General features: G+C 40.5%; 2 protein-coding genes across 3 annotated transcripts; both read left to right on the top strand.

Moving 5' to 3' along the window:
- Window positions 1-8178: 8178 nt before the first annotated feature.
- LOC140727566 (uncharacterized) lies at window positions 8179-48234 on the top strand. Of its 2 annotated transcripts, none has more exons than XM_073045055.1 (9): window positions 8179-8340; window positions 18043-18124; window positions 19207-19307; window positions 26603-26732; window positions 29620-29792; window positions 30287-30468; window positions 33436-33604; window positions 41248-41366; window positions 42955-48234. In XM_073045055.1, exons 3-9 carry the CDS (start codon window positions 19208-19210, stop codon window positions 43606-43608), a joined length of 1527 nt encoding a protein of 508 aa, XP_072901156.1. In that variant the 5' UTR covers window positions 8179-8340; window positions 18043-18124; window position 19207; the 3' UTR covers window positions 43609-48234. The 2 variants fall into 2 exon arrangements, with proteins under 2 accessions (XP_072901156.1, XP_072901155.1); XM_073045054.1 differs by having other exon boundaries at window positions 33436-33613.
- A 20493-nt stretch (window positions 48235-68727) lies between these two features.
- Window positions 68728-122495, top strand: LOC140728625 (interferon alpha/beta receptor 1-like). Its single transcript, XM_073047627.1, has 15 exons — window positions 68728-68862; window positions 78337-78460; window positions 82345-82529; window positions 82619-82782; window positions 86429-86573; window positions 87709-87866; window positions 92557-92813; window positions 94305-94336; window positions 95974-95994; window positions 104270-104393; window positions 109692-109867; window positions 114366-114529; window positions 117047-117182; window positions 117840-117997; window positions 119238-122495. The coding sequence occupies exons 1-15, from the start codon at window positions 68805-68807 to the stop codon at window positions 119502-119504; spliced, it is 2169 nt and encodes a 722-aa protein (XP_072903728.1). The 5' UTR covers window positions 68728-68804; the 3' UTR covers window positions 119505-122495.
- Window positions 122496-144179: the final 21684 nt, after the last annotated feature.

The following is a 144179-nucleotide window of genomic DNA, read 5'->3' as shown; positions in this document are numbered from 1 at the left end:
ATTGATTGGAAGGACACCAGCAGGGATGATGGCAGAACAGCAACGGCTGGAGTTTTTGTGTGCAATTTGGGAGGCACTGGATAGATGCTTCCCAAAGATGAAGAAGTGTTCTAAAGGGAGGATGTGGCAACCATTGCCGATAAGGGAAGTCAAATGCAGCATAAAGCAAAGGAGAGGGGATATCATAGAGCAAAAATTAATGGACAATTAGAGGATTGGAAAGCTTTTAAAAACCCAACAGAAGTCAGCTAAAAAAGACATAAGGAAAGAAAAGATGAAATATGAATGTAAGCTGGCCAATTATATAAAAGAGGATACAAAAAGCTTTTTCAGATATATGGTGAGGGTGGATGTCGGACTGCTGGAGAATGACACCGGAGAGGCAGTATTTGGGGGGGGGGGGGGGACAACGAAATTGCAGATGAACTTAATTATTATTTTTGCATCAACCTTCTCTGTGGAAGACCTTAGCAATATGCTAGAAATTCAAGGGTGTCAGGGGCAGAAGTGAGTATAGTTGCTATTACTAAGGAGAAAGTGCTTGGGAAGTTGAAAGGTCTGAAGGTAAATAAATCATCTGGACCAGATGGACTACACCCCAGGTTTCTGGGAGAGGTACCTGAAGAGATTGTGGAGGCATTAGTAATGATCTTTTAAGAATGACTAGATTCTGGAATAGTCTCAGAGGACTGGAAAAATGCAAATGTCACTTTATGCTTTAAGAAGGGAGGGAGGTAGAAGAAAGGAAATTATAAGCCAATTGGCCTGACTTCAATGGTCGGGAAGATGTTGGAGTTCATTATTAAGGATGAGATTTCGAGGTACTTGGATGTATCTTATCATGATTTCCTCAAGGGGAAATCTTGCCTGACTAATCTGTTGGAATTCTTTGAAGAAATAACAGTCAGTTTAGACAAAAGAGAGTTAATGGATGTTGTTACTCAAATTTTCAGTAGGCCTTTGACATGGTGCCACACATGAAGCAATTTAACATGATAAGAGCCCATGGTATTACAGGAAGAGTACTAATATGCTTAGTAGATTGGTTGATTGACAGGAGGCAAAGTGTGGGAATAAAGTGGGCCTATTCTGTTTGGCTACCAGTGACAAGTGGTGTTCCACAGGGGGTCAGTACTGGGACTGCTTCTTTTCACGTTATATGCCAGTGCTTTAGATAATGGAATTGGTGGCTCTCTGGCTAAGTTTGCAGATGCTACAAAGACTGGTGGATGGTCAAGTAGTGTTAAATAAACAGGGAGTCTGCAGAAGGACGTAGGCAGATTGGGATAGTGAGCAAAGAAGTGCCAGATGTAATACAATGTAGGGAAGTGTGTGGTCTTGCACTTTGGAAGAAGCGATAAAGGCATGGACTATTTTCTAAAAGGAGAGTAAATTTAAAAATCTGATGTGCAAAGTGACCTGCGAGTCCTGTGTAGGATTCCCTAAAAGTTAACTTCTAGGTTGAGCTGATGGTAAGAAAGGCAAATGCAATATTACCATTTATTTTGAGAGGTCTTGAATAAAAAGGCAAGGATTGGTCAGACTGCACTTGGAGTATTGTGAGCAGCTTTAGGCTCCTTATCTAAAAGAGGATGTGCTGGCATTAGGGAGTTTCAGAGGAGGTTCATGAGAATGATTCTGGGAATGAAAGGTTAACATTTGAGGAGTATTTGATGGCTCTTGGCCTATACTCACTAAAGTTTAGATGAATGAGTGGGGATCTCATTGAAGCCTATTGAATATTGAATGACCTAGATAGAGTGAATGTGGGGAGAATGTTTACTATAGTGGGTGAATCTAGGACCAGAGGGCACAACCTCAGGATAGATGGTCGTCCATTTAGAACAGATATGAGGAGGAACTTCTTTAGCCTGTGGGTAGTGAATCTGCGGAATTCATTGCTACAGATGGTCGTGGAGGCTAAGTTATTGAGTATATTTAAAGCAGATATTGATAGGTTCTGGATTAGCCCAGTCATCAAAAGTTATGGGGAGGAGGCCGGAGAATGGGATTGAGAGGAAGCATACAGCAAGTCAGCCATGATGGAGTGGCAGGACAGAGTTGATGGGCCGCATTACCTAATTCTGCTGTTATGTCTTATGATCATATATGTTGGAAATGGACCAGAACTGATGCAGTGTTGCATTAATTGCACGTATGATTTTACTTTCCAAAGAAGTTAAAAGGGGTGAATAATGGGTAGGATTCCTAAGCTCTCTGTACCCCGTGCCAGGTGTGGTTGATTAAAAGAATCATTAAAATTCTAAGGCACTATGGCCAAAGCCTTGCAATAAAATACAAGACTTTAAATCTTCAATCTCATCCCTTTGAATATATTTGGCATCAGGGGTAAATATTGACTGGCTTTACTTCACAATACTCCTTCAAGTACAGCTCCTCCAAAGCTGAGCTGGTCTAAATTGATTTTACATGAAGCTCATGGAGCAAAAAGTGCTTCCTTTTTAAAAGACTTACATTATGCCATACAGAACCTCAGATTGTCACCATATGCTTCTTAATAACAAGCTCACATAAATCACAGGAGGAGACACAAAGAGAAATAAGTGAAGGCTTGTTCAAAGAGGACAGTTTTATGAGACTCTTAGAGGAGTGAGAGTTGGGGAGGCTTGAGAAAGCGTTTTTGAGTTTTGGCCTTGGCAACTGAAGATTCAGCCATTTTAGGTAGATTTTGGAGATTTTCACTCAAAATTGACAAGGCTGTGTGCTTAGTCCCCTGTTCTAGTTGCTTTACACGTATGACAGTGTGGCTCAGCACAGCTCCAATGCCATATTCAAGTTTGCTGATGACACCACCATCACTGGCTGAATCAAAGGTGGTGATGAATCAGCATATAGGAGGAAGACTGAAGATCTGGCTGACTGATCATAACAACAACCTCTTACTCAATGTGAGGCCCCATGTGCCACATAGGCACTAGGGGTTCAGATGATGACTTACTCAACGTCAGCAAGACTAAGGAGCTGATTATTGACTTCAGGAGGATGAAGCCTGAGGTACATCAGCCAAGCCTCATTGGAAGATCAGAAGTGGAAAGGGTCAACAACTTGAAATTCCCCAGTGTTATTATTTTGGAGGACCTTTCCAGGGCCCAGCACACAAGTGCAATTCCAAAGAAAGCATGGCAGTGCCTCTACTTCCTTAGGAGTTTGCAAAGATTCAGCATGACATCTAAAACATCAACAAACTTCTATAGATATGTGGTGGAAGAATATATTGCATCACAACTTGGTATAGAAACACCAATGCCCTTGAATGGAAAATCCTACAAAAAGTGGTGGATATGGCCTAGGCCATCAGGGATAAAGCCCTCCCCTCCATTGAGCATATTTACAAGAAACATTGTTGCAGGAAAACAGCATCCTTCAACATAGAGCCACTCCATCCAGAACATGCTCTCTTCTCACTGCTATCATCAGGAAGGAGGTACAGGAGGCTCAGGACTCACATCATCAGGTTTTGGAACAGTTACTAGCCCTCAACCATCAGGCTCTTGAATGGAAAGGAATAATTTCATTCAATTTCACTTGCCCCATCACTGAAATGCTCCCACAACCAATGGGCTCATTTTTAAGGACTCTTTCTCTCATGTTCTCAATTCTTATTGCTTATTTATTATTATTACATCTTTCTTTTGGTATTTACACAGTTTGTTGTCTTTTGCACACTGGTCGAATGCCCAAGTTGTTACAGTCTTTCATTGGTTCTATTATGGTTATTATTCTATTATGGATTTAATGAGTATGTCCACAAAAATCATTCTTAGGGTTGTATATGGCGATATATATGAACTTGGATAATAAATTTACTTTGAACTTTGATTACTCAGGCAAATTTTTAAGGCTGAATCAGCTACAGTTTAGAGAGGAGCAAACTGAGGTGTTGCAGAGATTGAAGCAAAAGATGCAATAGCACAGATGGGGAAGTTGCTGCCTCAGAATCCCAGCAAACTGGATTCTCTCTAACCAGTGCAGTCTGCATGAAGTTTGCACATTCTCTCTTTCAGTGCATGAGTTTCTCATTGAAACCTATCAAATATTGAATAGCCTAGATAGAGTGGATGTGGACAGATGTTTCCTATGGTGGAAAGTCTAGGACCCGAGACACAGCCACAGAATAGAAGGACGTCTCTTTAGAACAGAGATGAGGAGGAATTTCTCTCGTCAGAATGCAGTGAATATATGGAAATCTTTATCACAGACAGCTGTGGAGGTTAAGTAAGCAGAGGTAGACAGATTCCTGATTTAGTAAGCGTGTCAAAGGTTATGAGGAGAAGGCAGGAGAATGGAATTGAGAGGGATAATGAATCAGCCATGATGGATGAGGTTTAATATCTGGGAGGAGTTGCTATTATTATTGTCACATGTGCCATGTATTCTGAAGCTCTGTGAATATAGCAGCTATTAATTCAAGCAAGAAGCAGCCTTCAGTTTGCATAGTAAGTTGCAAGCAGTAAATTGAAATTCAAAGCACATAAACTAAGAGATACAATGTGCAAAATGGATATGTTTGCATATGCATTAGCCAAATTTAAAGAAAATGGGGTTGTGTTAATTGCCATGCATCAACTGTGGTTTAAGGACTTTGCATCATTATAAATGTAAATCCAGGGAAGTGACCCAGATGAGGTATTTGAACATTCAGAGATGCCTCCCATTGTAGATACATAATTCAAAGGAAACATTGATGTAAGTGATGTCATTGTAATTATTAAACTGTATTGAATCATCTGCTGTCACCATTGACCTTAAAGACATAACATTATGGTTTTACTTTGAGATTGTGAGCCTCTACCAAGAGTGTCTTCATAAAAACAGCTGCTTGTTGTGCTGAATAAAGACTTCTATATCACCAGCTTTAGTGGCTCTCCAGTGATTTTGATCACAGACACAACACTTTGGTACAGTGAAAAAGCTTAGTTTTGCAAGCCTTCCAAATAGATTATTTCAAAAGATAAGAAAGTTCAGGTAGTACAAGGGAAATCAGATTTATTATCATGCAAAATTTGTTGTTTTGCAGCAGTAGTTTTGTACAAAGACATAAAAAATTATATAAGTACAAGAATAAATAAATAATGCAAAAAAGATATAATGACATAATGTTCATGGGTTCATGGACCATTCAGAAATATGATGCTTAGGGAAAGAAGCTGTTCATAAATCATTAAATAACACACACAAAATGCTGGCGGAACACAGCAGGCCAGGCAGCATCTATAAGGAGAAGCACTGTCAACATTTTGGGCCGAGACCCTTCATCAGGACTACAGTAATTGGGGTTCCTGAGTCTCCTGTACCTCCTCCCTGACGTTAATAGCGAGGGTCCTTTATGATGACTGCAGCCATTTGGATGTATCACATCCTGCAAACGTCCTTGATATGGGGGAGGATTGTGCCTGTGATGGAGCTAACTGAGTCCAAAATCCTCTGCTGCCTCTCCATCAGAATATTCTCCACCATACACCTACTGAAATATGTAAGAGTATTTGATGACATACCAAATTTCATCAAATGCTTAAGGAACTGTGCTTTCTTCATGATTTTATAAGACCATAAGATATAGGAGCAGAATTAGGCCATTTAGCCCATTAAGTCTGTTCCGCCATTTCATCATGGTTGATCCAATTCTCCTCTCAGCCCCAATCTCCTGCCTTCACCCTGTATCTCTTCATGTCCTAACGAATTAAGAATCTGTCAGCCTCTGCCTTAAATATATGTAGAGACTTGGCCTCCACAGCTGCCTATGGTAAAGGATTCCATCGATTCACCACTCTCTGGCTAGAGAAATTCCTCCTCATCTACATTCTTAAAAGATGCCCCTCTATTCTGAGGCTGTGTCCTCTGGTCTTGGACTCTCCCATCACAGGAAGCATCATCTCTACAAGAAGTGTATCAAGGCCTTTCACCATCTGATAGGTTTCAATGATGTCACGTCCCTCAATCTTCTGAATTCTAGTGAATACAGGCCCAGAGCTATCAAACATTCTTCATATGACAAGCCATTTAAGCCTGGAATCATTTCTGTGAACCTCCTTTGAACCCCCTCCAGTTTCAGCACATCCTTTCCAAGAAAAGGGGCTGAAAACTGCCCACAGTACTCCAAGCGAGGACTCACCGGTGCTATACAAACTCTCAACATTATACCTTTGTTTTAATATTCCAGTCCTCTTGAAATTAATGCTAACATCACATTTGCCTTCCTCACCACAGACTCCAAATGCAAATTAAACTTTAGGGAATCCTGCAGAAGAGCTCCCAAGTCTCTCTGTGCCTCAGATTTTTGTATTTTCTCTCCGTTTAGAAAATAGTCAACCATTCCATTTCTTTTACCAAAGTGCACCATACACTTTCTGACATTGTCTTTCATCTACCATTTCTTTGCCTATTGCCCTAATCTAAGTCCTTCAGTAGCCTCCCCTACTTCCTCAAAACTACCTGCCCCTCCAGTTATCTTCATATATCTACAAACTTTGCAAAAAAGCCATCAATTCCATCATCCAAATCATTGACATATAATGTAAAAGGAATCAGTCCCAACACAGAACCCCGTGAACACCACTGGTCACCAGCAGCCAGTCAGAAAAGGCTCCCCTTATTCCCATTCTTTACCTCCTGCCAATCAGTCACTGCTTTATACATGCTAGAACCTTTCCTGTAATACCACTGGCTCATAGTTTGTTAAGCAGGCTCATGTGTGGCACCTTGTCAAAGGCCTTCTGAAAATCCAAGTACACAACATCAACTGATTCTCCTTTGTCGTTCCTGCTTGTTACCTTTCCAAAGAATTCCAACAGATTTGTTCAAGCAAGATTCTCCCTTGCGGAAACCATACTGATTAAGGCTTATTTTATCATATGCCTCCAAGTACCCTTAATAATCGACTTCAACCGCTTCCCAACCACTGAGGTCAGACTAACTGGCCTGTGGTTTCCTTTCTTCTGCCTCTCCCTCTCTTCTTGAAGAGTGGAGTGACATTTGCAATTTTCCATTCTTACAGAATGATTCCAGAATCTAGTGATTCTTGAAAGATCATTACTAGTGCCTTCAGCCACCTCTTTCAGGACCCTGGGGTGTACACCATCTGGTTTGGGTGACTTATCTACCTTCCGACATTTCAGTTTCCCAAGAACCTTTTCTCTAGTAATGGTAACTTCACACACTTCATGACCCTTGACGCCTTGAACTTCCACCATACTGTATGTGCCTTCCACAGTGAACTTTATCAATGCGTTGGGCCCAGGATAGATTCTCTGAGATGTTGACACCCAGGAACTTGAAGCTGCCCAACAGAATGCAGGATATAGTGTTACAGATACAGTTACTGAGAAAGTGTGGTGGATGCAAACCATGCAAGGCCATAACCAGGAATATTGTAAGGTCAAGAGCTCATCTTTCACCTACATGAGGTCCATTCAAATGTTTTAACAATGGATAGAAGCTGACCTTCAGCCTGTTAGTGCATGTTTACAAGTTTTAGTTGGAATCTGTGCAAAACAAAATATAGGAATAGCACAGGATTCGTGTAAGTGGGTGCTTGATTGTTGAAGTGGACCTGGTGAATGAAGATTTGTTTCTGCGTGAACAGCACAGGACTGCTAAATGCACCACCAGCAAAGTTTCAAATAGCATCTTTACAAAAAGTAACAGTAAAGACTGCTGGAATGGGCAAATAACACAGGCAAGGGAGTACTTTTACAACTTTATTTAAAGTGTTTTCACTGTCCCAATGATGGATTATCACAACCAATTTACACACAAAATTCTTAAGTACAAGAGATTCTGCACTTGGTGGAAATCTCGAGCAACACACACAAAATGCTAGAGAAACTCAGGTCCTGATGAAGGGTCTCGGCCCGAAATGTCGACCTGTTTATTCCCCTCCATTGTTGTTAACATGGAGATTTCCTCCTACATTTAGTTCGCTCAACAGCTGCGGTAATAATCAAATCTCAAAGACGGTGAGTAAAACTGACAGTGATAGCAACTTTCCTTCTATAATAAGCACCCAGCAACTTTCGCTTTCACCGCACTTGCCGGTTATTAATTCTGTTTCCGCGAAACCCGCCCATTAAATTAGGGTCAGCTGATTTCCGAGAGGGCAGAAACTCCCGGTGCCCCCACCACCCCCGTCCTAATGACGTCAGGCGCTGGCGCGATGATTGACGGGTTGAGCGTTCGCCCTGCCCACTCGGCGACGTGATGGTCGGGACGGACGGTATGTCTGCTGCGTGGTGTTGGCCAGGTTTTCTCGTTCATCGTGGGTAGCTTGCAGCGTGCAAAGATGAGGCTGTGTTGCCAACGAAGATCTCCCATCACTACCGGGTAAGCTGTCGATAGAATCGGTTTAAGATGAGTTGGTGACCCGCTGAGGGTTGGTACTGGGTGGGCTTGTTATCAAACACCATTGGTTAAAGTTCAGGGGACGGACGGGAGTGACTGACAAGCAGTACAGCATTTGTATCGCAGGAGAAGGGTTTCGCCACAGTAAGATTGCTTCTGTTCGTCTGTAACAGAATGCACTCTGATACGTTCATTTTAAATAGAATTAGATGGTATGAAAGTAAAATCATTCAGCGTAAATCACAATTTTGTGTTAATCCCCTTTAACTGACTCATTGTCCTTGGGTAAGCAGTTCAGTTTTTAATCTTGTGTTTCTTGACCTTTCCTTGTTAGTTTCTCTGTTCAGTTTTTAAAATTTCATGTTTATTTTAAGGTGTAGAATGAGACTGTTTGACCCATTGACTTCGTGCCGGTTTACCAGTCCAACCCCTTCACTAATTTATTTCACTCCTTCACCTACAATGGTGCTAAAAAGTTCGTGAACCTTGTATAATTTTCTCTAATTCTTCAATATATGACTTAAAATGTGATCAGATCTTCACATGTCCTAAAACTAGATAAAGAGAATTAATTAAATAAATAACACAAAAACCTTGTACTGGTTCATTTATTTATTGAAAAATGATCCAATATTACATGTATTTGGAAAAAATATGTGAACCTCTGGGGTAATGCCTTCTATAAAAGCTATTTGGAGTCAGGTGTTCCAATCAATGAGATGAGATTGGAGGTGTGGGTTGTAGAGGTGCCCTGCCCTATTTAAAAAAAACACAAAATCGCTGGCAGAGCCTGCTGTTCTCAAGAAAGATCTTTTCATGTGCACCATGCCTTGATCAAAACAACTTTCGGAGGGCCCTAGAAGAAGAATTGTAGAGATGCACAACACTGGTAAAGGCTACAAAAGTGTTTCTAAAGACCTGAGCATTCATCAATACGAGAAATGTGTACAAAAAGAGGAAACGCAGTCCTACTGCTGCTACTCTCCCTAGGACTGGACATCCTGCAAAGATAACACTAAGGGCACAACATGCAATGCTGAAGGAGGTATAAAAAACCCAGGGATAACACCATAAGACCTGCGGAAATCTCTGGAACTTGCTGAAGACTCTGTTCGTGTAGCCTCTATAATGAAAAAGCCCAAGAATGGTATTCGTGGAAGGACACCACGAAGGAAACCACTGCTCTCGCAAAAAAAACCCATTGCTGCACGTCTCAGTTTTGCAAAGGACCGCCTGGGTGTCCTACAACACTTCTGGGGCAAAGTTCTGTGGGCAGATGAGACAAAAGTTGAACTTTTTTGGCTGAAATGTACATTACTTTTTTGGGGGGGAAGAAAAAGGGCGCTGAACACAAACACCAAAACCTTGTCCCAACTGTGAAGCATGGTGAGAGGAATATCATGGTTTGGGTCAGCTTGCAAACGTTAAGGGAACAATGAATTCAAAATTGTATCAAGACGTTTTGCAGGAGAATGTCAGGGTAGCAGTCCGTCACGTGAAGCTTAATAGAAGTTGGATAATGCAACAAGACAATGATCTGAAAGATAAGAATAAATCAACAACAGAATGGTTTAAAAAGAAGAAAATTCATGTTTTGGAATGGTCGAGTCAAAGTCCTGAGATTAATCCTATAGAAATGTTGTGGAAGAACCTGAAGCAAGCTGTTCATGCAAGCAACAAACACGAGGAGGTCTGCAGATGCTGGAAATTCAAACAACAACACACACAAAATGCTGGTGGAACACAGCAGGCCAGGCAGCATCTATAGGGAAAAGCACTGTCGACGTTTCGGGCTGAGACCCTTCGTCAGGACTAACTGAAAGGAAAGATAGTAAGAGATCTGAAAGTAGTGGGGGGAGGGGGAAATGCAAAATGGTAGGAGAAGACCAGAGGGGGTGGGATGAAGCTAAGAGCTGGAAAGGTGATTGGCGAAAGTGATACAGAGCTGGAGAACGGAAAGGATCATGGCACGGGAGGCCTCAGGAGAAAGAAAGGGAGGGAGGGGGAAGCACCAGAGGGAGATGGAGAATGGGCAGAGAGAGAGAGAAAAAAAAACAACTAAATATATCAGGGATGGGGTAAGAAGGGGAGGAGGGGCATTAACGGAAGTTAGAGAAGTCAATGTTCATGCCATCAGGTTGGAGGCTACCCAGCCGGTATATAAGGTGTTGTTCCTCCAACCTGAGTGTGGATTCATTTTGACAGTAGAGGAGACATGGATAGACATATCAGAATGGGAATGGGACATGGAATTAAAATGTGTGGCCACTGGAAGATCCTGCTTTCTCTGGCAGACCGAGCGTAGGTGTTCAGCGAAACGGTCTCCCAGTCTGCGTCGGGTCTCACCAATATATAAAAGGCCACACTGGGAGCACCAGACGCAGTATACCACACCAGCCGACTCACAGGTGAAGTGTCGCCTCACCTGGAAGGACTGTCTGGGTCCCTGAATGGTGGTGAGGGAGGAAGTGTAAGGGCAGGTGTAGCACTTGTTCTGCTTACAAGGATAAGTGCCAGGAGGGAGATCGGTGGGAAGGGATGGGGGGGGCGAGTAGACAAGGGAGTCGCGTAGGGAGCGATCCCTGTGGAAAGCAGAAAGAGGGGGGGAGGGAAAGATGTGCTTGGTAGTGGGATCCCGTTGGAGGTGGTGGAAGTTATGGAGAATTATACGTTGGACCTGGAGGCTGGTGGGGTGGTAGGTGAGGACAAGGGGAACCCTATCCCAAGGGGGTGGCGGGCGGATGGGGTGAGGGCAGATGTGCGGGAAATGGGAGAGATGCGTTTGAGAGCAGAGTTGATGGTGGAAGAAGGGAAGCCCCTTTGTTTAAAAAAGGAAGACATCTTCATCCTGGAATGAAAGGCCTCATCCTGAGAGCAGATGCGGCAGAGACGGAGGAATTGTGAGAAGGGGATAGCCTTTTTGCAAGAGATGGTGGGAAGAGGAATAGTCCAGGTAGCTGTGAGAGTCTGTAGGCTTATAGTAGATATCAGTAGATAAGCTGTCTCCAGAGATGGAGACAGAAAGATCAAGAAAGGGGAGGGAGGTGTCAGAAATGGACCAGGTAAATTTGAGGGCAGGGTAAAAGTTGGAGGCAAAGTTAATGAAGTCAACGAGCTCAGCATGCCTGTCTTTTTGTTGGCTTTGTGGAACAGTCCATGTTCCAAGTCTATACGGGTATCCGTCCCCGCTTTTCCTTCGCTACATCGACGACTGCATTGGCGCTGCCTCCTGCACGCATGCTGAGCTCGTGGAACAAGTGCTACACCTGCCCTTACACTTCCTCCCTCACCACCATTCAGGGCCCCAGACAGTCCTTCCAGGTGAGGCGACACTTCACCTGTGAGTCGGCTGGTGTGGTATACTGCGTCCGGTGCTCCCAGTGTGGCCTTTTATATATTGGTGAGACCCGATGCAGACTGGGAGACCGTTTCGCTGAACACCTACGCTCGGTCCGCCAGAGAAAGCAGGATCTCCCAGTGGCCACACATTTTAATTCTACGTCCCATTCCCATTCTGATATGTCTATCCATGTCTCCTCTACTGTCAAAATGAATCCAAACTCAGATTGGAGGAACAACACATTATATACCAGCTGGGTAGCCTCCAACCTAATGGCATGAACATTGACTTCTCTAACTTCCGTTAATGCCCTTCCTCCCCTTCTTACCCCAGCTTTGACATATTTAGTTGTTTGGTTTTTTTTCTCTCTCTGTGCCCATCACCCTGCCTGCTCTCCATCTCTCTCTGGTGCTTCCTTCCCCCCACACCCCTTTCTCCTGAGACCTCCCATCCCATGATCCTTTCCCTTCGCCAGCTCTGTATCACTTTCGCCAATCACCTTTCCAGCTCTCAACTTCACCCCACCCCCTCCGGTCTTCTCCTATCATTTCGCATTTCCCCCTCCCCCCCCCCCACTACTTTAAAAACTCTTATTATCTTTCCTTTCAGTTAGTCCTGATGAAGGGTCTCGGCCCAAAACATCGACAGTGCTTCTCCTTATAGATGCTGCCTAGCCTGCTGTGTTCCACCAGCATTTTGTGTGTGTTGTTCATGCAAGGAAGCCCACCAACATCCTGGAGTGAGGCATTTTTGTAAGGACAAATGGCTTAAAATTCCTCCAAGTCGATGTTCAGGACTAATCAACAGTTACAGAAATGTTTCGTTGAAGTTATTGCTGTAAAAGGGAGTCATACTGAAAGCTATATACTATTTACTGAAAGCAAAGGTTCAGACTCTTTCTCCAACAAACCAATGTAATAATTGATCACCTTTCTCAATAAATAAATGAACAAGTATAATTTTTGTGCTGTTTCTTTAATTGGGTTCTCCTTATATAGTTTAGGACTCGCGTGAAGATCTGATCACATTTTGGGTCATATTTATGCAGAAGTAAAGAAAATTCTACAGGGTTCACAAACTTTCTAGCACCACTGTATGTGAGGTGCAGGTACAATGGAACAATTGCTTGCAACGTAACGGAACATAGATTCAGACCACACAGAACAGAAATATACATGAATTATTACCAGATAGCTGGTGGTGGGCGGGAGATGGTGGGAGACTTTTTTGTACTAAGAGTCTTGTTTTGTATTATCTGTGAGAAGTCCATGTTTGTGCAAAAGCTGGTAGATAGTGTTCCATTGCTGAGGTAGCTTTAGAGTTTCGAAGTCAATTCACAAACGGGCTTCTGCCATTTGGCAGTAGATATTCAGCCAAGGCAGTCACAAAATATATAATTGCATAAGGGGGTCAAGAATCAGATTATTCAAATGTCTGTACCCTTGTAGATTTTAGTTAATTATTTTATGTAAACTTATTTTGCACTAATTTAATCCAACTATTTTAAAACACTAAGTGCATAGATATTTACCTTAATTTTCTATATTATCATTGCATTGTATTGCTGCCGCAAAGTTAACAAATTTCACGACATATGCCAGTGGTATTAACCTGATTGTGACTATGTAAGTTCTAGTAATCTACAGGTCCATAGATGAAGCTATTTTGACGCTGCACAAAATCAGATACTGTTGGTGGGAGGGAATTGAAATTTAATTTCACTCCTGCATTTTAGTTTAATTTGTGGCATAAATACATATTATTTGTTGATTTGTTTGTGGTAATATTACTTTGTGTTTGTGAGTTATGTGCATTTTCCAGGGAAAGTTTGTTGTTGTAAATGTATATGGTTGAAATGCCAATAAACTTGAACTAGAGATATGTGTCTTCAAGTTCATCAATGGTCAGAATTGTAGTTATTTTGGTGTCATGCCTTTTGTCAGTAGCTCTATACAGATCTGTTAATGATGCCCTCTTTTGAGGGTTGACCTCACTAATTCCTGTGCCTAGCAAGCAAATGGGAAATGTAATAACCCATTTCTGAATGAATTCCTCAAACTTGATTGAAAGATTAAGGTCAGGTAAAGTGGGATTTTCATCCTTTATTTTACCTTTTTATATCTAGTACTTTAACAAATTTAGTTTTAAAATGCTTTAATTCTTATAAGGTTCAAATCGATTTGTAACTTTTGCAAATGTCCACATATCAGACATTTAAATACTGTCCAAAGCCTTTCAACAGCAGCAGGCATTCACTCACCAGCACCGTGCCACAAAGAAAGTGTCACCTGCAAAACCTTCTGTGTTTTATCGTTCCAGTGACTTCTGCAATGTACCGTGGTCTCACAGCAGAACGATGGAATGCTATACAAGTCAGATTGTAGCATTCTTGGGCTTCTGCGCTGTGCCAAGCTAAGGGCCAGGTGCTCTGCATCCGCCCTCTCAGATTTGCACCAGTCACGAAACCGGGGGCAGTTGAAAAAGTGTTTGAAAGCCAGCTGATTTTTATTTTATAATTTAACACTAAATTTTGAAAGTTGAACATGCTTTTAAAAAGCTTGGTATTTAAACTTATTGAAGCACTGGAAGAGGCTTTCTGTCAGAACACCAGGAGCCTCAGTTTCCACTGTTTACAGCTGAATTGTTATTTGAGGATTGCTCTTATTCACAGAAGGATTGCAGTATTAAGATTGGCAGAGCTTGAGAAACACCAGCTGCAGGAAGCAAGCATAAGGTGTGACTCAAATGAATATAGGTATGACTCATTGGATTGAAACGTATGTGGTTGAATGAACCACAGATGGTCTTAAAACCATTACTGTAATACTACTTTCTTTCCACCTTCTTATCAACTCCCCTCTGAATGCATCATTGATCTATGCATCAGAATTCAAAGTAAGCTTATTCTTCAAGTATGTATACGTCAGCATATCTTGTAGACATTCACGGTCAAACAGAAGCAATACAAAAGAATCAATGAAAAACTACAAAGGCTGACAAACAACCAATGTGCAAAAGAAGACAGCTGTGCAGATTTAAAAAAACAGTAAATAAATATGAGAAGGCAACACGAGTGAATCTGCAGATGCTGGAAATAAATAGAAACACAAAAAGCTGGCAGAACTCAGCAGGCCAGACAGCATCTAAGGGAGGAGGTTGTGACGACGTTTCGGGCCGAAACCCTTCATCAGGAGTGAAGTAACATGGGATGGTCGAAGGGGGATAAGAAGTGGGGGGAGGGAGGAAGTAGAGAGCTGGGAAGTGATAGGCTGGAGGGAAATGGGCTAGGGGGAAGGTGGAGAATTATGGGAAATAAAAGAGAAAGAAAGGTAGGGCTGGGGGGGAGATTATAGTGAGGGGGGGAAAGAGAACCAGACTAAAATTATAGATAGGGATGGATGGGGTAAGGGAGAAATATGAGAACATGAGTTGTAGAGTGCATGGGTTGTGGAATCAGTTCAGAGATGAGAAGAGTGAAGTTATCCATGCTGGTTTATGAGCCTGATGGCTGAAGGGTAATAACTGTTCCTGAATCTGGTAGTGTAGAGCCTAAGGCTCTTGCACAGCCTAACGGATGGCAGCAGTGAGAAGAGAGCACGGCCTGGAAGGTGGGGTCCTTGACGGTGTATGCTGCTGCTTTTGTTGTGAAACACTGCTTGTAGATGTGCTCCGTAGCGGAGAGCTGTGCTGAACTGGGGTGGCATCCAACACTTTTTTTTTGTAAGCTTTTCTGTTCTTAGGCATTGATGCTTCTGATCTGCACAAGCAGTGAGGAAAGTAGAGGTGCTCCTGAGCTTTATTTGTGCTGGCACTTGCATGTAGGTCCCAGAATGGATATTCTCATAAGAGAACACCCAAAAATTTTAAGTAACTGACCCTCTCCACCTCCAATCCCCTAATGAGGGATGGCTCATGTCTTATTCCTCCTGTAGTCAATAACCAGGTCTTTGGTTTTGCTGATGTTGAGAGAAAGGCACCGTATTGTTGTGGCACCATTCAACTAAATGTTCCTTCTTATTGTATATTCCGATCCGTCGCCACATTTCATTTGGTTAAAGACAGTGGCATCACCAGCAAACTTAAATGTGGCATTGGAGCTGTACTAAGCCACATGCTCACATCTAAAGTGAATAAAGCAGGAGCTAAGCACACATCCGTGTGGTGAGTCTGTTGATGTTGAGTGTGGAGAAGGTGTTGCCAATCTGTACTGACTGGGGTCTGCAAGTAAAGAAATCGAGGATCCAGTTGAACTGGGAGGTCCCAAGGCCCGGGTCTTGGAGCTTAGTGGTTAGTTCTGAGGGGGTGCTAGGTGATGAATGCTGAGTTGTAGTCAATGAAGAGTATCCTGATGTATGCATCTTCACTGTCCAGGTGTTCCTGAGCTGAATGTAGAGCCAAGGAAATGGCATCTGCCGTTAATCTGTTGTGATGGTAGGCCAACTGAAGCGGATCCAAGTAATTCCTTGGGCAGAAGCTGATGCACTTCATGAACAATCTCTCGAAGCACTTTATGACACTGGATATGTGCTACTGGGTGATGGTCGTTGAGTCAGGTTACCACATTCTTCTTGTGCACCAGTATGATTGAAGCCTGCCTGATACAGGTGGGGTACCTCAGACTGGTGAAGTGAGCAATTAAACCCTCTAGCCAGTCTTCGGTAGGCAGCTAGGTATGCTGTCTAGGCCAGGTACTTTCTGTGGATTTGCCCTCCTGAAGGATGTTCTTAGAGACTGAGATCACAGCGTTGTCAGGGACTGGGAGTTTGTGAAGGTACCTCCATGTTCTATTGATCAAAGCAAGTATAAAAGGCATTGAACTTATAACCATATAACAATTACAGCATGGAAACAGGCCATCTTGGCCCTTCTAGTCTGTGCCGAACGCTTACTCTCACCTAGTCCCACCGACCTGCACTCAGCCCATAACCCTCCATTCCTTTCCTGTCCATATACCTATCCAATTTTACTTTAAATGACAATATCGAACCTGCCTCTACCACTTCTACTGGAAGCTCGTTCCACAAAGCTACCACTCTGAGTAAAGAAGTTCCCCCTCGTGTTACCCCTAAACTTTTGCCCCTTAACTCACAACTCAAGTCCCCTTGTTTGAATCTCTCCTACTCTCAATGGAGATCTCCCCTACTCTCAACTCCCCCTATTCTTATCTGGAAACTTTTCTCATTTATGTAGCTTGAGTACATTTACTATCAAAGTACGTATACCTAGGGGTGGGCAATAAATGCTAGCTAAACACCCACATCCCGTAAATGAATAAATTTTTTTAAAAGTCCTGAACTGACTCTGTAGTTGTGGCCTGCAGCCTGAGATAATACTCTTGCAGGCAGTCACAGAACAAAGGAACACATAGCATCCACTATACCCCACACCACAAAGACAGTTAAACATTCAATGTATGGGGGGACGGGAGAAAAACAAATCAAGTGAACAGTAAAAATAAACAAATAATACACAGAGCATGAATTGCAGAGTCAGCAAAAGTGAGTCCACAGCCACAGAGCTGGTTCAGTTCAGTGCTGGGACGAGTGCTGATGACTGACTGCAGGGTCAATTCAGTGCTTTAGGTGAGTAAAGCCTCACTGGCTGAACAACAGTTCGTCCCTTTCCCTCAGCTTTGACACCTTAATCTTTTTAATCTGGCTTGGCGCTTAAATCAGCTGAACATTGATTTGTGTTTTGCTGTGGGGGCCCAGGCCTCACCGCATCAATCCTGCCCCAATTCTGCTCTAGCAGTGGCCACTGCCGCCATATCTGTATTCTGAAATTCCGGTTTTCTGGATCCTTCAGGATACTGCAGAAATGCTAGGTTGTACGGACAGTCTGAAAGCACAGCCTCCGAAGGGAAATTGCAGGCTGCAGATCGCAGTGACGATCATCCATAAAGATATATTTAGTAGAATAGTTAGCAGTTTTGTTAGCTGCCCGCAAAGAGCTTGTTTTTGCTTGAATCACAGAAGGATGGTCGGCAGCACTGGGGGCCATGACCTCTTACAAAGCAAACCTTTATCTCAGGGCCACTTTCAGGAGCCAAATAACCTGTCATCAGAAATTGGAGCACCTGAAGGAAACTTGCACGACCACCAAGATTATATTCAGTATTCTCCAAGTGAATGTGACATGGGAGCTCAGGATTGAACTTGGGTTGCTGGAGCTGTGGGGCAGGTAGACTGTTAGCCGTGGCATCCCAATACGGGCTGTGACCTTTTCTTGTTTTGCTCTTGTATTTTAACACCATCTGGTTTTATTATTGAGTAATTTTTTTTGGAGTGAGGGTGTGGATTTCCTCATGACAAAAATGATGCACTAACTTTGTGTTGTCGTTACAGTAACAGCCATGTTGGACATTAGGTGACCTCACTACATTTGGAGCAATGCTTGATGGGCTCATCAAGGCAGAAGTAAGAGCAGGTAGGTATCGGATACAGTATTACAGTTTAACAACTTAAGACCCTTTAAGGATTTTTAATGCATTTTGGATAGTTTGAATGGCTGAAGAGTACAGATTTGTTAAAGTGAGCATTTCCAAACTGATTTGAGCATATTACTTCATTGGAAACAAGCAATGAATATTAATTTCGAAGTCCTATCAATGAAATAAATTGCAGGGAAAGGTAAGGTAGTTAAAGTTGCTGAGAACGAGCCTTGGCTGATGATCCAGTAACAACAGTTCAGACTCCACCTCTGGTAGATCGAATTCAGTTAAGTCTGTGAATTAGAATTAAAACTGTTTGTACCAATAATGGTGATTACTGGCTTATCATTTCAAAAGTAATGAATAGTTCATCAGCAACTTGATAGGAAATCTGCCTTTACTCCACAATACGATGTATGTGTATCCCCCATCATGGGTACTAGCATCCAGGTCACCTTCAAAAGGCAATGGTTCAAAGCCAGCATCCATCGTTAAGGACCCTCTCCACTTAGGACAAGCCCTCTTCTCATTGCTACCAACCAGGAGCCTGAAGGTTTACTCTGTTTTATGAACAGCTTCTTCCCCTCCACCATCAGATTTCTGAGTGGACAATGAGCCCACCAACAATGCCTCAGTAATTTTTTGCTCTTTTTGTACTACTTAGTACATATGAAAAATAAATTTAATTGAGTGTAATTTATAGTTTCTAATACACATTGCGATGTACTTCTGCCTCAAAACTACAAATTTAATGACACATGCCAGTGACGTTAAACCTGATTCTGATAATATAAAATAGATAATGGATTTATGACTCTGGATCCAGTGCTATATGCTTGGCTCTTGACTGCTCTCTGAAATGGCCTAGCAGACCACTCATTTCAAGACTGCTTGAGAGTGCTCATTAACTGTTGCCTGTATGCAATGAATAATTTTTTTTTAATATGTTGGATCAAGTAATGGGTCCAAAATGATTCAGATAGTTAACTTCTTTTTCAGGTTCAAGGTATTGGTTAATTCAAGCTTCAACTTGCACATTAATGATATAGTTTCTGTTTTAATTTCCTTTGTTAAATAGGATGAAAAAAGAAGACGGTATCCAATCAAAAAAGAGAAGTGTTGTTTTAAACAGCTTGACGCTGTTTCAAGTTTTGGGCCTCCTTTATTTTCTTCATCCTGGTAAATATTTTGTATCAAGTTTAAAGTATCAAAATATTTTTGTTTGTGTGTTCACTGCATTGCATGGTTATTGTATTCCTGATACGTATTTAAATATTTATCCTTTGATTCTTTTAAGGTGTATTACTTACAAAAATACAGTGTTTATTTTGTGTTAAGTTTTTACTTCAAAATCATAAATTTATAAATATTTGAAAATGATTTCAACTTGTGTTCTAGAAATGCCTTCCCGGTTCTTGGCTTGGTGCTGATCGTAAATCTGGCTTTGATCCATTTAAGTAATCTGCCCTGAAATATAGATGGATATTTGTACTGTCAATGGTGTTGCCACCTTGGATGAATTGACTTAACATTAGGGGTAGGAAATACTCTGAAGTTCACTATTCAGGAAGTGGCAAATGATAGACTTGAGTCGAATTGGTGTTTTGATACATGTTCAGTTTTTTTTTTCTTTTTTTAAAAACTTTTTTATTGTGTTTTCAAATAGTTACAGAATAAAAGTGTGTGAAAAAGAAAATATGTGTTACCCATCCCCCCTCCCCTTAACCCCTCCCCCCTAACATCCCTATTGAAAAAAAGAAGAAAGAAAGAAAGAAAGGAAGGAAGGAAAAAAATGGAATGCCTGGATATTGGAAGATCCCCACATGCTCCATGGAGTTCGTAATAGCTTTAGTATATATATTTATTTCTTTCCCCAAGTAACCAATTATTTCATCTTCGGAGCACCTATATATTTAATCCTATCTTTTGTAAATAAGGGCGCCAAATTTTCAAAAATGTTTCATATTTATCTCTTAAATTATAAGTAATTTTTTTCAAGTGGAATACAGCCATAAATTTCTTTCTTCCAACGATCTATACTTAAATATGTATCCGATTTCCAAGTAACTGCAATAGCTTTTTTGGCTACTGCCAATGCAATTTTTATAAATTATTTCTGATATTTATTCAATTTGGATATCGGTTTTATCCCTTCAATATCACCTAGTAAAAGTAATATTGGATTATGTGGAAGTTGTATTCCAATAATTTGTTCCAATAAAACTCTTAAATTTGTCCAAAAAGGTTGAATTTTAGAACAAGACCAAGTAGAATGTAAAAAAGTACCAATTTCTTGGTTACATCGGAAACACTGATCAGATAAATTTGGGTTTAATTTATTTATTTTTTGTGGTGTAATATATAGTTGATGTAAAAAATGGTATTGCACTAATCTTAATCGGACGTTTATTGTATTTGTCATACTCTCAAGACATAGTCTTGACCAATTTTAATATTCAAATCACTTTCCCATTTTTGTCTTGACTTATGGACTCCTTGTTTAATTGCCTGTTTTTGAATCAAATTATACATACAAGAGATAAATTTTTTAATCTTTCCTTTTTGAATTAAAGTTTCTATTTCATTGGATTTCGGTAATAACATTGTTTGACCTAACTTTTCTCTTAAATAAGCCCTTAGTTGAAAGTAACAAAAAAGAGTATTGTTTGATACTTTATATTTATTCTTTAATTGATCGAATGACATTAATATACCTCCTTCAAAACAATCTCCTATATATCTAATCCCTTTTTGAAACCAATTATATAAAAGTTGATTATCCATTGTAAAAGGAATAAGTCTATTTTGAATTAAAGATCTCTTTGCTAATAAGGATTTCTTTGTCTCATCGTCAACATTTATCTTATTCCATAAATCAATCAAATGTTTTAATATAGGAGATTCTTTCTTTTCCGGTATCCATTTAGATTCCCATTTAAATATATAAAGTCTTCTGGTATGTTTTCTCCTATTTTATCTAGTTCTATTCTAATCCATGCCGGTTTATCTTTCTCAAAAAAAGATGCAATAAATCTAAGTTGATTTGCTTTATAATAATTCTTAAAATTTGGAAGTTGTAACCCTCCTAGCTCAAATTTCCATGTCAATTTTTCCAACGATATTCTTGACATCTTACCTTTCCAAAGAAACTTCCTCACATATTTATTCAGTTCTTGAAAAAACTTCTGGGGTAATTGTATTGGTAGTGATTGAAATAAGTATTGTAATCTAGGGAATATATTCATTTTTATGGTGTTTACCTACTAATGTTATTGGTAATACCATCCATTTATCAAGATCTTCTTGAATTTTTTTCAATAGTGGTAAATAATTTAATTTGTATAAGTTCTTTATGTCATTATCAACTCTTATACCTAAATATTTTATACCATTTGCCGGCCATCTAAATTGGGTTATTAATTGACATTGATTATAATCTCCTTTAGTAAGAGGTAAAATTTCACTTTTATCCCAATTTATTTTATAACCTGATATTTTCCCATATTCTTCTAATCTATAGGATAATTTACGCAACGAGTGCAATGGGTTTGTTAGATAAAGCAGAACATCATCAGCAAATAAGTTAATCTTGTATTCTTCCTGATTAACTCTGAAACCCTTAATATCTGGGTCCATTCTAATCAATTCAGCTAATGGCTCTATCGCCAACACAAATAAAGCAGGTGACAATGGACAACCTTGCCTAGTTGACCTTGTTAACTGAAATGGTGTTGAAATTTGACCATTTGTCACTACTTTAGCTTTGGGATTAGTATTTAAGGTTTTAATCCATTTTATAAAAGATACTCCTAATCCATATTTTTCCAATACCTTAAATAAAAAGTCTCATTCCAATCTATCAAATGCTTTTTCTGCATCTAAAGCATCTGCCACGCTCATTTCCTCCCTCTTCTGCGCTAAATGAATTATACAAAATAAGCTAGTTACATTATCTGCCGATTGTCTATTTTTAATAAATCCTGTTTGATCCATATGTACTAATTTTGGTAAGCATTTAGATAATCTATTAGATAAGATTTTTGCTATTATTTTATAATCAGTGTTTAATAAAGAAATAGGTCTATATGATGTTGGCTTTAAAAGATCTCTATCTTTTTTTGGCAATACTATTAAAATAGCTGTCGAAAAAGATTCTGGAAGTTTATGCGTTCTTTCCGCTTGGTGTATTAACTCCATAAAAGGAGGAATTAATAAATCTTTAAACTTTTTATAGAATTCAGGTGGAAAACCATCTTCTCCTGGAGATTTATTACTTTGAAATGATCCCAGGGCTTCTTCGACCTCTTTCAATGTAAAAGGCATATCTAATCCCTTCTGTTCTTCCGTATTTAATTTTGGAAGAGTTATTTGTGATAAAAACCTTTCTATCTTGACATTGTCATTTTGTGATTCTGATTTATACAACTCAGAATAAAAATTCTTAAAAGCTTCATTAATTTCTAAAGGTTTATAAGTAATTTTATTTACTCTTGTTCGAATTGCATTTATTGTTTTAGAAGTCTGGTCTGTTTTTAACTGCCATGCAAGAACCTTATGTGATCTTTCACCTAGTTCATAATATCTTTGTTTAGTTCTCATAATTGCTTTTTCTGTTCGATATGTTTGGAGTGTATTATATTGTAACTTCTTGTTAAGTTGTCTTTGTTTTTCTTCTGTCATATTTCTTTGGGATTCTTTTTCTAATTTTGTAATCTCTTTTTCCAATTGATCTATTTCTATCATATATTCCTTCTTAATTTTAGAAGTATAACTTATTATCTGACCTCTCAAGTATGCCTTCATTGCTTCCCACACTATAAATTTATCATCAACTGAATGTGAATTTACATCTAAAAAGAACTGAATCTGTTTTTTCATAAAATCACAAAAATCTTGACGTTTTAATAATATTGAATTAAATCTCCACCTATAAATTGATTCCTCTTTATCTATCATTATCATTGTCATTATTAAAGGAGAATGATCTGACAATATTCTTGCTTTATATTCCACATTTTTCACTCTATCTTGAATATTCGTTGATAATAGGAAAAAATCTATCCTTGAATATGTTTTATGTCTATTTGAATAAAATGAATAATCTCTTTCTTTTGATTAATTCTTCTCCATATATCAATCAAATTTAAGTCTTTCATCAATGATAGTTAATTTTACTGCTTTTGATTTTGTAACAACCTTTGTTGATCTATCTAAAACTGGATCTAGACAAAAATTAAAATATCCACCTATTAATATTTTATCGTGCGTTAGCCAAATTCAAAAAGACCTCCTGTATGAATTTTACATCATTTTCATTTGGTGCATAAATGTTCATAAGGGTCCATAGTTCTGAAAAAATTTGACAGTGTATAATTAGATATCTCCCCGCTGAATCAATTAATACGTTTTGTATTTTAATTGGTAAATTTTTGTTAACCAAAATTGCAACTCCTCTCGCCTTTGAATTAAATAAAGCTGTTAAATAAAGCTGCAATAACATTTCCAACCCAGTCTCTTTTTAATTTCTGATGTTCTATGTCTGTTAAATGAGTTTCTTGTAAAAAAAAAGCTATATCTGTTTTCATTTTTTTAATACATATTAAAATTCTTTTTCTTTTTACTGGCCCATTAAGCCCATTAACATTAAAACTTAAAAAATTCAGTAGATTAGTCATTATTTTTTTTAAATTATGTTACTCCAATCTATAATAATACCTAATCTTTCAACTTTCGTGGTATCCTGGGAAATCTTCATAAAAATCTCCATGTTGCTATATGTGTCCCCACCAATCATCCAGGCAAAAAGATAGAAGTAAAATAGAATATAAAGAAAAAAACAAAATACCCCCCTACTAATGTTGTGGAAAAAAAACACAACATTACCCCCCTCTGTTGTACGGGTCATGGCAATCGCCATGATTACACACGTGAATCCCGCAGTAACCGATCCAAAGCTCCCCAGCCCCCCCGCAACATAAAAAAGTATATGTATAAGAAGAAAAAAAAATACTATTCTCATTTAGTATTTCTAAAATTTTGCTTTTCTCTTCTATAATATCCATAAATGTCCATCACTTCTGTTCGTTGACTCTATCTTCATCTTTAATCCATTACGTTTGGAAGCCTCTATGTGTAATTAGCTAATAGATGAAAGTTTTTGTACGAACTCCTCCGCTTTTCGATAATCGGGAAAAAAATTTTTTCCCTCCTCCAAAAAAATTATCAATGTTGCTGGATGACGCATTGTAAATTTATAACCCTTTTCCCATAAGGCTTTTTTCGCTGGGTTAAATTCCTTCTTTCTCTTCAAAAGGTTGTAACTTATATCAGGATAAAAAAGAACTGGTTTCCCTTCTATCATCAATGGCCCATTTCTATTTTTGGCACTTTGGGCAGCCGCCTTCAGGATCTTTTCTTTGTCTTGGTATCTTAAGCATTTTATCAAAATTGATCGTGGGTTTTGATCAGCTTGAGGTCTTGACCTTAAGGATCTATGAGCCCTTTCAATCTCGATTGGAATTTCTCTTTCCATTTCCAATTTTTCAGGTATCCATTTTTGAAAAAAATTTATTGGATCTTCTCCTTCTATATCTTCTTTAAGTCCAACAATTTTAATATTATTTCGTCTACTAAAATTTTCAAGCTTATCAATTTTTTCCATAAATTGTTTTCTTTCTGATATCCAAGCAGTATTTTCATTTTCCATTTTGTCCATTCTTTCAACCATGTCTTCCATTTTAGTTTCCAAGTCTATAATTCTCTTTTCCATTTTTTCCTGTCTCTTTGTCATTTTATCAAGCATAATCTCCATATTTGTCATTTTTTTTTAGTACTTTTTGATTACTTTTAATTACTTTTAATGTGTCTAATTTACGCATTATTTGCCTCAAAGTCTTTTCTATATTTCCAGAAGAACTTTTATCTCCCTCTTCGTCTGATCTTTCCGGAAAATCTGACTCTCCCTCCGATTCGCTATCACTTTCAGTTGCAGTGGTAACTGGGCTTTGTAGTTCTTGTTGCTCCCGTTTGCGCATGCTCCATCCTTCGCGTTTGCGCAGTTCACGTTGGTCTTTTCCTTTAGAAATGGCCGATGTTGCCGCAGTTTCCTGTTCCGTATTGCCGGTGGTATAATGTACCTGAGACCGCAGTTCTTTGGTAGACGTGGGCCTTGTTCCTGTTCCAACTTGCGTAGTCTTCCCGGTATTAGTTTTCTTCATCTTCTTTCTTTGAGGCATAGCTTGACACAATCCGGAGTAGTTTATAAGTAACTTTTAGAAAGTATTGACTAACTTTTCTTCATTTAAACATTAATTTATTAACTTTTTACGGGAGAGCTGGGTTCCAGCGTCTCGATCCTACGTCATCACGTGACGTCCCCATGTTTTAAGTTGAAACCTGCAGAATTGGTGAAGAGCCATTGTAGGTGGTGGTGTTGAATCAATGGTGTTGAGGTTGAGAACTTCAGATTCGTATGAGCGAACATCAGTTGTAGCCCCTCCTGGTCCAACTATGTTAATGTCACAGTCAAGAAAGCTCACCAATGCCTTTACTTCCTCAGGAATCTAAAGACATTTTCCATGTCCTTATTGACACTTACTAATCTTTATTTATGTACCATGGAAAGCATCCTGTCTGTGTGCTTTTGGTATGGCAACTGCTCTGCATGTGACATTACGAAACTGGGGAGAATTATGTTCGCATCTCAGCACTTCACGGAAGCCAGTCTCTGCCCCCCCCCCCACCCACCCACATGGACTCTGTGGTCAGTGAAGCTAGCATGAGAAGATGGACTCTTGGCCTGACTATCTACTTCATCACCATCTTGCACCTGATTGCTTACCTGCACTGGACTTCCTCTGTAGTTCAGGCATTCTGGAAAGTTGGAGCAAGCTGAGATGTATAAATAGTATGTACAGCAGGACAGTCAATATCGCATAGAAATATAATTGTATCAGCATGAACTAGCTAGATGAAAATGGTGTTGGATGGAGAAAGATGAGAGGAATCCAGTTTTATTGGAGCGCAGTTTTTTAATTATTGGTATGTAATGGAATGCAATTAAATTAGAGTATTTATATTTGAGCAAATTAAATCCCCTTTCCTTGGGCATGCTCATAATGTTAAATTGAACGGATTTAGTCTACTGCTCTGGCCCTGCAATCTGAGATAAGTGTGGAGGAGAGAGCTGTTTGACTCTTCTGCTTTGCCATCCACGCCATTCTTCCCCATCCACCTCCATCCTTTTTCGCCTTCCTCAGGGGCAATTGACACCTCTTACTGGATTTGTCCTGCATCGGTGACTGGGACTGAGGTCACTGATATTGAAGCAGCCAGGGCTGAAATTGTTCACTATATTTGAGCATGTTATAACTTAGCACGTCCATGGCTGAGTATAGTTCTACTGACTACAGTAAGGCATAGCTCTTTGCTCAGTCAATGTACATACTGAAGGATTTTTGCTTTTCTTGTTTTAGTTACTGGTCTGCTAAATCCACCTCGCAGTTTATCAATTGTGTCAGAAAACTTCATCCATACCCTGACATGGGAACCGGGAGAAGATGCTCCACTGACCACACGCTACATAGTGGGATACTTCTCTTACAGGTTTGCATCTTTCAGTACGTTACTTCCCTCTCAAATCATAAATGTGGGAATCAGGTTTATGTGGGGGTGGAGGTTGTGAAGGAAAAGGCCTCAGCAAGGTCAGTGTAATGATAAAACACCTGTGCATAACAGCAAAATTGTTTTACTGACTGAGATTTATTTCTAAATTTTCCTCTTCATTTAATAAAAAAAGCTTCTTCCTGACTTTTTTAACAGTTTTGTATTATTAGCTATTTGATCTTGCTAACTTCACCAGCTTCACCATTCCTTTCCTGCTGTAATTTACTGCTGACCATCCTTGCTTGAAATTCCATATCTGATTTCTGTTGTCAAAATTCAGTTCCTGTCGCAGTATAAAAATATCTGTAACAAAGGTAATAATATCTCCAAAGTGTGTTATCTTGACCTTTTCAATCATCCTATAGTCAGTCAACCATAACCCCTCCATGTCTTTTAACCCCTTGTTTGCCTTGATAGCTTTCTCTCACCTGTTTCTATTATTTGTCTTGTAGCTACATCATCATTATTAGCTGCTTCTTTCTCTTGGCCTAGCCAGCTAATCCATATCTTCTAAGGAATGACTCTTAATCGTATTCCCTCCCACTGTGTGCTATTTAAAACAAAATCATCATTGACATGGTTATAAATTACACGAGTATGTTCAAGATACCCTGTCCCACTCTTCAATTTGCTCTGTTATCCAACTGCTTATCCAGTATGAAATGTGGATGAAATTTATTTTTTGCTTTAAACAAATAATTCCAGTTTTAAGGATAACATAGTCATTGTCCAGATCATGTTCCAGTTGTTATACCTGCCTTTAGTTTTCACCTTGGTTGTTTTTGAAGTTGAAGCGGGCAGATCATCAATCAGTGACCAGTGGTTTTCTGCAAGGATCTGTTCTGGAACCCTTGCTCTTTGTATTTTAATAAATGACTTGTATGAGGAAATGGACAGGTGTGTTGGTATGTTTGCAGATGAGACTAAGGTTGGTGGTGTTGTGGATAGTGTAGAAGGTTGTCAGTGTGACTTTGACAGGACATACAACTCGGCAGAGAAGTGACAGATGAAGTTCAATCTTTAAAAAAATTGTTAAGTAACTTTGGAAAGTTAAACATGAAGGCAGAATACAAGGTTAATTGCAGAATTCTTAGTGTGGAGGAACAGGGGGACCTTGGTGTCTACGTCCATAGATCTCTCAGAGCTGCTATGCAAGTTGATAGGGTATGGTTTAAGGCAGCACATAGTTTGTTGGCCTTCATAAGTCAGGAGGTTGAGTTCAAGAGCCACAAGGAGTATTGTGTTCAATTCTTGTCACCTCATTGTACAAAGGATGTGAAAGCTTTAGAGCCCAGAGGAGATTTGCCAGGATGCTGTCTTAGGAGAAAAGATTGAGCAAGCTGGGGCTTTTCTCCTTAGAACAAAGGAGGATGAGAGCTAAATAAGATGATAAGAGATATAAATAGAGTTGACAGCCACCTTCTTTTTTCCAAGGTGGAACTGGCTAATACAAGAGGGCTTAATTTTAAGGTGATTTTTTTATGTGGTCTGACAGAGGTAGGTTTTTTTTTAAAAGAGTGGTGGGTGCATGGAATGTGCCGCCAGGGTGATGGTAAAGGCATATACTTCTGGGAGATTGAACAGAGTCTTAAATACATGGGTAAAATAAAAATGAAGAGCTATACAGCAGTGATGCATTAGATTGATTTTGGAGTAGGTGAAAAGGTTGGTACAATACTTTGAGGCAAAGCACCAGTGTTGTACTGTTCTGTGTTCCATTTTGTATGTTTACAGCAAATCATTCTTTAATATCTTCCCTAAGGACTTGTTATTTAATGTATACTTGTGCAATACTTGTATAATATATTCCTGTGCAGGAAGGCACAGAGTCGACTGTACTTCCTTAGAAGGTTGGCGTCATTCAATGTCTGTAGTGAGATGCTGAAGATGTTCTATAGGTCAGTTGTGGAGAGCGCCCTCTTCTTTGTGGTGGCGTGTTGGGGAGTCAGCATTAAGAAGAGGGACGCCTCACGTCTTAATGAGCTGGTAAGGAAGGCGGGCTCTGTCGTGGGCAAAGTACTGGAGAGTATAACATCGGTAGCTGAGCGAAGGGCGCTGAGTAGGCTACGGTCAATTATGGAAAACCCTGAACATCCTCTACATAGCACCATCCAGAGACAGAGAAGCAGTTTCAGCGACAGGTTACTATCGATGCAATGCTCCTCAGACAGGATGAAGAGGTCAATACTCCCCAATGCCATTAGGCTTTACAATTCTACCGCCAGGACTTAAGAACTTTTTAAAAGCTATTATTAATGCTTTTTGAGATAGTGATTTAGATGCATATCATATTTTTTTACTGAGTTAAGTATTGTATGTAATTAGTTTTGCTACAACAAGTGTATGGGACATTGGAAAAAAAGTTGAATTTCCCCATGGGGATGAATAAAGTATCTATCTATCTATCTATCTATCTACTCCCCAATGCCATTAGGCTTTACAATTCAACCGCCAGGAGTAAGATATGTTAAAGTGCCGGGGTTGATTGTATTTAATGTATCTAAGTAAACTACTTAAGAACTTTTTAAAAGCTATTATTAATGCTTTTTGAGAGCGTGATTTAGATGCATATCATATTTTTACTGAGTTAAGTATTGTATGTAATTAGTTTTGCTAAAACAGGTGTATGGGACATTGGAAATATGTTGAATTTCCCCATGGGGATGAATAAAGTATCTATCTATCTATCTACTTTATGTGCATTTTGTTGTAAGTTAATTCTTAACCGAAGTTTTGTGTTCGCATGTAGTCATTTGTAGCACGGTCAGTTTCTCTGACATGGGCTTGCAGCTGAGATATTCACGTAGTTTTCTTCAATTCCAAACAGCGCACCGCATCAGTTTTTCAATGCATGCATTCTGATCGTGAACCGAACCTGTGATCTAACAGATAGCTTTAGTGACGTCTATGGGAACTACTGGCCACGGGTTAAAGCAGTTACCAAAAATGATGAATCCAACTGGACTGATGTGGATCACTACTTTCAACCATATGAAGATAGTAAGCTGGCTAACCTTGTCTGTAATAGTTTTTCTTAACCATTTACCTTGCCTGTTTCATTGCTTTTAAACTTCATTATTTTTGGAAAAAACACAAAGTAATATAAATAATTACACTTGCCTATTCTGCTCTTCTACAACATCTTAAACTGATTTTTGTCTATTTAAGTATGTTCTTTCCAGTCCTTTGTTTATTTGGGGTGAAATGTTCAATGATTTTATAGATTGAATTGTAACTGATACCACCAGCCCTTAGTAATAATTGTTACACATTTTATTTGCCCTAAAATTTAACTAAATTTCAATGGTTTATTAGTTTAATGCACACTGAATTAAATTTTGATAGAAATCATGTTAAGTAAACTTTTGCTGTGTTTAATTCTAATACATCTATATTTTTGATACTAAATAGTACTATATACTATTTTTAGTCAAATGCAAGTGCTCAATCAAAATATTTTTTCTTGTTTAATTTGTTTTATTTTTCACCTACAGCACGCATACGACCACTTAATGTTGAGCTCATGGAATCCCTCGATGGAGATCTTAATGTGACTTTTGATATTCCAACACCCCCATCACTTATTGCACGCAACTTAAATGTTCAGTCATTCTTAGATATCTACATGGCATTAGACTATCACATTACCATATATAAAGATGGAAAGTTGGAAGAGGTAGGTTTTTTAAAAAAAAAATTCAAAATTCTCTATTTCTTATGATATGATAGGATAAAAGGTCTATTTTCATTTTGACTCTATAATTGTTTCCTCTTGGGATATTGCCATTCCATTGTCCACCTCCCCAAACCCGACCAAAATCGTTGCTGAAACCTGAGGAGCTTAATGTGATTCAGAAAAAGGGTCCATTCTGATTATTGCAATCTGATTGTTAAAAGTAGATTAAATTACTGTTTTGACATTTTTATAGGGTGCTTTTAATTTTAATTTAAAATATATTCAAAATTGTAGATTACCAGATCATACATTGTAAATGCAAGTTAATTTATTCCCAGACACAATTATTTATTTCATCAGCACTTCTCTCTGAATTTTGGATACGTTTCTCTTTTCCTTCTTCCCCCCCCCCCCCCACCTGAAATGTTATTGGAACATAAAGTTGTTCATTCCCTATCAAATTTAAACTAATGCAGCATCAAAGGTTCAAAGATCCAATTTAATGTCAGAGAAATGTATATAATATACATCCTGAAATGCTTTTTCTTTGCAACCATCCACAGAAACAGAGAAGTGCCCCCAAAGAATGAACGACAGATAAACGCAAGAACCCAAAGTCCCTCCCCCCCCCAGCTCCCCTCCCTCCCACACGCAAGCAGCAGTGAGCATCAGAGTTGACTGCTTTGGGCATTCTAACATTTTCAAAATTAAATATTTTACAGTTTTGAACAATTATTTCCGATCAGTCATGATTAGTGAGCAAGTTAAATGTTTGTCTCCTTGCTACATGGTTTACAACTTTGAGCCCAGTTTCTGATGCAGTGGTCATGTATAATATTTTTATTCAGATGCTGTAAAAATGGGTGCCTGAGTATCTAAGTATTTCACATTCTATATTTGCTAAAACCTCATCGTAGAAATGATTCAACCTCTAAATCAAAGATCATGCTTCCAAGGTAACTTTGAGGCATTTACTCTAGACTGGCACTGCAGTACCAATAGAACTGCTGTATCAGCTGACATTAGGCTAAAATGATAATGTGCTCTTTGAAAATGAATTATTCGTGGTATTGTTAAAAGGTTAGGAGAAGCTTTCAGAGCCCAAAATGTGAACTGTTTATTCCTTTCCATAGATGCAACCTGATTACTGAGTTCCTCTTGCATTTTGTACTGTTACTCCAGAAACCCTTTCAGCCTCTTTCTTAACAATAAATGTTTAAGGACTTGGAAAGGAAGTTATGAAGGGGTTTCACAATCTGTAAACCATCAGTATCACAATTTTTTGGTAATGCAAACATCCCATTGAATCTCATGTTGTAAGTGGAGGTGTGTTTATTATAGAGTACTGTTCTCTCCGCACTTTATCGGCAGTAAAACTGAACCCAACAGGAAAAGGGATCAGATTTGAGGATTGGAGTTCATTGGAGAAAGGTGATGTTGAAGGAGATCAGATGGGTAATGTGTTAAAATGCAGCAACCTTGTGGAAATGCAGTAAAAACCATGGGTTTTCGTTAAGGCATCAGCATAAGAGCTGGCTGAGCTACTGCAGCTCCCCACAATGAGCATGTTGGAGAAAATGCCTTGCAGATGGAGAGTGAGGCATCACTCCACTCTTGAGACATCTATTTACATGACCACCAATTAATGTGGTGACATCTATCCAAATCTTATTTCCCTGCAGTAATCAGTGATTTAAAAATATAATTAGCAATTTTGTTTTTTTTTCCCCTCACTTTATTTTTTTCCTCAAATTCCGAAAAGCAAACTTTATCAGTTTTGCTTTGGCATATTGATATGTGAATTCCGCAAGGATGGTTTTTCTGTAGCACAAAGTTCCATAATGCAGAGTTCATCTGTATAAAGGTTATGACTTGTCCCACTATCTTAATGTGGGGTCTGCCTATGAGGGGCCAAAGCCAGATGTTGTTCAGAAGAGGGAGCCAGTTGAGAAGTGGTGAACTATCTGATTATCTTTGGCACGAGTGTTGTCTTCTTCCTGTGAATGTTCTAGCCAAAGAGAGGTGCATTTCTCTTTTAGAAAAAGAAGCTAAGATGGATCTTTTGGAGAACCAACGAAGTTGGTGCTAGGGAAGCGATACTCAGATTGGTTGGGGATGGAACCATTCAAGGCCTGGGCTGGAAGAAGCTATGCCTTGGAGTGGTCTGCCATATTAAATATCGTAAAAGACTTCTGGATAATGTAACACAGTTACAAATAGTAGAACTTATGACATTGATCAGTATCAACAATTGCAAGTCAGATGAGAAGCATTCAAAAACAGGGCATTTTGAAAGAAGTGCAGAAATTGAAGAGCATGCTAAGTTCAGGAATTGTAAAGTGGAAGGGAGCTATGAGGAGAGTAGTAGCTAAATTCCTTTCAAAACCAGCTGATGATCCTTACCTGTTTAAAGTACCGGTAATAGATATATGTGGATAAAATTAAATGAGAAGATTAATTGAGTATTATACTTATTGAGATACACCACAGAATAGGCCCCTCTCGTCCTTTGAGCCATACTGGCCAACAACCCCTGTTTTAATCCTAGCCTAATCAAGGGACAATTTACAATGACCAATTAACCTACCAACCAGTACATCTTTGGACAGTGGGAGGAAACTGGAGCACCCGGAGGAAACCCACACAGTCACAGGGAAAATGTCCAACCTCCTTACATGCAGCGGCAGGAATGGATTCTGGATCACCTGTATAGTAAAGCAATTTGCTAACCCACTATGCTACTGTGCTGCCGTACACAGGTGAAATTAGTTTGTCAACAAATATTTCTATAATGAGTAAGCATTTTTGTTGTAAGTTTTAACTCAGTGGGGGAAAATAAAAATTCTACAGTGAGCACCATGAATTTGCTAAAAAAATTAGCATATGAGCAGAGCAAGGCATTGTATACAAGGTCTTCTAAATCTAGATGAATAAGGAAATATAACTCTGGTCTTTTTCTTTCTACAGAACAGAGATGTGTTGAAAACGACAAGTGAAATGCATGTCGAAGAAATATATGAAAAAGTGGAACCAAATACAGAGTACTGCATCACAATAAATGTATATTTCCTGAAAGAGGAAACTGATCCTTTGGAAAGGAAATGTATAATCACACAAAATGCAAAGAAAGATGAGGGTACGGAAGGTACAGTAGTACAAGCTGACAGCATGCCAACCAACACTACATTTCGAGTTGCCAAGTTGTAATTAAAAATAGTGTCAATTTCATTATTGGTTTTATCTGATTAGACACTATTGGGGGAAATTTGATATGTCTGGGCATAACCAAAGTATGTGCATGAAATTAGATTTTGAAGCCAATTTTAACCTCTCTTCCATCTCCAAATTAATTGATTTCAATGGAATGCCAGTTTGACATCCAGCCTAATTGCACCTGGATCTCAGTAGACAATAAAATGAGCCTAGGTGTAAAACCAGGCTTGTTCTGATTACATTAATTTCCATTGGGTGTGCCAGATTAGTACTGTTTAATGTGTTATAATATTGAAATAAACCAAGCACCCTGCAGTGAATTCCATTGGAACATGATTAATGTATCTCATGTAATAAGTATTTATCCTTCAGAGGAACTGCTCAAGTCCTGCTTTGTAAACGTAACCTGTTGTCTGCATTGGAAATGGTCCACATGTAACCTAAGATTACTGCACCTGGCCAAATCAAATGCCTTCCCATCTCTCTAAACCAAAGGCATTCAATTTCTGTTGAATGGTCTTGCAATCTTGTCCTAGTGATCAGTATCAATAATCAGTTCCTTAGACTTGTTGACATTCAGTGAGAGGTTGGTGTTGTGGCGCCATTCAGCCAGATTTTCAATCTCCCTCCTATATGCTGATTCACAATATAATCTGCAAATGGATTTGAAATGCATTTGCCACTAACTATATAGTGCAGAGAAACTTATTAAACTCTTATGTTTGCAAAGATTTGGCATGTCATTTGAAACTGACAAACATCTATAGATGTGTGGTGGAGACTATACTAACTGGTTGCATCACGGCCTGGTATAGAAGTGCCAATGTCCTCAAACTGAAAAACCTACTAGAAATAATGGATACAGCCCAGTCCATCGCAGTTAAAGCCCTCCCCACCATTGAACATATCTACATGCATTACTTTCACACATAAGCAGCATCCATCACCAAAACTCCCACTGTCCAATCTATGCTCTGTTCTCACTGCTGCCATCAGGAAGAATGTACAGGAGCCTCAGCACTAGGTTCAGGAACAGTTAATAACCCTCAGCCATCAGGCTCATGAACCAGAGGGATAACTTCACTCAATTTTACTCACCCCAACACTGATCTGTTCCCGCAACCTATTTACTCACTCGCAAGAACCCTTCATCTCATGTTCTTGATGTTTATTGCTTCTTTGTTATCACATTTTTTTTGTTTTTTACTTACTGTGGATGTTCACAAGAAAATGTATGTCAGGATTATATATGGTGACATATACTTTGATAATAAATGTAACTTTGAAGCAGCAGCAGATGGAATTTTGCTGGGTATTTCCTGTAGTAATGTTTAGTAATTGGTCTCCAGCAGCCACAATTCCTTCTTTGCGAAGCACAGTTACTTTCTACTTGCCCCTTGAGTTCACCTTTGAATTTCATGGCTTAGATGTGGTGAATGCTATTGGATAACATTTACTGATGATTTGAGGTAGATTACTAGATTTTGGCATGTTGCACTGATTGCTACCTCTGAGCATGATGGACCTGGGTGGGTGCTTCACACATTTTCAGATCGGGGGAGGGTGTTAATGTTTTATAAACACAAAGTACACTGCAGATGCTGGGGTCAAAGCAACACGTACAACAAGCTGGAGGAACTCAGCAGGTCGGACAGCATCCGTGGAAACGAACAGTCAACGTAGACACCTCGTATACCGTCTGGGTAGTCAGGAGCAACACCTCATATACCATCTGGGTAGTCTCCAGCCCCTTGGCACAAACATTGAATTCTCCAACTTCCGGTAATTCCCTCCCCCTCCCTTCCCCCATCCCAGTTTCACTCGGCCTCCTCCTCCAGCTGCCTATCACCTGTCTCATGATTCTGCCTTCTTCTACTACCCATAGTGCTTTCCCCTTCCATTCCTTCTTCACCTTTCCTGCCTATCCCCCCGCTACCCCTCCCCCACCCCTTGATCTTTCCCCTTACTGGTTTTTCACCTGGCACCTACCAGCCTTCTCCTTCCCACCCTCCCCCCATCTTCTTTATAGGGTCCCTACCCCCTCCCTCTTCAGTCCTGATGAAGGGTCTTGGCCCAAAACATTGACTGTTCGTTTCCATGGATACTGCCCAACATGCCGAGTTCCTCCAGCTAGTTGTACGTGTTAATGTTTTAGAGTGGAATACTGTACAGGGATTTCCGGAGCATTTGCAGTTCTACAACCAGAGCACTTGCCCCACAGCTTTTCTGTATTTGGTACTTCCAGTCATCAGCCACTGTTGATTCATTAGCTAAAAACTGAAAGCATTGGGTATGTTGTAATTGGAGAAGAGCTTCTGCAATGAAGCAATCTGAAGGGGTGGCTGAGATGAGTCATCCCCAGCACATCTGACCGATGATAAAATACTTCAGCATTGTCATTTGTAACCACTGTCTGAGCTCTAATCATCTATCCCGTGATCTTTCCCCTTACTGGTTTTTCACCTGGCACCTACCAGCCTTCTCCTTCCCACCCTCCCCCCATCTTCTTTATGGGGCCACTGCCCCCTCCCTCTTCAGTGCTGATGAAGGGTATTGGCCCAAAATGTTGACTGTTCTTTTCCACGGATGCTGCCCGACCTGCTGAGTTCCTCCAGCTTGTTGTACGTGTTGCTTTGACCCCCAACATCTGCCGTGTACTTTGTGTTTTCTTCATTCATTGATTTTGAGCACCATTGTCACCTGAACGTTGGGGGGAAGACTAGTATTTTGCAGTCGTAAGATTTATGCAATAAAGAAACAGGCCCCTTGACCCACCACGTTCATGCCAATCCTTTTGCCCATCTACACTACTCCCATTTGACAGTATTAGCTTTGTGCCTTTCGATGCCTTGCCTTTTTAAGTTGCTGTCTAAATGCCACTTAAATGTGATTAAATAAGTAGTGCAAAAACAGAAGAAAAAGTACTGAGATAGTGTTCATGAATACCCATTGTCCATTCAGAAAGCTGATGGCAGAGAAAGGAGCTGTGTTCCCTGTCCTGAAGTCCACAGTCCATTCCTTGGTCTTGCTGACATTGAGTGCAAGGTCATTATTGCACCACCTCTCATCCAGCTGATCTATCTCACTCCTTTATGCCTCCTCGTCACCGTCTGAAATTCTGCTAACAGGCGTTGTCATCGGCAAATTTTATAACATTCATGGCATTTGAGCTGTGCCTGGCCACACATTCATGGGTGTAGAAGGAATGGAGCAGTAGGTTAAGCACACTTCCTTGAGGTGTGCCTTGTGTTGATTGTCAGCAAGGAGATGTTTTACTAATCCGCACTAACTGTGGTCTTCCGGTGGTGAAGTCGAGTATCCAGTTGCAGAGAGAAGTACGGCGGCCCAGGTTTTGTAGTCTGTTTATTGGAACAGAGGGTGTAATTGTGTTGAACGCTGAGCTGTAATCAATAAACAGCAGTCTGCCATGGGTATTGCTATTGTCCATGTGGTCCAAGACCAGTGGACAGCCAGTGAGATTGCATCTTCTGTAGACCTTTTGCGGCAATAGGCAAATTGCAGTGGGTCCAGGTCCTTGCTTAGGCTGGAGTTGATTCTGGCCATGTGTACTTCATCAGAGTAAACGTGACTGCCTCTGGACAGTAGTTGTTCAGGAAGCTCACCCTGCTCTAGGGCAGTGGTATGATTGTCACCCTTTTGAAGCAAGCGGGAACCTCCAACTGCAACAGTGAGAGATTGAAGATGTTCTTGAATGCTCCCACCAGCTGATTGGCACAGGTTTTCAGTGCCCTGCCAGCTATACCATCAGGGCCTGACGCCTTGTGAGGTTCTGATGTCAGCCTCTGACTTGGACCCCAAGGTCTCTCTGACCATTAACATTCCTTCGTGTCCTACTATTTACTATGTCCTATCCTTAACTGATATAACAAAAATGCATCGCTTCATACTTGTTAGAATTAAATTTTAACACTCTGCCTATCTCTTTTATTGGATCTGTATCCTAATGTATCCTTGGACAACCTTCTTCACCATCCACAACATTGATTCCACATTGTCCACAGACTTATTGTGCTTCCTCCTTCATAGCTCTGTGTGTGTGTTGGGGGGGGGGGGGGGGGGGGGGGGGGCAAGTGTCCTAACAATCATCCCTATGGTACACACTGGTAACGGACTACCAATCAGAAAAACATCCTTCTGTTACAACCCTTTGCCCTCTATGGTCAAGCCAATTTTGAACCCAATTAGCCAGTTTACCTTGCATCCCTTCAGAACCAGCCTATCATGCAGGGCCTTGTTAAATGGCTTAAAGTCCACATAAGTGGAGCCTACCACCCTGCCTTTATCTTATTTGCCACCTGAAAACAAATCTCATTCAATTTAGTAAGGCAGATTTCCCCTGTACAAAGCCATCTGATTATCTCTAATCATCCCCTGTCATTCTACATCTACATAATCCTTTCTCTTGGTATTTTCTCCAGTAAGTTTCATTGCTGGTTTATCACTGCTGCCCTTAAATAAAGGAACAGTATTTATTATTGTCTTCTGGCATCTTGCTTGTGACTAACAAAAATGCAAAAATCCCAGTCAGAGCCTTAGCTACCTTTTCCCTTACTCCCCATAGCAACCTGGGAGACACTTCATCCAGCCCTTGGGTTGTGCATCCCAGTGCATCCAGGATATACTATTTCTTTATACTGACCAGCTCCAAATTATCTGTATACCTCTCTCTGAGCTCCCTATCTTTCCTGTTATTGGTGAATACAGATAGGAAGTATTAATTTAGGACTTTCCCACATTACTCGGTTTCAAACAAAAATCACCCTTTTGACTATTAAATAAAAACACAAAATGCTGGCAGAACTCAGCAGGCCAGACAGCATCTATGGGAGGTGGTAGTGACGACGTTTCGGGCCGAAACCCTTCATAGATGCTGTCTGGCCTGCTGAGTTCTGCCAGCATTTTGTGTTTTTATTTATTTCCAGCATCTGCAGATTCACTCGTATTACCCGTTTGGCCCCTGGTCACTCTGGTGCTCCCCAAACATTTAGCATTATTTGGAATACTCTCTTACTAAAGATATTTCATGGCCCCTTTTGTTTTTGCTCTCCTTACTACTTCTCTCCTATACTGCATATATTATTCAAGGCTTCCTGAATACCTATTGCCTCGTTTCCTTTTTCCTGATAAGTCATTCAGCATTCTTTATCATGCAACATTATCTGGTCATGCCATCATTACTGTTTTACTCTAACTGGAATAATCTGGCCCTGGGTGTTCACTTACCAGCTGTTATTTATTTGCAAACATCTGTCTCAGTTTACTTTTGCCAGGTTCCTTATGTTATAGAAATCTGCCTTCCTCCACTTCAAGACCTTAACTTGAGGACCACCTTCTCCTTTCCCATAATTACCTTGAAACTTAAAAATTATGGTTACCATTCCCAAAGCGTTTCCCTCACCCCCAACACTATCCATTTTCCCCAGGATAAGTTCAACGGCATCCCCTCTCTAATACGGCTCTCTAAATGTTGCTTCAAACTTTCTTCGATGCACTTCACAAATTGTACCCCATCTGTGCCCCTGCACTGTCAATATGAGGAATGTTTTAAATATCATACCAATATAAGGCAATTGCTTTTGCATCTTCCTGGCACTTACTTATCTTTTCCTCTAATTCCTGCTGACTATTGGGAGGCCTCTATAATAATCCTAGCCAATGTGTTTACCCATCTCTTTTTCCTAGATTCTCCTATTATTGAACAGTCCTTCCAGAATATCCTTTATAATTACTGTACAGCTGTCATGCTCTCCTAGTCAATAGTGCACTCCCCCTCTTGCATTCCTGCTGTCACTTCAGCAATTTCTATACCTGGAATATTAAGATGCCAGTCTTCCCCTTCCCTCAACAACATCATAATTCTAAGTGCTGATCTATGCTCTTGGCCAGGGGTTCCCAACCTGGGGTCCACGGATCCTTTGCTTAATAGTATTGGTCCATGGCATAAAAAAGGTTGCGAACCCCTGTTCTAGGCTCATGACTTGTCCATCAGGCTGCTTGCATTAAGTTAAATTCAAAAGATTCTACAAATGCTAGAAATCCAGTGTAACAAGTACAAAATGCTGGAGGGACTCATAATGTCAAACAGCATGTGTGAACAGTTGCTGTTTCGGTATCTTGTCAACCCTCCTATGTTCCCTAAACTGCCTCTGTCTGTTCAAGCCACTGAGCTGCTATATTTTACCCCCCCCCCCCCCCCCCACCTGCTGCACTACTGTGTTCTGGTCACCACGTTATAGGAAGGATGAGTGTGCTGATGGAGAGAATGCAGAGGAGATTCACCAGGAAGTTGCTTGGATTGAAAGACTTGAATTAGGAGGGGTAATGGAGAGGCTCATCTTCCCTGGAGTAAAGGAGGTTGACCTGAGAGAAGTGTGAAAATTGCTGGTCATGGGGATGTGGTATCTTCATCCAAAGTGTATCACTTAGAAAAGCTTGCTGTTTCATCGCTTCAGTTTCTCAAAACCCTTTACACCAGTGAATTTATTGTACATTAAGCAAATTTTATAGCACAGTAAATTGAATATGGATAAGATTACTGATATTGGTACAGAATAAATTGATTAATTATCAATAGTATTGTTTTGTCTGCCCATTTTCACTAGTCTGTATCCTATAAACATAATAACCTACTTTATGTCTTAATTTCAAGTATCATCGGTAAACTTTGATATTTTTTTGTGTACCTCTCCAGTTCTTTTGTTGAACAGAGACTATGATCATCTTCCCAATCTTGCAAGACCAAATTTCTACCTACTGTCAGGAAAATGTGTTCCTTACTCTGCCTTGCCCAGCTAATACTTCTCTTTTTTACAGATATCACTTCTCTTTTAACACCGTATACTTCCTATCCCAAGTATTACTGGATGTTGTTGTTCTTCCTTACTGCACCACGTGGCACATTGGGTAGCAGCCTCGCCAGTTCTTTAGCATTTTTTGTCAGATTTTTGCAAGGCCGAGTTACTAGCTCGATGCTTAACCCAGCACCGATGGAAAGCGTGCAAGGAGCCGGCCGGATTCGAACCTCCAACCGCTTGCCTCAAAGTCTGGTGTGGATGCCATTATACCACCGGCCAGCTTATTACTGGATGTGCTACCTTATTAAATGCTTTTTTGAAATCTATTATTTGTAATATCTACTTATTAGCTTCCATTAACCATCACTTGTTACTACTCCAGTCTTGTTACCCATATCTGATTTACATTCAGCAGATGAGAAGGCACTGTCTATAATTACAATAGATGATAATAGCTTTCAGTTTGCTGTTGAATTATAACTACTGCTTCCCATTAATCTTCTATTTTAACCTGTTAGCAGCTACATTAAAATGGGGGGGGGGGGGGCAAAAGTGCAACCCTATTCAGCAGTGTCTTCAGATAGTCTGAATGCAGAGCAGTCTTAATGCCCTTGGTTTATTTCAATTTTTTTTAAAGTTGCATTTAAATAAAATAATGAGATTTTTGTATTGATTTGGGATGGGTTGAGGGTGAGGGGACAATAAACTGGAACAAAGGAATATTTCTGAAGAGTGTGTTTTCTTTTTGCAGCATCTCCAACACTGCTAGTGGCTATTTTTTTCATTTTCGGTGCTATGCTCGTCATCCTCTTGCTACTGTACAAAGCAGGTTGCCTTACTTACTTGAGCACATATGTTCCACAATCTCTGGTACGTACACTTTGAAAAAGATGCAAGGTTAAATTTTTGCTTGGAGCAATTTTTTTGGGGGGGTGTTAGTAATGGTAGATTGAGCAAAGCTTAAAGAACTGTTTCAACCTGTAATACTTTTAAGTTGCATGTTATTAGAATTCTTCTTCGTGGTCTTGAACTTCATACACTGTCAGTCCCTAAATTCTAATCATTTGTAATGATGCTGTGTGTAAGACGTGTTCTGACCAAGAAATGCATGCTGAGATTAAAGTAGCAAGTTCTGTGTAATCATCTATCCAGTGTATTTAGTAGCGGCTTGTCACCTGTAGTTGAAGGAGCTTTCCCCTGGAGAGAGTGGGCCACTGTCACTGTGCATTGGAGACAGTAAGATTGAAGAAAGAGCAGAAGGATGTGAGGGAAGAAGCTGAGAGTTGGAATTTGTGTTTTTTGCACAACATTGTGTGTGCAAACCCAGCATGGGTTCCCAACCTGGGATCCACAGACCCCTTGCTTAACGGTTATTGGTCCATGGCAGGAAAAAAAGGTTGGGAACGCCTAGCTTTGAGGGTGAATTGTTGTCTGCATGATTGGTATGTGTCGACGGGTGCTAAGTATTAGTTGGTATCAGTGTGCATGTCCATGTGGTTTTCCTGTGGAGTGTCGAGTCCCAATTATCTCTTGCTCTGTCAAGTCCACGTGGTAACTGGCATGCAGCAGCCAACTCGTGTTGAAAGAGATCATGCATGTCCATCTTTCAGTCTTTAGCTCAGTAAAAGTGGGTCTGCCTTAGAAAAGGTATTATTAGAGTTGGAAGTAGAATATTAGAGTTGGAAGTAGAAGAGCGTGTTCTCATAAGATTCAGATCATATCTCAAATACCACTTGAGGTCCGGTTATTCAGGAAACAGTACTGTTGCTCTTTAACAGATAGTGAGATCCATAGCACAAAGATTATTCTAGTTAACAAGAACTTTGAGGCTAAGATGGGAAAACTAAACATTGGTTACCAATTGGCCAATGGAAAATAAGAGCAGAAGACTCGATTTTACAAAGACCTTTAATTCTGCGCTTAAAACTATCCTTCATTTGTTAAACTCTTATTCCTAATTTGGCATCCTGTTTGCTTCTGAGAATGCACCCAAATAAATGATGATTTAATCATTATAAAATTAGCTTGTTTTCAGTTGCTACGTTTTGATAAAGTCGAGGAGGAAACTTTTATTTGTTTAACTAGCTACAGACAATGTAACAAAGCTCAGTTGGAATGCTTCCTGAAATATATAGAAATACCATGTGGTGAAGCATTGAACTTAAAGCCACAGAGGTCAAAGCGCCAAACACCTGTGAAATTACTCCTAGGCGGCTGAATGTCCTGGAGTTAAAGGAAGGGATGTGGGGTAGAGGGAGGGGAGATAGAATATGATGAGTGGTGGGAGTGAGGTTTGGTTAATATCTGGTCATATTTGCAAATATTACATGAAATAAACATTTGGTTCTAAATAGATTTGCAGGCATTATCAATTTGTTACCAATTTTCATTAAAAATTAAGGGGGGGGATCCTTGACAGTTTTTAAAATTTAATATTTCATTTGATCTCTTCCATCAGAAAAATTTGAAATACACCCATGCTACCTACAATTATAATGACATGCAAGAAAAATTCAGTGTAATGGACCATATTAGTGTCCAGGAACAGAAGATACAAGGCATTGAAGAAGAGAGTGAAGAGGAGTCAATAACTAATGAGGAAGCGGGCTACGAACAGAATTTTCTGCCGATACCTATGCAGGACAGTGCCCAAAGTTCCAGCCTGTTTTCTGACGGAAGAACAGATGGAGCCAGTGCAGTGGTTTCTGATGATCAACAATGTGATTCTTTCACCAAGTTTGATAACTGTCTGATGGCTCCCACAGAGGTGATGAACGATGACTGCGTGGAAACTGATCTAATGAGCCAGTTACAGATGAACCACAGCAGAAAAAGCAGCTCATCTTCAGCAAGTGTTAATGCTTCAGATGTCCCACTATGCTCTGTGCAAATCCAAGATCCAGACTGCTGCTTTGTAGAATTTTCAAATGAACAGATGTGTGATCAGGAATCACGTGAATCCACTATCACTGAAAATAATGATATGAGTGATTTATTAAACTCTAAGGTTTATGACGACACTGAACTTCACCATTCTGAGAATCCAGTCCAGTGTGACATACCAGACTGTTCATTTCCCCAGACAATACAATCTAATTACATGAGTCGCTGAAGGAGGTTTGCAAGAAACAGTTGTTATGGCAATTACAAAACCACCTAACGTATCCTCTGAGCTTTAGAAGTAGCCGCACCCAACTATCTGGTGTCAGTTGAATTAATTAATCAAAGAAATATGAATTTTCGCTTTTAGCACAGCAAGAATCACTTGTGCGGCTAAGGGGATTTAAAATGTCTGATTTTTGTACATCAACAGATTTCAGAATTTTTGCACAGTTACTTGTAATATCGGGTGGCAAAACGGCGCAGCAAGTGGAAGCTGCTGCCTCAGCTACAGATCCCATTGGTTTGCACACTACTTCCTCTCAGTGATCCAGCTTCAGTCCCGATCTGTGGTGCTGGTTGGTAGGTTAACTGGCAAAATTTCGGGAGTTGATGGGAATTTGAGCAGAATAAAATTGGTTAGGATTAGTGTAAATAAAGAAAAAGGCTGCTTGGGAGGGGGGGTCAGCACAGACTCTGGGTGAAGGGCATGCCTTCATAACCTCCTGTAGACCATTCAGCCCATCAAATGTGCCATTCCATCATAGCTGAATTATTCTTATTCTCAAACACATTCCCCTGCCTTCACCCTGTAACCTTTGACACCCTGAATAATCAAGGACCTATTAATCTTTGTTTTAAATATACCCAAACACTTTGCCTCCCAGTGGCAATGAATTCCACAGATTTGCCACCCTCTGGCTAAATAAATGTATCCTCACCCTGTTCTAAAGGTATGCCCTTGTTTTCAGAGTCTGTGCTCTCCACATCCACTCTACCTAGATCTTTTGATGTTTGATGGATTTTAATGAGATCCCCGCCCCCATTCCTCTAAGCTCCAGCCCGGAGCCATCAAACACTCTTCATAAGTTGTATGTATTATTCTACGTATTTATATTATTATAAAGAACAGTGGTAGACAATATGGCCCTCAAGCCTACTGTACCATTTCACATGGCTGATTTTCATCTTTCATTCCATTTCTCCATTCTTTCAAAATAGCCATTAATCCCCTGATTCCAGACCTGAGGGAAACAACTTTTCAGTAGTCATTTTGTGTTGGTCTTTCTGAGTTTCAAGAAACATTGTATACAGTCCTAAAATTTTGTTTTTTCAAAATTTGGGAAAAAAGTCTAAGTAGAAATGTCGTAGTTCGATGTTGGTTTGTTGCCAAAACAATGGTGCTTCAGAATGGTGGGAATGAGTAATTCACTAGTGGTCATCATGTAGTGTGGGGAGTCAGGCTACAGATGATGATGTACATTGCTTGTGCTAATAATCCATGGCGCCTCATGGATGCTCAGTTCTGAATCCATAGCATGTAGCTTAACTTATGGTGTCACACAACACAAGGTGTGCTTTGTGTGATCAGAGCATTTCCTATAGAAAAGTCTACACAATGGTCATTTTACCAAATCTATCATTTGAAAAATACAGCTGGCTTGGTTTACTACCTCTCACAAGCCGGTTCTGCTGTCTTGATGGCTTGTTGGTTTGGTTCACAATGTGATGAACATTGAAGTCCTTTACTAAATGTACATACTGTATAGTTACGTTCAATGCATTTCCAAACGTTGTTCACATGTCAGCAAAGGGAAGGACAGTAAGCAATAATAGAGACTTCATTATCCATGTTTTGATATGATGCCTTGAAAATTCACAATCTAGATTTGAAATAGAGATAAAACTGAACAAATTACACAGTACCAAACCAGGGCACAGCAATAGCCTTAAATCTTCCCCTCAAGGCATGGATAGCCAAGCATCTGAAGTGGGAGAGCTGTCCCACGTACTTGTCAAGCAACAGTCAGATTCCTCCATCACAATTCCTGGTACATCCTGTCCCATCAACAAACAAATCCACCCAAAAAAAAACAGCATTGATAAGAGTAACCTTGGGAATCTTCAATATTAACTCCAGTCAGGAGCAAGGCTTTAAATTTAAATTTAATGTTACTTTTCTGACCGTTGCTGAAATTTTAACTTTTTTTAGAATTGTGTTTTTATTATTAAAATTCTAAAAACAGAATTCTGACTTACTGAAAAGATGTTCTAAGACAAAGCTTTTAAAATGGACATGTCATAGCTACTTCAGCTAAAATAATGCTGCTTCAGTGAATATAAATGTCTCAATGTTCTTATTTTCTATTTGTGGTCATTATTATGGATTTTGTTTAAGACAAATATATAATGAAAATCCATGCATGTTTTAATTGAGAGTCAATATTAACAAATAAGAGGATACAACGCCATAAAACAAAGTGGCGTCTTTCTGCCTATTTGTTGCCTTCGACATTAGCAAACATTGAACATCAGTAGTTGCAGATGCAGCTTCTAGTTGCACTCTTTACTTGTAAAGGTTTATATTATGTTTTGTAACTCCAGAACATATAATTAATCGAACGAAAAACATGGGGAGACCGGGAGAATATGTATGCTTCGGTTTTACTTCCAGCGAGGTGCACACATATATGAGGTGGCATGATGACTTTTGTCGTTCATGTACTTTTACATATAACCTGTAATTAATTATTTATACAAATAATGCTTAAACAATATATTAACAATATTACTCAAATATTGCTGATATATTAAATCCACAAGTTTTCAATACTCATTCATATTTCCTCTGGCACTTGGAATTAGGTTGTCCTAACTCAGACGCCTTGCATTATTTATTTGATGGTTAGCCACCCAGATTAACTACTACTCTGTTATGTCTACCTTAACCTTAAGGTTGTTATAGACTGGGGGTGGTATTGGGGATAGGCTCCCACCACCCATTAAATGCTCCCAATGGCATGTGCCTCAAATAGCCCCTGACAACCAAGTCCAGCTGCTGGCCTTCACGTGTGGTTTAGATACTAAGCCCAGCAGAACCGTTTCTACTGACTGGAGAAGGGGCAAAGGCAGGTTACTGGTACCTTTAAAATCAGTCGCTTCCGACAAATGAAGCTTGTCAGCCATGGATGGTAGCTCATCTAGGAGAAGGAGAAATCTAATCCCCACCTCCTCTGCCTTGCGTCTATACTCACTCATGGGGATAACTTCGGGAGTTTGGAGTAAACCCCAAGGAAATAATCCAGAGCTGGAGTCCCTAAGGCAATCCTACATTGAGTTCAACACTATCAACTCCTGCGATGCTGCTGGTATTGAACTGTATCCGTCTCTGCCATTCCTTTGGGGTCCTCCATGGAGCTTGCTACATGGGCAATAGCCTGCTCTCCAAATCATGCCAGCCGGGCTTGCGTATCTAGACAGCTTGGACACGACATCCTGGTTGATTCTGACTGACAGAGGACTCTCTCTCTCACTACCGTAACGCATCAACCCGAAACAGTCAAGTTGGCAATGCATGATTTCATTTTATCTCGACCCCTTTTCACATAACGTGGTCATGTAAGTCTACATAACTGTCTACATTCTGCTAAAAACAATAGCATGCACAATGCCACCTTAATCAAATACAGATAATACTGGAAATGTTCAGTCAATCAAGCAGAGAAAAGGGTAGAGTTAACATTTTGACTAAACATACTCCGTTGCAGGAAATGTAGCAGATACAACAAATACAAGTGCAGGGAAAGGATTGGTGCAAGGGATCTGGAGAAGATGAGAATAAGGAAAGCAGCAGCAGGAAATTGTTCTCCATTACAAAGCCTGGGAGCCATTTGTGGCTTGTTTTGACCCTAAGTGCTGCAACCATGGGCTGGAGGGTGCCTGGGTACATGGACAGAGTCTGGTCAAGTGTTAGGTAGGATAGAATTTAAGAAACTTTCTCCCCATGGCAGAGGATATCAAGTGAAAGGTAAGGGATTTGGAGGGAATCTGAGGAACAATATTTTCAACCAGGGTGTTGCTGGAATCTGAACGCACTACCTAGGATTAATTGAAGTGGAGAGCATGCAGGAACAAAACAGAAAGTTAAAGATAGAGGTAAAATAAAAATTAGTCTGTGTGTGTGTAATCTAACTGGCATTTATGCTTAAATGGTATATATGTAACTGAGAATAGGAAATGTTGCTGAAAGGTGCAGCACAAATGGGGACTTGAGCATTCTACCTCTAAATGCAGTTGTGAACTCCCTTTTCTATCTAATATATTTTGCTCTACAAATGTATTCCAGTATTATCCACTATGTACAGCTATTCTATGCCAAGCAACAAATACCACTTCCAACCGTCACATCTTATTAAAAATTCTGATTCCTCTGCAGTGGTTTGACTGCGATACTGAGCATCCTCTCATTTTGTTGAAATACAATTGTCGGTCATGAATCCAAAGTCAATTGTGAGAATGGTTTAAAAACTGTTTGTGGCTATATCTTATTTTGGGAGTTTACAAATCTTCATGTCAGTTCTCCATTTCACATTCAAAACTTTAACAACGTGGAAAACATTTAATCATTCTCAAAATGAGTGTGTTTACTAACAACATTGCCACCTATCCATTGTATTTGCGGGTTGTCTGTGAAACATTACTGTGGCATTGGTAAATGCTAACTACAGTAATCTCTGGGAGAAAGCAGGAACAGATGTCGAGAGCTCATGGCAAACAACATCTGATGTTGTAGGCTTCAATTGCACGTATAATGTAATGCAAGATTTGCCTACATAGTTACATAAATATGCATTAAAATTATCCCTCTTTCAAAAAATGTGAAATACTTTTAATTGCACACAGCAATTATAGGTTCAGCCTTGGACACATATATATGACTATAGACCTTAAAACAGAGGAGCAGAATTAGGCCTTTCTGGGTCTGCTCCGGCATTTCATTATGGCTGATCCATTTCCCTCTCAGCCCTATTTGCCTAGTTCTCCCTGTAACTTTACATGCTCTGACCATTCAAGAACCTATAAACCTCTGCCTTAAGTACCTGGCCTCAACAGCTGCCTGTGGCAACTAATTCCAAAGACTCACCACCCTCTGTGTGGTAAACAATGTGTATACCTGTCTGGACACGCCCCTCTGCTGACTGCTCCTGTGGCTCCTCCCACAGACCCCGGTATAAAGGCGAGTGGAGGCACTGCTCCTCCCTCAGTCTCCAGGATGTTGTGTGCTGGTCTCTTGCTACTAATCGTGGTCTCTTGCAGCTAATAAAAGCCTATCGTTTGCCTCCCGTCTCCGAGAGTTATTGATGGTGCATCACTCTGGCTAAAGAAATTCTTTCTCATCTCCATTCTAAATAGACGTTCTTCTATTCTGAGGGTGTGCCATCTGGCCTGAGACTCTCCCACCATAGGAAACACCCTCTCCTCATCCACTCCATCGAGGCCTTTCAACACTGGATAGGTTTCGATAAGGTTCTCCCTCCCCCCGCCCCATTTGTGTGAATTCCAGCAAGTAAAGGCCTAAGTCAGTAATTGCTCCTCATATGATAAGCCTTTCATTTCTGGAATCATTCTCGTAAACCTCCTGTAAACCCTCTCCAGTGTCAGCACATCCTTTTGTAAGTAAGGGGCCCAAAATTGCTCACAGTACTCCAAAATGAGGCCCTGCCAGTGCCCATATAAAACCTCACCATTATATCCTTGCTTTTACATTCTAGTCCTCTCGAAATGACTGCTTACATAGCAGTTCCCTTCCTCATCACTGATTTGACCTGCAAATTAACCTTTAGGGAATCGTGCTTGAGGACTCTGAAATCCCTTTGCCCCTCAGATCTTTAAATGTTCTCCCCATTTAGAAAATAGTCTAGGCTTTTATTCCTGCTACCAAAGTGCATGACCATACACTTTTCCTGACACCGTGTTCCATTTTGCCACTTTTTTGCCCATTCTCCTGATCTATCCAAGTCCTTCTGCAGTCTCCCTGCTTCCTCAACAATACCTAAGAGACCCAATATTACATTACTTTTTATATGCTAAAAATCAAAGGTAACAGGACAATTCTATAGTTACAATGTAGCTACAGTGCTTTCTTTGAATTATTTGTAGTATTCAGAGAGCTTTTTATGCACCCACGCTCCAGGTACCCAAAATTAATTAAACAGTGTTGTCTGGTTTTTATTCAACTGGTGGCCATAGCTCAAGGAAAACTATTGTTCAGGGCTGCATTTTACATTTAATCTACAATCCACGTTCATGTCTGAAGGACGATTGCTGTTGAACTTAATATTTATTATATACCGTAACTCCAGAATATTCCCAAACAAGATAATTTTTAAAATGGGATCAATGTACCATAAATGTGTACTTAGAAACATAGAAAACCTACAGCACAATGCAGGCCCTTCGGCCCACAAAGCTGTGCCGAACATGCCCTTACCTTAGAACTACCTAGACTTCACCCATAGCCCTCTATTTTTCTAAGCTCCATGTAGCCATCCAGGAGTCTCTTAAAAGACCCTATCGTTTCCACCTCCACCACCGTCGCTGGCAGCCAATTCCACGCACTCACCACTTCCTGCGTTAGAACCCTCTACCTACTTCCAAGCACCTTAAAACTGTGCCCTCTTGTGTTAGCCATTTCAGCCCTGGGAAAATGCCTCTGACTATCCACACAATCAATGCTTCTCATCATTTTATACACCTCTATCAGGTCACCTCTCATCCTCCATCGTTCTAAGGAGAAAAGGCTGAGTTCACTCAACCTATTCTCATAAGGTATGCTTATGCTCCCCATTCCAGGCAACATCCTTGTAAATCTCCTCTGCACCCTTTCTATGGCTTCCACATCCTTCCTGTAGTGAGGCATATTTGATATTGGTAGGCTTAATATCCTGTTTTTGTGTAATATAATTCCATAACATGATAAATTTAGTTACCCCAGTTGCCATTGGTGGTATTTGAAATACTATCGCTGGATCATTAGTCTAGGCTTTGGAATGTTAGTCAGAATCAGGTTTAATATCACCAGCATGTATCATGAAATTTATTAACTTAGGAGCAGCAGTACCATGCAATACATGATAATATGGGGGAGGGGAGTGAATCAAGTACACTGAATATCAAATAGTTAAAGTGTTCATGGATTCAATGTCCATTGAGGCTTCGGATGGCAAAGAGGAAGAAGCTGTTCCTGAATCGCTGAGTGTGTGTCTTCAGGCTTCTGTACCTCCTACCTGATGGTAACAATGAGAAGAGGGTATGTCCTGGGTGACGGGAGTCCTTAATAATATGTGCTGCCTTTCCGAGACACCATTCCACTACTGCAGAGGCTGGTACCCAAGATGGAGTTGACTAGTTTTACAACTTTCTGCAGCTTCTTTCAATCCTGTTCAGTAGCCATCCCACACCCCCCACCCCAGACCAGACAGTGATGCAGCCTGTCAGTAATTTAATGCTTCTAGAGATGCATGGGAGATTGCGGGTCCAGGTCTTCATATATAAACCATATAACAATTACAGCATGGAAACAGGCCATCTCAGCCCTTCTAGTCCGTGCCGAACACTTACTCTCACCTAGTCCCACTGACCCGCACTCAGCCCATAACCCTCCATTCCTTTCCTGGCCATATACCTATCCAATTTTACTTTAAATGACAGTACCGAACCTGCCTCTACCACTTCTACTGGAAGCTCATTCCACACAGCTACCACTCTCTGAGTAAAGAAATTCCCCCTCGTGTTACCCTTAAACGTTTGCCCCCTAACTCTCAACTCATGTCCTCTTATTTGAATCTCCCTACTCTCCATGGAAAAAGCCTATCCACGTCAACTCTATCTATCCCCCTCATAATTTTAAATACCTCTATAAAGTCCCCCCTCAACCTTCTACGCTCCAAAGAATAAAGGCCTAACTTGTTCAGCCTTTCCCTGTAACTTAGGAGCCGAAACCCATTCTAGTAAATCAAAACTTCGAAGCAACAATCTGCTTCAAAAACTTAAGTTGAGCAGCAGTAATGCGGGGAATTGTCTATGTTTTGAAATGAAATCCTGCAGCCGATCTGAATTATGTTTCTACGCAGCATTGTATTGGGGATCGCTTGTAGATGAAAATTTTGTATTTTTATCTCCCTCTGTTTGGAGGCTGTAGTGGCAGAGACAATTTCTCACAGGACTCAAGAGGAACAATGAATGGCCTAGTACTAGAAAGAAAATGGCTACCCTGGAGGGCTGATATGAGGTGGAGAGTAGTAGATCAGATGGGTGGGGACTTGACGGCAAGTAGTACAGCCGTCATCTTGTCAACCTTACCCAATTAAACTACAAACATGGATCATGTGAGATGTATGAGGGCACTTATACAAGTTCACCCCACAGCACTAAGAAAATACGAATTTATATCTTCCCCAGCTCCCTTGGTTAACAGACAGGTGATAAGATTTAAAAATCTACTACCATGGCATCTTGGGTGTTTCAATTCACAGAGGCACACGGCATCAAGTCCATCATCGAGGTTTCAGGCAATGAAAAAAATAAATTAGGTAGGAGGTTTGTATGGGATTGATTGGGAAATTGTTGCATAGTTGCACGCACGTTTTAAAAGTAGAAAAATTGAGTAATGCTGTAAATATCATCATTGGGCACGCCCTCTGGATTTTTCGATAATAGACGAAACAAACACGCATGCGTGGTGTAACACTGAGTTTCCTGTACAGTATTCCTTCTCTGGAGAACTGTGTTTGCCACAGAGGAAAACATCGTGGAAACGCCAATGTTTTTGGCAAGAAAAACGGTCAGCTTTGTAAGAATAATTACTCCAAACCGATCAAAGCAAAAACCAAAGCTGTAACCGTGAGCACTCTCCCGGGGGACATTATTACACATAGGAATACAATATCCAATGATGTTATAATTATTGCGCGAGTATTCTGAGCAATCACTCGCAAACGTCGCTAAACCTAGCAGCAGAACTAAGGTGTAATACATATTAAGCGAGACTTGAACGGTTTCGTGTCGATGTTTATTAAGAAAATATGAGTGAGATTTATCTGTTTGGAGCAGTATATTTTCATGATTCGCTGACTCATTGGTTTCCGTCGAGCTCGATTCAATTAGCCACACAGATCCGCCCCTATATTAAGCTGGACGGATACATAGAGATGTTTAAAAGCTATTGAAAGCGTTTATAATAATTTAAAGCACTTAATGCAAACAAACTTTAATGAATTAAATTAATGTATTAAATAGTTAAATATTATTATAATACATTCTTAAGAGCGTCAGCAAGTTGTATTTTGCCTGCCCAATGTTTTCAATTACATAGCCTGGAGCTTGCAGTGAACAGAACTTGATCCCCATTGATTTACATGGCAGAGCAGCTGTTTGCTTACAGATAAGCAATGTCCTTGGTAGTCAAACATTAATGAAACAATATCAAACACCAGGAAATCTGTCGACATTTCGGGCCGAGACCCTTCGTCAGGACTCACTGTCGACGTTTTGGGCCAAGACCCTTCGTCAGGACCTGACAGTGCTTCTCCTTATAGATGTTGCCTGGCCTGCTGTGTTCCACCAGCATTTTGTGTGTGTTGAATGAAACAATATTATCGTTTCCTCCTTTAAGTGGTTAAAGATACCTGAGTAAACAATAACAAGAATGAAATTAATCATTTTATTAAGTTATTCAAAATTATTATGAAGTCATTCCTCTACAGTGAAATGAGAACTTCCATTCATGTCAAACAAATAAAACTACTGATGCTAAAATCTGAAATTTAAGCAAAAATGCTGGATGAACTTGGCTAGTCAAGGACCATCCGTGGAAAGAGAGAACATTTCAAGTTAAGGACCCTGTTTCTATCAACGTGACACAGGTTTGTATCGTGGTGACCACCAGTTGTTCAAAATTAGTGTATGACCAGGAAAACCCCAGATTAAAGCTGCCAGCAACAAGGATTGGTGTGAGAGAAATGGGTTTGAATTCATGGGAAAATTGGCACCAGTATTGGGGAAGGAGGGAGCTGTACCATTGGGAGGGGCTCCACCTGAACCGTGATGGGATCTGGATCCTAGCGAATCACATAACTAGGGCTGTGGATAGGGCTTTAAATGAAATATTGGGGAGGGGGGGTGTTCAACAGATTGAAGAAATATGGATAAAGTAAAAAAGAAATATGTGTATCAAGATAAAGAAAAAACTAAAGAGAAAAGAGTGGAGTGAAGAAAAGTCAAGTGCAAATGATAACAAGATTTTAAAAGCACAGTGAGTGTAAGGGCACTTTCTTTCAATGTTTGTAGTATTCGAAACAAGGTCAGTGAATTTGTGGAATAAATCTGTACAAAGAGGTATGATTTAGTGGAACACACAAAATACTGGTGGAATGCAGCAGTCCAGGCAGCATCCATAGGAAGAAGCACAGTCGATGTTTCAGGTCAAGACCCTTCATCAGGACCCTTTGCCTGTCCTGACGAAAGGTCTCGGCCCGAAACATCGACTGCTTCTTCCTATAGATGCTGCCTGGCCTGCTGCGTTCCACCGGCGTTTTGTGGGTGTTGCTTGAATTTCCAGCATCTGCAGATTTCCTCATGTTTGATTTAGTGGAACAGCAGTTATCATGGGGGACTTTCACTTACACATAGATTGAGTGAATCAGGTTGGTCGATGCATTCTTAAGGAGGACTTCATAGAATGCATCTGTGATGGCTTTCTTGAACACCATGTTACTGAACCTAAAAGGGAACGTGCTATCTTAGATCTGGTCCTGTGCAATGAGACAGGTAAGATTAGTGATCTTGTAGTTCAGGATCCTCTTGGAAAGAGTGATCACAGTATGACTGAATTTCTCTTACAAATGTTATGAGAAATGTTATGCAATAGTTCAATCTAAAAGCAGTGTGTTATGCCTAAACAATGGGGACTACAATAGGGTGAGGGAGGCTTTGGCTAGTGTAGACTGGGAGCACAGGCTCTATGGTGGGACAGCTGAGGAACAGTGGAAGACTTTCAAAGAGATTTTTCATGGTGCTCACGAAAAGTATATTCCAGTTAAAAGCAAAGGGTGGGAGAGCCTGCCTTGAATAACTAAGGAAATAAAAGAAGACATCAAACTAAAAGCTCATGCATACAAAGAATAGTGGGAAACAGGAAGATTGGGAAAACTTTAAAAAGCAACAAAGAACCACTAAGCAAGCAATAAAGAAAGGGAAGCTAGATTATGAAAATAAACTAGCACAAAATATAAAAACGGATAGTAAAAGTTTTTATAATTATATCAAGCAGAAAAGGGTGGCTAAAGTCGATGTTGGTCCCTCGGAGGACAAGAAGGAGGAAATGATATTGGGTCATGAGGAAATGGCCAAGGCTTTAAATTACTGTTTTGTGTTGGTATTCATGGTGGAGGACACATCTAACATGCCAAAGAGAGATGTTATGGATGCGATTGGAAGTGAGGACCTCAGTACAATAGCTATCACTGAAGAGGTAGTGCTCAGCAAACTTGTGGGCCTGAAGATAGACAAGTCTCCTGGTCCTGGTTGAATGCATCCCAGGATACCAAAAGAAATGGCAGAAGTTATAGTAGAGGATTTGGTGATAATTTACCAAAATTCTCTGGAGACTGGGCAGGTCCCGGCAGATTGGAAGACAGCAAATGTCAAGCTACTGTTCAAAAAAGAATGTAGGCAAAAGGCAGGTAACTATAGGCCAGTTAGTTTAACATTTGTAGTTGGGAAAATGCTTGAAGCTTTCATTAAAGAAGAAATAGCAAGGCATTTGGAAAGAAATGAATCCATCAGGGCAGACACAGCATGGATTAAGCAAAGGCAGGTCCTGTTTGACAAACTTACTGGAGTTCTTTGAGGATATAAGGAGCACGGTGGATAGAGGGAAACAGGTGGGCATTATTTACTGGGATTTCCAGAAGGTATTCGATAAGCTGCCACATAAAAGTCTTATCCATGAGATAAGGATGCATGGATTTGGCGGTGATGTATTAGCATGGAAAGAGGATTGATTAACTAATAGAAAGCAGAGAGTTGGGATACATGGGTGTTACTCTGGTTGACAATCAGTGGTGAGCGGTGTGCCGTGGGAGTCAGTGCTGGGCCACAACTGTTCACGATAAGCATTAACGATCTGGAAGAGGGGACCAAATGTAGTGTATCTAAATTTGCTGACTAAATTAAGTGGAAAGCCAAATTGTGCAAGAAGATACGGAGAGTCTGCAGAGAGGTATAGTGAGTGAGTGAGATATAGTTAAGTGAGTGGGCAACGGTCTGGTGGATGGGGTACAATGTTGGCAAATGTGAGGTCATCCACTTTGGAAGGAAAATGGAAGAGCAGATTATCATTTAAATGGTAAAAAAATCGCAGCATGCTGCTGTGCAGAGGGACTTGGGAGAGCTTGTGCATGAATCACAAAAGGTTGGTTTGCAGGTGCAGCAGGCTATCAAGAAGGCAAATGAAACGCTGGCCTTCATTGCTAGAGGGATTGAGTTTAAGAGCAGGGAGGTTATGCTGCAACTATACAGGGTACTGGTGAGGCCACACCTGGAATACTGCATACAGTTCTGGTTTTCTTACTTGAAGAAAGATATCCTCACTTTGGAAGTGGTGCAGAGGAGGTTCACCAAGTTGATTCCAGAGATGAGGGGTTAGACAACGAGGAGAGATTGAGTCGCCTGGGACTGTACTCACTGGAATTCAGAAGAGTGAGAGGAAATCTTATAGAAACATATAAAATTATGAAAGGGATAGATAGGATAGAGGCAAGAAAGTTGTTTCTGCCGGTAGGTGAGACTAGAACTAGGGGACATAGCCTCAAGATTTGGGGGAGTAGATTTACATCAGAGATAAAGAGGAACTGATTTTCCCAGAGAGTGGTGAATCTCTGATGCTCTCTGCCCAATGAAGCAGTGGAGGCTACATCAGTAACTATATCTAAGACAAGGTTGGATAGATTTTTGCATAGGGGAATTAAGGGTTATGGGGAAAGGGCAGATAGGTGGAGAAGAGTCCATGGCCAGATCAGCCATGATCTTAATGAATGATAGAGCGGGCTCAACCGGCCAGATGGCCTACTCCTGCCCCTATTTCTTATGTTCTTATGTAACAATGTGTAACAATCCACATGGTGGCACCTGCCATAGAACCATAGAAAATTACAGCACAGAAACAAGCCTTTTGGCCCTTCTTGGCTATGCCGAACCATTTTTCTGCCTAGTCCCACTGACCTGCACCTGGGCCATATCCCTCCAAACCCCTCTCATCCATATACCTGTCCAAGTTTTTCATAAATGTCAAAAGTGAGCCCGCATTCACAACTTCATCTGGCAGCTCATTCCACACTCCCACCACTCTCTGCGTGAAGAAGCCCCCCCTTAATATTCCCTTTAAACTTTTCCCCCTTCACCTTTAACCCATGACCTTTTTTTTCTCCCCTAGCCTCAGTGGGAAAAGCCTGTTTGCATTCACTCCATCTATACCCATCATAATTTTATATATCTCTATCAAATCACCCCTCATTCTCCTACGCTCCAGGGAATAAAGTCCTAACCTATTCAACCTTTCTCTGTAACTCAGTTTCTCAAGTCCGGGCAATATCCTTGTAAACCTTCTCTGCACTCTTTCAACCTTTTTAATATCCTTCCTGTAATTAGGTGACCAAAACTGTACACAATACTCCAAATTCGGTCTCACCAATGTCTTATACAACCTCACCATTACATTCCAACTCTTATACTCAATACTTTGATTTATAAAGGCCAATGTACCAAAAGCTCTCTTTACGACCCTATCTACTTGTGATGCCACTTTTAGGGAATTATGTATCTGTACTCCCAGATCCCTCTGTTCTACTGCACTCCTCAATGTCCTACCATTTACCTTGTATGTTCTACCTTGGTTTGACCTTCCGAAGTGCAATACCTCACACTTGTCCACATTAAACTCTATCTGCCATTTTTCAGCCCATTCCTCCAACTGGTCCAAATCCCTCTGCAAGCTTTGAAAACCTTCCTCACTGTCCACTACACCTCCAATCTTTGAATCATCAGCAAATTTGCTGATCCAACCTGCCACATTATCATCCAGATCATTGATATAGATGACAAATAACAATGGACCCAGCACTGATACCTGTGGCACACCACTAGTCATAGGCCTCCACTCAGAGTAGCAATCCTCCACTACCACTCTTTGGCTTCTTCCATTGAGCCAATGTCTAATCCAATTTACTACCTCTCCATGTATACCTAGCGACTGAATCTTCCTAACTAACCTCCCATGTGGGACCTTGTCAAAGGCCTTACTGAAGTCCATGTAGACAACATCCACTGCCTTCCCTTCATCCACTTTCCTGGTAACTTCCTCGAAAAACTCTAACAGATTGGTTAAACATGACCTACCACGCACAAAGCCATGCTGACTTTTTTTAATATGTTCCTGTCTATCCAAATACTTGTAGATCCTATCTCTTAGTATTCCTTCTAATAATTTACCTACTACCGATGTCTAATTTACCGGCCTATAATTTCCCGGCTTACTTCTTGAGCCTTTTTTAAACAACAGAACTACATGAGCTATCCTCCAATCCTCCAGCACCTGACCCGCGGATATCGACATTTTAAATATTTCTGCCAGGGCCCCTACAATTTCAACACTAGTCTCCTTCAAGGTCCGAGGGAATACCCTGTCAGTTCCTGGGGATTTATCTACTCTGATTTGCCTCAAGACAGCAAACACCTCCTCTTTAATCTGTATAAGTTCCATGACCTCCCTACTTGTTTGCCTTGTTTCCATAGACTCCATTCCAGTTTTCTTAGTAAATACAGATGCAAAAAACCCATTTAATATCTCTCCCATTTCTTTTGGTTCCATACATAGCCGACCACTCTGATCTTCAAGACGACCAGTTTTATCCCTCACTATCCTTTTGCTCTTAGCATACCTGTAGAAGCTCTTAGGATTATCCTTCACCCTGACTGCCAAAGCAACCTCATGTCTTCTTTTAGCCCTCCTGATTTCTTTCTTAAGTATTTTCTTCCTCTTTTTATACTCCTCAAGCATCTTATTTCCTCCCTGTTGCCTATTTATGTTATACATCTCTCTCTTCTTCTTTCTCTGAGTTCTAATATCCCTCGAGAGCCAAGGTTCCTTATTCTTATTCATTTTGCCTTTAACCCTGACAGGAATGTACAAACTCTGTACTCTCAAAACTTCTCCTTTGAAGGCCTCCCACTTACCAATCACATCCTTGCCAGAACAACCTATCCCAATATACGCTTTTTAGATCCTTTCTCATTTCTTCAAATTTGGCCTTTTTCCAGTTTAGAACTTCAACCCGAGAACCAGATCTATCTTTATCCATGATCAAGTTGAAACTAATGGTGTTATGATCACTGGAACCAAAGTGTGCCCCTACATACACTTCCGTCACCTGCCCTAACTCATTTCCTAAAAGGAGATCTAATATTGCATCCTCACTAGTTGGTACATATATATATTGATTTAGAAAACTTTCCTGAACACATTTCACAAACTCTAACCCATCTAGACCTTTAACAGTATGGGAGTCCCAATCAATGTGTTAAAAATTAAAATCCCCTACAATCACAACTTTCTGTCTCCTGCAGTTGTCTGTTATCTCTCTGCAGATTTGCTCCTCCAATTCTCGCTGACTATTGGGTGGTCTATAATACAACCCTATTAATGTGGTCATACCTTTCCAGTTTCTCAGCTCCACCCATATGGCCTCAGTAGACAAGCCCTCCAACCTGTCCTGCCGAAGCAATGCTGTAATATTTTCCCTGACTAGCAAAGCCACCGCCACCCCACCCTTCATCCCTCTGCCTCTATCACATCTGAAACATCGGAACCCTGGAACATTGAGCTGCCCCTCCTGTAGCCAAGTTTCAGTAATGGCTATGATGTCATAATTTCATGTGTCAATCCAGGCCCTCAGCTCATCGGCCTTTCCCACAATACTCCCTGCATTGAAAATATACACACCTTAGAAACTATTACCACCACACACAACCTTACTATTTGTGACTTTGCATGAACTACTAACATCATTTTTTTTACCCCCATTCCACTATCTACTCTGGCATTCCGGTTCCCATCCCCCTGCATATCTAGTTTAAACCCTCCCCAATAACACTAGCAAACCTCCCTGCAAGTAATTTGGTCCCCTTGTAGTTCAGGTGTAACCCGTCTCTCTTGTACAGGTCCCACCTGCCCCAGAAGAGGTTCCAATGATCTAGAAATCTGAAACCCTGCTCCCTACACCAGTGTTCATCTGCCAGAGCATCCTACTCTTACCCTCACTGGCATGTGGCACAGGCAGCAATCCGAAGATTACTACCCTTGAGGTCCTGTTTTTCAACTTCCTACCAAGCTCTCTGTACTCACTCTTCAGGATCTCCTGACTCTTTCTACCTATGTCATTGGTACCGATGTGTACCACGACATCTGGCTGATCACCCTCCCACTTCAGAACGCTGTGCACGCGATCAGAGACATCCCTGACCCTGGCACCTGGGAGACAACAAACCATCCAGGAGTCTCTGTCACGACCACAGAATCTCCTGTCTGTACCCCTGACTATGGAGTCCCCTGTCACTACCGCTCTCCTCTTCTTCCTCCCTCCCTTCTGCACTGCAGAACCAGACTCAGTGCCAGAGATCCGGCTGCCGCAGCTTGTCCCAGGTAAGCCATCTCCCCCAACAGTATCCAAATCGCTATACCTGTTTTGGAGGGGAATGGCCACAGGGGAACCCTGCACAACCTGCCCTTTCCCCTTCCCTCGCCTGACGGTAACCCAATTACCTGTGCCCTGTTCCTTAGGTGTAACTACCTCCCGGAAACTACTACCTATAAACTGCTCAGTCTCCCGAATGATCCAAAGGTCATCCAGCTCCCGCTCCAGTTCCCTAACGCTGTCTGTTAGGAGCTGCAGCTGGATGCACGTCTTGCAGGTATCGTTGTCAGGGAGACCGGACTTCCCACATCCTGCAAGATGAGCATTCCAACATTCCTACATTCCTACATGGACAAATATTGCCCATGAAAAACAGTTTGTTTTTACTTTAACCAATAGGATCAAGAATCAACTTTTTCCACCTTGAATGTTTAAATGTATAAGATGAGGCCACCCTCAGGGTGGAGGAGCAACACCTTGTATTCTGTCTGTTTACCCTATAACCTGATGGAATGAACATCAATTTCTCCTTCTGGTAAACACAATTTTCCACCACCCCCATTCCTCACACTGACCTTTTACTTCTCATATGCCTATTACTGGCCCCTGAAATCCCTCCTCCTTCCCTTTCTCCTATGGCACACTCTCCTCTACTTTCAGATTCCTTATTCTCCAGATCTTGACCTTTCCCACCTACCTGGCTTCACCTATCACCTTCCAGCTAGCCGTTTTCCCCCTCCCCCCAACCTTTTTATTCTGGAATCTTCCCCCTTCCTTCCCAGTCCTGAAGAAGGGTTTCTGTCCAAAACATCGACTATCTATTCATATTCATATTCATATTCATAGATGCTGCCCAACATGTTGAGTTCCTCCATAATTTTATGTGTGGTGCTTTGGAATTACTGTGGTGTGTTGGTCAGGATGGAACAAGCAAAAATAAAACCAATAATTATAAATAAAGAATTATATAAAAATAATGTTAGATGTTAAAGTAAAAATGTGTAATAAAAAGTGCATAAATACTACATAAATACCATGAAGTATTTACAATTTAAACAGCATTATGGAAAGTGATTACAGTCTGTGCAGAGACTGAGGTAATAGATAGAGGGGAGTGGGGGTATAACTAGAATAATTGATCAGATCACACTAGACGCATTACAAAAACCATTTTGACACCAAATATGATCTAGTTATTTTAAAACATTGAGTGAAATGAGAATAGTGATTTAATAAACACACACAAAATGCTGGTGGAATGCAGCAGGCCAGGCAGTATCTATAGGAAGAAGTACAGTCGACGTTTCGGGCCAAGACCCTTCGTTAGGACTAACTGAAAGAAGTGATTTAATATGCTGAGGAGTAGGTACAGAGGAGAGGTCAGGGTTAGTATGAACATGGTGGAGGATTACAAGTACCTGGATACGAATTGACAATAAACTGGACTGGTCAAAGAACACTGAGACTGTCTACAAGAAGGGTCAGAGCCGTCTCTATTTCCTGAGGAGACTGAGGTCCTTTAACATCTGCCAGACGATGCTGAGGATGTTCTACGCGTCTGTGGTGGCCAGTGCTATCATGTTTGCTGTTGTGTGCTGGGGCAGCAGGCTGAGGGTAGCTGACACCAACAGAATCAACAAACTCATTCGTAAGGCCAGTGATGTTGTGGGGGTGGAACTGGACTCTCTGACGGTGGTGTCTGAAAAGAGGATGCTGTCCAAGATGCATGCCATCGTGGACAATGTCTCCCATCCACTCCATAATGTACTGGTTAGGCACAGGAGTACATTCAGCCAGAGACTCATTCCACTGAGATGTAACACTATGCGTCATAGGAAGTCATTCCTGCCTGTGGCCATCAAACTTTACAACTCCTCCCTCGGAGTGTCAGACACCCTGAGCCAATAGGCTGGTCCTGGACTTATTTCCACTCGGCATAATTTACTTATTATCATTTAATTATTTCTGGTTTTATTTTGCTATATTTCTACTAAACTAAATTTGCAGGGGGCGGGGATCCAGAATGTGAGAGAGGATAGCGAGAGGAAGAATAAAGGACAGGTGGGGACTACACGGTTCCGGAATATTAAATGTGTAGTAGAGGAAGGTGGGGCGGAACAAGTGATAAGGAGGACACATGTACAGAGGGATGGTCTGACGGAACATGGAGTTAAATGTGCAGAAAGAGTAAGTAAATTTAGGAAGGACAACAAAATTCTAGGGGTGTATAGCCCGATGGGAGTTTGGGGAGCTGGGTTAAGCACAATAGGCAGCGATTCAAACAGAGAAAGGAGAAATGGGCTAAAAATTCTATATCTGAATGCACGAAGTGTCAGAAATAAGGTGGATGAGCTTGAAGCCCAGGTGCGAATGGGTAACTATGATGTTGTTGGGATAACGGAGACATGGCTGAAGGGAGATCAGACCTGGGAAATGAACGTACAAGGGTATACGTGCTATCGTAGGGACAGAAATGTGGGCAGAGGGGGTGGGGTGGCCCTGTTGGTGAGGAATGAGATTCAGTCCTTTGCAAGGGGGGACATAGGATCAGGAGAAGTGGAGTCTGTGTGGATAGAACTGAGGAACAGTAAGGGCAAAAGGACCCTAATGGGTGTTGTCTTTAGGCCATCAAACAGTAGCATGGATATTGGGTGCAAGTTGAATAGGAAGTTAACATTGGCATGTGGCAAAGGTAATGTCGCAGTAGTTATGGGGGATTTCAACATGCAGGTGAACTGGGAGAATCAGGTTGGTGCTGGACCACAGGATAGGGAGTTTGTAGAGTGCCTAAGGGATGCATTCTTGGAACAGCTTGTATGAGAGCCGACCAGGGACAAGGCTATTCTGGATTTAGTGTTATGTAATGAACAGGATTTGATAAGCAATCTTGAAGTAAAGGAGCCATTAGGAGGTAGTGATCATAATATGATAAGTTTTTATCTGCAATTTGAGAAGGATAAGGGCAGCTTGGAGGTGTCAGTGTTGCAGTTGAACAAAGGAGGCTAAGGAGCCATGAGGGAGGAGCTGGCCAAAGTTAACTGGACGGATATCCTAGCAGAAAAGACAGTGGAACAGCAATGGCAGGTATTCTTGGGAATAATGCACAAGGTACAAAATCAGTTCATCCCCCAGAGAAGGAAGGATTCAAAGGGGGGAAAGGGGCCACAGTGGTTGACAAAGGAAGTCAGAGATTACATCGCATTAAAAGAAAGGAAGTATGACAGATCTAAGGTGACTGGGAGGACAGATGATTGGGAAATTTTTAAGGAACAACAGAACTTAACTAAAAAGGCAATACGGGGAGAAAAAAATGAGGTACGAACGCAAGCTAGCCAGGAATATAAAGGAGGATGGCAAAAGCTTTTTTAGGTATGTGAAGAGAAAGAAGATAGTTAAGAACATTGTTGGGCCCTTGAAGAATGAATTGGGTGAAATTGTTATGGGAAACAGAGAAATGGCAGAAGAATTTAATAAGTACTTTAGATCTGTCTTCACTAAGGAAGACACAAGCAATCTCCCAGATGTATGGATGGGCCAAGGACATAGGATAACAGAGGAAATGAAACAGATTGACATTAGGAAGGAAACGGTGATGAGTAGACTGATGGGACTGAAGGCTGACAAATCCCCAGGTCCAGATGGTCTGCATCCTAGGGTACTAAAGGAGGTGGCCCTGGAAATTGTGGATGCATTGGTAATCATTTTCCACTGTTCCTTAAATTCAGGATCAGTTCCTGAGGATTGGAGAATGGCTAATGTTATCCCACTTTTTAAGAAAGGAGGGAGGAAGAAAACAGAGAACTATCATCCTGTCAGCCTAACATCAGTAGAGGGGAAGATGCTAGAGTCCATTATTAAAGATGAAATAATGGCACATCTAGATAGCAGTGATAGGATTGGGCCAAGCCAGCATGGATTTACCAAGGGTAAATCATGCTTGACTAATCTATTGGAGTTTTTCGAGGATGTAACCAGGAAGTTAGACAAGGGAGATCCAGTGGATGTAGTGTACCTCGATTTTCAGAAGGCATTTGATAAAGTCCCACATAGGAGATTGGTGGGTAAAATCAAAGCTCATGGCATTGGGGGGAAGACATTGACATGGATAGAAAACTGGTTGGCAGATAGAAAGCAAAGGGTAGCGGTGAATGGGTGTTTCTCGGAATGGCAGGTGGTGACTAGTGGGGTGCCACAGGGCTTGGTATTGGGACTACAGCCGTTTACAATTTACATCAACAATTTAGATGAAGGCATTGAGAATAACATCAGCAAGTTTGCTGATGATACTAAGCTGGGTGGCAGTGTGACATGTGATGAGGATGTTAGGAGAATTCAGGGTGACTTGGATAGGCTGGGTGAGTGGGCAGATACTTGGCAGATGGCGTTTAATGTGAATAAGTGTGAGGTTATCCACTTTGGGAGTAAGAACAGGAAGGCAGATTATTATCTGAACGGTGTAAAGTTAGGTAAGGGAGAAATACAAAGAGATCTAGGAATCCTTGTTCATCAGTCACTGAAGGTGAATGAGCAAGTGCAGCAGGCAGTGAAGAAGGCTAATGGAATGTTGGCCTTTATTACAAAGGGAATTGAGTACAAGAGCAAGGAAATCCTCTTGCATTTGTACAGGGCCCTGGTGAGACCACACCTGGAGTATTGTGTACAGTTTTGGTCTCCAGGGTTAAGGAAGGACATCCTGGCTGTAGAGGAAGTGCAGCGTAGATTCACAAGGTTAATTCCTGGGATGTCAGGACTGTCTTACACAGAGAGGTTAGAGAGACTGGGCTTGTACACGCTGGAATTAAGGAGATTGAGAGGGGATCTGATTGCAACATATAAGATTATGTTGATAGAGATAGAGGCAGGAAATATGTTCCAGATGTTGGGAGAGTCCGGTACCAGAGGGCATGGTTTGAGAATAAGGGATAGGTCATTTAGGACAGAGTTAAGGAAAAACTTCTTCTCCCAGAGAGTTGTGGGGGTCTGGAATGCACTGCCTCGGAAGGCAGTGGAGGCCAATTCTCTGGATGCTTTCAAGAAGGAGCTAGATAGGTATCTTATGGATAGGGGAATCAAGGGATATGGGGACAAGGCAGGAACCGGGTATTGATAGTAGATGATCAGCCATGATCTCAAAATGGCGGTGCAGGCTCGAAGGGCCGAATGGTCTACTTCTGCACCTATTGTCTATTGTCTACTCTATTCTTGGTTGGTGTAACTGTAATGAAACCCAATTTCCCTCCAGATCAATAAAGTATGTCTGTCTGTCTGTCTGTCTGTTAAGTTTTTTACTCAGAGAGTGGTGAGTGCGTGGAATGGGCTGCCGGCAACAGTAGTGGAGGCGGATACAATAGGGTCTTTTAAGAGACTTTTGGATAGGTACATGGACCTTAGTAAAATAGAGGGCTATAGGTAACCCTAGTAATTTCTAAGGTAGGGACTTGTTTGGCACAACTTTGTGGGCCGAAGGGCCTGTATTGTGCTGTGGGTTTTCTATGTTCTATGTTCTAATATTATCATTCATAGAGGAAAATGGCCTCTCTCTGTAGGTGCACCTGACTGTCAATAATTCCACCTTTAAAAATTCAAGTCCCACCAATGGCACACCCAAAGTTCATAACAGCTAATGAAGTAATATGTTGTAGCACAAACACAAGAAAAATCAGCAGATGCTGGAAATCCAAGCAACACACACACAAAATGCTGGAGGAACTCAGCAGGCCAGGCAGCATCAATGGGAAAGGGTAAACAGTTGATGTTTTGGGCCAAGACCTTTCATCAGGACTGGAAAAAAAGGTGAGAAGTCAGAGGAAGGGAGGGAAGGAGGAAGCACAAGGTGCAAGGCGATAGCTGAAACCGGGAGAAGGGGGAGGGGTGAAGTAAAGAGCTGGGTAAGCTGACTGATGAAAGAGATAAAGGGCTGGAGAAGGGGGAAATGTGATAAGAGAGGTTAGAAAACCATGGAAGAAAGGGAAAGGTGCAGAGCACCTTAGGGAGGTGATGAGCAAGTAACAAGATAACGTGAGAGAGGGAAACAGGAATGGGGTAGTGGTGAAGGAAGGGAGGAGCTATCATCAGAAGTTCAGGAAATCAATATTCATGCCATCAGGTTGGAGGCTACCCAGACCAAAAATAAGGTGTTGTTCCTTCAGCCTGAGTGTGACCTCATCATGACAGTAGAGGAGGCCATGAACTGACATGTTGGAATGGGAATGGGAAGTGGAATTGAAATGGGTGGCCACTGGGAGATCCTATTTTTTTTCTGGCAGATGGAGTGCAGGTGCTCAGCAAACTGGTCTCCCAATCTACGACATGATATGCAAGAAGCCACACCGGGAGCACCGGACACTGTATATGGCCCCAATAGACTCACAGGTAAAGTGTTGCCTCATCTGGAAGGACTGTTTGGGGCCCTGAAGGGTAGTGAGTGAGGAGGTGTAGGGGCAAGTATGGCACTTGTTCTGCATACAAGAAAAAGTATCAGGAGGGAGATCAGTGGAGAGGGACAAATGGACAAAGGATCCCTGTAGAAAGTGGGGTTGAGGGAAAGATGTGCTTGGTGGTGGGATCCTATAGGAGATGACAGAAATTACAGAGAATTATGTGCTGGATACAGAGGCTAGTGGGGTGATAGGTGAGAACAAGAGGAATCTTAAGATAGGTGAGAACAAGAGAATGGGATGAAGGCAGACATGTGTGAAATAGAAGAGATGCAGGTGAAGGCAGCGTTGATGATGGAGGAAGGAAAGCCCCTTTCTTTGAAGAAGGATGACATCTCATTAGTTCTGGAATGAAAAGCCTCATCTTGAGAGCAGATGCGACAGAGAAGTGGGAATTGAGAGAAGGGAATGGCATTTTCACAATTGACAGAGTGGGAAGAGGCATAGTCCACATAGCTGTGACAGTCAGTGGGATAATAAAATATATCAGTAGATAAGCTGTCTCCAGAGACAGAGAGATCAAGAAAGGGGAGGGAAGTGAAGGTAATATGTAGGTTGAATCAGTGATAATGAATAAAAATGCTATGTTAACATTCATTCCGAGGGGTCTAGAATATAAAATTAAGGATATAATGCTGAATCTGTATAAGGCATTGGTCAGATTGCAGTCAAAGCATTGTGAATAGTTTTGGGCCCTTTATCTAAGAAAAGATATGCTGGCATTTGGAGCAGGTCCAGAGGTGGTTCATAAGAACAATTCCAGGAATGAAAGGGCTAATATATGAGGAGAGTTTGATGGCTCTGGGCCTGTACTTTCTGCAGTTTAGAAGAATGTACTTTCTGGAATTTAGAAGAGTGAGGAAGGATCTCATTGAAACCTGGCAAATACTGAAAGGCCCAGACAGAGTGGATTGGAGAGGATGTTTGTTATAGAGGGGGAGCCTAGGACTTGCGGGCCCAGCCTCAGAATTGAGAGATGTCTGTTTAGAACAGACATGTATGGCCTCTAAGGATACAAAGGAACATGGTAGAAATAGCTTTAATTTGGAAATTTAGGAAACTTTCAATCACCAGCAAAGTGATATTAAGCAAATTGTTGGAGCTGCAGGCCAAGAGAGTCTAGATGTTAAAATGAGTGAAATAGTTGATGCACTAGTTTTGGTTTTCCAACTTCCCTCAGCTTAGGGAAGGTTCCACTAAAGATATTAGGTAGGATAACCTTCTCCTTATTGATGTGAAGAAATTAATGCATTGAAAACAATTCAGAGAAAATATGACATAGTAACAACTGGAATGGGCAAGTGGCCTTAGGCAGGAAGATTGACAGGCTAGGCCAAAAAAGTGAGAAAGGATTCTCATTAAACATCCTGAGGAGTCTTGACAGGTTGGAGAAATGTCAACAATTTACTTCCATCCAAAGATGCTGCCTGACCTTCTGAGTTCCTCCAGTATTTTAGAAACATAGAAGAAATATAGAAAAACTACAGCACAGTACAGGCCCTTTGGCCCACAATGCTGTGACGAACATGTACTTACATTAGAAATTACCTAGGGTTACAAATAGCCCTCTATTTTTCTATGCTCCATGTACCTATCCTGGAGTCTCTTAAAAGACCCTATGGTATCCGCCTCCACCATCGTCGCCGGCAGCCCATTCCACGCACTCACCACTCTCTGCGTAAAAAAACTTACCCCTGACATCCCCTCTGTACCTGCTTCCAAGCACCTTAAAACTGTGCCCTCTCATGATAGCCATTTCAGCCCTGGAAAAAAGCCTCTGACTATCCATACAATCAATGAATGCCTTTCATCATCTTATACACCTCTATCAGGTCACCTCTCATCCTCCGTGGCTCCAAGGAGAAAAGGCCAAGTTCACCTAACCTGTTCTGGTAAGGCATGCTCCCCAATCCAGGCAACATCCCTGTAAATCTATCTTGTTGCTCTTTTACGTGCTACCTGGTGATCCTCATTGTAGCATATCTCCTCCATTCACCATTGTAATGATCAGCATTTCAGTGACTTTTTAAGAAACTTCTTGTTTTGCCAGCTGTACGGATTAACTAACAGAGACATTTGCCAAGTGGCGAACTCGCGCTTCTATTTCCTGATGAATACAATTGTAGGCTTGCCCAGGTAATCTCCGCCCAGTTGTAACCTTTATCACATAGTTCGAAGCCGATAGGGAAGAATGAGGAAATTTAGAGGTTACTGGTGATCGAGGCAGTCGAGCAGAGGGAGGTATGACTGTGACAGAAATCTTGCTGTATTCCACGTTGGCAGCAGTCTTAACGCTCCCAGGTCAGTGTTATCAATTGTATCTCTCAGAAATATAAATCGATCGGGGTGTTGGGCAGCCTGGCACGTTGTCAACCGCCAGATTGGAACTACACCGAATCGCAAAACCTGGGAAATCCGGAACATTAGCATTACTTTCTACCATTTCTAGTTTTAAATTAGTTATATCATTTTACATATAGGCGTGAGCTAATGTATATAGCAATCTCTGCACACTTGTCAACTGCTAAAGAATAGGAATGTCGAAACACTTCCTCTTTCCGAGTGCACTTTCTGTTCGGCGATTGACAAATTTTCACCAATTTATTTTAAAGCCACCTTGAAAGACTCTATTGATTCTGGAGGGTGGGAAAGCAATAAAAAATAAGATTAGGAACATTGCCGAGAGTTAACCGCCGACATTAATGATACAATGCAACCGGTCAGCGAAATCAACCTCCAGCCTTCGGCTTACTGTGTCTAAAATGCGAGGCTTCTTTACCGACAGGAGGACCGACACCTGAACATTTATTACTTCAAAAAACTTTCTATTCCACGATAATATTTGCAGGAATTTTAACAATCCCCGATTAAAAGGATATTATTAAGTTTACACTCTTTCGCGAGGGACGAGGACCCTTTACTCCAATTCTATAACATTAAGTATACGCCGCTTTGGGAAGCAGGGATCAGCAATTTGAAGAACCACACATCTTTAATGACACAAGTACAAAGAAATAAATGGGATCTTGTTCTCAATAATCTGTCTCTTTCGGGATCCTAGTTCTGCCAACTCCACATCCAGCAGTAATTTCGAAGTGTTTCACATCTTTGGAAGTTATCATCCTTTGCGTAGAAAGCTGTTCCTAATCTAAATTGCACATCTTCCGGAAGCTGTGCCTAAAACAGTGTCATGACTTTTCAAAACTTTCACTAAAACCTTAATATATGAAAATGCAAACACGAGGAAATCTGCAGGTGCTGGAAATTCAAACAACAACACACACAAAATGCTGGTGGAACACAGCAGGCCTGGCAGATAGGGAGAAGCACTGTCGACGTTTCGGGCCGAGACCCTTCGTCAGGACTAACCGAAAGGAAAGATAGTAAGAGATTTGAAAGTAGTGGGGGGAGGGGGAAATGCGAAATGATAGGAGAAGACCAGAGGCCTGCCGTCCCATGATCCTTTCCCTTCTCCATCTCCAGCTCTGTATTACTTTCGCCAATCACCTTTCCAGCTCTTAGCTTCATCCCACCCCCTCCGGTCTACTCCTATCATTTCGCATTTCCCCCTCCCCCCACTACTTTCAAATCTTAGTATCTCTCCTTTCAGTTAGTCCTGACGAAGGGTCTCAGCCCGAAACGTCGACAGTGCTTCTCCCTATAGATGCTGCCTGGCCTGCTGTGTTCCACCAGCATTTTGTGTGTGTTGTTATATGAAAATGCAGATTGAAATTAGCGCTTGCAATGCATTAGTTCTCTAATGAATATGTTACAAAGGGTACACAGGGAAAATATAGTTATGAGTGCAACAACTCCTCTTGGTGTAAGCAGTGTCATAGGAATTGATTAGCAAGAGGATTGGTTCAAGGATGTGCAGAAAAGGTTTCTTGAAGAATAAGTTTTCACTTTCCCACTTTCTCTTGACTCTCTGACCACTGCAGCTCAGAGTAGAGAAGGGGCATTTGGGTGGAATATTCTGAGCAGTTTTGGGCCCCTTATCGAAGAAAGATGTACTGACATTGGAGAGAGGGTCCAGAGGAGATTATTAGCACTTGTCTGTAGCCTTTCATATCCAGGCAATTCAAATACTCATCTACATATTTTTAAAATGTTATGGCAGCGCCTGTCTCCACCATCTTCACAGAGTGTGCACTCCAACTCAAAGCACACACAAGCAGGGGAGAAGTGGGTCAGGCAGCATCCGTGGAACAAACAAAACCCGTCAACCTTTCGGGTCAGAACTGAAACATCACAGACCCAAAACATTGATTGTTTCTCTTTCCACGAATGCTGCCTGACCTGCTGAGTCTGAATAGGTTTTCTTTGCTTTTGTTCCAGATTTCCAGCATCTGCAGTAGTTTTGATTTTAATTAGAAGTAAAGCATAAAGTTGGTCGGAGAAAGAATAGACAGTATATGTGTATAAAATAACTGAGAATATTCAACTTTAACATGAAAGTTAACTCTGAAATGTTGATCTTTTAAACTCACCTGGATTTGTATTAATATTAATATTTTCTAGCATGTCAAGTATTCATTGCTTCCTCTTTATAAGAGTGGTTCTCTTTTTTTTTTACAATTTTCTCTAAAAAAAAGCACATCCTTAAACAGAACTTTGAAGTCTGGTTGTCAACTGATTGAATTTGAGCTTTATTTCAATTATTTTTTTCACTCTTTCAATTCAGCCCTTCTCCCAGTGTTTTTAATAAATTCACAATGATAAGGTAGTTTCCAAAGAGCACCCTTCATCAAATAAGTGCTCCATTATGCAAAAGAAACAACACATTGTAAATAATAATTGCTCCATTACTTAGAGAAACAATTCAATGCTTGCTAACACTGCCCACTCCAGTACACACATATTGCCTGTAACATCGCTGTTCACCTGTATCACTGTTAAAATACATGCAAAGGATAATCAAACTCATTTTCTCAGTGATAAAGGTAAAAAAATATTGAACTTGATTGGAGTTTCTGTTCAATTGTCTTGATATAACAATGCTGTCCGCCTTGCCTCCCAATTTCTACCTCCATATAAATAAATGTGTCCATTCCAAATGCTGCTCTCCGTCTCCTGAATCACCTAACACTGGCCTGCTGTGCTTGCTCACTTAACTGGCTTCCTCTCCAACTAAGCCGTTGTCTGTAAGTTCTCACTTTGCTTTTAAGTCTGTTCTGTCACTGTCTTTTTTACCCCTAGAATCGCTCAATCCAGTGGGTTATCTCTATTTAGCTATTTAATTATTGAGATACAGCATGGAGTGGGCCAATTTACAATGACCTACTAACCGATAGGTCTTTGGACTGTGGGAGGAAACTGGTGCATCGGAGGGAACCCACATGGTCACAGGGAGAACGTAAAAACTCCTTACAGGCAGCAGCAGGAAATGAACCCATGTCGCTGGTACTGTAAAGTGTTGTGCTAACCAGTACACTACCGTGCGAACCACGAGGTTCTGATAGGTTACAATAAAATAAAAGAAAATGTCAAACTAGAAAACTATATATTAGGCTGCAATTGAGTAAACGTTAACAATGAGCAAATCAGTGTGAGGCATTCAAAGTGAAACTTTGTTTCTTTATAGATAGTGAAGATCCTGAAAGTTCCTTTCTCTTTATCTCTTTTCTGGGAATGATCACTTTTGCAAGAGTAAAGTTACTTGTGGCCATGTAATAACCAGAAAGCAAGGACAGTCCAAAGAGAGTGGTTCTCACTAATCATAGTTTCCTCTGAGACATTTAGCTCAGTAACCCATCACAAATCCCTCAAAAGTCCACATTCTCAAAAGGCATCTAACAGCAACTTGAAAACCATCTTGTGTTATTAAATCGTGAACTATTTTTGTTAGAATTGAATTCTAATTGCTCGTATATGCAAGACATAACACTTTTATCTGCAACCCATCACAAGGGACATCATCCAGCAATTCAGGCCAATCATTTTTGTAATTTAAAAGGTGGATAGATCACTGTTTTTATTTTGAAAGACAACTAACCCAGTATTTCATAAATGCTACCATTTTACCTTGCATTTATTGTTGAATTGTTTCCCTTATACTGTATTCCTTTCCTTGTAATATTCTACCGATGTTCTCTATGCTGCATAGTTCTTGTTGCTGGCTCTCATTACTGTTGCCATGAGTTTGACCTTGACTTCAAGAACCATATACATAAATTGAGTGTAATGTAGTCAATCGTTTTGATAGGATGATAAACTAATGCATGGTCTCTTTGGGTGGATATTAAAGTTACCAGTACTCTACACAAAGAAGGCAGATCCTTGACCATCCCAGCTATCTCAACGTGGTCCTCCAAAACAGGTCAATTGACTGGTACTTCATTTTCTATTTGAGGTGTGAAAACCTTCAGCTGTGTTTTCCCATATTACGTAAGGATTATTCTTTCATGTAATTTATCAGGTGTAATGTGTGTCATATACTTTATAAATAGAGATTCCTTAGATGGAGAGATGTTGCCCCACCCACGCATGCTCAATGGCTTAACGATATTATGGCCTGCTTAGACCTTGAAAAAATTCATTATTCAGTTCTTAATTCGGATTTAAAGTTCCATAAGGTCTGGGGACCTTTTATTGAGTACTTTCATAACCTTCCTCTTAACTAAGGTTTTTTTTCGGTCCCTTGCTTTCAGCTCCTTTTTTGTTGGTAGTAGGCATTAATATCTTCTGTTGCTAAGTGTATTTACAGTTTTGGGGGTTTGATTGTCCTGATTTATATTCTCTATATTGTGTTGTGGTTGGTCTGGAGTTTTTTTTCGTTTGTTGCGGGGCTTGGGGAGGATACTAATTTTACATGTCCTCAATTTAGGTGCTTTCTCAATTATCTTTCTTTGTATCATATTATTATTGTATGTTTATTTTTGCACTGTATCAATGTTCTTCATTTTGATCTGGGTTTTTTTAATCTGTAGCTATGTAGAAAATGTATTAAAAAAACGAATTAAAAAAATAGAAATTATTTTTCTTATCTGGTAACTACATTAATGATTATTGTTGCTAACTTATGAAAACTAATGACCTGTGTTACGTTTTGTTACTGAAATATTAAGTATACAACATAGTTGTTGTGACACGTCTAGTGTGGTAGAGTAGTGGGTAGTCCTTGTCACTCTCACGTTCAGTTTCTTGCTAAAAGGAGAGCCAAATGTGAAAGCCTCTCCCTGCCAGTGCGTAGCCTCTTACAACAGCAAGCCTTATGCAGTGCCTCCTCACTGACGATACACAGAAACTGAACTCCTTTTGGACTCAGGCTGAACTACTGAGGACCGGTAGGAGATCTGGCCCCTGGTGCTCGTGAACCAAATCCCCAGCTACGGGTAAATAGCCCCACTGTCTCGTGGGCAGCCTTGGGAGAGACTAAGAAATAAACCCAGACAGCAAATCTTGAGTGGAGCCCCCAAGGCAGCTGGATGTCATTGAACAACTTTATGGCAGCTCCTGGAGCCAGGCTGGTGCCAACTCTAATAACCATATAGCCATATAACAATTACAGCACGGAAATAGGCCATCGCGGCCATTCTAGTCCATGCCGAACGCTTACTCTCACCTAGTCCCACTGACCCGCACTCAGCCCATAACCCTCCATTCCTTTCCTGTCCATATACCTAACCAATTTTACTTTAAATGACAATACCGAACCTGCCTCTACCACTTCTACTGGAAGCTCGTTCCACACAGCTACCTCTCTCTGAGTAAAGAAATTCCCCCTCGTGTTACTCTTAAACTTTTGCCCCCTAACTCTCAACTCATGTCCTCTTGTTTGAATCTCCCCTACTCTCAATGGAAAAAGCCTATCCACGTCAACTCTATCTATCCCCCCTCATAATTTTAAATACTTCTATCAAGTCCCTCCTCAAACTTCTACGCTCCAAAGAATAAAGACCTAACTTGTTCAACCTTTCCCTGTAACTTAGGTGCTGAAACCCAGGTAACATTCTAGTAAATCTTCTCTGTACTCTCTCTATTTTGTTGACATCTTTCCTGTAATTCGGTGACCAGAACTGTACACAATACTCCAAATTCGGCCTTACCAATGCCTTGTACAATTTTAACATTACATCCCAACTCCTACACTCAATGCTCTGATTCATAAAGGCCAGCATAACAAAAGCTTTCTTCACCACCCTATCCATATGAGATTCCACCTTCAGGGAACTATGCACCATTATTCCTAGATCATTCTGTTCTACTGCATTCTTCAATGCCCTACCATTTAGCATGTATGTCCTATTTGGATTATTCCTACCAAAATGTAGCACCTCACACTTATCAGCATTAAACTCCATCTGCCATCTTTCAGCCCACTCTTCTAACTGGCCTAAATCGCTCTGCAAGCTTTGAAAACCTACTTCATTATCCACAATGCCACCTATCTTAGTATCATCTGCATACTTACTAATCCAATTTACCACCCCATCATCCAGATCATTAATGTATATGACAAACAACATTGGACCCAGTACAGATCCCTGAGGCGCATCACTAGTCATTGGCCTCCAACCTGACAAACAGTTATCCACCACTACTCTCTGGCATCTCCCATCCAGCCACTGTTGAATCCACTTTATTACTTCAATATTAATACCTAACGATTGAACCTTCCTAACTAACCTTCCATGCAGAACCCTGACAAAGGCCTTACTGAAATCCATATAGACAACATCCACTGCTTTACCCTTGTCAACTTTCCTTGTAACCTCTTCAAAAAATTCAATAAGATTTGTCAAACATGACCTTCCGCACACAAATCCATGCTGACTATTCCTAATCAGACCCTGTCACTCCAGATAATTATATATACCATCTCTAAGAATACTTTCCATTAATTTACCCACCACTGACGTCAAACTGACAGGCCTATAATTGCTAGGTTTACTCTTAGAACCCTTCTTAAACAATGGAACCACATGAGCAATACGCCAATCCTCTGGCACCATCCCCGTTTCTAATGACATTTGAAATATTTCTGTCAGAGCCCCTGCTATTTCTACACTAACCTCCCTTAAGGTCCTAGGGAATATCCTGTCAGGACCCGGAGATTTATCTACTTTTATATTCCTTAAAAGCGCCAGTACTTCCTCCTCTTTAATCATCATGGTTGCCATAACTGCCCTACTTGTTTCCCTTACCTTACACAATTCAGTATCCTTCTCCTTAGTGAATACCAAAGAAAAGAAATTGTTCAAACTCTACCCCATCTCTCTCGGCTCCACACATAGCTGTCCACTCTGATTCTCTAAGGGACCAATTTTATCCCTCAGTATCCTTTTGCTATTGATATAACTGTAGAAACCCTTTGGATTTATTTTCACCTTAAACAAACTCGTATCTTTTTTTAGCTTTTCTAATTTCTTTCTTAAGATTCTTCTTACATTCTTTATATTCCTCGAGCACCTCATTTACTCCATGCTGCCTATATTTATTGTAGATATCTCTCTTTTTCCTAACCGAGTTTCCAATATCCCTTGAAAACCATGGTTCTCTCAAACTTTTAACCTTTCCTTTCAACCTAACAGGAACATGGATTCTGTACCCTCAAAATTTCACCTTTAAATGACCTCAATTTCTCTATTACATCCTTCCCATAAAACAAATTGTCCCAATCCACTCCTTCTAAATCCTTTTGCATCTCCTCAAAGTTAGCCTTTCTCCAATCAAAAATCTCAACCCTGAGTCCAGTCCTATCCTTCTCCATAATTATATTGAAACTAATGGCATTGTGATCACTGGACCCAAAATGCTCCCCAACACATACCTGCATCACCTGACCTATTTCATTCCCTAACAGAAGATCCAACACTGCCCCTTCTCTAGTCGATACCTCTATGTATTGCTGCAAAAATCTATCCTGCTCACATTTTACAAACTCCAAACCATCCATCCCTTTTACAGTATGGGCTTCCCAGTCTATGTGTGGAAAATTAAAATCTCCCACAATCACAACCCTGTGCTTACTACAAATATCTGCTCTCTCCTTACATATTTGCTCCTCCAATTCGCACTCCCCATTAGGTGGTCTATAATACAATCCTATAAGTGTTACTGCACCTTTCCCATTCCTCAATTCCACCCAAATAGCCTTCCTGGACGAGCCCTCTAATCTATCCTGCCAGAGCACCGCTGTAATATTTTCTCTGACAAGCAACGCAACACCTCCCCCTCTTGTCCCTCCGATTCTATCACACCTGAAACAACGAAATCCAGGAATATTTAGTTGCCAGTCACACCCCTCCTGCAACCTTGTTTCACTAATAGCTACAACATCATATTTCCAGGTATCAATTCATGCTCTAAGCTCATCCACCTTTCTTACAATGCTCCTAGCATTTAAGAAATTCTCCCACCTCTTCCTCTCTGTTTAATGCTTCATAGGTTTTCCATTGGATTACACTGGTGAGGCCGAGAGGGGGATCTTCATGACTGAGCTTCTCAGGATCTCCATACTTTCTGCCCAGGCTTGTCATCATCACCCATGTCCTTTGAGACAGATGGATGCCAGCTGCAGATATACATCAACCTGCTGTCCAGTTATTTATTATTCATTTATGAGACGTGGGATCACTGGAAAGTTATTTATTGCCAGTCCCTGACGCTCTTGAGAAAATGGTGAAAAGCCACCTTCTTGAACCACAGCATTCCTTCTGGTGATGCTGGAACCACAGAGCGATTGGGTAGGGAGTTCAGAATGATTAAGCCAACAAAGAAAAATGAACAGCTAATTGTTTATGTCAGACTGGCATGTGATTTGGAAAGAAATCTGCAGATACAGTCTTCCATTCTTCCAGAAATCCCTAGAGAAACTGAATATGTTTAAACATGTTATTATGTGTTCAGTGATAGCTCTGCGCACAATTTAAAAGCACACAACGATTCATATCGAATTGTCATTTAAGAGTTTTAGGGATTAGCTGGGAAAATAGCTTTTCCCATCATCAAAATCATTCCAAGTTAAATTCAAAGACATGCCAAATAAAATATCACTCTATATCTTGAACAACTAAACTGTAACAAAGCCAAAGCTCATTCTATTTCCTTACACCACCTCCCTAAATTCAATAATGAAACCAACCACATAAATAGCCTCAGGAAATACTTGAAATCACTCCACATTGTCATGAATAGTGTTTTGCAATAACATTAAGGAGGTGGTTAATGGGTGAACATTCATCATTGATACTGGCCGGTCCGATTATATCTGGGGCATTTCCTGAGCATTTTAACACTAAATGGAGCTCTTGTGCTCATATGCTTAATGATGGTAGACCAAAAAAAAAGAAAGAATAAAGTTTGGATATATAATGTCGCACATCCATAACAAAGCTCACCTAATCTTCCATGCATTAAACTAAGGATGAAAACTTTCATAGGGTTTGGCTAGGCATCCTAAACTAAAGTGCATTGAAGTATGAGGTTCAGAAGGCATGTAAGAAGCAACCTTTTCACCCATGCTGTGCTTGAAATCTGGAACTGAATGAGTGATGGAGGTAAGTATTCTCACAACATTTAAGAAGAATCTAGAATACTTTAATTACCCAGGCATAGAAGGGTGTGATACAGGTCATCCGTATTTCCCCTCAGCAGAAGACCGCACAAACCTTGGGGGGAAAAGATAAGGTCATAAAAGGCATTTCCTGTAGCAAAGTAAAAGTATGGCTGACCGCCAGGATTTGATTGAATTTATAATTAGTGAAATAACAATATGAAAGATAATATTCCTCTTGGAAACATACAAATTAAACTATTATTTTTATTATACAGTTTTTGGAAAGCTGTCTTCACCTCAGAATGTGAAAATGCATTCCATCAATTTTAAGAATGTACTCAAATGGAGCCCAGTTACTTATCGCAAAGGAAACGTTCATTATTCAGTGGAATATCAAACGTGAGTTCAATGGTTCAATTTAATGTCAGAGAACGTATACAGTATACAACCTGAAATTCTTACTCTTCACAGACATCCACAAAACTGAGTGGGAAAAAAACAAAGAATGAATGAATGTCAAAAAAATGTTGGAACCCAAGAGCCTCCCTCCCCCCCATGCAAAGGTAGCAACAAGCATGAGAGAGACAGAGAGAGAGAGGGGGAGAGAGAGAGGGTGAGAGAGAGGGGGAAGAGAGAGAGGGGGAGAGAGAGAAGGAGAGAGAGGGAGAGAGAGGGAGAGAGAGATGGGGTAGAGAGAGAGGGGGAGAGAGAGAGGGCAAGAGAGAGGGGGAAAGAGAGAGGGGGGAGAGAGAGAAGGAGAGAGAGAGGGAGAGAGAGGGGGGAGAGGGAGAGGGTGAGAGAGAGGGGGAAAGAGGGGGGAGAGAGAAGGAGAGAGAAGGGAGAGAGAGAGATGGGGTAGAGAGAGAGGGGGAGAGAGAGAGGGCGAGAGAGAGGGAGAGAGAGGGGGGAAAGAGAGAGGGGGAGAGAGAGAGATGGGGTAGAGAGAGGGGGAGAGAGAGAGGGTGAGAGAGAGGGGAGAGAGAGAGAGAGGGGAGAGAGAGGGGAGAGAGAGGGGGGAAAGAGAGAGGGGAGAGAGAGTGAGAGAGAGGGGGGAGAGAGAGAGGGGGGAGAGAGACAGACGGAGACAGAGAGACAGAGAGATCACTTCTGCCACAGAATAAGGGAGGGCCATCAGCTCGCTGTTTTGATACAGGATTTCTATATCTTAATCACAGTAGTAATTGGTTACTCTTTTGAATATAATGGCATGGTTTTGAGAGACCAAGAGAGATCAAAAAGTGAAAAATAAGGAAGTAGAACAAAAAAGGTTTTTCAAATGCCTATTCATTTTTTCCTTAGAGAAACACATGTCATTATTGAAGGAAAGCAGTGTCTTTGTCGATGATTTCTATTCAGTGTTAGAACTTCTACCTCAGAAGGCTGTGGGTTTAGAAACCGGAGTGCTGAGAAGGCACTGTATTGTTAATGGTGCCTGTTCTTCAAGGTACTGTATTAAGCCAACACCCATTTATGCTCTTAGCTGAATATAAAAGGGATAAAAAAAAGAATTCTTCCGAGAATTCTGCCAACATTTGCTCCTGAACTATGCTGGTGTTTGTAAGGATTAATTTCAAACTGAGTTTGAGCAATGAGGGATACTGATCCAAAATTGTACATCATTCAACACCAATGACCATTAACTCGAGAACTTATTTCGAGAAGCATGGTGAAGGAAGGTGTTTTTTTAAAGAGCTTCCCATTTAGACCTGTCTCATTGTCTGTTCATCACCACTGGCCCAAACTTCTGGAGTATCCTAAAAATAGCACAGCTGGGGCATTATCTCATCAGCTGTTCAAAGGGAAAGCTCCCTTCCACCTTCTCAAACCAGCCAATGAAAAAAAAAATGATACACCTGCTAAAGAGATATTTGCCTTATAATTATTTTATTAAAGCAAGGACTTTATTTATTTATATTCAATATTTAATTTGGCTAGTTTATAAGAGCATTGGGCAGAGAAATTACTCTCAACTTGATATGATTAACAGCAAATTGTCACATATATCATGATATAGAAACATAGAAAACCTACAGCACAATGCAGGCCCTTTGGCCCAAAAAGTTGTGTGGAACATGTCCCTACCTTTAGACATTACTAGGCTTACCCATAGCCCTCTATTTTACTAAGCTCCATGTACCTATCTAAAAGTTTCTTAAATGACCCTATCGTATCCACCTCCACCACCATCTCTGGCAGCCCATTCCACGCACTCATCACTCTCTGAGTAAAAAACTTACCCCTGACATCTCCTCTGTACCTACTCCCCAGCACCTTAAACCGTTTGTCCTCTTGTAGCAACCATCTCAGCACTGGGAAAAAGCCTCTGACTATCCACATGATCAATGCCTCTCATCATTTTATGCACCTCTATCAGGTCACCTCTCATCCTCCGTCACTCCAAGGAGAAAAGGCTGAGTTCACTCAACCTATTCTCATAAGGCATGCTCCCCAATCCAGGTAACATCCTTGTAAATCTCCTCTGCACCCTTTCTATGGCTTCCACATCCTTCCTGTAGTGAGGTGACCAGAACTGAGCACAGTATTCCAAGTGAGGTCTGACCAGGGTCTTATGTAGCTACAACTTTACTTCTCGGCTCCTAAATTCAATTCCACGATTGATGAAGGCCAATACACCATATGCCTTCTTAACCACAGAGTCAACCTGCGCAGCAGCTTCAAGTGTCCTATGGACTCAGACCCCAAGATCCCTCTGATCCTCCACACTGCCAAGAGTCTTAACATTAATGCTATATTCTGCCATCATCTTTGACCTACCAAAATGATACACTTCACACTTAAATGGTTGAACTCCATCTGCCACTTCTCAGCCCAGTTTTGCATCCTATCAATGTCCTGCTGTAACCTCTGACAGCCCTCCACACTATCAACAACACCTCCAACCTTTGTGTCACCAGCAAACTTACTAACCCATCCCTCCATTTCCTCATCCAGATCATTTATAAAAATCAAGAAGAGTAAGGGTCCCAGAACAGATCTCTGAGGCATTCCACTGGTGACCGACCTCCATGCAGAATATGACCCGTCTATAAACACTCCTTGCCTTCTGTGGGCAAGCCAGTTCTGGATCCACAAAGCAATGTCCTCTTGGATCCCATGCCTCTTTTCTTTCTCAATAAGCCTTGCATGGGGTACCTTAACACATGCCTTGCTGAAATCCATATACACTACATCTACTGCTCTTCCTTCATCAATGTGTTTAGTCACATCCTCAAATTCAATCAGGCTCGTAAGGCACGACCTGCCCTTGACTAAGCCATGCTGACTATTCCTAATCATGTTATACCTTTCCAAATGTTCATAAATCCTGCCTCTCAGGATCTTCTCCATCAACCTACCAACCACTGAGGTAAGATTTCCTGGGCTATCTCTACTCCCTTTCTTGAATAAGGGAACAACATTCACAACCCTCCAATCCTCCGGAACCTCTCATTGATGATGCAAAGATCATTGCCAGAGGCTCAACAATCTCCTCCCTCACCTCCCACAGTAGCCTGGGGTACATCTCATCCAGTCCCGGAGGCTTATCCAACTTGATGCTTTCCAAAAGCTCCAGCACATCCTCTTTCTTAATATCTACATGCTCAAGCTTTTCAGTCTGCTGAAAGTCATCACTACAATCACCAACATCCTTTTCCATAGTGAATACTGAAGTAAAGTATTGATTAAGTTCCTCTGCTATTTCCTCTGGTTCCATACACACTTTCCCACTATCACACTTGATAGGTCCTATTCTTTCATGTCTTATCCTCTTGCTCTTCACATACTTGTAGAAATCCTTGGGGTTTTACTTAATCCTGCCTGCCAAAGCCTTCTCATGGCTCCTTCTGGCTCTCCTAATTTCCTTCTTAAGTGCCTTCCTGTTAGCCTTATTATCTTCTAGATCTCTAACATTACCTAGCTCTCTGAACCTTTTGTAAGCTTTTCTTTTCTTCCTGACTAGATTTATTGCAGCCTTTGTACACCACGGTTCCTGTACCCTACCATAACTTCCCTGTCTCATTGGAACGTACCTATACAGAACTCCACACAAATATCCCCTGAATATCTGCCACATTTCTTCCGTACTTTTCCCTGAGAACATCTGTTTCCAATGTAAGCCTCCAATTTCCTGCCTGATAGCCTCATAATTCCCCTTACTCCAATTAAACGCTTTTCTATCTTGTCTGTTCCTATCTCTCTCCAATGCTGTTGTATCAATGTACATATCTATCAATGTACTGTATATTGTGGTGATGTAATTGTCTGAATCATTTTCTTTTTAGCTACTACAACAATCAATATAATCAAAAGCATTTTGAAAAAGGCTGTACAAACATCAGTGTCACAGAATGTGACTTGTCTAATGAACTGGCTTTCGAAGCTGGCTATTACCTGCGTGTAAGAGCTGAATACAAAGATGAGACATCTAACTGGACCAGTGCCATAGAGTTTGAACCTTCTCATGACAGTAAGATTAATTAGTTTTTGTTCCAGTTAATTCATCTTGAAATTTATATTTGTCCCCAAGTATTCCACTTCTGTTCCTTTGTAATACAGCTGTAATCGGACCTCCTTTGGCAGTGATTGTGAAGCCAAGATTGGATATGCTCGATGTCCACATCTCTGAACCTGTCAATGAAAATAACAATAAATCTATGCATGAATATTTTCTGGACTTGGGTTATAACGTTTCTTACTGGGAAGATACAGAAGAAAGGAAGGTAAATTTCATTGACTAAGAAACAAGTTAAATATTTTGTTTAAAGGGAGGGTTATAAATTCTATTCAGTTAAAATGGTATAGTACCTGTCATTTTACCTCTTCCCTTTCCATCAACCAGAAACCCGAACAGTCCTTCCACATGATGTAGAAATTCGCTCGTACTTCTTCCACTATACTGTATTCAAGGTTGCTTAATATCATTTCCAGCACACACGTGTAAAGGAGAATGAAATAGCTGTTACTCCAGATCCAGTGCAGCACCAGAAGAAACTCAATAAATAAAGAACACAGTAATAAAAAAACACCATAAATATAACAACACAAGGAGGCTTATTTACATAGATTGTTCTTATGTCTGCAAAGTGATGCCAGGTACAGAAGAGTCTGTACATAAGATGACTGACCGAAATGATAAAATAGTGGTGGTGGAGCGGGTTAGTTGGTGGAAGTGTTGATCAGCCTTACTGCTTGAGGAAAGTAACTGTTTTGAGTCTGGTGATCCTGGCATGGATGCTACGTAGCCTGCTCCCTGGTAGGAGTGGGACAAACAGTCCATGAGCGAAGTGGGTGGGTTAATTCGTAATGTTATTGGCCTTTTCCAACACCTCTCTGTATACATGTCCATGATGGTAGGTAGGCTGGTGCCAGTGATGTGTTGGGTAGTTTTGACAATCTGCTATAGTGCATCGTGTAGGCTGCAGTGCGGTTTCTATACCATGCAATGATCCAGCATGTTAGGATACTCTCTACTACACATCTGTACAAGGATGCAAATGCACTCAGTGTTCGTAATGTGGTCAGCTATACATTAGAAACACCAAATACAGGTAAGGTGACTGCCTTGTAGAATACCTCAGAATCAGATTTATTATCACTGACATATGTCGGGAAATTTGTTGTTTTGCAGTAACAGCACAGTGCAATATATTAAAATCACTGTAAATTACTCCATTTAGTCTGCAAATTTCTAGTCAAATGTCACGTTTTTAGTTCATCCTTTTCCCACTCTGATCCCTCTGGAACATTTATGCTCCCTCACTTGTTTGCTAATATTTGTCTATTTTTCTAAAATTATCATTGATCTTTTCTCTTCCCTGATCATGCTTTATTTCAGAGTGTGCTGTTCTGTCCCTCAAGTTGGCGCTTGTAGAGACGAGCCTCACACCAGAGACATTACCTGGTCTGTACAGGCTGTTCCCGCTGTGATCTTGAGACAGTGATGCAGTCTTAGGCATGATGTCATTCAAATGACTCATGTTTTCTCATATTTCCTTATGACATTGAAAAAAGCCTTAGGCCCACATTTTCTGTGAGGGTTCCCAGAGAAATATTAATTTTATTTCTTTGTAACACATTCTCTTTAACTTTCACATTAACACCCCCTGATTCTTCTAACACTTGCCTACATTTGGGGCAATTTACAGTCTAGCAGGTCTTTGGAATGTGAAGGAAACCAAAAGATCCAAGAGCGAATGTGCAAACTCCACACACACAGTGCCAGAGGTCAGGACTGAACCAAGATCATTACAAATATGTAGCTTTCTAGCCTGGCCATAAACTCTCTCTGTGGATTTTCTTGTGTCCTGAATGATAATTTTCCCAGAAGATCCAGTCAGCAACGTTCCCCTTAATTTTATTTTTACAGCTGTATGGACCAATTATTGCTCAGAGCAGGAATTTTTTATTAGGCCTTAAAATGCACAGCACTTTAACTGTTTTTTTTTGTAACACGTATACTATGAATATTTAGAATGAAAATTGAAAAATCACATACTTTTGATTTTATTTATTCATTGAATGGTGTAATAAAATACAGTACAACAATGAAAATGTTTCACAAATACACTCTCCTCGGGCTTCCAGCCGGGTACAGGTATTGATTATAACTGACATTTTGATGACAAACTCTGATGCCCTTTTTCAGGGATGATGCCTGGGCATATCTAGTCCAGTGGTATTTATACCCCTGTAGTTTGTCTCTCCTGATTGGTTAGTCTGCAAACAATCAGGTTTCTGCTCTGTTTGTGTTACCCAGAGAAATTGACAGTAGCAGAACACCGCATTCACAATGGCTATAGAATTGACTTCGATAATACAAAATTACTGTGCCACACCAATGGCTTTTGGGACCACCTGTTAAAGAAAGCCATTTAAATAAAACTAGGAAAAGAATTTTATCAATATGTGTACCTGGCTGAAAGCCTAAGAAGAGTTTATTTGTCAAATACACCAGGAAAACACTAGATCCTTTTTCACAATCTTACATACTCAATTTTTTCTCATCCATCTTTATTACAAACCCATTGCCTATTAACACTGTCCAGATTAATTTCACATCCAGATGAAAGACACATCTTAATCCTCATTACATCATCCAAGTATTCCACTTCTAGTCTATTTCAGGATTTACACTTGATTGAATTCATAAGACAGAATCCATTGGCACAGTCAGCACCAGCAGCTTGCAATGTTCCAAAGATGTCAACAAGAATTTACAGTTCTTCGAATTCTTCATTTCTAAGCAATTTATCAGTGAACATCTTAATTGAACCAATCTTTACTTTCTCAGAACTTCCATTCTGTGTTTATTGTTACAATTTGTAACAGTGTTGTAACTTGAAACACTGACAATATAGCTCTAAAGCATTTCAAAGGTTACCTTTATTATTTAGAAAATATATGGAATATATTCATTAACAGATAATTAATTACAGAGTATTTCAAAATTATATTAAAATAATTTCAAAATTATTTTTACATTATAAAAGAAAATTTCAGCTATGTGGCAACAAAGGAATGTGCGTGGGAGCATTTCAGTTACTGTGTGACCACACAACTATGCAGCTTAGAGGGAACAATGCCAGTTAATTATTAGGTTATTAGGTTATTGCAACTTACGGGAACTTGTGGGATCTATCTATCTATCTTTCCTTGCTGCAGACATCATAGTGTAGAGTAAGTTGATGGGACTATGCGTAACAACTGGTTCATGGGTGGTTATTCTAGCTTTAGGGAGCTCCGATTGCCAGTCTTTCTCTTCATGGAACTGATACTTCACACGTGTCAATTCGTGCTTAGTGAACAGACCAATAGCAGTGTTTTAGAACCTCTTAATGTACGCTTGTTCATGTGTTAGAGCAGTAATAGGGACATGGGAATAAGATAAGATTAACAAACATAATGCAAGGCAGTTCTTGCCAATATTTTCTTCCACTTGCTGAGAAAGGTAAAAATTCACAAGTACAGTGCATTTCAGAAATTCCTAACCATTCTTTTCCTTGTCCTATTATTAAATTAAGTTCCTATTAATATGAATTTTAAAATCAATGATTAAATGCAAACTTATGCATTGGGCTAATGTTTTGTAAAATTATTTCACATTAACACCAGCATGAAAGAAATTATAAGTTAAAGGAACTATATTCTGTTTTTTTTCGCTAAATTGTTGAACCCATTGGAACAAAATTTTCCGGGTACATTTTAGGAAGTTAATTGAGAACAATTACATATTTCTATTGTCAGTGTTTAAAAAGCTTCAGTGCTATTACTTCCCATTGAAACGGTCCACTTAACATGATTGATTTAATCCTTCATGTGATTGTTATCTGACTAATGTAACTATCAGACTTATTGAATTCCACACAGATTGAAAGTACTTACATCCAGCAGAAGACGATAACCCTCACCAACCTGAAACCTTGGACCACCTACTGCTTGGAAGTTAAACCCTTTGTGAATAACAGAAGCACTCAATCAAGTTCAGTTACCTGTGGAACTACAAAGGATGACGGTATGATTACATTTAGTCAATCTGTTCCTTCTAAAGAAGTACTATGAGATAAAAAATACTTTATTGGTCACAAGTTTATTTTCTGCTTACAGGAGTTATAGTCCACTCTGCTACTGCTAAGTCAGCTACTCACAAACCTTCCCATAACAATGTGTTATTGCAGTTCAGGTGAACCAAAAGAACTATACTGAAGTAGAAGGTCATATTTATGCCAACCAGATTTCATATTTAAACCAACCCTATCAGAATCAAATGAATGAAAAATCTTTACATTTGTTGCCTCTTGGACTTACTGTGCGAAAAATAGACACAAATGAAAGAATAGGAGCAGTATTATGCCTTGAACTTTTTTTTAATTTAGAGATACAGCACAGTGACAGGCTCCTTTGGCCCAACAAGCCCGCACTGCTCAAGTTGTGATCAAGTAACTTACTAACCCATGTTTCTTTGTTAAGTGTGGGAGGAACTAGAGCACTTGGAGGAAAGCCACGTGACCACAGGGAGAATGTACAAACTCATTATTGACAATAGCAGAATTGAATCCGGGTCGCTGTCTGTAGGGTAGACGTGGTAGCGTAGCAGTTAACATAACACCTGACTTATAAGAACTGAGTGTGCTCTGCTGAATGTAAGACAGGGTAATGGCATAAGTCCAAAAATCTGATGTTTTTAAAAATAAATTTTAACCTCTCCTACTGGGACTTTTCATGATTAGAATTATTTATTAATTTTTCAGTGAAATATTAGAAACTATAAGTAGAAGAATTAAGGAAGCTTTAATGGATACCTTTGGAGCCTAATCTTGTTAATTGTACAATACTTGTAGCATTTCAGGAGCAATGCCAAATCAGCTAAAATTCTTTTCAAATGAAGTCACCATGTGAAGTCAGTCTCTTCCCCTTCCCTGGCTGTATGTTGAAACCTAGACCAGAAGCAGCATTGTGGTTACACAACTTTGCAATTCATGCACTGCAACGCTACACCTGATGCCAACTGATATAATCCATTTCTGCAAGTTATTTTGTAAAATGAGGCTATGACCTCATAACATTTATTTCCATCATTCTTTCAAAAGTTTTGTGCCCATCTGTCATTTTGGACTGACTGATTTTATTGCTGTTCTTTGCTCTGGCAGGTAGAGTTGCAGATTGGAAGATTGTTGTGATTTTTCTTGCATCGTTGTGTGTTGTCTTTCTTGTGGTCATCGGCATTTTCTATGCATCACTTCATGGATACAGGATCATCAGATATATTTTCTTTCCTTCGTACAAACTTCCTGAACACATAAAACAGGTACGTGTTCCACCAAACATCAAATCTTATTTCTGCTTCGCAGTCCATCAAATGCAATGTAAGTCATCTTTGTAAACATAAGCCAATTGCTGTTATCTTTTTCGAGGAGGTGACAACAATGTTTGATGAGGGTAGGGCGGCAGATTTTCTATGCATGGACTTTAGTAAAGCTTTCAACAAGAACCCTCATCATAGGCTAATCCAAACGATAAAGGGTCAATGCATCCACAAATACTGAATTTGATATTGACTTGGTCATAGAAGACAGGGCAGTGGTGGATTCAAGTGATTTTCTGACTGGAGGTCATTCCTAAGGGATCTCTGTTGTTGATATCTATAAATGATATGAATGAAAATGCAGGTGGGCTGATTACTAACTTTTCAAGTGACACAATAAATTGTCGGAGGATTCAGCACGGCGTAGACAAGTTGGAAATGTGGACAGAGAAATGGCAAATAGAGCTTAATCCAGATAAGGGTGAGGTGTTGCACTTTGGGAGGTCAAATTTTAAGGGGTAAGTATACAGTAAATGACAGGCTCTTGATCCTGGGCCAGGACATAGGGATTTTGAGGTGCAAGTCCATAGCTCCCTTAAAGTGACAACACAAGTAGATAAGAAAACATATCACAAACAAGAGAAAATCTGCAGATGCTGGAAATCCAAGTAACTCACACAAAGTGCTGGAGGAACTCAGCAAGCCAGGCAGTATCTATGGAAAAAAGTACGGTCGACGTTTCGGCTGAGACCCTTCCTCCAAAACATCAACTTTTTTTCATAGATGCTGCCTGGCTTGCTGAGTTCCCTTAGCATTTTGTGTAAGAAAACATATCATTAGTTATGGTGTTGACTATAAAAGTCAGGAAGTCATGTTGCAGCTATAAAAAGTTTTGGTTAGGCCATATTTGGAGTATTGTGTGCATTAATGATTGCTGCCTTACAAGAAGGATATAGAGGCTTTGGAGAGCACGCAGGAGAGGTTCACCAGGATGTTGCCTAGATTAGAGAGTATTAGCGATAAGGACAAACTTGGATTGTTTTCTCTGGATTGTCAGAGGCTGATACAAGTATATAAAATTATGAGAGTCAGAGATAGGGTGGATAATAAGGACTTCCCCCCCCCCCCAGGGTAAAAATGACAAACACTAAAAGGTGTAAATTTAAAGTGAGAGGGGGAAAGGTTAATGAGGCAGATTTTATTGACACACAGAGAGATAAATGTCTGAAATGCACTAAGAGGGGAAGCAGTGGATACAGAGATGATAGCAAGGTTTAAGAGTAATTTAGACAGATCTACAAACTGGCGGGGAATGGAAAGATGTAGACAATATGCAGGCAGATCTGTAGTTTAAGCTGGCACTGTGGTTGGCACAAACAGTGTGGGCTGAAGAGGCTGTTCCAGCACTGTGCTATTCAATGCTCTGCTTTTGAAGGTGTGCTGCACTGAGGTTTATGGGTGAAGGTAACAGTACAGGGATATAAGCTGGTAGCACTGTGATATGGTCTGAGAGTTTATTCTGAGATTACCCTTACTCTACCCCAGCTATGACAGAAGCCCCATGTGTAACCTGCACATGCAAAAAAAAAATCCAAAACTTCCATAAATTTATGGTAATTTCTTCCCATAATTTATTTGATAGTTACAGGAAAATTTGAAAAGCAGTGTGGCTGGAGAATGAAACTTGGCATTGTCGTTTCTTCAGACTGCCTTGACGCTTGCTGCTTCAGTACATAACTGCCAGAAGTAGGGTGTGGTGTAAAAAGTAGGACTTTATCTTATCAGCAGCACCAAACTCTGGAAGAGACTTTGCTCAGTTCGAGCCTAATGGTGGAGACTATTTGAGCTGAGTATGTAGATTGGGTGCACTTGAAGCTCATACTCTCCCACAAGTTATGTGCTAACAATAAAGACAGTTTTCTTTTCCAGAGCAAGCAACACATTGAGGCCACGTGATTCCGTCATAAAAAGCACTAAAAATGTGAATGTATCAGCTCTTGTGTGTCCATAAGACATAGGAGCAGAATTAGGCCATGCAGATCAACGAGTCTGCTCTGCCATTCTATCATGGCTGATTTATTATCCCTCTCAACCTTATTTTTTTCTGTCCTCTCCCTGTAATCTTTGACTCCCTCACTAATCAAGAACCTTCACTTTAAATAGACTCAATACAGCCATCTATGGCAATGAATTCCAAAGGTTCATGTGTCAGTGGTTTCCCGTGAGTTCCATTTGTTTTTTATTTTGTTCCTTAATTTCAAACAGAGCTTTGTAAACAGGAATAAATAAATGACAGAAAATTTATTACTCAGAGTGTTAATTCAGCCCATATTGTCTGCGTTGGTTGTGAAAAGAGCTACTGGCCTCATGCAGCCTCCCAGCACTAGGTCACAACTCTGCAGGTCAGAAATCTTCAAGTGCATATCTGATGCACCATCAATAACTCACGCCGAGACTTAGGAAGTGAGATATCGGCTTTTATTGACTGAAGAACAACACTACATCCTGGGGAAAATGAGGGAGAGCAGCAGGCCACAGTCGCCTTTATACAGGGGTCTGTGGGAGGAGCCACAGGGGTAGTCAGCAGGGTCTTGGGAGGAGCCACAGGAGCAGTCAGACAGGTATATCTAGTTCACCACAATATCCGAGTACATTTTAAACGTGGTTAAGGCGACCACCCTTTCAGCCAGTGGGTTTCACCCTCTGAGTGATATCTTTTCTCCTCATCCATCTTCTCATGGTTGTACTTGATTTATCTGCTATAGGAAATAGTTTCTGTCTACTGATCCTGGCTCCTCATAAGTTTCTCAAGTTGCCTCAAGTTTCTCTTAGCATCTCTGTTCCAAAGAAAATATAACCCTAGGCTATCCCAGCTTTCTCATCCCTGCAGTATTTTAGTCCTGGCATCATCTTCATACACATAGTGCCCACTTTATTAGGTACACCTGGCCACCTGCACGTTAATGCAAATACCTAGTCAGCCAATCATGTGGCAGCAATTCAATGCATAAAAGCATGCAGACATGGTCAAGCGGTTCAGTTCAAACATCAGAATGGGGAAGAAATGTGATCCAAGTGGAATGATTATTAGCGGCAGATGAGCTGGTTTGAGTATCTCAGAAACCATTGATCTCCTGGGATTTTCACGCACAACAGTCCCTAGAGGTTTACAGAGAAAAACAAAAAAAAAACACCCAGTGAGTGACAGTTCTGTGGGTGAAAATGCCTTGTTAATGAGAGAGGTCATGTTAGGCCTACACATACAGGCTCCTCCCAGTCACCATCCAGCTAACAGGAGTCACTTGCCGCTCATTTCTAACTCATCATCTGCAGCCTATTTAATCCCAACTCTCATCCACAGTCCTTGTTCACTCATCAAACCAGCCAGACTCAACCAGTTACTTCTAGCCTTCAGTTACCTTGTTGTGTTTAGTATCCGTTCTCCCTTATTTTGTGCCCCCCCCGTAGCTCGTTATTTTGCAATTTATTATGAAGTTATTGCTCACTGCTGAATTGTCTCTGCTGCTCTGTTTTTCTCCTCTACGTTTCTTGGCAGGTCAGAGGAGAACAGCCAGACCAGTTCAGGCTGACAGGAAGGTGACGGTAACTCAAATAACCACATATTGCAACAGTGGTGTGCGTAATAGCATCTCTGAACACACATGTTGAGCATTGAAATGGATAGACTACAGCAGCAGAAGACCACAAACAGACACTCAGTGGCCATTTTATTTGGTACAGGAAGTAGCCGATAAAATGGTCACTGAGTGTAAATTTCCTTTGCATCTTTGCACCAATCACATCTTTCTTGTTATGTGAGAACAAATAAATAATTGTAAATTTCTCCATCATGCAATGAAATCTCCAAAGACTTCACTTGAAATATGGTACTTTCATTGCCTTCTAGATTTCTGAATTTCAAAGTTCAAAGCAAACTTATTATATGTCACCATAAAAAACCCTGAGATTCATTTCTGTGACGGCATACTCAATAAATCTATAGAATAATTTCCATAAGAGAATCAGTGAAAGACTGCACCAACTTGGACGTTCAACCAGTGTGAAAAAGACAACTGCGCAAGTACAAAAAGAAAGAAATAATATTTAATGAATATGTAATAAATATTGAGAACAATGAGATGAAGAGTCCATAGGCTGTAGTACACAGAAAGTGCTGGAGGACCTCAGCAGGCCAGGCACCTTCCTGATGGAGTCCTGATGAAGGCTCTTGGCCCGAAATGTCGACTGTTTACTCTTTTCCATAAAAGCTGCCTGGCCCGCTGAGTTTCTCCAGCATTTTCTGTGCATTGCTTTGGATTTCCAGCATCTGCAGACTTTCTTGTGATTGCCATAGGTTGTAGGAATATTTCAATGATGGGACAAGTGAAGTTATCCCCTTTGGATCAGGAGCCTGATGGCTGAGGGGTAATCACTGTTCCTGAACCTGTGGTGTGAGTCTTGAGGCTCCCGTATCTGCTTCCTGATAGCAGCAGCGAAAAGAGACCATGATGCTTTCCCAGGACAACATTTCATGTAGGGGTGCTTAATAACATGAGTACTCATTTTTATCCCAGCAAAAAAAAAGTAAAGCATCTCTTAGGACAGATGAGAATGTTTTATGTAAGCTTTTTTGTTTACTGCTTAATTGGGAAAGACCTCTCTTAACAATTTTTTTCTTCTTTTTAATGCACAGTTCCTGAAAGAACCTTGGCTGAATTCTCCATTTCTGCCACCTCAGACTAACAATCTGCCTGAAGAACCTTTTGACAAATTAATTTTTCTTTCAAATGTACAAGAATGCCTTGACAATACAGATATTGACATTCCTGCAAAACTGGATATGCTTCAGGTGCACACCTTAAAGAAAGAAAATGAAGTTGAAGAAAAACAGGCACAATATAGTAACACCAACTTTTATGCAAGAATGCAAACACTACCAAAGAGTTCTGTGTGAGTAAGACAATGCCAGAGAGTTATCTGGAGGAGAGGGCACCAATATGTTGGTGTCTATTGCCAACAATATCAGAAGTAAATAATATGATATTCCAATTCAAACAAAACCAGGGAGTGGTATTATTTTTAACAAGATTCTGAGAGGGTTTTTGGTGATTTTTTTGCAGCTGTTAAACTTCCATCATTTATTAAGGGATATTTACTGTTATGAATATTAACTGGATTCAAATTTATTTTAATAAAGTAAGAAACTTTCTAAAGTCAAAAAGAAAGAAATATGAGCAAAGTTAATATATTGCAATTCTTTTAACTGTACAATGTTTCTATCAATTATTCCATTACAAGTTAAGTCTATTTAACATGATTCATGATGTAAACTTGACCTACTATAAGTATAAATACAAGAGATTCTTCAGATGCTGGACATCCAGAGCAACACACACAAAATGCTGGAGGAACTCAGCAAGTCCGGCAATATCTATGGAGAGAAGTAGAGTCGGCATTTCGGGTCAAGACCCTTCATCAGGACCTATAAATATCTTTTCAAACACATGGCAACACTACAAGCCATAAAATTCATTGGCATTGGCAGTTTTACTTTATCAGATGTATGAGGCATAAATTTATAATGGAAAATTAGATTAAGAATAGATTAGGGATTTTAAATTCATAAAATAAGCACCCATGGGTTAAAATGCAGAAGGATTTCAGTCAAATTTGCCGTTTACCCATTTGCTACTGTAAGTGAAGATTCTGGAGAACATTTATTTTCCTGGTTTTGCTATCCTTTTATTCAATTTTCTACAAACGTTTGTACATCCAATAATTCAAGCTGGAATATTAACTGTCTACCCCAGTAGATGTTCCATGTCTTTTCGCACAGGACAGTTTTTCCTGCTCTCTGAACTAATTTTGCCACTTTTTATCTTGTATCTACTTCACTTCCCTCACCTACTGGAAATTGTTTTTGCTCTTGCAAAGTAAAAATTGTCAGTTAAGTGTGCACCCTTGCCTAATTCCTTACAGCTGTAGGTTCACTGAAGGCTACATTTGCTGTTGAATTCCAGCGAACAACAGAACCTAGTGATATTATGTCGTAGTCATATGCAATTATTTGGAATGCAAGATAATATTATATTTGGAAAAAAAAATGTGATTCACAATAAATTAGATACTTGGGTTTTATACATGAAACATAGAACATAGAAAATCTACAGCACATTACAGGCCCTTCAGCCCACATTGTTGTGCTGACCATGTAACCTACTCTAGAAGCTGCCTAGAATTTCCCTACCGCATAATCCCCTATTTTTCTAAGCTCCATATACCTATCTAAGAGTCTCATAAAAGTCTCCTTTTAAATAATTTATCAAATTCTCAGTGACATTTGAACACAATTAACCGAAAGCATGATTGAATACTGCAAGTTCTTGCAATTTTTTGAAGAGGTACATGGGAAGATGAGATTTTATTTTTTTTCTGTTGCAGGTTACTAAAATTCAGAATACTTTGTGTGAAAGGTAATTGAAGCACAGTAACTTAGGATCAAGATTTGGATAAACATATCAAGGGGCAAAATTAAATAAGGATATGGGTAAAGAGCAGAACTTACACAAAAAATGGTAATTGGGCTGGTTTGCATCTGCTATTCAACATGCTGGAAATGACACTGAACACTTCATTACTAGCATATACCTCTGCGGCAAATTAAGGGGAATAACAATAAAACAAGTATCTTATCCTTACTGTGTTATTCTGCTCTGATGTTCCTGACTAACATGGAGCATAGACTCAGTGGCCATTTTATTTGGTACCGGAGTGGAACCCAGTGTGGCCCTCTGCTGCTACAGCCCATTCACCCCCAAGTTCGATGCTTTGTCCATTCAAAGATGCTCTTCAGCACACCACTGTTGTAACGTGGTTACATGAGTTATGGTCGTCTTCCCGTCAGCTTGAACCAATCTGGCTATTCTCCTCTGACCTCTCTCATGACACAGCGTTTTTGTCCACAGAAACGCCGCTCACTGGATGTTATTTTTTTGCACTATTCGCTGTAAACTCCAGAGACTGTTGACAAACGACCAATGTGCAGAAGACAGACTATGCAAATATAAAAAGCAAATGATAAATAAAAACTGAGAACATGAGTTGCAGAGTCTTTGAAAGAGTGTCCATAGATTGTGGAATCAATTCAGTGTTGAGGTTATGTAGCACAGGAGCCTGATGGTTGAAGAGTAATAATATAGTTGTCCTCCTGTGAGTATACTTGGAGCATAGTTTTGTCACAATGAATCCACCATTTTGTCAAAGGTGCAAGTAATGGACCAGTCCTGGATAAGGCAATTGCACTTGTTGGATTATGTCAACATCTGTGCAAGAGATCATTAGGATGTCTGCATTACAGGTGCTAATATTACCATTAATGTGCATTAGTATCAATAGAAACATGAAAGCAAAAGGACCAATGTTAAAGCACTCAAGAGCTCCCGAAGCCAGTTCATCTTGTACATTAGGGGGAACGAGCGCAGGAGGTGGCAGCCTTGACGTGCTTGGGATTTTCAGCGCTAACAACGGCCCAGTACTTGAAGCCCCACCACACTGAGAGCCAAGAATGAAATGAATTTACCAAAAATAAACAAACAGTGCTTGCTGAGAACACTTCGAAGACCTACTCAACTTGATTGCACGGCACTCCCCACAAGTTAAAATTCCAACAATAACACGTCACTAGGGGAATGTGCCTCGCTGAAAGGGGCGGGACGACTCAGCTTGCGGGAGATGTAAATCCGCCCTCCTTTAAGCAGGGACGGTGCGGCTCAGTATGTTGGGATGGGGTGGGGTGGGGTGCTGTTTATGATCATCCTCCGGGTGACGGAGGGAGTATCACTCAGTATGCAGGAGATGTAATCCACCCTCCGACAGACAGGGGCGCAGGACCGCCCTCCCGCCGACGGGGGGCGGTGTCGGGCGGTGCCAGTCTGGTAGTTGCTATTATGTAGGGTGTTATGTATTAGCGACTGCAATGCACTTGGTTCGCTGTGTGTTTCCTGTAAATCACATGGAAGTCGTGCTGAAGCTGTTTCTCGTGGTTGGGGAAGTGGAGAAGGGCAGTAAGACGAGGGCAACATGGCGTTGCTGATGCTCTGGCTTTCTATAGTGACTGCGGTGATCTCTGAAGGTAAGGCTAGGACTTGCAGTAGGAGCATTTTAATACTTGAGGTCAGGCATTGGGTGTGATCTCCCCAGCCTCTCCCAGTGAACTTAAACTTCACCTGAGTACGTAGTAATTTACCTGTGATTAAATATAGAAAATACGTGGTCTTTGCATCACGTGTCAGTTAAATGCAGTTATTTAAAATTACATTCGATTATAGCATGTCAGAAAGGCGCCATCCTAAACAATTACATCCTTTTAAGCCCGTGCCGTTACAATATAAGAACAGCCCAGCTGGTCCATCCCATCCTACCTGCTATTACATTTGGCAATACATCCCAGATTTAAACCACTTACTGCGTGTAAAAACAAAATATTTATGTTACTACTTTATTTGGTAATCGCTGTCTTTCTACATATACACTGATTCTTAACTCTTCTGCCAATGGGAATAGTTCCGAACGCTCCTGAATTTTTAACTTTTACCAGAGCTACTTTCGCTTATAGAGAACACTCCCAGTTTCTTCCATATACCCTCAACTAAAGTCCCTCATTCTTGAAACGATTTTTTCCCAGTAATTTTCTTATTCACCTTTACATCTTTCAGGAGTAGTGCCCAGAACTGTATATGCCATTCCACTTGCAGCCAAGCAGTTACAAAATTTACCATGATATCCTGGTCTTGTACTCTCTGACGACTTTGAAAGCGCAATATACAGTATACTTTCTCTTTAAATCCACTATATATGTCTTGCCATTTTCAACAAATTACCCATATAGAACACCCACCGCTAGGTCTGTTTTTATACACTGTTTAAAATTGTGACTTCTAGTTTGTATTATTTGTGAGCCTCCCTAACAAATTATAGCATTTCATGTTTTTCAACATTAAAATTTGTGCGTCACCTGTCCTCTATATCTCTGTGAACTATATTACTATCCTCCAGCTGGATGGCTTGTTAGAAATTCTACAAAGTATTGATGTATATTAAGAAAAGAACTGGTCCAACACTAACCCATGTAAACTTTCCGAAGTGGGTTTATCTTCACACATACTGTACATGGTTATACTCGTGAAGCTTTCCTCTGTACTTCCAAAATTTTCTTTTTTTTTTAAGGTTATTTCTGATTCAGTGTTTCCAGTTAATGTATTCTTGAAAGATTTGTGTCAAATGTAGGCGTTGAACTGTTAGGAAATATCTTGCCTGGCAGCTTTTGCTTTTTTTCCATTTCCATTTCTGCATCTGCCTATGAAGGGGTTGCCTCTTGCATAATGAACGTGTTCTATGTTAGCCTTGCCTAGCTCCCTTTAATGAGGCTTGCAGATAAGGGCCCGTATCAAAGTAAGTTTTTTAACAAAGTACATTTATGACCCATATTTTTGTAGGCCTCAGTTAGTCTCAATAGACCATGGATTTGCGCCTTGGAAAGTTTCCAGGGCGCAGGCCTGGGCAAGGTTGTATGGAAGACCGGCAGTTGCCCAAGCTGCAAGTCTCCCCTCTCCACGCCACCGATGTTGTCCAAGGGAAGGGCATTAGAACCGTACAGCTTGGCTCCGGCGTCATCGCAGAGCAATGTGTGGTTAAGTGCCTGGCTGAAGTTCACGCATGCAGCCTCAGCCAAGGCTCGAACTAGCAACCTTCAGATCACTAGATGAACGCCTTAATCACTTGGCCACGCACCAACATGAAATGAATCTCAAGGTAGTTATGGTGATATTTACATAGATTGATCATAACTTTGTCTTGACTTTGATATGGACCCACAACTGCAAGTCACATTGTTGGGAGCTAGGCAGGGCTAACCTTTCCCCTTTCTAAAGGTTGCTCTAGGAGTGGGCCATCTCACGTATGGTGCCATTAGTCAGCTTTTGGTTATCATCTCAAACTAAAAGATTTAACCTTGTGAGTTAATGAGTATGCAAGTCCAGTAGAGCAGCCAGGATCTTGATAAAAAGATGTAATCAAAGTCCTTCAGGAATAAGAAATAAATAGGAATAATAAGAGGAAAGCACACTTTAAAAAAAATAGGAAAAGAAAGTGAAATAAAATGGGAAGTAAAATTGAATTTATGGAGGAAAACAATTACAATGGATTCCAGTTAATTTGACCATTGCTTAATCGGGGCAGCGGCTTATTTGCGACAACTCTTAAAGAACAAAAACTAATCAGGATAATAGCTGGGATTCCCTTCATTTATTTGGGGCACTATGCCACGTAATTGGGACAGGAGACTTGCCCAACAGTTTCTAGTAGCGTCAGTCACGTGCTCTGATGTGGCTGTTAGATGTTACGCTGTGCTTAGATTGACCAGTTTCTAAATGGTATCAGTTATGTGTGTTTATGTCACTGTTAGTTGCCGAGAAATAAGCAGTAGGACAACTCAGAACTGGTTTGGTTACTGCGCTTTCAAGTAATTGGGCTTGGAGGTGCCAGAAATGGACGGGAGTGAAAATGAAACTCTTTTACTCCTTCAAGTTAGGAACTACAAAGAATTTGAAGGTATCAACAATCATCTTGAATGTTGCAATGAAAATGAAGCTTTAGGGGATGCAATCATTAGAAGCATTGTAAGAAGGCAGTCCACTATCTGCATCTGTGTTTGTTTTGTTCACTTACAGTCGATCAAAAGAACATGGCAGTGAACACTGAATTCATTTGTTCAAAACTTTTAGGAACTAATACACAGCTTTATAGTACTGTAATTGTATTGGCAGTGTTCTAATTTGTTCTGTATTTCATTTAATTTGTTACTCTGCTAAATGGTATTCTGTCTTTTTTTTATACTTTTTAAAATATTTCTTGGTTAATTGGGGCAGTCGCTTAATTGGGCCAAATTTTACTTGTCCAGATGTGTCGCAATTAACCAGAATCCACTGTATATTCTTTTAATATATCTAATTTACAATATGCAGGAATTCAACTCTAGCTTACAACATTTCTGCTTACAATGGAGCAATTACTGTGGGATTAATAATTATATTGTGAAAGTATATTGTTACGAACCCCGTAACTGGGTTACTTACCAGCAAAGATAGAGACGTCCGTTGGAGTCTGATGATACTATTTTTAACAGTATTTATTAGCAAAAATACACAAAAATAATATCAATACAAATATACAGATAATATACGTCGTCAATACTAAACCTAAAAGTGCGGGTATAATAATAATCAATAAGAAACAAGCTCTATTGTTGTCTAGGGGATAATGTATTGTCCGATGGAAATCTAAAGTTCATTTCAGGTCATACAGGCTGCAGCCGTTGTTTGTTTGTCGCTGTGTTGCAATTGTTGGGGAGAGAGAGAGAGAAATAGAAGAATAACTTGCCGACTTTCCTTGGTACGATCTTGATCCGTATCCGTCCTTTAGCTAGACCGTTCCGTGGAGGACTCGTCACCCAGGCAAGGATGGACACACACACAGAAGCCCCCCACCGGTCTCATACGTTTCTCCTGGTGTGTCTGAGGGGTTGTTCCCCAGACCCTCCTTTTATTCTCACTCACGGGGTCTCAGATGTCAGTCAGGTTGGGATGATGCAATCCCTCAACCAGACCACTCTGGTTGTCCCTGAGGGGTTTCAATGAATAGTACAGTACTCAATACACAATTCCTTCTCCAAGAGACAATAGCAGTAATCAGTGGTTCCGTTCCGCTTCTGTTAGGAGACATTCCACCTTGTTGTGTATTCTACGTTGTCTATAACAACTGCCTTTGCTGTGATCCTGCGTCTCTCTCTCTCTCTCATTTCCTGACATACTGTGTATCTCTCATTTCCTGGGTCTCAGACCCGAAATAATAGCGATCTTGCGATTCTCAAAAAGGAGGGGGAGGCGGGCATTGGCGATTCTGGACCCTTGTGTCCATCAGATTTGCTCCTCATTCGTAACAATATTTTAATGTCAAATCTCCCTCTGACTTTCTGTTTCAAATTTAACCTACAGATGCAGCGCAAGTTGTAAAATTATTAGAGCAGGTTGCACTATGTGTGTAGGAAATAATGGATCAGCATAAATTGACCAATAAATTGAGGTGACTCCTAACTCGTGGGGTGCCTCTCTTACACCCAAGTTTTCTGATCATTTAACAGCATTTTGCATTGTAAACCTGCTTCTGCAGGCACTATCTACGAGCATGCGCCTTCCACTCTTGGACTGTGATTACATGAGAACCCCGATACAAATTATATCTGTGTACTAATGTTGTTGGCGGTGACCTAGAATGGGGTGACTTGTAGAAAATAAAGTATCAAGTGATTTCCATAAAACATTTGACAGATACCTATGGGCAACTTGTAGTGTCAGTTCTTGCAGTTGATATGCAGGGATGTAGTCACCTTTGTAAACCCAAGTGATTCTACAGAAGCTGGAAATCCGGGAGTAGCAAATGCAAAATGCTGGAGGAACTCAGCAGGTCGGGCAGCATCTAGAGCAGGGCTTCCCAACCTGGGGTCTGTGGACCCTTGTTTAATGGTATTGGTTTATGGCAGCAAAAGGTTGAGAACTCTGATCTAGAGAGTAAACAGCCCTGATGAATTGTCGACACTTTATGTCTCTCCGTAGATGATGCTTGACGTGCTTGCAGAGTTCCTCCATCATTTTGTGTGTGTGTGTGTGTGTAACATTCTTCAGTGAACATGTAGAATGGTGAAATACAGTGTACAGCTTTCTATAAAACCCATTGGATTCAGGGATGCAAAAAGAAAGTTTACCTATTCCAATCCTCTTGGTATTTGAACTTTACTTTTGCATTGAAAATTGTTATTAAATAGTGAAATAAAAGAATAGAATAACTTGTACACATTCCTGTATGTTAAATGCTCGAGTCCCATTTTGCTTTTGAGCAACTCGTAGGAAGTGTGGAAGGTAATGTTGTCGGACAGTTATAAAGCTAGGTGGGGGAGTTGTACCTGGGATGGCATTTGGATACTATTAAATACATTTACTAAAATATTTTAATTAGAGAATAGACTTAACAGTTGTAAAGCACATGGCAGTTAAAGTTCTGGATGAATGGAAGAGTAGTTGGAGTTAACGATTGCAATTGCCATAACTTGCCCCATCACAGTTGAGCATCAGTTAATAAAATTAATGTAATTCTGAGCCGTATAGTTAAGTTAGGAGTAGGAGGTCATTGAGTGAGGCACAAAGGGATCATTAAAGCTGTTGTGTTTCAGTTGGCAGCAAGCACTTTAATTATCGGTGAAGTGAGCAGAAAATTTCAGTTTCAAAAGTAGGTGAACTGGAGGTTGCTGTACAGGGGCTCTGCTCAAAATGTTGATTGTTTACTCTTTTTACACAGATGCTGCCTGGTCTGCTGAATTCCTCCAGTATTTTGTGCGTGTTGCTTTGGATTTCCAGCATCTGCAGATTTTTTCATGTTTGTGTCACAATAGGAATTGCAGGTTCAGGACATTTGTTAAAACGGCTGAAATGCTGATGGAGTTTGGTGTCGCAAATCAAAGGAACTTTCCACTTAGGAGGTTTAGGATTCTATAAGATTGTGTTAAGGTGAAAATTACTTCTATCTGTCAGATCAGTAGCCATTTATTGAAAGTCATTTGGCTGGTTTTTGAGTAGCTGCTAGGTCAAAAGTTGGAGCTTAAAGACAATAAATGCCAGGAAGATACAAGAAGTTAATTTGATAAATAGGCCTTTTAGGATGATATCCCTCATCAAAATTTTGCTGGTAGGGTAGACTTAATGTTCCTTTGGTAATTGAGGGGATTGATTTGACACAGGCCAGTGCTGGTAGTGCTTGGTTATTGAAATACTAGATCTGTGATTTTTTTTTTCTCTCTCTATTAAATATGGAAGGCTCTGACTTCCTGACTTGCCAACAGAGTTGGAATGTCAAATTGCTGAGTCCATCCTGCTACTGGACATGGAGAATTCCTTGTGCCAATTAATAAAACAAGTATCCCATGTCTTAACCAAGCCCAAGCACAGTTGGTTTCACCTGTCATCTTGTGTTTCTCCCTCCACCTTTTAAATCTACTCCTCATCTTTTTTTTTCTCCAGTCCTGCTGAAGTGTCTCGGCCTGAAATGTCAGCTGTACTCTTTTTCCTTAGATGCTGCCTGGCCTGATGAGTTCCTCCAGCATTTTGTGTGTGTTACAACAGGATTGAACTCGCCTACCATACTTTTCATTTTAGTAGGCCTCCCTTAAACTGTAGTCAGATCTCTGATCCTGCAGCATTTGAACTGTAAATACTTACCAACTACTAAGCTATCTGGCACCAATGTTTACCCAAAGGTCAGGATCAGAATCAGGTTTAATATCATCAGCATATGTCATGAAATTTGTTAACGGCAGCAGTGCAGTGCAATACATGATAAATATAGAAAAAAATAAATTTTCCATACTCGAAGTATGGAAGTAAGTAAGAAAAAATAGAAAGTAGGGTAATGTTCGTGGGTTCAATGTCCATTTAGAAATCGGTTGGCAGAGGGTAAGAATCTCTTCCTAAATCGCTGATTGTGTGCCTTAAGGCTTCTGTATCTTCTCCCGTTTCCCATATGGTCCACTCTCTTCTCCTAGCAGATTCCTTCCTCTCCAGCCCTTTACCTTTCCTTCCTACCTGGTTTCACCTATCACCTTCTGGCTATCCTCCTTCCTCTCCCCTCATCTTTTTATTCTGGCGTCTTCCCCTTTCCTTTCCAGTCCTGAAGAAAGTTCTCAGCCCAAAGCCGTTGCCTGTTTTATTCGTTTCCATAGAGTCTGCTTGACCTGTTGAGTTCCTTCAGCATTTTGTGTATTACTGTAAAAAGTCACTAGTTTAGGTCACTAAACTTGAAATGAAATAATGTACAGTTTCTTCTCATCATAGTCTGCACTTTAGGAATGGCTGTCAAAAAGAACATTGACATCCCAAGGAGTAACATTGACTTTGATGTACCTTGTCAAAAGTTTTAATAAAAGAAAGCTCTAATCTATAATATAGAGAGAGATTAAGAAGCTAGTAATAAAGTTTAGAGACATACAGTTTTGGGTTTCCCTGGATATGTGCAATAATACCTTGACTTGTAACCGTTTGTTCTATCAGAAAACTCTATTTGCTGTCTGAATGTTCTAGTGAATCTGGTAAAATAATTAAGATTCAAGATTTATTTATTATCAAAGAATATATAAATTATGCAACCTTGAGATTTGCTTGCTCACAAGTAGCCACAAAGCAAGAAACCCTCTTAAAATTTAGAAAAAGAATAAGAGACCAACTCTAGATGCACAAGAGAAAGAAAAAAATACAAACCATGCAAACAATTGAAGCAAATGACAGCATTCTGAACAAAAATCAAGGTCTCAGGTCTGAACCCCGGCGTAGCCCTGAGTAGGCCCAAAGCCTCGTTATCAGTTCATCGTATTAGCAAGCGCAGAGCACAGCAGCTGGGATAGTCTTCATAGCCTCAGCACCATAGAGATGGCCATTGCAGGTATTATGTTCAGAACTGACTAGAACTTGTAATGAGAGTTGGGGATTTTGCCCAGCTTCCTGACTTTGTCAAGAGTAGACGGTGAGAATCTTTTCAAAGAATCAATTAGTAAAAATGCAAACATATTTTCCTAGGTAATGACATTGTAAGTGTCTCCACTGCCTGCACGTCACCGCTTTCTTTCTCAATCTACCAGCATGTTTCTGAGACAGTTTTTGCACCTAGCATGTCATTTCCTACGCCCACTAATGTTGTTTGATGTGAATCAGCTTGTTATTTGTACTGCACCCATCTTCATTCCTGTCCACTTGTAAAGGTTGTAAAGATAGCGATTGTACCCATCTGCATTTTACTTGTAAGCATATTCTGACAAGGCAAATCGTGTTGATGCCACTGCAAACTGCAGCAAGCAAGATGTCATTTATTTCCCTTGTTTTCTCACTTATTCACCAATTGCAATTCCCCCAACCCACCGAGTTATAGAAAGATAAATATTTGACCTTTAGTGTAAACTGCAGGTACTTTGTGCGATTAAATTTACTTTTATTCAACAAGTGTGTAAGGAGAAATAACTGAGATTATTAGTCCCTAACATTATTTCTGCTAAAAACAGGCTTAATTGCCCTTTCTTTCAAAATTGCATGTTACGAAAATCTTGTTAATAAAATACCTTCTAAAAACAAAATATGCTGGAAATCTAAAATAAAAACAGAATATAATGGAAGTATTTACCAGGCAGATCAGCATCTGTGAAGTGAGAAACCAAAATAAAATTTTGGATCAATAAAATTTTTATTAAAAGTGGTTAAAAAAATTGTTGAGGTATTTTATATTACTTCTGAGATTCATGAGGATTTCTTTTACAGTGCTTGGAGAAATAAAGCCCCCAACAAACCTACGGATTCAGGCTTTTAATATGAAGTATGTTCTTAAGTGGGATGATGCACAGAACAGTAATTACACTGTGAATTATACTGTAAATTATAAAAGGTAAGCCAGTTTAACTGTTGGGTCTTTTATAGTTAATCATTGTTTTTAATGAATGGGGTATCCCCTTTTTTAAATTTTAGAATTGCTTGTTTTTAATTCAGTTCTAACTTGAATGTCATTTGAAAGAACTCAAAATGTTATTTTAAATTTAGTAATACACTTAATGCTGGAGGAACTCAGCAGCATCTATGGAAAAGAGTAAACAGTCGATGTTTCAGGATGAGACCCTTCATCAGGACTGGAAAAAAGAGATGAGTTAGAGTAAGAAAGTGGGGCAGGGTTAGAAGAAGTACAAGGTAATAGATTGGTGAAAGAGATAAAGGGCTGGAGAAGGGGGAAATGATAGGAGAGGACAGAAGGCCATGAAAGGCAATTTTAGAAAGAATTGCTTAAGTCAGATGTGTCAGTATTACAATGGAGTAAAGGAAATTACAGCGGCATGAGAGAAGAGTTGGCTAGAATTGATTGGAAAACAATACTGGCAGGGATAACGGCAGAACGGCAATGGCTGGAATCTCTGGAAGCAACTTGGAAAAGCCAGGATATATACAACCCGAAGAGGAGGAAGTATTCTAAAGGCAAGGGCTAACAAGGGCAATCAAAGCCATCATAAAAAGCTGAAGAGAGGGCATATAATAGAGGAAAAATTAGTGGGAAATTTGAGGATTAGGAAGCTTTTTAAAAAGCAACTAAAACATCATTAAGAAAGAAAAGATGGAATACAAAAGTATGCTAGCCAATAATATTAAAGAGGATACCAAAATATTCTTCAGATACATGAAGTCTAAAAGAGAGGCAAGAGTGGATATTGGACAGCTGGAAAACAGTGCTGGAGAGGTAGTAATGGGAGACAAGGAAATGGATGTACTGAATAAGTAGTTTGCATCAGTCTTCACTGTGGAAGACACTAGCAGTAGGGTGGAAGTTCCAGGTGTCAGGGGACATGAAGTGTGTGAAGTTACTCTTAATAGGGAGAAGATTCCTGGGAAACTGAAAGGTCTGAAGGTAGATAAGTCATTGGGCAGTCTGGTGTACACCCCAGAGTTCTGAAAGAGGTGGCTGAAGAGATTGTGGAGGCACCAGTAATGATCTTTCAAGAATCACTAAATTCTGGAAGACTGGAAAATTGTAAATGCCACTCCATTCTTCAAGAAGGGAGAGAGGCTGAAGAAGGGTGTCTTTTTAGAACAGAGATGAAGAGGAATTTCTTTAGCCAGAGGGGGTTAATCTGGAGTTCTTTGCCATAGGTGGCTGTGGAAGCCAAGTCTTTATTTATATTTAATGCAGAGGTAGATAGATTCTTGATTGGTCAGGGCATGAAGGGGGGGTGGTGCTGTGGGGAAGGCAGGAGTGTGGAGCTGAGAGCAAAAATGGATCAGCCATGATGAAATGGTGGAGCAGACTCGATGGGCCAAATGGTCTAATTCTGCTCCTGTAGCTTATGGACTTGTGGAAGAAAGGGAATGGGGAGGAGCACCAGAGCGAGCTGATGGGGCAGGTAAGGAGAGAAGCTGAGGGAGGGAAAGGGGAATGAAGGAATTACGGAATTACTGGAAGAAAGCAATGTTTGTGACATCAGGTTGGAGGCTACCCACATGGAATACAAGGTGTTGCTCCTCCAGTCTGTGTGTGGTTTTATTGCGGCAGTAGTAGAAGCCGTGGACTAACATGGCAGAATGGGAAGTAGAATTGAAATTGGTGACCACCAGGAGAACCCACTTTTTCTGGCGCATGACTACTTTGATTTCTGCCATCGGCAGGTTTTCTCTCCTTTTTAAATATACTCATTGAGTTTTTAGTAATTGAATTGCCAGTATGCTATTTTGCACTGAATGGAATAGCACTGCAATCTCGTCCTTAGTAATGACAATAAATCTCTAACTAAACCTTTGCAGAAAGAGATCTTGTAGTACTTTATAGAAGGGATAAAATTGAGAGGGATGAGAAGGAGGAAGTGCAGAAAGGAGACACAAAAGGACATCAAGGAGAAGTGTTTCCAAAATGATCGTTGGGCAAAGGAAGCGTATTTCATAAGTCACAAATGCAGTTGATGTCAGTAGCAAACTGCACAACGTATGAAATGGAGAGCAAGATGAGGACATCACTGGGATACTGTGAAGCAAGTCAAAGCAGAGATTAGAAAACAATTGAGAAAATCTTACAATAAAGTTGTTGTTAATTTACCAGAAAGAAGTTGGTGATAGTGGAGTTTAATGAAGGAAGTTTTCATTTGTATTAAGTGGAGATCAACGAGAGGAGATCAGAGCAGTCGGCTTGAGATGATGAAATGTGGTTTAAGTTTCGATGGCTGGGAGAGGGATAGTGATACTGCTGAATGTGTGTATCCCAAGATAAGAGATTTTCATTCTAAACTGTAAAGGATCTGTTTATTATATAGCACTGCAATTTGTCAGTAACACCCATACAGTCAGATTACCAGTGATCCAAAGTTCAAAGTACTTACAGGCAGCCACAAAACAAAGAAACCCAACAGAACCAATAAAAAATCGTGTTCAGAGAGAAAAAGAATAAAAAGTTGTGCAAACAATAAATTAAGCAAATAGCATTCAGAACTGCAAGTTACAAAGTGAGTCCACACAGAGCCAGGCATCACAGCCTCAGTTCAGCAAAGGGCCAAGTAAACATGAGCAGAACTGGCCTTTCTCTTCCCCCCAGCCCCGACAATCTGGCCCAATGTTGACGATGTCCAAACCTCAGGTCATTCCGTGCTCCCGGATCAGGGCCCTGCTGCTTTGAGGAGCTCTCGAGCCAGTGTTCTGCTGCTTCAGTTCAGCTCGTACATGACCCTTCGAATTCGGCGGGGTGCTTAAATCAATCAAACTTTGGGTCCTTCCTCATTTTTGGGCCTGGGCCCAGACCCTCCCTTGACTCTGCTTCATCTCTGGTCGCCTCACCTCAGTTCTGCCACATCGAATTGCCTCCAAGTCTGCTCCAGCAATGACCAAATATCAGCTCATTCCTCACTTCAGGGCCTGGGCCCCACCGCCTTCATTTGGCCTGCCATGCCACAGCCATACTGCCCCTTCAAGACTTCAGTTCACACCCAGGTCATTCAGGTGGTTCAAAAGCTGAACTCCGAAAAGAAAGTTACAGGCTATTGTTCACAGGCTATCGTTGACCAAACAAGTGTTATTAGTAAAGTATTTAGTTGCTGTCTTTGATTTGTTTGCCACTGATAATAAGTAGTTGCTGAGCTTCACCAATGTGCAAATGGCAAATACAAAAGAGAAACAAAACAATTATAAATAAATAAGTAATAATAATACTGATAACTTGAATTGTGGAGTCCTTGAAAGTGAGTCCATAGGCTGTAGAATCAGTTGGCATGAGTGAAGTTATCCACTCTGATTGAGGAGTAATAACAGTTCCTAAATCTGGTGCTTTGGGACCGTAAGGCTCCTTTAGCTCCCTCCCAATGGCAGCAACGAGAAGAGAGCATCGCCTGGATGGTGAGGTTCCTTAATGGTGGAGGCTGCTTTCCTGCAGCAGTGCGCCTTGTAGATGCGCTCAGTGGTGCGGATGGCTTTACCTGTGACGGACTGAGCTGTGTTCACTACTTTTCCATTGTTGTCTCCATGCCAGGCAGTGTTGCTGCCATTCAGTAAACTCTCACCACTGTGCACCGATGGAAGTTTGTCAAAGTTTTAAATGACGTACTAAATCTTTGCAAGTTCCTAAGGAAGCAGGGGTGCTGCTGTGCCTTCTTTGTGATGGCACTTGCATGCTGGGTCCAGGGCAGGTCCTCTGAAATGATAACCCCGAGGTATTTAGAGTGACTGGCCCTCTCCACCTCTGATCTTCTGATGAGGACTGGCTCGTGGAGCTCCAATTTCTTCATCCTGAAGTCAATGTTCAGATCATTTGGTTTTGCTAACGTCGATGAGAGGTGGTTGTGGCACCATTCAGCCAGATTTTCAGTCTCCTCCCTATTTGCTGATTTGTCACTAGGACATTGAGTTAGTGCCTGACCTCCAGTAGAATCTGTTTAACAAGTAAACATTGAGGGCAAGCTCCCTTGTCTGATATTGGGAATCAACATACTGTCACAGAATCTGGTCAATTGCCAAATGGAAGCAGATGAGAGTGTGGGGTGCTGCAGTGATACAATAGAACATGCTGGTTTCACACTGCTAAACCTTTGATTGATTGATTGATTGTGCCCCAAGAAGTCATTTGCTGCCATTTCCCTTCCCCGCTGATATCTATTCAAGAGAACATGGTTAAAACGTCTTTCTCTTCAAAGCAACAACAATATGGGACTGGACAACTGTTATTTTAATTTGCATCCCTTTTTATCTCTGCATTTGTATTTCTGCTCCCTAAATCAGATACAGTCCTCAAGCTTGTAGGTAAAGCTGCTGGTCTCAGTGATAATTCATTGGAGTGAGTGTTCAGTGCAGTCCTCTGGACATTCAACAACAAGTAAAAACAAAAATCAGTTAGTTCATACTGAAGTTAAAGCCTTTTACCAAATCGTCAATGAGCTGTGATTGTCATGCCCTGGTGTATTTCTATGTTAATTGCGTGCCGATATTTAGTTTTGTAAAAGATTTTTGCTAATGTTCAGTAAATATTTCAGTCGATTTAAAATCTGACACTACCTTTCAAGCCTCAGCTGACACACAGGGTGGGGGTAGGGAACAAAAAAGCACATCAGAACCTGCTGGTGGGAGGGGAAGCATCATTATCTCAGTAAAATCTTTCTTTAATTTGTAGTGTACCAGTGTTTGACACATACAGTTCATACTAAGTTTTTTGCAAGTCACTAATAATCGGTTATGGTATGGAGTTTGTAATGTTTCCTTTGTGAACACCTTTTCCTGACTGATTTAGAACATTGAACTCTGCAGCACAGTACAGTCCCTTTAAGTCCACCACGTTGTGCCAACCTCTTGGCCTTCTCCAAGATCATTCAACCTTTCCCTCCTATTTAGCCCCCTATTTTTATTTCAGTCTTGTTTTACTTTAACTCTTCTGTTGAAAATCCACTTGCACTCGCTAGCTATTCATGTACTGGTCCAGAGCTGGATGTTTTTTTTCTAACCTCAGTCACCACATTCACAGTTCCACCTATTGTGATTGGCTAATGCCGGTCATACTCCTGATTGTGCTTGAATGCAAGATCAGCATGACAATGCCATTAAATCTTTAGTAATGTGGACATGGTTGTGTTGCATGTTTTTGACTGAAACTGCACCTGTTCAACAGTAAAGCCAGGCTTGGCCTACTCACTGCAGTGGATTGTCCTTTACATAGTGTTTACTTGTTTCCTTTTAGTAGCGCCAGTGGCTGGAGGAAGGTGAAAGGATGTGAAAATATCATCCGTAGAGAGTGTGATTTCAGTTCACTAGACATTTTATTTTTTGGAGAATACTTCCTACGGCTGCAAGCCCGTCATGGGAATCAGACGACAGCCTGGTTGTCCACAGATTCATTTATTCCTGACAAGAACAGTAAGTAACCATAATAAGTGAAATGTGCTGTGCCTTATTGGATCTGAATTTAAATTTTGCAGTGATTCAATATATTTACTTTTTTAACATGAATTTTCTGCTCACCTGATTTATCTCACTTCATTTAGATCGTTTTAACTTGCTGTGTGCATTTGGAATATTAAATCTTGCTCTGTACTTTCTCGTTCTCAACATTATTCATTATTTCTCCTTTTATCCCACTATCAATTCTGTGACTTATCCAAGTTTGTTTGTTCAGTTAAGAATAATATAGGCCTATTTATATGTTCAGTCTCTTTTCATGTTAAACTCGAAGTATTGAACTGAGAGGAGGACTCTGTCTTTGCAATATGTGAGAATTAGCTTTATGGTGAAGGATCAGCTTGAACTGCAGCATTCCACTGGCTGTCTAGAGAAATGTCCAAGCACAATATTCCAAATAAGCTCTGCTTTATAGTAAGACATATTCCCAGATACATCTTACCTGATTAACTAGGTAATTAGATTCAATTAGATATCTGTAATTGGATTCAGATTTTATTTTATTTCATATTTTCTGAATTGAACCTACTTTAGTTTTATTTATACTTTATCATACTTTGTAGTAAGATGTTGGCAGGGGGAAGGGAACTGGAGTGATAATGCTGAGGATTAAGTAGTTGGTTTACAAGCAAGGGCAATGTGTAGTGAAACTCCTAGCAAGGAGAGGTTGATGACAGGGCAAAATTGCAGTCAACAGGATGTGTTGCAATGAAAAACAGGTCCAAAAACAAAAAGTGTGAATAAAGGATTACATTTGAATGTGCACAGATTACAGAATAAGGTCGATGAGCTTGTAGCACAGTTACAGGTTGGCATTACGATGTTGAGGGCGTTCACTGAATCATAGAGCTTAATGTCCAAAGGTACATTGTATGTAAAGGACAGGCAGAGGGGGTGGCATGGTTCTGTTGGTTAAAAAAAAATCAAATCATTAGAAAGCAATGACATAGGGTTGGAAAGTGTTGAATTATTGTCGATAGAGCTAAGGAACTGCAAGTATAAAAAGGCCCTGATGGGAGTTATATACAGACCCCCAAACAGTAGTAAGGAAATGGTCTGCAAATTACAACAGGAGGTAGAAAATGCATGCCATAAAGACAATGTTACAATAGTCATGGGGGCTTTCAATATGCAGGTAGAATGGGGAAAATCAGATTGGCACAAGATCACAAGAGGGGGATTTTCTAGAATGTTTACCAGATGACTTTTTAAGAACAGTTTGTGTTGAGCCCGCTAGGGGATCAGCTATTTTGGATTGGGTGTTATACAATGAGCTGATTTCATTAGAGACCTAAAGGTCTGGGGGTGGGGGGGAGCAATTGATCATAATATGACTGAATTCACCCTTGAAATTTGAGAAGTTAAAGTCAGATGCATCAATATTGCAGTGGAGTAAAGGAAATTACAGACACGTGAGTGAGATTGGCTAGAATTGATTGGAAAAGAACACTAACAGGGATGTCAGCAGAGCAGCAATGGCTGGTATTTCTGGAATCAGTTTGGAAGGCTCAGGATATATACATCCCAAAGAGGAAGAAGTACTGTAGAGGCAAGGGCTAACAAGGGCAATCAAAGCCATCATAAAAAGCTGAAGAGAGGGCATATAATAGAGGAAATATTAGTGGGAAGTTTGAGGATTAGGAAGCTTTTTAAAAAGCAACTAAAAAATCATTAAGAAAGAAAAGATGGAATACAAAAGTATGCTAGCCAATAATAAAGAGGATACCAAAATATTCTTCAGATACATGAAGTCTAAAAGAGAGGCAAGAGTGGATATTGGACAGCTGGAAAACAGTGCTGGAGAGGTAGTAATGGGAGGTAAGGAAATGGATGAACTGAACAGTATTTTGCATCAGTCTTCACTGTGGAAGACACTAGCAGTATGTTGGAAGTTCCAGGTGTCAGGTGACATGAAGTGTGTGAAGTTACTCTTAATAGGGAGAAGATTCCTGGGAAGCTGAAAGGTCTGAAGATAGATAAGTCATTGGGCAGTCTGGTGTACACCCCAGAGTTCTGAAAGAGGTGGCTGAAGAGATTGTGGAGGCACCAGTAATGATCTTTCAAGAATCACTAAATTCTGGAAGACTGGAAAATTGCAAATGTCACTCTGTTCTTCAAGAAGGGAGAGAGGCTGAAGAAGGGTGTCTTTTTAGAACGGAGATGAGGAATTTTTTTAGCCAGAGAGGGTTAATCTGTGGAGTTCTTTGCCACTGGTGGCTGTGGAGGCCGAGTCTTTATTTTTATATATAAGGCAGAGGTTGATAGATTCTTGATTGGTCTGGGCATGAAGGGACGAGGAGAGATGACAGGAGATTGGAACTGAGAGCAAAAATGGATCAGCCATGATGAAATGTCAGAGCAGACCCAATGGGCCAAATGGCCTAATTCTGCTCCTGTAGCTTATGGACTTGTGGAAGAAAGAGAATGGGGAGGAGCACCAGAGGGAGCTGATGGGCAATAAGGTACTCTTCAAGAAGGGAGAGAGGCAGAAGAAAGGAAATTATAGGCTAATTAGTATTCCCTGAGTGGTTGGGAAGATGTTGGAGTCGATTGTTAAGGATGTAGTTTTTGGGGTACTTGGAGATGCATGATAAAATAGGCTGCAGTCAAGATGGCTTCCTTGAGGAAAAATCTTGCCTGACAAATCTGATGGAATTCTTTGGAGAAATAACAAGCAGGATAGACAAAGGAGGATCAGTTTATGTTGTGTACTTGGATTTTAAGAAGACCTTTGATAAGGAGCCACACATGAGGCTGCTTAACAAGCTATGAGCCTATGGCATTACAGAAAAGATACTGGCATGGATAAAGCAGTGGTTGATTGTCAGAGACGAAGAGTGAGAATGAAAGGAACCTTTTCTGGTTGGTTGGTGGTGACTAGTGGTGTTCCACAGGGGACTGTGTTGGGACCACTTCTTTTTATATGTCAAGGATTGGATGATGGAATTGATGGCTGTGTTGCAAAGTTTGCAGACGAATGAAGATAGGTGGAGGGGCAGGTAATTTTGAGAAAGTAGGTTACAGAAGGGCTTAGATTAGGAGAATGGGCAAAGAAGTGTCATGTAGGGCGTGGTTATGCACTTTGGTAGAAGAAATAAAAGGGTAGACTATTTTCTAAATGGAGAGAAAATTCAAAAATCTAAGATGCAAATTGACTTGGGAGTCCTTGTGGAGAATTCCCAAAAGGTTAATTTACAGGCTGAGTTGGTGGTGAGGAACGCAAATATGATGTTAGCATTCATTTCAAGAGGACTAGAGTATAAAAGTAAGGATGTAATGTTGTTTCGTTGTAAAGCATGGTGAGGTCTCACTTGGAGTACTGAGAGTAGCTTTGGCCCCCTTAGAAAGGATGTGCAGACACTGGAGAGAGTTCAAAGGTTCACAAAAATGATTGCCAAATTGAACGGCTTGTCAAAGGAAGCGTGTTTAATGGCTGTGGGCCTGTATTCACTGGAATTCTAAAGAGTAAGGAGTGATCTAATTGAAACCTATCAAATGTTTAAAGTCCTCAGTAGAGTGGATATGTAAAGGTTATTTACTATGGTGGGAGATTCTAGGACCACAGGGGACAGCCTCAGAATAGAGAGGCATCCTTTTAGAATGGAGATGAGGTAGAATTTCTTTAGCCAGAGAGTGGTGAATCTGTGGAATTTGTTGTCACAGGCAGCTGTGGAGGCCAAGTCTTTATATTTAAGACAGAGGTTGATAGATTCTTGATTGGTCAGGGCATGAAGGGTAACAGGGAGAAGGCAGGGGGTTGGAGCTGAGAGGATATGGATCAGCCATGATTAAATGGCAGAGCACACTCGATAGGCCAAGTGGACTAATTCTTCTATATTTTAATGTCTTGTGTATTCCCAAATAGCTAGTAATGAGAAATAAATACTAAAAGGATGCAAGATTGTGAACCTGTTAGTGTGAAGTCTGTTGCAATAATAAAAATGCATTAAATGTTTGGGTGATCTTTAAAAAAGCTCCCAGGCAGGCAGAACTTCACAGTGTATGGTGTAGGAAGAAAACTGGACCCATTTGTTTTTTCTGCCCTGGATGCCCAGCTGTTAAATCTTGTGTTTTCACCAAATTTGCTTTATCTGATAAATTGTTAAATGTGAAACCATATGACCTCATTGAAAACTTGTGGGAGTATTTTAACGTAAACAGAAAATGTTGAAAATGTGTGCCAAGTCAGAGAGTAACTGTGGAAACAGTAAGTATTTCAGCTTAGTCCCTGTTATGAAAGCAATTCTGATTGTTGATATAATTTAAAAACTGCTATCTGAAATTATTTATCGGCCAAGATCAAGCATTAAATGGTAGGCTTATCTGATTAATTAGATAATTAGATTCAAATTTTAATTTTATTTCAAATTTTCTGAAACAAACCTACTTCATTTTTATATATACTGTTTCATATTCTGCATTTGGTCATTGAATTATAATTCATTTTAAATTACAGATGTAATTGGTCCTCCTTCAGTACATGTGGAATCAATCAAGCAATCACTTACTATTGAAATTTCCAAGATGCTGATGTCAAATAATGCATCTATACAAACATTCTATAAAGATATACAGTACAGGGTGACCTACTGGAAAGAAAATTCTTATGAAAATGCACATGTAAGTAATATGAAACAAAGTTGCTCTCAAAGGAATAACCAACGTGTGTTCTCTGCAATATAACATAAAACAATGCTTCTTATGTGTTATGTAAATATCTTTTTAAATATATGGTAAAACCAAAACTGCAGTTATCATTCCCACGATGTAGGGAGGCTTCTGTTGTTACTTGGGAGAGTTTAATTTTGCGTGGCAGTGGAGGAGAACCAACGTAACAGGTCAGTGTGTGGAGGGGTTAGGTGAAGGTTAATGTTAGGTCAAGCAAGTCTAAAAGGAAGGACGGATGAGTCCAGCATGACATTTCCAGGATTTGGATATTTCAGATGTGGTAGAGGGAGATGTAAATGAGGAGGGGTGTTGTACTACTGATGAGCAAGAAATCACAGCAACACCGAGAGAGGAGATCCTGGAGGGCTAATCCAGTGAAGCAATCTGAGTCAAACTCGGGACTAGGTAAGGTGCGGTCACCATAACGGGGTAATACTGTAGTGGGGAGACGGAGGAGCAGATATATAAATAGGCAGATTTTGGGTTTGTTGTAGTGGGTGACTTCAGTTTCCAAATATTGCAAATAGGTTTATTGTCACAAGTACCAAGGTACGGTGAAAGATTTTATTTTTATCTGCTATCCATATTGGTCACTTCATTACACCTATACAATGACGTGTCACGAGGGTAAACAAAAACAGAATGCAGTACATTTGGGTGCAATGGTAGCGTAGTGGTTAGCACAGCGCTCTTTTCAGCTTGGGGCATCGGAGTTCAAATCTGACGTCATCGTGAGGAGTTTTTACGCCCTCCTGCTGGATGGTGGGTTTTCACTGGGCGCTCCAGTTTTCTCCCACAGTCCAAAGACATACTGGTTGGTAGGCTAATTGGTCATCGTAAATTGTCCCATAGTAAGGCTAGTCGAATCAGGGATGTGGTTCGAAGGGCCTACTCCATGCTGCATCTCTAAATAAAATAAATAGTTTTACAGTTACAGAGAAAGTACAGGCAGACAGTAAGGTGCAAGGCCATAGCACGATAGACTGTGAGGTCAAGAGTCCATCTTTTGTACTAGGGGATTATTCAATAATCTAATAGCAGCAAGATAGAAGCTGTCCTTGAGCCTGGCGGTACCTGCTTCCAGGTATTTGCATCCCCTGGTTGAAGCTAGAGAGAATATAGAGAATGTCTGTGGCGTTAGGGGTCATGATCCTGACGGCTGCTTTACCAAGGCAGCAAGAAGTGTAGTCAGGGTCCATGCAGGTATGGCTGATTTTCACTTTTTAAAAAAAACACTTCACAACCATACATCAGTGATAATAAACCTGATTCTGATATTCTTTGTCTTTATAGTATTAGCATAGTTTCTGTTGACTAACCTTAGGTGCTTGTTGCTGTTTTTTGAATGAATAATGGTAAAAAAAAATTCTGTTTCTGCTGTTAAAAGGTATGGGAGTTAAGTGGATGAGTCTTGGTTTTATTGAATCATGATGAAAATGTTACCGTGCTCTGTTAAATTCCTGTCATTTCTTGTTTTGGTGTCAGGTTTTCATATTCAATGGCTACATTAAGTCAAGTCAAGTCAACTTTTATTGTCATTTCGACCATAACTGCTGGTACAGTACAGAGTAAAAATGAGACAATGTTTTTTCAGGACCATGGTGTTACATGACACAGTACAAAAATAGACTGAACTACGTTAAAAAAAAACAACACAGAGAAAGCTACACTAGACTACAGACCTACCCAGGACTGCATAAAGTACACAGAACAGTGCAGGCATTACATTAAATAATAAACAAGACAATAGGCACAGCAGAGGGCAGTAGGTTGGTGCTGCAGCCTGTCAGAATGCTCTCCACGGCACATCAGTAGAAGTTTTCGATATTTTAGTTGACAAACCAAGTCTTCTCAGTCTGCCAATGAAATATGGCCATGGTCTTGTGTTCTTTATCGTTGCATTGTTACATTGGGACCAGGTTAGATCCTCAAGAGGTCTTGACACCCAGGTACCTGGAATTGCTCACTCTTTCCACATCTGATCCTGCTATGAGGATTGGTTCTTTCCGACTCACCTGGCTTCACCTGTCACTTTCTAGTTATCCTTTCCCTCCCCCAGACTTTTTATTCTGCCATCTTCCCCCTTCCTTTTCAGGCCTAAAGAAGGGCCTTAGCCCATGAAGTTGATTGTTTCTCTTTTCCGTAGATGCTGCCTGACCTGCTGAGTTTCTCCAGAATTTTCTGTGTTGTTGCTTTGGATTCCCAACATTTGTATAATTTTTGTGTTTATACTTCCATGAAATGGACTTGTTAGAACCTTTCCATACTTTAAATCAATTTGTTATTATCTCTTACCACGTACCATGAAACGTAGACTGGAATGCCACAGTCAGCCTCTTTGAAATGGACTAAAATGCAGTATTCCTGGAAGTGAACTTAATTGTACCTAACCAAATTAAATGTAGGTACCTGAATTTTGCATACTGCTGAACCGAATGCTTTATTCTGTTTTAATTTTTGAACTTGCAGGAGATAAATAGCACAAACAGATTTATAGTCTTGAAGCTTGAACCTTGGACCACGTACTGTCTGCACGTTTTGGCTTTCAGCTCTGTTTTCAGCAGCGTAGGACTGAATAGTTCAGTTGTGTGCAAGATGACTGGCGGTATGATTTTAATCTTTTTTTTAATGTGGCATTGCTGTGTAATATTCTTTAACCTTTGGTATTCGGTGTCTTTCATTCTGTTGCTGCTTGTGCATCTGCACCATATGTCATTTCCAGCCTGTAGGAGAGAACAGGCTGCTGTCACATTTCCAGCACAATTTAATGACGAAACTTGGTTTTGCTTCCATTGGAGCTGTTTTTTTTTAATGGAAAAAAACATGGTATTTCTTATGACAGCACAATTTTCTTTCTTTGATTGGATATTTAGTCCGTGATTATCTGTAGCAGATGTTGCTGGACTGGCAAAAGAAAAGTGATCCAGGAGCTCCAGCTATTCTATTTCAAAAGAAACATGATTCTGTTTAATATTTATTAGCTAAATTGTTAGTTGTAATATTAAAGAAGAATCTAAAAGAAAATGTGAGGAATGCAGTTTTATCTGTCTTTAAATCATTCTTCATGCTAGCGGACTCTTTTGCTATCTCCATATTGTTACCTTCCAGTTCCTCTCTGGAGGAAGGTCTGTGGTGAAGAACAAACAATCTAAGTGGGATGTGACATTACTTATTGCTGTAAAATTGTTTTCATTAGCTAGTAGCCATAAACAGGAGAAAAGGCACCACTAATCATGTATCTGATTTTCTTTTTTCTCTCCAGGTGGTACTCCCAAGTGGCTGATTGGTATAGGCTTCCTCGTTTCGCTAGTGGTGTTTTTCATTGGAGCAGTAGGATGCATCTTGTGTGTATATTGCATGTACAGATGTACAAAGTACGCCTTGTTTCCCCCACACACCCTGCCAGAACATTTACAAGAGGTATGTAATCTCTTTCATATTTGGCTGGCCTTTACCCTGGTGATCTAAAAAGGAAAATAAAGCTCAAAGGTCATATAGAGATTATGGAAGCTGTATGAACTGTGCCCTTCTGCCTCTCGTCTATTATGAGTTATTTCCGTGCTTCTGCGTTTTTGAGGTGGACTCTTTATTGTGAGATAACTCTGGGCTTATCTGCTCTGAGTTCTATCATGATCAAAATCTAACTTTCTAGTGTGCCCATTAAATTACTAAAACTTATAGAAATTATTGTTCAGTACATTGGTTGCAAATGCATGGCAATGTTTTCACATAAAAATATTGTAAACTAAAGATATAAAGATATTTTCAGGCACCTTAGTGAAAATATATTCTAGTCAAATTTCAACTTATTTTGGATAATTTTTATCTATTTGGTGGTCATCTCCCAGCTAATGTCCAAAGGTACACAGCAAAACACTTGAGTATATTGCCTGTAACATTTATTTCAAATAGCCAGAAAGTGGTGAAAGGAGCAAGACCAAAGTTATTTGTAGAATCCCAGCTACCTTATGTCAAAACTTGATTTAGCTCAACTCTGAAATAGAAGCATGTAGGGTTTTAACCTGTGCCAGAGACTTATCACTCTGGGCTAGACTAGCACCGATGTTTGTCACTGAGGAACTACTACTGTTGAACAAAACATTAACCTGAATTGCTGGCTACCTTCTCCAATGGGCATACAAGATCCTATAGTTCCATTCACAGGAAAGCAGGACAACTGCCTGTTGATCTGATAAAAGAGCAATGTATACTCCCTATCCAACATTGTTAAATATGATCATTAGTTGTGCAGTTCATTGATATTTCAGAAAACCAAAATCAAAGCATTGCAGATGCTTGATTATGAAATATGAAATAAACTTGACATGGTGGAATTAACTTCACATAAATTCTATATAACTTGCACGTGCACAAAAACAAATTACAGATTAAACATTTACCAACACTAATGCAAAATTGAGAGAAAAAAATAAATATATTCTGAGGTAGTGTATCATTCCTTTTCATTTGCTTTTAATTATAATTAGCTACATATGAGTTTAAGACTGGTTTCATAATTTGGTACAAGTTTAAGACTAAACCTTAAGACTTGAAGACATATGTTGTAGATTCCGAACCATTTTGGGATGGTCTGGGATCAAGAAGGTCACAATTATGTCTCTGTGAAATAATGCATTCTGGTCTTGTGTTATTTTTGCAGTGCTTCAGTGAATCGTCTCAAAGAGCTCCATTCCATGTGCTGACATCAGTGGAAGATTCTGAGGAATGTTGTGATCCGCTCATTGTCATTACTGAAAACAACAGCTTGAGCTCCTGGTCGAGTTCCTTTATTTCAAAAACTGAAAATGAACAGCAAAATCAAAGTGGTCAAACCAGTGCAGATTCTGGACGATTTTCAAATGCAGAAAGTTCCAGGAATGAAGATTTTAATGAAAGGACATTCACAGAACTTGATTTACAAACATAGGCTTTGTAGTATTAAACTGAAACTTTTCCATTTGAGTGTCCCATATTTGATTTTTAAGTATTTCCTCAAACTGCTATGTACCACTGGGTGAGTTTGCATGTATGTATGAGGTAAGTGTTACTATTAAGTTTATTTAATTTCAGTTGCGTCTAAATTTTAATGCAAATTTGTTTTAGACCTTGTCTCTCTTGCTCAGTTCTGTGAACTGAGATACCAATGTAGATTGAAATCACTTAGACAGAATTTCTAAGACCATATGACATAAGAGCAGAATTGGGCCATTTTGCTCATTGAGTCTACTCCAGCATTTGATCATCTCTGATTTATTATCCTTCTCAACCCCATTCTCCCATCTTTTCCATAAAACCTTTGACACCCTTATTAATCAAGAGCCTATCAACCTTTGCTTTAAACATACCCAGTGACCCTGTCTCCGCAACCACTTGTGACAATGAATTTCACAGATTCACCACCAGCTGGCTAAAGCAATTCCTCCTCCGTTCTAAAGGGACATCCTCCTATTCTGAGGTTGTACCCTGTGGTCCTAGATTCTTCCGCTGTTGGAAACATCCTCTCCTTGTCCATTCTATCTAAGCCTTTCAATATTCAGTAGCTTTCAATGAGATTCCCCCCTGCCCAATTCTTCTTTACTCCAGCAAATACTGGCCCAGACCATCAAAAGGTCTTCCTCCCCCCTCCCCCATACATCAATCTTTTAATTCCCAAGGTCATTCCTATAAACCTCCTGGAGCCTCTCCAAAGCCAGCAATCCTTCCTTAGATCTGGAGCTCGAAACTGCTCACAATACCCCAAATGTGGTCAGCCCAGTGCTTTATAAAGCTTCTAGTTGAATAACAGACCTTTTTCATGGTTCAAGTAGACATGTAGGTAAAAATGTTTTCACTCTAAGTAAAATCTGTGTTTTTATACCTTTTTTACACAGCTACTACAGTGCTACCTGCAATCCTGTTGACAAGCTGGTAGCATAAATAGGGTTGTAGGGTATGCCATTGCAATGCAATAATGCCATGTATTCAGTGTTAATGTAATTAAGATACTAAACATAGATCATAGAAATTTACAGTGCATTACAGGCCATTCGGCCCACAATGTTCTGCTAACCATGTAACTTTAGAGATTGCCTAGAATTTCACTAGCGCATAGCCCTCCATCTTTCTAAGTTCCATGTACCTAACTAAGAGGCTCTTAAAAGACCCTATTGTATCTGCTGCTACCTTTGCCTGCTGGCAGTGCATTCCATGCTCCCTGTGTGGAAAAGCTTGCCCCTGGCAACCCCTCCGTACCTAATTCCAAGCACCCTAAAAACTATGCCCCCTCATGTTAGCCATTTCAGCCCTGGGGAGAAAGCCTCTGACTATCCACACGATAAATGCCCCTCATCATCTTATACGCCTCTATCAGGTCACCTCTCATCCTCCATCACTCCAAGGAGAAATGGCCAAGATATTTTACATCTGCATTTCAATTAATTAAAGTATTTGTCTTTATGATCAAAAATGCACTGCCTATAGGGTGATGGAAGTAGAATCATTTGTAGCATTTAGCCAGGTTAGAGCAGATCTTTTGGTGGTAGGAATAATTCACAGAATCTTTTACAGAAAGGTGAAGTGGGTTATCAGGATTTACTAGATAGCTCTGTTAAAGGATTGGTAGAGTGATTGTTAGTTGAGTGGCCTCCTGTTCTGGGTTTTTCTGTGAATTCCGTTGCTGATTTCCTTCTGCGCGCTGATTTGCAGATACAGACAGGGTTGGACAATTTAATGACTAAAGAATTTTAAGTCCTTGATCTAAGGAATAAATATGTTCCTGTTTGTATTTTCAATTTTGGAGAACTTTTGACGATAGCATGTGCTATGTTTTGAAGTTACAAAACATTATAACTAATTGAAAGCAAAACCAGGAGCCGGGAGTTAAATGTGTGTACTTCGTTTTTACTTTGTGTATGATGTGGTGTTATGACATGCCATTTACATAATTTTACATATAACTTGTAATGAACAAGAATGTGTAATCAAATAATATATTTACAATATTACTCAAGTATTACTGAAATATTAAATACACACCTCTCTATTTAGCTCAATGCCAACTCTATATGGAATGCATCTCAACTTATATAATAAAGAATATACTATATACATAATACAACCATAATATACAGTAAGCACCCACAGCATAATAATTTTTAAGTCCTCCCTTTCTTGGAGGGATGTCCATATAGAACAAAGATGAGGAATTTCTTTAGCGGGAGAGAGGTGGTGAATCTGTGGAATTCTTTGCCACAGGTGGCTATGGAGGCTTGGTCACAGTGTATTTAAAGTGGAAGTTGGTAGATTTTTCATGTCAGGCATAAAAGGTTACAGAGGTAAGGCAGGAGAATGGAGTGGAAAGGAAAATGGATCAGCCATGCTTAAATGGTGGCACAGACTCGATGGGCCAAATGTCCTAATTCTGCTCCAGTGTCTAATAGAATTGATATTGATACAGTCATTAGTGCATCAGTCAAGTAATGGGCCGAGATGTTCTTTTCCTAGGACTCAGTGTAGTTGGTAGAATTTCCACAAGCTGCATTTGCAGCTGCAAATTATGGAATTTATGATCACATAATTTAAGTATGAGATTCATCTCTCCATTTAATGAGTTCTCCACACTCAATTCTTTTCTCCTGAAAGAACAATAATTTTATTTTCTATTCTACTGAAAATAGTCCAGATCTAGTAGTAATAGTTCCATGCAAAAGGCGTTATCTTCAAAAATCTTGCCTTATTGCTGTTCCTGATGCAGATGGATGCAATAATGAAGAATATTGTTGTTAATGTCATATATTTTTGTTACATTTGTTTGTTTTGCACTATATTTGTAACATGTTATACTGCAGAGAGCAAAAAATACTTGAAATTGGTATTTTTTTTTAAATGTTGTAATGAACAAACCTGAAACGGTCTCATTGAAAATTAAATATTGTGTTTTTATTAATACTAACTTCATTGAAACCTAGTTTTTTTTTGGACTGAGCCTTCTGCATAGATCACTACTCTTGGATTCTGTTAAATGATTAATTGCAGAGTTTAACTTTTTAATACTACAGTTTCATGTGATTGGAAGTCTGTCCTCTTTAATATGAAATTTCCCACTTCTTATTGAGGTGTACTTTCACAAGTACCTATTTTCCCCATAAAATGACCAGAGGTTATGGATTTCCTGAGATCCCAAGACTGCTACAATTTTTTTCAAAGGAATAGTCAATCGCAACATCAGTGTTTACTCTAAAGCCCTTGTGCTACATAGTAGCTGTGGTATCCTCATCCCGTGGTATCTGCCTATGCTTTTGGGATTTCCTAATGTCGGGCTATAGTCCTTGAGGTCCACATGATGCATTAAGGACCAGTGTAGACCCAGACAGGTCTCTTTATGGCACAGGCACTAACTGCACTTTCACACTAGTCTATAAGATACTAGTCTATAAGATATATAATCTTTGCATTTCCTTTGAAATGACCCCCCCCCCCCCCCACCACCTTAAATTCATGTCCTCTGGTATTAGACATTTCAACCCAGGGAATGGATACTGTCTGTCCAATCTATCGATATCTCCTATAATTTTATACACCTCTATCAGATCTCCCCCAGCATCTGCCACTCCCTAGAAAATAACCCAAGCTCTTGTTATAACACAAGCACTTTAATCCAGACAGCATCCTGGTAAACCTCTTCTGCACCTTCTCCAATGTCTTCATATCCTTCCTATAATGTGTTCGTGCCCTAACTCAGGTACATAAGATGATTCCCATTTAAAACCCACTGTACTTCTAAACAGAGGGGAGTGTCTGCTGCTGCACCTGAAGAGTGTGCCCAGGTTTTTCTGCAGTTTGGACAATAGACTATATATTTCAATCTTACAGTTTTTATATAATGTGTTTGTTTGTCTGATCTCGGTATTTTTTGAGCAGGGAGGGGGATTTGGAGGTTGATGTATCTGATTGGTTTTGTCAATTTTTTTTTCTCCGCAGGAAGAGGTATTTGGAGGAGGTCAATGTGCCTGATCCATTTTATTTTGTTGTGCGGGAGCAGGGATTTGGGGGTGGGGTGATGTTCCTGATCTGTTTTGCTCAGTTTTTGTGCTTGAGGGAGGATTTGGGGGTTGACGTGCCTGTTCCGTTTTTATTCATTGTTTTTTTTTTGCGAGGAGATGGGAATTGGGGGTTGATTATCGTGCTGCCTTTCTTTTCTTTCACAGCTACCCAGAGAATTGAAGAATTTCAGAGTTATATACTTTAATAATAAATGAATCTTTTGAACTTTTGGAAGCTTCTGTTACATGACAAGCCTTGTGTGCTTCATAAAGGAAGCTACACCCGCAGCTAAAACCCATGTGCAATGTCTCTTATTGTTGGAATAGAATGTTGGTAAACCAATATGATCTTCTGAATCATGCCAAATAGTAATTCCTTATTCCTGAGTTAAGGAAATTCAAAGTATGTATATGTCACCATATTCCACCTTGAAATTCATTTTCTTACAGGTGTTTACAGGAAAATTAAGAAATAGAACTTATGAAAAAAATGACTTAACTAAGACTGAAAAATATCCTCTATGCAAAAGAGGGAAAAACTGTGCAAATAATAAACAAAAAAATACTAATACTGAAAACCTGAGTTGTTAAGTCCTTGAAAGTGAGTCTGTAAGTTGTGGAATCATAAGATATAGGAGTAGAAGTAGGCTGTTTGGCCCATCAAGTCTGGTCCTCCAATCAGGGCTGATCCAATTCTTCCAGTCATCCCCACTCCTCTGCCTTCTCCCCATACCCGTTCATGCCCTGGCTAATCAAGAACCTATCTCTCTCTGCCTTAAATGCACCCAATGACTTGGCCTCCAACACGTACAAACAAGCTGGAGGAACTCAGCAGGTCAGGCAGCATCCGTTGAAATGAGCAGTCAATGTTTCGGGCCGAGACCCTTCATCAAGACTGAAGAAGGAGGGGGCAGGGGCCCTATAAAGAAGGTGGGGGGAGGGTGAAAGGTGCCAGGTGAAAAACCAATCAGAGGAAAGATCAAGGGGTGGGGGAGGGGTAGCGGGGGGATAGGCAGGAAAGGTGAAGAAGGAATGGAAGGGGAAAGCACTGTGTAGTAGAAGAAGGCAGAATCATGAGACAGGTGATAGGCAGCTGGAAGAGGAGGCAGAGTGAAAGTGGGATGGGGGAAGTCTTGTCCTCCACAGCTGCTCATGGCAACAAATTCCACAGACTTACCACCCTCTGACTAAAGTAATTTCTCCACATCTGTTTGAAATGGACATCCTTCAATCCTGAAGTCATGCCCTCTTGTCCTGGATTCCCCTACATGGGAAATAACTTCGCCATATTAATGTGTTAAAGCCTTTTAACATTCTGAATGGTTTTATGACACCCCCCCCCCCCCCACCCATTCTCCTGAACTCCAGGGAATACAGCCCGAGAGCTGTCAAATGTTCCTCGTACGGTAACCCTTTCATTCCTGGAATCATTCTCATGAATCTTCTCTGAGCCCACTCCAATGTCAGTATATCCTTTCTAAAATAAGGAGCCCAAAACTGTACACAATACTCCAAGTGTGGTCTCACCAGGGCCTTAGAGAGCCTCACGATCACACCCCTGCTCTTATATTCTATACTTGTAGAAATGAATGCCAACATTGCACTTGCCTTCTGCACCATCGACTCTACCTGGAGATTAACCTTCAGGGTATCCTGCATAAGGACTCCCAAGTCCCTTTGCATCTATGCATTTTAAATTCTCTCTCCATCTCAATAATAGTCTGCCTGTTTATTTCGTCCACCAAAGTGCATGACCATACACTTTCCAACATTGTATTTCATTTGCCACTTTTTTGCCCATTCCCTTAAACTATCTAAGTCTCTCTGCAGACTCTCTGTTTCCTCAACACTACCCGCTCCTCCACATATTTTTGTTTCATCGAAGAATTTAGCCACAGATCTATTAATCCCATAGTCCAAATCATTAACATACATTGATTTAAAAAGCAGCGGTCCCAACACCGACCCCTGTGGAACTCCACTGGTATCTGGCAGCCAGCCAAAATAGGATCCCCTTATTCCCACTCTGTTTTCTGCCGATCAGCCAATGCTCCACCCTTTCTAGTTACTCCCCTGTAATTCCAGGGGCTCTTACCTTGCTAAGCAGCCTCATGTGTGGCACCTTGTCAAAGGCCTTCTGAAAATCCAAGTACACCACATCTACTGCATCTCCTTTGTCTACCCTGCTTGTAATTTCCTCAAAGAATTGCAATAGGTTAGTCAGGCAGGATTTTCCTTTCAGGAAACTATGCTGATTTTGGCCTATCTTGTCATGTGTCTCCAGGTACTCCATAATCTCATCCCGAACAATCAATTCCAACAACTTCCCAACCACTGATGTCAGGCTAACAAGTCCATAGTTTCCTTTCTGCTGCCTCCCACCCTTCTTAAGTAGCAGAATAACATTTACACATTTCCATTTATCCAGTACAATGCCAGAATCTACTGATTCTTGAAAGATCATTGTTAATGCCTCTGCAATCTCTCCAGCTACTTCCTTCAGAACCCAAGGGTACATTCCATCAGCTTCAGGAGATTAATCCACCCTCAGATCATTCAGCTTCCTGAGCATCTTATTTGTCGTATTTTTCACTGCACGTACTTCACTTCCCTGACACTCTTGAATGTCCGGTATACTGCAGATGTCTTCCACTGTGAAGACTGATGCAAAATATGCATTCAGTTCCTCTGTCATCTCTGTGTCTCTCATTACAATATCTCCAGTGTCATTTTCGATTGGTCCTATATCTACCCTCAACTCTCTTTTGTCCTTTATATACTTAAAAAAGCTTTTATCTTCTTTGATTTAAGTCACCAGCTTCCTTTTATAATTAATCTTTTCCTTCCTAATGACCTTCTTACTTTCCTTCTGCAAGTTTTTAAAAGCTTCCCAAGAGCTTTGGCTTCCTTATATGCCCTCTTTTGCTTTTACTTTGGCTCTGATTTCGCTTACCAGCCATGGTAGTGTCCTTCCATTCGAAAATTTCTTATTATTTGCAACATATCTGCCTTGCACTTCCCTCATTTTTCACAGAAACTCTAGCCATTGCTACTCTGTTGTCCCTACTGCTTGTGTCCCTTTCCAGTCAACCTTGGCCAGTTCCCTTCTCATGCTATTGTAATTTATTCTACTGAAATACTGACACATTGGAATTTAGTTTCTCCTTCTCAAACTTCAAAGTGAACTTGATCATATTGTCTGCCAGAGAAAGCAGGATCTCCCAGTGGCCACACATTTTAATTCCACGTCGCATTCCCATTCTGATATGTCTATCCATGGCCTCCTCTACTGTCAAGATGAAGCCACACTCAGGTTGGAGGAACAACACCTTATGAGTAGCCTCCAACCTGATGGCATGAACATTGATTTCTCTGACTTCCATTAATGCCCCTCCTCCCCTTCTTACCCCATTCCTCATTAATTTATTATTTTTTTTCCTTTTTTTCCTTTTCTCTCTCTGTCCCTCTCACAATCACTCCTTGTCTGCTCTCCATCTCACTCTGGTGCTCCCCTCCCACTTTCTTTCTCCCTAGGCCTCCTGTCCTATGATCCTTTCCCTTCTCCAGCTCTGTATCCCTTTTGCCAATCAACTTTCCAGCTCTTAGCTTCATCCCTCCCCCTCCTGTCTTCTCCTATCATTTCAGATCTCCCCCTCCCACTCCAACTTTCAAATCTCTTACCATCTTTTCTTTCAGTTAGTGCTGACGAAGGGTCTCAGCCCGAAACGTCAACTGTACTTCTTCCTATAGCTGCTGCCTGGCCTGCTGTGTTCCACCGGCATTTTGTGTGTGTTGCTTGATCATATTGTGATCACTGTTCTCTAAGGGTTTCTTAACCTTAAGCTCTCTTATCACCTCCTTCTGAATCATTTCAGAATTATGCTGAATGAAGTTATCCACACTGGTTCAGGGGCCTGATGGTTGTTGGGTAGAAACTGTTCCTGCATCTGGTGGTGTGGGACCTAAAACATCAGACTCTCCTGCCCAATGGTAGCAGTGAGGAGAGCACATGACCTGGACGGAGGGGTTCCTTGATGATGGATATTGCTTTCTTGTGGCAGAGCTCTTTATAAATGTACACAGTGATGTGAGGAGGGCTTTGCCTATGATGGACTGGGCTGAATCCCCCACTTTCTGAATGGCTTTTCCATCGTTGGGCATTAGTGTTTCCATGCCAGGCCATGGTGCAGGATACACTCCTCCGTGCATCAATAGAAGTTTGTCGAAGTATTCGGTGATGTGCCGAATCTTCGCAAACTTCTAAGTAGAGGTGTGCCTCCGTTGTGATGGCACTTGCGTGCTGGTCCCAGGGCAGATCCTCGGATATGGTAACGCCAAGGAATTTCAAATTAATGATCCTCTCCATCTCTGATTCCCTGATGAGCAGTGGCTCATGGGCCTCTGGCCTTTTCCTCCTGTAGTCAACAAGTAGCTCTTTGCTGATGTGGAGTGAGAGGTTGGTGTGGCATCGTTCAACTGGATTTTCTATCTCCTCCTATGCAACTAATCACAACTAAACTTCATATGTTACAGATGGTGGGAATTTTGATGCTTTTTCTTTCCTATTGGCAGAAACCTTGAAGCCTAAGGACCAATTATCACGGCAGGCTTGGGATCAAATCATCATATGTCCTGATATTTATGACCTAGTTCAGGCCTTCACTGGCTGAGTAATATGAGTGTTTTGTATCTGATCCCAGTACATGTATCTAGAGTGACATGTCAATAGCTTTAGTTTTAAGATAAGATATAGGATAAGATTTAATAATACTGGATGAGGTTTCACAAATTTAAAAACATAATACAATTAAGATTTTTGAGATATTTTTCCTCTAACTATATTGTTTTTAATCTATTCCCTTTTACAAGTGCTTACTTTTAGTGAGCTGCTGTCACTATGAAACGTCTTTCATTCTGAGTGGAACAGGGCTAAAGTTACCCCAGCTGATGAAACTAGATTTACATACCGTAGTTTCATCAGACTGGCAAGATTACCATTCTACATTTCAAATTTTCAACAATTGGAGCATTAAAAAGTGAATACATTAAAAGATGTATTCAATATTCATGAAACAGAATTTTGATTTGCATTCAACTATTAAGATTAGAACATAGAAACCTACAGCACATTACCTGCCCTTCAACCCACAATGTTGTGCCGACTATGTAACCCACTCTAGAAACTGCCTAGAATTTCCCTAGTGCATGGCTCTCTATTTTTCTAAGCTGTATGTACCTATCTAAGAGGCTCTTAAAAGACCCTATTGTATCCGCTTCCACCGGCAGTGCATTCCACTCACCCACCACTCTCTGTGTGGAAAAGCTTACTCCTGACATCCCCTCGGTACCTATTTCCAAGCACCTTAAAATCTATGCCCCATCGTGTTAGCCATTTCAGCTCTGGGAAAAAGCCCCTGGCTATCCACATTGCCCCTCATCATCTTATACACCTCTATCAGGTCACCTCTCATCCTTTGTTGCTCCAAGGGGAAAAGGCCAAGTACACTCAAACTATTCTCATAAGGTATGCCCTCCAATCCAGTCAACATCCTTCTAAATCTCCTCTGCATTCTCTCTATAGTATCCACATCCTTCCTGTAGTGAGGTAACCAGAACTCAACGCAGTACTCCAAGTGGGGTCTGATCAAGGTCTTGTATAGCCGTAATAGACAATAGGTGCAGAAGTAGACCATTCGGCCCTTCGAGACTGCACCGCCATTCTGAGATCATGGCTGATCATCTACTATCAATACCCGGTTCCTGCCTTGTCCCCATATCCCTTGATTCCCCTATCCATAAGATACCTATCTAGCCGCTTCTTGAAAGCATCCAGAGAATTGGCCTCCACTGCCTTCCGAGGCAGTGCATTCCAGACCCCCACAACTCTCTGGGAGAAGAAGGTTTTCCTTAACTCTGTCCTAAATGGCCTATCCCTTATTCTCAAACCATACCCTCTGGTACTGGACTCTCCCAGCATCTGGAACATATTTCCTGCCTCTATCTCTATCAACATAATCTTATATGTTGCAATCAGATCCCCTCTCAATCTCCTTAATTCCAGCGTGTACAAGCCCAATCTCTCTAACCTCTCTGCGTAAGACAGTCCAGACATCCCAGGAATTAACCTCGTGAATCTACGCTGCACTTCCTCTACAGCCAGGATGTCCTTCCTTAACCCTGGAGACCAAAACTGTACACAATACTCCAGGTGTGGTCTCACCAGGGCCCTGTACAAATGCAAAAGGATTTCCTTGCTCTTGTACTCTTGTAATGTTACTCAGTTCCATGATTGATGAATGCCAACACACCATATGCCTGCGCAGCAGCTTTGAGAGTCTTATCGACATGGAGCCCAAGATCTCTCAGATCCTCCACACTGCCAAGAGTCTTACCATTAATATTATATTCTGCCATCATATTTGACCTACCAAAATGAACCACTTTACACTTATCTGGGTTGAAGTCTATCTGCCACTTCTCAGCCCAGTTTTGCATCCTATCAATGTTCCGCATTAACCTCTGACAACGCTCCTGACTATCCACAACACCTCCAACCTTTGTGTCATTAGCAAACTTACTAACCCACCCTTCTACTGCTTCATCTGGGTGACATACAAAAATTACAAAAGAGGAGGGGTCCCAGAATAGATCCCTGCGGAACACCACTGATCACCAACCTACATGCAGAATATGACCCATCTACAACCTTGCCTTCTGTGGGCAAGCCAGTTCTGGATCCACAAAGCAAAGTCTCCTTGGATCCCATGCCTCCTTACTTGCTGAAGGAACCTTGCATGGGAAACTGTATCAAATGCTTTACCGAAATCCATATGTAACCCTCAGGTTCAGCCAACATGTTTGTCTAGGGGAAGACAGCCTCTGGCCCAGCCAAACTGAGAAATCTCGTTTGTGTGGATGCTGCGTGATGTGTTGCCCAGTTACAAATCTGAACCTCAAAATATCAGACAGTACACCATATGCAATTAAACGATTGAACTTTATAAATCTTAATCTGACTATAGGGTTGGTAAAGAAAATAAAAAGAAAAAGGGCCCTAAAATGGGCCCTGAAAAAGTCTAATGTGCATGTTGGAGCTGACGGTTCTGTCCATTCGTTCTCCATCAACCTCCTCCGAGCATCATAGACCCTTGGACCCTCGCTCCAATTCCACTCCATCCGGCGGTCTACCAACTCTTTCCACTCGCATCTTCTCACTTCATCTCTCACCGACAAAAGATCGCAAAATCCCTTCTCGCAGACCCACAAGAAAGAAACAACATGCTTCTCATTGGATGGCGCACATTCCAAAGCCCCCGTTATCTCTAGTCATAACCCAAACATTGCTGCTACAGAGAAACCATTACATTAGCAGTGAAACATTACAGAGAGGCCATTACATTGGCAATGAAACATTACAGCACATTACACATATAACAAAGTGCTCTACCTTCATCAATGTGTTTCGTTACATCCTCAAATAATTCAATCAGGTTCATAAGGCACGACCTGCCCTTGACAAAGCCATGCTGACTATTCCTAATCAGATTATGTCTCTCAAAATGCTCATAAATCCTGCCTCTCAAGATCTTCTCCAACAACTTGACCACCATTGAAATCAGACTCTCTGGTCTATAATTTCCTGGGTTTTCTTGACTCCCTTTCTTGAACAGGGGAACAACATTTGCAACCTTCCAATCCTGTGGTACTTCTCCTGTCCCTGTTGCCGATGCAAAGATCATTGCAAAAGGTTCAGCAATCCCCTCCCTCGCTTCCTGCAGTATCCTGGGTATATCTCATTGGGTCCCGTTGACTTATCTAACTTCATGCTTTTCAAAAGCTCCAGCACATCCTCTTTCTTAATGTCCACATGCTCAAGCATTTCAGTCATCCCCACAATTGCCAAGGTATTTTTTCCTGGTGAATACTTAAAGTATTCATTAAGTACCTCTGCTACCTCCTCCGACTCCATGCACGCTATTCCACTATCGCACCTGACTGGTCCTATTCTCACATGGTTCATCCTCTTGCTCTTCACATACTTGTAGAATGCCTTGGGGTTTTCCTTAATCCTGCTCACCAAGGCCTTCTCATGGCCCCTTCTGGCTCTCCTAATTTCATTATTAAGCTCCTTCCTAGCAACTTTGTAATTTTCTAGTGCTCTAACAGGACCTAGTTTCTTAAAACTTCCATAAACTTTTCTTTTTTTCTTAAGTAGATTTTTTTACATAGTTTGTACACCATGGTTCTTTAACTCTATCATCCTTTCCCTGCCTCGATGGAACCTTCCTATGCAGAACTCCATGCAAATGGTCCCTGAACATTTACCACAATTCTGCTGTGCATTTTCCTGAGAACAACTGCTTCCAATTTATGCTCCCAAGTTCCTGCCTAATAGCATCATATTTCCCCATACCTCAATTAAATGTCAGCACAATGGTGAAGGAGATAGAGTTGTGGTTACTTCCTCCGAAACGCTCTCCCACAGAGAGATCTGACACCTGACCAGGTTCATTTCCGAATTCCAGATCAGGTACAGCCTCTCCTCTGAGAGACTTATTTGCATCAGGAAACCTTCCTGAATGCACCTAACAAACTCCACCCCATCTAAACCTCTTGTGCTAAGGAGGTGCCAATCAATATTAGGAAAGTTAAAATCTCCCATTACAACAACCCTACCATCATTACACCATTCCAGAATCTGCCTCCCTATCTGATCCTTGATATCCCTGTTACTATTTGGAGAGGGGTGTCTATCAAAAACATTCAGTAGAGTTATTGCCCCTTTCCTGTTTCTGACTTCCACCCACACTGACTCAGTAGACAATCCCTCCATGACTTTCGCCTTTTCTGCAGCCGTAACACTATCCCTAATTAACAATGCCATGCCCCCACCTCTTTTGCCTCCCTATCTGTTAGGATCAGCACACTGTCTCCCAAGTCCTACATTCTTCGCAATTAGAGGTTTGCTTTTTGCTTCCGGTATTTTGATATGACAGTACGTTTCTATGCCTGTATATATTCTCATGCATTACTCCAGTCTTCCAGTAGATGGAACTGATTAACAGAGAAACGAGGTGCATATTAACTCAACAAGTTGATTATTTTTAAAAATATGCCTCACTGAATCAGAATCAGGTTTAGTATCACTGGCAAATGGTGTGATATTTCTTGTTACAATACATAAACTTTAAATTACAATATGTACTATATACATAAGTATTGCAAAAACCAGGGCAAAATAATGAGCTAATGTTCATTAGTTGGGTCATTATCCATTCAGAAATCTAAGTTTTATTTTGTAGGCTTTAAATTATGTAGCATTTTTCTGTGCTACAGAAGTAAGAAGGCACACCAAGGTATTAACAACTGGAATAGTCACTTTTACTTTGATTTCTCTTTCGCAGTTACATCTAATGGAATCTGTGACTATTTCAGAACAACCTCTGATAAACTTAGGCTAAGAATTATTCAGCAAAATCGCTTCAATACAAGTTTTACACCAGAAATCATTAGAGCATTAACATTTCCAAATGTTTGGAGATGGACCAAGATGTAGTGTAACCAAGGTAGCTATTTTTCTGTGGAAGTGTAACTCTACTGGGCAGCCAGGTTACAGTGGCTCAGAGAAGGAAATGGACAAATACTATCCTTCAACTCACAGCCTGATTGAAAGCTTAAAGTTCCTTACACCAGGCTACAAGTTGAAGATTGTTCAATCGTCAGTCCCTATTGATATAGATGGCCACAAATGAAAGCAAGTGTTTTGATTGACCTTGCCTGCACTGGAGAATGACAGAGCAAAAAGAACAGCAGCAAGAGATGAAAAGCAGAAGGAAAGGGAGGAAAGTGCTAAAGTGAAGGGTGGATATCTGATAGAGGTGTATAAGATGATGAGAGGCATTGATCATGTGGATAGTCAGAGGCTTTTTCCCAGGACTGAAATGGCTAGCACGAGAGGGCATAGTTTTAAGGTGTTTGGAAATAGGTACAGAGGAGATGTCAGGGGTAAGTTTTTTACGCAGAGAGCGGTGACTGTGTGGAATGGGCTGCTGGCAACGGTGGTGGAGGTGGATACGATAGGGTCTTTTAAGGGATTTCTGGATAGGTATATAGAGCTTAGAAAAATAGAGGGCTATGGGTAACCCTGGGTAATTTGTAATGTAAGGACATGTTCAGCACAGCTTTGTGGGCTGAAGGGCCTGTATAGTGCTGTAGGTTTTCTGTGTTCCTATGACTATAGCTCAGTGTTTAACGCCATCACTCCTACAGTCCTGATTGATAAGGTACAGAACCTGGGCCTCTGTAACTGGATCTTCAGCTTCTTAACCAGAAGACCAGAATCTGTGCAGATTGGTAATATCTCCTCCTTGCTATCTGTGCACTTCACAGATGTGTGCTTAGCCCACTGCTCTACTCTCTCTTTATCCATGACTGTGTGGCTAGGCATAATGCCATCTATAAATCTGCTGATGATACAACCATTGTTGACAGAATTTCAGGTGGAGATGAAAGGGCGTACAGAAGCATGATATACCAGCTGGTTGAGTGGTGTCACAACCACAACCTTGCATTCAATGTCAGTAAAATGAAAGAGCTGCTTGTGGACTTCAGGAAGGGTAAGACAAGGGAACATAAACCAATCCTCAAGGATCAGATATGGAGAGAGAGAGCAATTTCAAGTTCCAGGGTGTCAAGGTCTCGAAGGATATAACCTGGTCCCAACATATTGATGCAGCTATAAAGAAGGCAAGACAGCAGCTATATTTCATTAGGAGTTTGAGGAAATCTGGTTTGTCACCTAAAATCCTCAAACTTCTACAGGTGTACTGTGGAGTGCATTCTGACAGGCTGCATCACTATCTAGTATGAGGAGGGTGATGGGGGGAGGTGAAAACTGCACAGGACCAATAGAAACTGCAGAGAGTTGTAAAATTAGTCAGCTCTATCTTGGGTACCAGCCTCCTTAGTATCCAAGACATCTTCAAGGAGCGGTGGCTCAGAAAGGCGGTCCATTATTTAGGACCCCTATCACCCAGGAAATGCTCTCTTGTCATTGTTATTGTCGAGAAGTCTGAAGACACACACTCAGCGATTTAGGGACAGCTTCTTTCCCTCTGCCATCCGATTCCTGAATGGGCTTTGAACCCATGAACACTCCTCACTTCTTAAAAATTATTTCTGTTTTTGCACTATTTTTAATTCAACTATTTAAAATACATACATATATATGCTTACTGTAATTGATTTATCTTTCCAATACTATTCTATAATGCATTGTACCGCTGCCACTAAGTTAACAAATTTCACAACATTTGCTAGTCATGTTAAACCTGATTTTGATTCCGAGTCTGATTCTAATAGAAGTAGAGAAACAAAAAAATGAGTCAAGTGCAAATGATATCAGCAGAAATATCACAACCACCTGCTGTCAAAGTGCAGACTGAGTGCTAGCTTTCAAGTTGCAAGTCAAATGTATTGTCCTTGGAATATATATCCCAATAACAATAATGTAAATGCCATGAAAGTCATAGTACAGCACATTACAAGCTTGAGAAACACACAACTTAACATAAACTTAAATTAACATTAACAAAAATTTGTGGAATACCTGTTTAATTCACCAACATGTTTCCTCTGTTAGTCAATGCGTTCTACTTTCCATCTACTCATCTTTTCTTCTTTCCTTTCCTTGCCTTTCTGCCAGCTTTGTTGTATATTGATAAGAAGTGAAATCAGCGTCTTCACACAGAAAGCATACTTAGGTAAAGAAGTCATTGAAATTGATATTCCTCATTGAAGGTTGTAACATAAGTGTTACTGATGTCGTTCCAGGAGTTTTCATTCAACTTTTTTGTAAGGAATTACATGAAATAGATGAAAGAGGGAAAAGAAAATACTGGACATCAATTACCTGTTCTAGAAATGTAACCATACCATTCTAATTTCCCAAAAAAATCCTGCAGAAGTTATACATACTTTAATGTACATTAAAAATGACAAAAACTACTGTCCTTTACTCAATCAGTTTAATCTGGGAATCCCTCAAGTTTACATACTTTTGCCTTTTATATCTGGGAGATTTGATAGGGATGAGTCAATAATTCAAACTATCTATCATACCTGGAAGAGCACTTCAAAAGAATTCTTGTTCATGTCAGCAGGAAACGTGAAAGAAGGGAACTGCAATTATCAGGGGTAATATTTAAGTGTATATTGATCTGACTAATCAAATTAGCAAGGCTAATGTGGAAGGGGGATTTATAGCATGTGATTGGTATGATTGTGCCGTGACCAATATGTTACAGAACCTGCAGTACTGGGAACACTGGTGAGAAAGACGTCATGCTGGTCTTTACTGGAAGAGGACTGGAATTTAGAAAACAAGGAAGTGTTGTTACAGTTGTACAGAGTATTGGTGAGGCCACACCTGGAGTAATGAATAGTTTGGGTTACCGTGTTTAAGAATGTATTAACTTTGGAAACAGACCAAAAGAGATTATCTGAGCTAATTCCTGGAACGACAGGGTTTGTGAATTGCTGGTAACTGAAGGAATTTATATCTAAATTTTCTGGAATTTTGAAGAATGAGAGTGAGCTTAAATATACAGTACTGTACAAAGGTCTTAGGCACATGTATATATCTGGGGTGCCTAAGACGTTTGCACAGTACATGAGTGATTTTATGTATTGCACTGTACTGCTGCTGCAAAACAAACAAATTTCAAGACATGAGTGATGATAAACTTGATTCTGATATGGGTCTCTGTTGTGGACTGAGGCAAAGGGAGGGGAATCATGATTGGGGAAAAGGGAAGGGAGAGGTGAGGGAGTAGGAGACATCAGAGAGACTTTCCGTCATGATCAATAAACCAATTTGGTTTATTTTGAATCAAATGACTTGTCTGGTGTCTTAGGACTGAGTGTATCAGCACTCGTGCCATGTCAACCCACCCCCCCACCCACTGTCCCTGGCAATCCTTCCCTACCATCTGTCCTACACCCTTCCTGTGGCACTGCACCCTCGCCAGTCCTAACATCCTTTTGCTCCCAACAGATTTACAAACTCACTCTCCGCTCCAAACTGACAAATGCAATACTGTGCGAAAGTCCTAGGTACCCTAGCTATAAATATGTGCCTAAGGCTTTTGCACAGTGCTGTGTAAGAGGGTTTGACAGGTTAGATTTTGAGATGTTCCCAGTTGTGGAAGAGACGTGAATATTACAAGATTAGGGGGTTGTAATTTAAAACTAACATGTATGGGTGCTTGCCCTTGCAGAGGATGGTGAAACTTTATAATTCAATACCCCAGAGGGTTGGATATATGTAGAGGAAGGAGGTGAGACTGCAGCCATATTCTTATTAGAATTACAGAGGTACTGCAGGCCCATGACCACCAACCACCTATTAACACTAATCATACATTAATCCCAATTTTTATAGCTTGAGGAGATGAAAGGCCTACTCCTAGTCTTGTTTTGTTCAGATTTTGAGGCATGCTCTTCCGGAGATGGGGATCTGAGCACACAAGTATTGGATGGCCCTCGATGAACCAGGCACAATATTGACTTTGGCCCTGTTGGGAGCAAAGGATGTTGAGCATCATACAAACAGGAGTCAAGTCCTCTTGTGCTCAATGCCCCACTGTTGTCCTACTGGTCATCAGGGTAAATTAAATAATAGGGTATCCCGTCAAGAATTTGTGACTTATCTGGGATTTCCAAACTCAGGCCTACAGCTTTTGTTGAGTTTATAGAAAAAGAAACCAGCACAGTGCATTGCATCATACAGGGCAACAAGTTTGCTTTCAGATACATGACTTGACTATTCTATGCCCAGTATCTCAAGCCAATGCCTTATCACCTGTGGAAAGTATTACTCACTCAGTTCTTTGCAACAAGTTTCACTGTAGAGCCCAGAACCAGCAGGAAGTGGGGTCTAGGTTTACAGTGATTATCCAGCAGAGCTAGCATATGACACAGTACACTTCTTAAATTAGATTGCAAGCAGCCCTCACTGAGTCTGCGCCGACCTCCAAGCACACATTTACACTAATCCCATGTTATTTGCTCCACATTCCCATCATCTGTACCAGATTCTGCCACTTATCTCCAAAGGACACACTAACCCACGTGCTGTTGGGATGCAGGAGAAAAATCAAAGGAGCTGGGAAAACCCATGTGGTCAGGTTGGAAAGCGTGTGAACTCCATACTCAAAGCACTGGAGGTCAGGATTAGACCCAGGTCAATGGAGAGGAAGCAGCATTCTATTTTTTTTCATTGGAATTGCTCGTAAATGTAGCATGAAGTAACTTCCCTTGTCACACCCTGTTTTAAAGGAAGAGCTTGCAGGAAGATGGTGAATGAAATAGTGTGGCCCAACACATCCCCATACCCCCTGCTGTAGAGTTCCAGTGCAGAGTGGAGAAGTATTGTAACCATGGTAATCTTCTTTACAGCTTACCGAAAGGCACTGCCTCATCAGACACTCTCATTTGACAGCTGATTCAAGCAAATTTCACAGGTGAACTGTCACGCCATGAAAACAGTGTTCATGGAGTCCTGACGAAAGGTCTTGGTCCGAAACGTTGACAGTGCTTCTTCCTATAGATGCTGCCTGGCCTGCTGCATTCCACCAGCATTTTGTGTGTGTTTCATGGAGCCAAGAGTAGGAGCATCTTAATAGTCACAGAATTCCAAGAATATCAAAATTTGTAAGGAATGATGAGCAAATGGGAGAAACATTCAAGAACAAATCAAGCCCACAGTTTAAGGATAAGGCTGCTCTGTTTTACTTAGTACCATGCTGGGTTGGAGGGGACTGAGAGTCTCTGGGTCAGGAGACGCCAAAGACTGCAGATGCTAGAATCTGGAGCGTAAAGCAAACTGCTGGAACAACTCAGCATGTCAAGCAGCATCTGTGAAGGCAAGGGGATGGTCAGCAGTTCAGGTCTGACCAGCTGCATTTGCTGTTGACCCGCTGACTTCTTCCAGCACTTTTTTTTTGTTCCTTAAAGTCACTGGGTGTTGTACATCATCTCAGCAAATAGTCTAATATTTTAAAGAATAAAAGCACAGTGTAACCACCGTCAACATTCACTGCACTTGTCAGAGAAGCTACAACCATTATTCAAAATGACTGTACATTTGGGTATGTCAACAATGGTCTCTTCTCACAAATAAGTTCCGTAGAACTGTGTAAAAGTTAAAAGAAATATGGTATATTTGGAAAATTGGTAAAATCAATCTTGGAACATAAGCGCATGATATTATTCTTGTTTTTGATGCCACACTAAGAAAATTGTAGGTCAGTGTACGAGTACAAATGCATGTGGAGTGGGGAAGCACTTTTTTTTAAATTGGAGTGATTTTATGCTCTTAACTGCTGAATGTTCTCAAAATCTTAAAAATAGAAGGCTGGAAACTGGATATTGAATTAAAATTTAATTACTTTTGCAAGTTTATTACTACCATCTAATCAAAATATCATGAATGTGAAGATTCATAATACAGTATTTTAACTAGATGGCAGCAATAAGCTTGCAGAAATAATTGCATTTTAATTCATTACATTACCCAGTATTTGGCCTTCATTTTTTCTGATAATAGCTGAAAGTAATTGTGGTTTTTATATTGTATTTTACTAATAATACAGAAATTTGAGGTCGTTAGAGATTGAAAAACCCTCTTAGTTCTCAAATACTCGAGTTCAACATAAGGCGTAGAATTAAATTACATAATTAATGTGTAATTTTCATCATGTCATTTATTGTTTATTTCAGGTTCATTGCCTGAGCCTATTTGGATTAATACATCTGTCAGAAAACAAAACAGGTTTGATCTTCTTTCACAATAACAATCCTAACAGCGTAGGAGCAATTTAAAACAGGTCCCTACTTACCAAATGGACTTAAAGATTTATGCCACTCCTTTCGGTATGGCACTTGGTGGCAGGCAAAGAACAAACAAATCTTTGTTCTTTGGAAATATGTGCTGGGAGTAAGCTAACGAGTATGCCTGTTAATTCATCAACAGTGGTTCCCAAATAATGCAATTTACATTTCTTTTAAGTTTCTTTTTTTTTCAATTGAAGTCTCTTTTAAGTTTCATTTAACAGATTGAGATTTTCATTATGGTCAGTTAAAGAAAGGTGTTGTTTATCAACTCTATGATGGTTCCAATGGAAAAAAAAATTCCTTTGCTGATAGTTTATTGACGGGATGCTATTTATCTTTGAAAATCATAATCTGTATTGTGGGGCTTATTTAAAGAGCAACCACAGAGTTGTAAAGCATAGAAAAAGGCTCTTTGGTCCATTTGTTTATCCTCATCATCATGTCAATGTAATACTAATCCCACGTGTCTGCATTCATGCCATATCCCTCTATTTTTTTTGCTCATTCGAGTACCTGTGCAGTTGCCTCATGGATTTTGTTACTGGTCCTGCCTCTGTCACCTCTTTTGGTATCTACAGTATTGCTAGGTACCAACTATTCTTTGTGTGAAACTTTTACTCCTCACATCCCTTATAAACCTCTTCCCTTACACCTTAAACCTGTACCCTTGAGTCTTAGACACACCTACCATGGGAAACAGACCCGGGCTATTTATCCTGTAGTTTCCTTTCATAATGTTATATACTTCTATCATGTCACCAGTCTACCTGTTTCACTCCAGATTAAAACAAAAAGACCTAGCCAATCCAATCCCTCCTGATAACTCAAGTCCTTCAATTCAGGCAACATCTCCGAAAATCCATCTCAATCATTCCCTTCATAATGGATTAAATATAATACTGAAGTTGGAGGACATCTAATCTGGATTAATTTCCTCTCCCATATTTGTTAATCTGGTAATTTCATTACCGATCTAATAGAAAAGTGTTATTTCTCACTAAGTTTCTCCAATCACCTGCCAGTTTGTACTCCTTCCGCTGCCCCCATCCTTTCCAGACCAGCTGAAAGTCTTGCCCTGAAATGTCAACTGTTTATTCCCCTCCATAGATGCTGCCTGCCTTGCTGAGTTCTTCTAGCACCTAGTGTTGCTAACAGAGAGCTGACTGTTTATCTTTAAAATTTTCAGTACCCCAAACGTTCATCCTAAATAAACAGGGTCCTTTCTTCTCTTTGGCTTGACCTCTGCAATTTTAATTTGACATTTAAAAATAGAAGAGCTTTCAACTGAAATGTGATGTTTAGTAAAAATATTCTGAATTTAGCCTGAATTTCTATTTCCTTCCCATATCTTGCAGCTGCTTCTTCATGTTCCCAGACCATTATATTGGTGGTACACCCAGTGCATATTAAACAAAACCAACCAAACTATAATTTCTTGACATTTTATGTGTCACTAGCCTGGAAGTTATTTCTTGCAGTACTCAGACAAATGCATCTCCTTTCAGAATGAAATTAAATTCAACCAACTTAAATATCACATCCACCATTCTTATAAACACTCTTCAAACCTCTGGTTCACTTCTACTTTGAGGATTCAGCGAAGACACTTCAAAATCACTTCTTCTTACCATGGTTCTAGATCAGACAATAAACCTCTGGGAAGGTAAGAACGTCTATTGAATATGAGGTGAAGGGACCATTGTAAAAAGAGAAACAGAGATAACATTTCTGGTCATAGGTGAAGGGGCTTTGACCTGAACTATTGACTGTGTTTCACTATCTGTGGATGCTGACTTTCTTGTTGAGTGTTTCTGACATTTTCTAGTTTCATTTCAATTTACAGCATCGGCAGACTTGTCAACAGATTGTTGAAGTAATGAAGGATTTTACAGAGGTCCTAGCACTTTTCCAAATGCCTGCAGATTTAGACGTGGTGCCTGAGGGCCGGAAAATTTTAACCATTGCAACTTTGTTTAAAAGAGTTGGGGATATTCCCAGTAAATATAGAGCAATTCGTTCAAATTCAGTGGTGGGAAATGTTCTGCTAACATAATCAAGGATCAACTTAGCAATCATTTAAACCAGAGAAACTCTACAGGGGATTTGCTAAAGGTAAATTGTGTCTGAAGTTGATAAGATTTTTTGGATAAAGTAAGATCAATCAAAGGAATGTGGTTGATAAAGTGCCATATAACAGACTTGTCATTCAGGCTGAAGTGTTCAGATTAAAACGAGGTAGAGTAGTAGATAGAGTATTGGTTAAGCCATAGGAAAGTGAAGATGTTTATGAGGTTGGAGACGAGAGTGAATGGTAAAAAGAATGACACTTTGAGGAGTTAGAGACAGGATGGTGGAATGGGAGGACTGGTGCCAGATAAAATTTAGAAAACATAGGAAAACATAGAAAGCACAGGAAAACCTACAGCACAATACAGGGCCTTTGGTCCAAAAAGCTGTGCCAAACACGTCCCTACCTTAGAACTACCTAGGCTTTACACATGTTTCTAAGCTCCACGTAGCCATCCAGTGGGCTCTTAAAAGGCCCTTTTGTTTCTGCCTCCACCGCCGGCAGCCCATTCTACACACTTACCAATCTCTGCCTAAAAAACTTATGCCTGACATCTCCCCAACATTTAATGCTGAGTAAATTGTGACATAAGAACATAAAAAATAGGAGCAGGAGTAGGATGACTGGCCTGTCAGGCCTGTTCTGCCCTTCATTAAGGTCATGGCTGATCTGGCCATGGATTCAACTCCATCCACCTGCCTTCCCCAAACACAACTTTTAATTCCCCTGCTATGCAAAAATCTGTCTAACTGCGCCTTAAATATATTTAGTGAGGTAATCTCCACTGCTTCCCTGGCAGAGAATTCCACAGATTGACTACTCTCTGGGGGGGGGGGGGGGGGGGGAAACTGTTTCTCCTCATCTCTGCAGGCCAAGCAGCATCTATGGATCGAATAAGCTGTCAACATTTTGAGTTGAGAAATGTAGACTATTTATTCCCATCCATAGCAGCTGCCTGACCTGCTGAACTCCTCCAGCATATTACGTGTATTGCTCTAGATTTGCAGCATCTGCAGTACCGCTTATGTCTATGTTCTCCTCATCTCTGTCCTAAACCTATTCCCTTGAATCCTCAGATTCTGTTTCCCAGGCAATTTTCCTGCCTCTATCTTACTGATCACTTCCATAATTTTATGTTTCTATAAGATCTCTCATTCTCCTGAATTCCAGGGAGTATAGTTCAATCACAGGCTTTCCTCATAGGCTATAGTTTAGGAATCAACCTGGTGAACTGCCTCCAAAGCTAATACGAGGGGTGATTGATAAGTTCATGGCCTAAGGTAGAAGGTGTTAATTTTAGAAATCCTAGCACATTTATTTTTCCTACATTTACACACTTAGTCCAGTGGTCATGGAGTATACGGATCCCTTCTTTGTAGAAGTCGGCGTCTTGGACCTCCAGAAGTGGTCCACAGCAAGGGTGATTGATAAGTTCATGGCCTAAGGTAGGAGATGAGTTATTAACTTAATACCTTCTGCATTTTCACTCAAAAAGTTGAACTGCACGTGCATGTAATGTGAGCTGTATAACTCATCTCCTTCTACCTTAAACCACGAACTTATCAATCACCCCTGCTGTAGACCACCTGGAGGCCCAAGACACTCTCATTACATGCATGTGCAGTTCAACTCTTTGAGTGATAATGCAGAAAGTTTGAAGTTAATAACTCATCTCCTTCTACCTTAGGCCACGAACTTATCTATCATCCATGCTGTGGACACTTTCTGGAGGTCCGTATGCTCCACAACCGCTGGACTAAGTGTGTAAATGTAGGAGGGGACTATGTTGAAAAATAAATGTGCTAGGTTTTCTAAAATTGACTCCTTCCACCCTAGGCCACGAACTTATCCCCTCGTATATCTTTCCTCAAGGAAGGAGACCAGAACAGCACCCAGTATTCCAAGTATGGCCTCACCAGTACCCTGTATAGTTACAGTATTAGCTCCCTGCTCTTTAATTCAATCTCTTCAGTAATGAAGGCAAACATTCCATTTGCCTTCTTGATAACCTGTTGCACCTGCAAACCAATATTGTGCAATTCATGCACAAGCACTCCCAAGTCACTCTGCATTATAGCATGCTGCAGCTTTCACCATTCGGACAGAAATATGATCTTCCACTTTTCCATCCAAAGTGGATGACCTTGCATTAAGTAGCATTGTACTCCATCTGCCAGATCTCCATATCTGCAGACTCGCCACATCCTCTGCACAATTTGCTTTTCCACTCAGTTTAGTATAATACATCCTGATAGAACAAGAAGAGAGAAATTAATCTAGAAGGTATGATTGAAAAGGGAGTACCTGAGCAGACAGATCTAGGTATAATCACTATACACCTGTGTGCTAGACATGGATACAAGCAGCACTTGGGCCCACAGGGGACTGTATTGGCTCCCTTCTTGTTTACCCTGTATACCTTGGACTTTCGATACAACACTGAGTCATGTCATCTGCAGAAGTTCTCTGATGACTCAGCAATACAATAGTTGGGTGTATAACGGGAGGGCGGGAGGATGAATACAGGGTCTTGAAGGAGGACTTGGTCAAATGATGCAAGCTGAATCATCGACCGCTCAACATCAGAAAGACAAAGGAGAATAGTGATGGACTTCAGAAA

This window comes from Hemitrygon akajei, chromosome 5 (assembly GCF_048418815.1).
Source record: "Hemitrygon akajei chromosome 5, sHemAka1.3, whole genome shotgun sequence".
In the NCBI taxonomy this organism is placed as follows: domain Eukaryota; kingdom Metazoa; phylum Chordata; class Chondrichthyes; order Myliobatiformes; family Dasyatidae; genus Hemitrygon; species Hemitrygon akajei.
Note: the sequence above shows the minus strand (reverse complement) of the source record. Positions and strands in the feature narration are given on the sequence as shown.

Coding starts and splice junctions, on each gene's coding strand:
- LOC140727566 (XM_073045054.1), top strand. CDS start 19,208: ATGAAAAAAGAAGACGGTATCCAATCAAAAAAGAGAAGTGTTGTTTTA. Junction 19,308..26,602: donor CCTTTATTTTCTTCATCCTG/GTAAATATTTTG, acceptor TTCTTGTTTTAG/TTACTGGTCTGCTAAATCCA. Junction 29,793..30,286: donor CTTTCAACCATATGAAGATA/GTAAGCTGGCTA, acceptor TTTCACCTACAG/CACGCATACGACCACTTAAT.
- LOC140728625 (XM_073047627.1), top strand. CDS start 68,805: ATGACTGTGACAGAAATCTTGCTGTATTCCACGTTGGCAGCAGTCTTA. Junction 68,863..78,336: donor AGCAGTCTTAACGCTCCCAG/GTCAGTGTTATC, acceptor TTTATTATACAG/TTTTTGGAAAGCTGTCTTCA. Junction 109,868..114,365: donor ATTTATTCCTGACAAGAACA/GTAAGTAACCAT, acceptor TTTAAATTACAG/ATGTAATTGGTCCTCCTTCA.